The 144,179-nt window shown below is 35.6% G+C and overlaps 1 protein-coding gene and 1 long non-coding RNA gene across 2 annotated transcripts; one reads left to right on the top strand and one right to left on the bottom strand.

Annotated features, from left to right (window-relative positions):
* The first annotated feature begins 38,913 nt into the window (after positions 1–38,913).
* LOC125676436 (uncharacterized) lies at positions 38,914–122,438 on the top strand. Its single transcript, XM_056160932.1, has 25 exons — positions 38,914–38,934; positions 39,115–39,204; positions 40,186–40,260; positions 40,355–40,459; positions 46,102–46,121; positions 50,677–50,756; positions 64,051–64,186; positions 64,296–64,371; positions 66,149–66,343; positions 71,454–71,583; positions 77,324–77,440; positions 80,498–80,604; positions 80,964–81,085; positions 82,443–82,588; positions 89,061–89,171; positions 89,320–89,411; positions 89,837–89,972; positions 94,702–94,877; positions 99,224–99,305; positions 102,944–104,545; positions 107,263–107,276; positions 113,192–113,321; positions 119,677–119,858; positions 119,963–120,044; positions 121,060–122,438. Exons 1-25 carry the CDS (start codon positions 38,914–38,916, stop codon positions 121,188–121,190), a joined length of 4,158 nt encoding a protein of 1,385 aa, XP_056016907.1. The 3' UTR covers positions 121,191–122,438.
* Positions 122,439–126,902: 4,464 nt separating this feature from the next.
* On the bottom strand, positions 126,903–130,897 carry LOC125657158 (uncharacterized). The gene is made up of 3 exons (XR_007363214.2): positions 130,643–130,897; positions 129,633–129,782; positions 126,903–127,428 (listed from the first exon to the last, which is right to left on the bottom strand). It is a non-coding gene; the product is annotated as an uncharacterized LOC125657158 (long non-coding RNA).
* Between the last annotated feature and the right edge of the window lie 13,282 nt (positions 130,898–144,179).

Here is a 144,179-nt window from a genome sequence, read left to right as displayed (position 1 = left end):
ACGGTAGAATAGAGCCTCACAAATCGTAAGTTGCAGGTTGTAAATCTATATATTGCCTAAGAAACATAGAATATCATTTTATTTACGTAAAGAAAGTCAGCAAATGTTTAGAATGATCGAAAATTTTGCGGGAGTGAATCACTACAGCATTTGCACCACTACGGAGATCCTAAGGTTTTGTAGTCCCCCCCCCCCAACAAAAAAAATCGGAGAGGGCTACATTATTGCAGCTAGTATGTATCAAACAATAGATTTGTTTCATTTTAGTTGTATTCTAAAAATATTTGATACACTATTAAACTGGAACACAATAGTAAGTTAGTTGCGTAATAACAATTGAACACTTTTTACCGAAAACTACCATTACAACGGTTTTCACATTTTCTACCAAAACTTGACAAATTTCCAGAAATATTCTTCTCTAGAACATCACATCTGTAAGAAAAAAAATTGCATAGTCACGTAGAGCATTTCATGATCCAGGGTGGGGCCGGAGCGGAGGGGATCAGAAACCCTAGATTTGGGAAGATGGGTGGGGCCAAACTGGGTATAAAGTGTTTATGTGTAAAATATTTGAATAACATAGCCTTTAATGCTATTGATTGATTGTATCTTGTTTAACGTCCCTCTCAATAATTTTTATTGATGTGGAGACGTCGAACTGTCACTACCTGTTTTAACGAGGTCTATCGCGGCCAGGATTCGAGCCCCGACCGTCCGCATACAGGGCGAACACTCTACCTCTAGACCACCGCAACGGTGGTAATGTTATTGGTACGAAATTTTGATTATAGATATTTAAAAAGAGCAGGTGTCCTTTACCAAAATTGTAAATTTCATGATCCAATGACAGGGTTTTGGTTCAGGTTGGGACCAAAATTATTATAGTGACCATTGTTTTTAACAACATCATAAAGTTTATATTTCACCATGTTGAAAAGTTTCAGGACATTGTTTCCAATCCATATTTGTTATTTCCTTACAGAAAATGTATTACCTAGTTGTCGAAAATAAAGAATAACGCATGAACCTTTTTTTTTTTTTTTTACTGTTGTTCCTGCTCATTAACATTACAGACAGAATTCATGAAGTCAGCTTAGCGCTTTTCAGTACTTTCAGTACTTTGATTATTCTTATATCATGTCCCCAATCACCCCAATAAAAGCGAGATCGTTATCTCGGGGGCTATCGGCAACGCCGTTTGTTTTTTGTCTGTGTACCTTGAACACGAGGCGAGAAATAAATTACATTTTCTTATTTTTCTCACGAATTTCACGATTATGGAACAACTGATAATTGTTCTCGATATGTTTTTGGCTTTACATTTTACGCAGAACTGATTCATTTTCTGTTTTATTTGAATTTTCCGTCAATATTTCCACCGAAACGTAGCATGCGACTACTATTAGTAAAGTGGAATTTTGTACTTTATGATGAAAAAGAATATTTCAACTGTATAAGTCAATTTCCATTGTCATAATGAAGTAATTGCTCTGATCGTAGGGTGTATCATATCCCACCACTTTCAAATAACGATTTCATTTGTACATAATGATAGGCACGCAATTGTACAACGATTAGAACAAATTATTGTCAAAGTAACAGTTAATGCACTTTTGTTTCATAGTCGTCGGTAAACACGTGGTTTCTGTCACAGTGATAACTGGAGTTGTAGTTGGCCTGTTTTGGGTCGACATGCTGCTGTGACGTACAGTACATGTATCATCTTGAACCTTTTTTACTCATCAATGTATCATCTTTAGTTCACTATAGACCCCCATTTACTTCTGTCTTAATCAGTGTGTGTTGAAATAAAGACACATAGAATCTAGGAGGGGGTGTAACTTTTTGGACGATGATCAATATCTGTTATTTTGATATAGTGGGATCGGTATTCAAGAAAGACGTACCTGAAAAACCCGAGGTCTAAATTTATGGTAAATACACTATTAGCTTCAATCTAAGAAAAGTTGTGATCTCAGAATAAATAATTTTCGTAATTTAGAAGTCAGAAAGTGTTAAAAAAAAAGAAGAAGCTTAGTACCTACAGTACCGGCAAATGCTTTAACTATTAAGCCACGTGCAGATAATCTCTGTTCTGTGAAAATGTTTGAATCCTTAAAACAGTTAAACAAATCTACAACACAAACACTAAAGACTATGAAGCTTTCATATCAGATCGCCTTCGAACTCCAACTGGAAATAAAATAAAGAGAGCTTTACTTGAGGAAATAAATCCTCGCCTGTATGAAAATGAAGCCAGGGTGGCAGCCTTCCGCGTCACAAGAGAAAAGATTTACCCTACATTGCACAATCTTTAATAGTGTTGGTAATGAACCACAGTTCCAAATGACCTGGAGCGATGTGCCTAATGAATACGAAAAGGGGAACACAGCTTATGCTATTTGTATTGATGTATATCTTAAGGATTCAGAGGATAATTATTTCGAACTACTTTTTATTTCCCATGTGTTAAAGAATTAGCAAACAGTATACCATTGGCTTCCACCATTGTAACTTTGGGTACGACCTGTAAAAAGAACCTGCTACATTCCAGTTCGAGAAGTCATCAGAGACAATTCCAAAGGCAGTTGACAAGGATACAACCAATGCAAAGTTACCAAAACAACTATAGACTTCAGATACAACATGGGATAGATCAAATGCAAAAAAGAAGCCATGAACCAGTCAATCAGATTACAACAAAAGATACACACCCAAGTTGTAAAGAAGATCTGAAGGTTACAGAAAAAAATTATGTTCAAGTCACAGACTTGATCACTACAAAGTTCAGTGAAATATATAATGCCCAACATGTTTAAGAAATCAAATTAAAGAAGGAAATGAGTGAAATAAAAGATGTGACATCTTTGATGATGATAGTTCAGAACGGAGACGAGGAAAAAATACAAATGTATCAGAATCCCACAATGAAAAGCTCCAGAAAGAAAACAGACGTCTTTGTGGAAAAACATGTGATGCTGGAACACAAAAATCAAACTGTTGGAAGATAAACACAAAGATTAAAAACAATTTCATGAGGCTACAAAGAATAGGATGAATCATTACATAGAAGAGGCTAAAAAGGAGGAGGAAAATATAGCAGCACGAATAAACACAAAATAAAAAACCCAGGAAAAAGAACGCTAAGTCCAAACTTATAAAATATCGTGGGGATCCGGGTTAGAATAGGTCCTCAGTACCCCTTTTTTTATCGTAAGAGGCGACTAAATGGGGCGGTAATCGGATGAGACCACAAAAACCGAGGCTGCAGGTGTGACACGATAAAGATCCCTCCCTGCTCAAAGACCGTAAATGCCGGGCATAGGCCTAAATTTTACAACGAATCAAAATTACAAAAGAATCATTAACAACAAAGAAGAGGGGTTATACAGTATAAAACTTCCTTCTGGACGCATGTCAGATACCAATGCAGGGAAAGTTACAGTGGTTGGCAAAACCAGTCACCTAACATCAAGGAAACTCCAGAAAAAAATACAAGAGCAATTAATACCGATAGAGGAGTTTTCTCTCCAAAGGACAATAACCCATATATCCTACTGATCGGAACCTCAAACCTGAAGCATATTGACCCATAGGAATGGACCCAATACACAACAGATAAAGAAACTGCCTACACTTTAGAGAGCGCTATAGAAACTGTAACAAAATATTACTCACAACCACAAATAAAAGCCATAGTATTGCATATTTTGACAAATAAGATTGTGTTGAAGGATGTGCAATGAAAATGTTAACACTAGTAGATAAAACAACTGAAAAATTCCCACAATCAACTCTGATCATATCTATGACACGCGCGAATCACATTAATTAGATAAACCTACTTTAATGGAGATAAACTAAATTTATCGACCGTTAATCCTAGTTATTCAATTTGATAAATTAAGTTTATCGTCGTTAATTCGAATTAACGACCGTTAATTCGAATTAACGATCGATAATACAAGTTCTTGGTCGTTAAACCCACTTTATCTGTTGTTAATGCCTTATCGATCGTTAATTCGAGTTAACGACAGATAATCCGGGTTTTTCAAGTCGTTAATGTGTAACCCATCCATTTGTTGTGTTTCCTATTCATTTTGAAGTCAATTAATTTTACTCAAATATGCCATGAAAAGATCATGAAATTTATTTACTAAAAAGATATAATAATTTAACAAGCTAGCTATTATGATATATTCTGACACAAATATGACCAAAAAAAAAACCAATGATTTGAAAGTTTGTCCAGTCTATTTGTTTCTGCAGTTAAAGGTTCATTTAATATCCAAATATGTAACTGTATAGATCTATATATATATATATATAATTTTATATGCTTATTGATAGCTGAAGAAGCTAGCATAGTTCGAGAAGGAGTCCGGTATCATAAAAAAATTCCATGCATTTATTATGATTTTAAAAAAAATAGGCACACCACTTCAGCGTTTACATCGGTAAATCCGAGTGATAAACCCGTTTTATCTATCGTTAATGCGAATTAAAATTTCTTTATATGTTTTAACAATAACATTACAACTCATATTAACGGTCGATAATGTGAGATAAAAAATGTAAACTAGCCGTTTAACCCACTTTATCGACCGTTAATTCGAGTTAACGTGATAAACTAACTTTATCGACCGTTAATTCGAATTAACGCCGTTAAACTAGGATTAACGGTCGATAAAGTTAGTTTATCTCCGTTAAAGCAGGTTTAACTAATTAATGTGGTTCGCGAGTGCCATACATATCTCTTAATACACCAAGAAAGGATAGCTTCGAAAGAAACAACAAAGTGGAATTAGTCAATGTTATTCTCAAACAAAAGTTTAGGGATAATGTAAAAATAATTTTTTGTGAAAACGGCAATTTTGCAGTAAATGGAAAACCAGTGTCGAAATTTATAGAGTCAGATGAAGTGCACATATTTAACATGCCTGCTAATCGATCAATTGCATAACAAGTGGTTATGTATAGAAATCAAAAGAGATCGATTTCCGGTTATGCAATCGATACTCAAATTTCACATGCATAGATGGTAAATTGTCTCAATGCAAGCAATTGTCGAGATTTTAATTAAAATGTAAGAATGTGATTCGATGAGTAATTCTATTTTCTATTGTTTTACACTCTTATGAAATGCAAGGGTCATCGATTAGCAACGATTTTTGTTCTGAAGCGAGGGTCGGTGGACCGAAAACGCTGTCAGAAAATCGTATTTACCGACAGGAATTTGTGTTTATTCCATTTTAAACATAATTGTCAATTTTCACCATTAGTTAACAACATTTGCAGCAAAATTTGGACTTTGATTAGGCAGTTACTGTTAATATACTGTTACTAGAGTTTTCACTTGTACATGTAATTAATTGAAGATAGCTCTTGATATCAATTCTAATAGCTACAATGAGTAGAGCTAAAACTCATTTAAACATATGTACATGAAATGTGGGAGGCTTGATCACTGAAGATATTAACAAATGTACAGACATCACATTTATAGACCAGATAAAAAATGTTATTGTATTTGTCACTAAAACACATATGAGTATGCTAAAATTCATACACATGAACAAAATTAAGGAACTTGAAAATAAACCAAATAGTCTATTATTTAGTAAACTAGACTTTAGAATTTCTCTAAATGAATTATGAAAATCTCTGTCCAGTTTAAAATCTGGTAAAAGCCCAGGCTTGGAAAACATTACCAACGAAATGTTGAAAGTAGCAATGCACACTTGTATTTTCAAATTGTATTTCAAAGTCTTTACCACTGGAATTTGTTTTAACAAGAGTACCGCCAATGGTACATAATACGCCCATGAAAAGCTTATATAGGGTGTTTTTCTTACATCTTTTGTAGAACCTGGCCTCAAGTGGTATCAGCAATCATTAGGATGTGCTTTGCATCGTAAAAACAAGACAAATCATGTACTCTCTATGTAATATTTTCACTTGGCATAAAATGTATGTGTACCAACTTTGTTGGCCCTAGCCCCAACGGTTCAGTCTGTATCCTGCTACTACGACCTTGACATATGACTTTGGGAAACAATAGGTAACCTCCACTTGAAATAAAGTGTACATGTACCACGTTTGACGGTCCTAGCCCCAACAGCCCGGTCTGTATACTGCCTACAAGGTTTTCCTACTAAGTGATACTGTGACCTTGACATTAGGCCTTAAAAATAATAGGCATCTTCCTCCCATCAAGGTGATCAAATGTACCAACCTGCAATATCTTGGGGCTTACGATTCAGTTTGTATCATGCCTACAAGGTCTTCCTGATGTGATACTGCGACATTCACCTTTAGTCTCTAACCTTGAACAAGATGTGTTTGTGAAACAAATGCCCCCGATAATGGTTTCCTACTAAGTGATACCACGACCTTGACCTCTGATCTTGAAAAACGATAGACATCTTCCTCTCATAATAGTTATCAAATGCACCAACTTGTAAAATCCTGGAGCTTACGGTTCGGTCTGTATCCTGTCCACAAGGTACGGACAGACAGACTTTGACGGGCGTTTAAAAATGGGTAGACGGCTACATAACACCTATTTTTAAATCGGAAAACCCTCGATTACCCCAGAATTATAGAGGTATAACAATTACTAACAGTATCGGAAATATTTTTAACATGATACTCAACAATAGATTAGATAACTTTTTATCTGAAAATAACATCATACAGGAGAGCCAGATAGGATTCTCAAAGAAAGCTAGAACTTTTCGATCATTTAATTTTTATGAAGTATTTGACTAATATACAAAAACGGTAGTAAACGTGTATATGCTTGCTTCGTAGACTTCCATAAAGCATTCGATACAATAATACACGAAGGCATAAAACTTAAACTCATTCAATAAATTTTACAAAATAGTATACAGTATGTATAGATACAGATATATCTCGATTAAAATCGATAATAAATTAACCCAACCTTTCTCACCTGAACTAGGAGCAAGACAAAGTGATGTTTTAAACCCAAATATATTCTTATAAATGATCTTTCAAAATTATTTAATAAAGACAATGTTTTCCGAGTCTCACTTTTCAACAAACAAATAGCAACAATAAACAATATCCTTAGTATTAATATCTGATAAACCAGTAAGCTTTTCAACAAAAACTTCAAAACAACAACTATTGTACAAATATGGTACAAAACAAAAATAATTATCTTCAGCAAAAGTAGACATTTCATAGAAGAAAAGTTTACAATGAATTGTACAAATATAGAATGTGGTAAGACATATAAATACTTAGGTATAATACTCTCCATTTCTGGTTCTTTCAAAGAGCCAAAGTCTCATTTGCTTTAAAATCATCATATAAAATATACAAAGATATAAAATCAACAGATCCACCCATTTTAAAAAACTTTGCAACATTTATTTGATTATACCATCAAACCAAGTTACTTATGGGTCAGAAACGTGGATGTTGTCACAACTGAACTAGCTGTGAAGGGTTCTTTTCTTTCCGTTTCTTTTCTTTCCGTGTCTAAACTTGGATGACCCTTGACAGCCAAGAAATAATAGATTTTTAAACATTTACAAAACAATATCTTACATATGTACATAATATTCAAAACGTTAAGAAATTGACATTGAAATTCATCTTTCTATGGTGACCGGAAATCCTCGGCTCAGGTAAGTACGTCCTCTACCATTCCACCACGTGATTAAGGTTCACTAATTCCATTCGGAGAATTGTGGCCCCCAATGTGCCGCCTTGTCATCTTTTATTAGTCTTTCTGGAATTTTGTTCTCCGGATTTGTCCAGATAGGTTCCTGAGTTACTTACATTTTGTTACTTCCACGAGTAAACACGCGACAATTTGTTGTTGTATCCCTTCTTTGTTTACTCTGTCTGTCCACAGTGTAAATGTTTTACTTATTTCATGATTTTATGAATGATAACAACTATTTCATTTCACAGTCAATGCATATTTAACTGTTTATGGATGCATTTGATTCCTAACATTCTGCGGAACATTTTTTGTATGGAAAGCAGTTAGTGTCATCACAATTTTATCACTTGTTTATATAAAACCCAGTTTATGTGGTTTATTGGTAAATCTGGTGTACAAATTAGATATTCCAAATTCTATTGTGAAGATTTATTCACCTTAATTAATATATGTGTATCTATTTCAGTATTTTTGAGATTATTTATTGTAATCAAGACCTTGTCTACTTTATTTTCAGCTCTTTACCAATTCATATCACTTCAATTCATCATCATAGTGTAATGTCATCTTGGAATCTTACTACCAAAATAAACGTTCATTTGCACATACATGTTGATTTGTGGAGTGACAATATTCATGGTTAGCTGTTCTGCATTGGAGGCAGCACAGTAAAAAGACTGTACCTTCTCGCAACACACTGTTCGACATCAATACAGACGCCAATCCTGCAGACAGTTGTGAGGACAGACCTTTGATTCCAACAGAAAAAGGACGAGAAATCTTTGAAACTCAGAAAAGTACATACATTAAGAAGGTTAAGTCATCCAGTTAAATGCTCAATGAATGCATAAGCAATTCTGAACCATGGTCTGTATCAGCTTTAGAGAATTTAGAAGCAACTCTTCAAAGTGCTTTTCATAGATACGACAAAAGTGCAAATTATTACTTGGACTTTCTATCACGTTCACGCCAACCAGAAGCATTACGGGAATTAGAGGACTACTGGCCTATCATGAACAATCTTTAAAAAACCCAATTAAACGAGTTAATAGAGAAGATTCATGTGAAGAGAGAATCACCAGAAGTAAGATCACAGCAGTCTTCGAGATCACAAAGATCAGCAGCATCCACAAAGATCAGCAGCATCCACAAAGATCAACAGCATCCAGAGCAAGCCTTGCTGCAAGCAAGAGAGCAAAAGCAGAATCAGAAAAAAAAATAAACTTCAATTTCTGAAAAAGGAATCGGAATTGAAAAAAGAAAAGTTTGAAAAATCATTAGAATTTAAACTGTTATAACAGAAAAAGACGGCTGCAGCAGCTGACGTGGAAGCCTCTTACCTTGAAATTCAGTTGATAGATGAGCGAGAGGATCTAGGACACATGGATCTACCAAAGGAAGAGTTAAGTCCATTTAACAAAACAATTAACTATCTCGATGAATTACAATCACCGACATAACCAAAGTCTCAGATACTTTCTCCACAGGCCACATCTTTCGTGTCAACAGCACATTTGGCACCAACAGATGTTAAAACCTCTACTCCAGAAATTCAGCGTCAAGTTACATTCAGTGAACCATCGTCCCCGCTGCATTTGACACGTCACGCACATTTAGATACCCACACGGTTTCAACATCACAGCAATACGCTCCCTCAAGCTTTCTCATCAAGAAAAACATACTTCTTGAAAGTTTCCAACAATAACAGTTCGAGGATAGACCTGATAGTTATATTGTTTGGAAAAGTCAGTTCAGAACTAGGGTCACAGACATAAAATGCTCACCGCTCGAAGAAATTTCCCTTTTAAAGACCTGCATTCACAAGGAGTCAGATGCTTACAAACTAGTGATGACTGATGAGTGCTAGAACTTATTGCGCAAACAATCCTAAACAGTATCGGCACATCTTGAGTCGTATGGATGAGCTTTTCGGTTCGACAGAGCTACTAGAGTCGTCCCTCAAGGCAAGATTTTCAGACCTTCCAGATCGCAAACAATTTTACGCATTACATGATCTTCTTACAGAAATAGAAGTCGTAAAGAATCGCCAGGGATATAGTATGATATTTTCCTATCTCGACTCCTCTCTCGGCATAAACCCTATTATACAGAAACTACCAAGGAACATCCAAGAGAAGTGGGTCAGCCGCGTTGTCAGTTACAAGAAGGGACACTCGGTGCTCTTTCCAACTTTCACTGAATTCGTCATTCGAGAGATGAGTGTCACAAGGAATGCCCAGGACTTATATATGAGATGCCGAAAGCTACTAGTTAGTGTTGAATAATCAGGAAAATTTCATAATCGATAATTGGTCAAAATCGGAAGAACTAGATCGATCAATGATCGATATAATCGGAATTTACACGTAGTTTATAAACGTTTATTATTTTGTGGTTATTTCCTTTTAGTTTTATGGATATGTGCAACATACACACATCTATTAGCTTATTTACGAGGAATGAAATGGTGTGGGGGGTTTTCTAGCCATGACATCCAGATTGGCTTTAGTTTAGTTTTACTTACCAGGGTACTTACGTAATCCTCTTCGTGCATGTCTGCACATAAGGCTGAAATCAGCTCCCGCCACACTTGTCTGTCCCTTGCCTTCTTTTCTGCTTCTTTCCAAGTTAGTCCCATCTCTTTCAACTCTCCATCTATCATTCTTCGCAAGGTTTCTTTTGGTCTTCCCCTCTTTCTTTTAGTTTTAAGAAACCTTAAAGTTTTCAGACGTCCAACTTTGGTTTCCATGGGTAGGGATATATATCAAGTTATCAACTAATCCGAGATTCCTCCGACTCTTACCCCCGCCTTTATATCGTGACATGTGCAGGAGAGAGTCAGAGCGGATTCTATAATGAAAAGTGGGAATTCAGCGACACCAGCTAGTGTCGCTGCATTGCCTACCTTTTACAACTTTATTTCACGGATTTACCATTCAAGACGCAAGGATTCGGTTATCGGATGATTATTCTACAAGTTAACTATGATTAAGTTGATGCTATTGCCGTGTAAAAAGCTCTCACGCTGATAAATGAAGCATCACTTTGACTTTGGTCGGCATTCGAGTTCATTGCGCATGACGTCAGCACACAGATACACAAAATTCCAATCGGCGTTAAAGTGGCCATGGATAACCTGAGGAATACTCATCCGATTACTGAATCCTATCTAGATCAGCGAAATAAAGATGTAAACGGTAGGCAGAGCAGCGACACTAGATGGTGTCGCCGAATTCTCACAAGTCTTTTCATTATGGAGTCCGCTCTGACTCTCCCCCGCACATGTCGTAATATAAAAGCGGGGATAAGAGTCAGAGGAATCTCGGGTTAGTTATCAACTTCATAATTATTGAGTTGATCTCAATATCCATGATGATGATGAAAATATCTAAAGCCTTCTTCTTTTTCAAATGTATCGATTGGTATTTACGTAACTTTCATTCGTTTAATACGTTTATAATGGGCTTGTGTTCGGGCGACAATCGATTATGAAAAATGGAATCGATAATCGGAATCGACGAGCCAAAAACGATCGACAATCGATTGTCGGCGACAATCGTTTCATCACTACTACTAGTCATGTAAAAATGGGAACAGGAATAAATAGTCTCAGTGACCACACGGAAAACAAATACCTCTTTTGAAAATCAGTAGGACACAATTCATGAATGTCTGTTGCATCAAGGAGCAAAACACACTATAAATGAATGCAAAGCTTTTCAGACACGAAGCTTAGAAAACCGAAAAACACTTCTGCGGAATAACAATATATGTCTTTGGTGTTGTGAAACTTCTAACCATTTTGCTAAAAAGTGTCATTCAAAAATCTGTTGTAACATTTGTGAAAGCTATTTACACTGTACAGCTTTACATCCACCAGATGAACGTTATGCATCCAGAGAAGTGCAGTCACCATTACACAGGCATGGCGAGGAGGATGCACGCTCGTCGAGGAAACTGACTGTAAACGCAAGTTGTACGAAAATATGTGGAAAACCTGGTTTCACTGGACGGTCCTGTGCTTGTATCATACCAGTCTGCATTTACTAAGAGGGTCACCCGGAGAATTTAGTTATGGCATACTCAATGCTTGACGACCAAAGCAACAAAGCCCTATGAAGGAGTTCACTGCTCAATGACTTAGGACTACATTCCACACCTATTGAATATGTCATGCAGTCATGTTCGGGCAAAGCTGTTAGTTGTGGTAGAGTGGTGCAAGGCTTGATTGTAGTGGGAATTGGTAGGACCCATAGTAAGCCTTTGAAGCTTCCACCTGTTCTCGAATGTAATAATTTACCTGACAACCAAACAGAGATACCAAATCCTGAAATAGCTATCCTCATCTTAGCGATATAGCTGAACATTTTCATGACCCAGATCCCTCGATGAAAATACTTTTACTCATTGGAAGGGACATTCCCGAAGCCCATTACACACTATACCAAAGGATTGGACCTCTAGGTACACTTTTTGCCCAACGCTCGCAACTTGGATGGACGATAATAGTAGATGTTTGTCTCTGAGGGCATCATATTCCTTCATCTAGCAGTAGCTCAAATAATACATTCATCAGGGGGAATGGTAGGCCAAGCACCTTGGAACCTTTAGAATAAATGGTTAACATGCGCAGCAATTATGTGGACGCTTACAAGACAAGGATAACCAAACTGAACATATTTGAGACTACTACAAATGACAATAAACCAGGGTTGTCCATAGAGGACCAGAAATTCTTTAAAATTATGGATCAAGAGTTTCGTCTCACAGAAGGCAAATGGACGGAACCCTTTCCTCTCCGTTCACCACGTCACCCTATGCCGGACAACTATCAAATGGACTTACGACGTGCTAAGTCTTTGGATGCTTCCTTGTACAGCAACGAGGAGAAGAAATGCCACTTCCTAGCATTCATGCAGAAAATATTAGACAATAAACATGCAGAATTGGCTCCATATTAGTGGTCATCGTCAAAAGATTTTTAAAAAGGTGTAATAAAACAAATCTTAAAGCTGACATGAATTAATAAATACGTACACCTTTCTCATCTTATCCGCCATATTTCTCTCAGGTAGCATAATTTACTCTACCCGTATATACCCCAAATGTGATTGTCACACCTGAGTGATTTTTCTAGGTGGACTTGACCAGTGCACATCTCCGATAGTAATATATAGGGAATGAGAAACAAATAAAATAACATTTGAAAACATTATGCTTTGCTCAAAATTACAAAATATTGATTGTATACTAATGCAACATTCTGGAAGTTTAGATAAGTTAGACAAAAATGCAAAAAAAAAAAAAAAAAAAAGCTTTTCTTGCATTCTTGCAAGTGCATGCAAGTATTTGCATTTTCTAATAAAATAAATGCGGATAACTCATTTGCCAATTACATACTGATAGAATGGAATAGGCAACGACCATAAAATATATTATTTTTATCAATTCTTGCAAAATAAAGGTGCATGCCATATGCATAATATGCAATGCACAAGGTATAATCGCCAAAAAAAGTATCAAATATGGGCGTCTATTCAACAGATATCGGAGATGTGCACTTACCGAAAATATTAGATTCTCTTTATTCTGATAAATCCACGAAACAAAATGATAAACTCCATTTGTATCTCGTTAGAACTTTACAACACGTTGTCATTCCATTATACAGACTGCGACACACTTCACCCGTGCCAAACAGGGTGTCTTCAATCAGGGGAGATGTCAGAGTCGAAAAATTTTCCTGTATTGAATGCTTGTCTGGTCGAGGTTTTGCAGTTTATAGAAATCGGGAATCTAATATCTGGTTGGATATATTGCGTGCACAATTCAAAATTTCTCGATGATCATATACAAACTTGGATATACAAATAAGGGAATAATGATCGAAAATATACATCTGTGTGCAAATGCGTGTATTACATTTGCAATCCATAATGAACAGTTCATTACACAAAGACACATATGAAAGGAAATTTATAAACGAAAATAGTTTTGTTGTCTCTTTTGGAACCACATAATTATTTACGGTCTCTGTATGTCCATATTCATTGAGAGAGAGAGAGAGAGAGAGAGAGAGAGAGCAACCGTCCTACTTTGATTTAAAATATATCATTTCACAGAAGGAAAGGAAATTGATCACTTATATAAATGTAAGATTACAAGCATTAAAAATTTCCAGCTACATGTATTCAAAAATTTGTGATTGACAATATATTGGAAACTTACAGGAGTTGATGCTTATAATTGAATTCATTACAAATTTTTAAAAAAAATTAGTTTGAACTGTGCATGTAGAAAATACTGACTTTGTATGTTAGAATAACGGGAAAAAAGTAAATTGTCAAAAAAAGTGGGGAAAGCAGACCAGCCTTCCTGCCCACCCCAACCCCCTGTTTTCGTGCCTGAAACAACATATCAATTCGTGTTGAAAGAAAGGTGCATATCTACATTTCATTAAATTCCAAAGGAGCTCGAATTTATGTGTTCCCCTATTAATTATTTTGTATGCAAGATTCGTTCACGAATTTAGAATCATGCTTTCAGTCAGAGCAGAAATGAATTCATTTTGAAGTACATCTAGTTTGAATGCAAATGTTGGGTTCCTTCTTTTAATTTCATCAGACTCGTTAGAAACCCCTCTCCCAAACTATGCAGCTTTGTTTTTATTGATATCTAAATCGGTATAAATGAATCCGGATATAAATAATATAATGTTTTTTCGTGATCATATAGATATTGATACTGATAATGAAAAAAGAAAATATTTATATTCTTGCCTTCTGCATATCCTACTAATGCATTCCAGTATATTGACATTGTATCATATCAAATAAAACCTCAACACGAGTTTTACTGATTTATGCATACTAACATCTTATCGAATACATTTGAATTTGAAATTTCTACGTACAGCGGTATGGCCATTGCACCAGATCTACGAAATGAAAATATTTATGAATAAATTACAATCAAGCCTCAAAGTAATCATTATGGCATGTTACAGAAACGTTAAAACACACAGATGCTATAGTCCTGCAATGCATGCATGCGATTTTTCTGAATACATGTATTTATGTATTCATGAATGAAGTTCCTACGCTTGAAAATATCTTGGTCTTTATGCATTTTGTTTTGTGATTTTGGTTTACCATTCCTTACACTGTGTAAATGAAGGAAAACTTGGTAAAGGGTGCAATTCTACATGCACCATACAATTAGTATACATGCATGTGTTGCAAAGCAAAATGTACATGTAATAACCAGGCATGTATCGTCATTTTTCATGGGGGGGGGGGTACAACAGGGGGAAAATGGAAAATTGAATTCTTCAAAATTTCTTGCCATTCAAAATAATAATTAAAAAAGATGAACGAAAACAGCAATAAAATAAAACAAAACACTCAAACAAACCAAGATGTTTTGTCCGATGTTCAAAGTCCTAATGTGGGGGTGAAGGGTTAAAGAGTCTTTTAGTTTGACTACCTCAATAATTTCCCCCTACACTTCATTTTCTTCAATCGTTGGGGGTCGGATGGGGTGGTTAGAGTCCTCTACTATGAGTGCCTCATATCTTCATTTTCTTAATTGGTGGTGGTGTGTGTGTTCTACTATTATATCAGAACTTTCAAGCTGGGGTAAGTTGGGAGGGGTTGTCACTCAATGTATCTTTTATTTGCATTACAAACTAACAAAAAATGGATATTGTTATTAAAGGTGGGTGACAGACACTCTTGTCCTCTCCCCTTGATGTTTGATAACGACGCATTATGATAAACTCGATTATTACATTTTGCATTAGTACAATTTGCGTCGAGTTCGACGCAGAATGTAATAACGCAAAATGGCATAGATATATATAAGATCTATTGAGCGCCAAATTAGCATAAAATGAAGTAATTGAAAATAACATTATTTAAAAATATGTTTAATTTTTAATTATTGCGTGCTTTAAATGAATCAAATAAATCTGTATTATCGATTAATGAGAGCAGTATTGAGTTACTAGTACTGTTCTTTTATTGAATTAACGATATCATTTATCTTAATCCTTTCTTTACCGGCACATTTTAGAGGTTTTTAAAGACTAAATGACAATATTTTTACAAGATTATCGGCTCTCTCTCTCTCTCTCTCTCTCTCTCTCTCTCTCTCTCTCTCTCCATACACTCGTACAGTGTTGTATATGCAAATTTATGTACCTAAATGGTTTCCTGATTTATAAATCTGCAATACTCTGACCAGTAAATCATATGGTATAAGGATTCATGCACAATACAGGGTAAATATTATACTCTGATACTTCCCCTGATTGAAGATAGCTGATCGGCACGGGCTAAGTGTGTCGCAGTCTGTACAATGGACAATGTTGTTTACTGTTGGAATGCAAATGGAGTTTATCGTTTTGTTTCATGGATTATGCAAATAAAGGGAGTTTTACTACTACTTAGAGTATTTTCGACAAGTGTACACGTACATCTGCGGTCCTTTACAGATATTACGAGTAGGCCCAGGTAAACAGTCGTCCGCATTCGATGCGTTTTCATGGCGAGCATACATGCCATTTTTATAAGTACAGTAGTATTTATGTATTTGCCTTTTACTTGAAGTAATTGTGAATGGTATAGATTGTATACTCTTTGCTTATTCCATTTTATCAATAGATAAAAGATGAAATATTTCTCCACATTTTTGTATAGTTTTGACATATTTACTGCAAATGTACGCACGTTCATGTAAAGAAAAGGCATTCTATATATATTTATCCAAATATATATATTTAGAATAATTTACTACTGTACGATATGTTTATTATAATTTTGAGCACTGCGTGGTGTTCCAAAACGTGATTTCATTTCTTCTTGATGTCCTATAAATTAGTATCGGAGATGTACGTGTTACCTGTCGAAGCTACCCGCACAGGTAAATCGAAGACACTGATGTGAAGTGAAGCGTAGCAAAGCTCGTCCCCTTATATACCATGCGAACCCTGATACATATAACAATAGAAATTCCAACTAATATGGCGGATTAGCAGAGAAATATGGCGGACATATAGAATTATACTATATTTATTAATTCATGTCAGCTTTAACCTACACCAAAAGTTAGTTCTTGTTAAACGCCGTGACAAAAAAATCTCTTATTTGTTCCACTCGGGCAAGTAAACAAATTGTTTTGCGCCTTACTGTGTACGAGAGTTTTTTAAAAGGGCAATAACTCGGACGTTTCCGAAACTTGCGTGTTAAAAACTTTCAATACAATCAGCTATTTTTTGGGACAACCTGCAAGTCCCTTCCTCAGGACGAAGAATGAATGATTACATGGATAAATAATACAATGAACAAAGCGAAATTAAACTAGCACTAACACTACATGTATAAACCAAACGGAAGCTCTAATTATTGCCCAATACCTCATGTTTACAAATTCGAAATTTTTATATGGAAAATGATCGATGACAACGTAAAGAAAATTACGAAAAATAAAATGTATAAAAAAAAACGAAAGAAAATAATAATATAAAAACTAGTTCTAGCTCAAGAACAAAAACTTTCCGGTTCATTTTGACGTCACGGAGAGTTGCTTTTATGGATTGTATCTTATATTCTTTAAACAGCCGAATCTATCGACACTGAGTTTTTAGGCGCAAACAAATTGAGATGAAGGTGTCGACGTGATGACAGCAAAGAAAAAACTTAACTCATGGATTTTCCATCTATTCAAAGAACCACCCAGTTAATAATTACTAATTAGGTTTGACCGGGTTAGGGTTACTAGTTATGATAGCTTTTTCATAGCAAAATTTAGACGATTCTCGAATGCTTGCAAAAAATACAATGCTATCATCTTGCAGAAATAATGTCTCGCGGATTATAAGTGATTTACATTAATCAAAAACTGGTCATATGATACAAATTGAACCAGAGATGTAAAAATTACCAAAAACTATGATTTTGTATAAAATACGTGTATATGTACAAAGGGACGTTCTGAAGTTAGGAATTTGATATCTTTACTTGGCCGAGAAATTTATAATATATATAGTCTCACCTTATATAATCCCCTTCCTTTCCACATAAATGTTAAACACCTACTGTACATGTATATATCAGTATGTGAATATTTTGGGTATAATTACGAAATTGTTTAATTTCATCCTTTTTCTGCAAGACAAAGGAATAATATCTGGTCAGCTCTGACTATCATATGTAATAAGAGACTGTTGATAATAACATTTTGAAGAAAATTATTTTTCCAAAGTACAGTACTTTCATTTTTGCTGAAAGTCTTCGGAGAGTGTCTTCTATTTAGCAATGCTGTGAAATGAATTTGATCTAAGTTTAAAGTAAAGTTGAATTATTTGCTGTTTATTTTTCTTCCATCAGTAACATTGACGTGTGCCTATTACATGGGTGATTACACGTGTCATTTCACGGGCTGTAAGTCATGGTTCGTCACAAACAAATTAAACGAATGGATCACGATGACACTGTAGCATGAAATGAAGAGTAAAATTGTCATCCTTTAGTATTTATATTTTCACGGTGAATTGGGAAGAGTGAAAAGAGCAAAATTATTCTCTACCTAATAATAGATCCTGACGTTGTCTAGAAACAAAGGAAGAACGACAGGTAGCCGGGTCCGTGTAAAACAAACAATCTAAAGATTGATAAACAAAATGCGACTGAAAACTTATATTAATGTTTCATCTCATTCACTTTGATTGCCAATGTAGACTATAGAAGTTCGAATCAACAACGAAATGCAGATGTATTCTCTTTTGGCTGTTTGTCTGTTATGTATTTTTTGTGATGGATCTGACATGATCGAGATATCGGAGACAGGTAAATCATTTCGCTTGAATTTACATATAATGTAAGTTATTCTCGAATAGTTTCACCATATTCAATTTAAGATGTAAGACATAACGGTTTTACTTTCCATTTTCACACATTCACCTGTAATACATCTGTACTACACTTGTATCGCAGAGATGTTCGGTATCATTTACAAGAACACACAGAGATGTTCAGAATGATTTACAAGAACATACAGAAATGTTCGGTATGATTTACAAGCACACACAGAGATGTTCAGAATGATTTTTATGCCTTCTATATATGATAAATCTAGAAGTTAAAACATGTTTCCTACAGCTAGTTATTTTTCATCTCAACAAACAAGTAATTATTGTAGTTGTAAAATTGTCATTTATTAATGACAAGAAGATATCAAGATAAACAATTAGGGAGATCCTACTTTCTTATCAAATTGTACATAGACTTGGTTTATGATCTCCCAAAGTTACATGTTAAGATATAGTGTGAAAATTATAATCACTATGATGAAAAATAAGGTGGCAACAAACAATAGGCCACAACTATAGTCAAATGACAACGTGTAACATATATACAGCAGGATGGTTGAAGGGGTGGCGGTGGGTATCTTTTCTTATGATTCGCTTAAAACAAGTCAAACGTCTAACGATAATAACAATATACTGATAACGTCATACAGTAATTTATGACGTCAAGAGATAATCTAACGTCACATGTGTACTACAATCGGATCACACGCTCGTCCTTTTCCGTAACCGGTAAGAAGACTCGGACGTGGATCGGCGCAAGAATTGCATCAAATCGATGCATTTCTTCGCCGGAAGCGCGCCCGTGGATGAGTGTTAAAAGGCCAGAACCGAATCCCTGAATAATATGTTATTTATATTTTCACCACAGATTCAGTTTTGGTATCATTAACGTCTTATTCTCTCTAATACATAACATGTAAGTGGAAATTGATAGTGGTACAATACCTTAGATGTGTATAATATCTTAGATGCATTTGAAGTTCACGTTTCATAGTGTAACGTACGACTGTGACGTCAAAGTTACGTTTACGTATACGTAGCAACCAACTCTGATGGCGTCGATCCACATACGAGGTTCATTTGCGGTTACGGAAATAGCCGAGTAGTTACGATTGATATGTACTAGTGCATTGTTACGTCACAAGCCAGCAAAATATGCACCGGTGTATTGTTACCTATTGTATACTTTCAATTTCATCTCTTCTTTTTTCTTTAAAAGTTTGCGGGCATATATCACGATATATGCCCGGAAACATTCCGGCCCGCAAACATTACGTCACAATCAATACACAAGCAAATTACTACGTCGTTAATTTTCAAAATTTTCGTGTTTTTCATCTTTTACTCAGTTAAACCAATAAAGAAATTGTAAAAAATAAATTATTGTTAGTTTCTAAATGAAATTGAAAGTATATAATAAATAGGTTATAGACTTTGTATGGGAAAATATGACGACCTCGTTTTTTGTCGCGGACGGACCTCGCAAGCTCGGTCCGTCTACGCGCCAAAAAACTCGGTCGTCATATTTTCCCATACAAAGTCTTTAACCTATAAATATAAATGCATAAAACATATTAATTACAATAATATCACTACAAACACACATATGTTTAGAATGATTTACAAACACACCCAGATGGTCAGAATGATTTACAATAACACACAGAGATGATCGGTATGATTTACAAGAACATACAGAGATGTTGAGAATGATTTACAAGAACATACAGAAATGTTCGGTATAATTTACAAGAACACACAGAGATGTTCAGAATGAATTGTATGCAGATGTTTTCTAAATTTTAAAAATGATCAATTTATCTATAACATTCTGCTTTCCGATCATTATGTTATATTGATCAGATTCGTTATTTTCAGTCGATAGTTGTTCCTTGGGATATCCGTAGAAAAATATGAGGATAATAAAACGCATACAAGTACAATTAGTGTAACAGATTGACTCAGAGTAAAAATACATTTTTGGTTAATATTTAAAGCGATAGTAAAGGTTCTTTTTGGTACTGACTAAAACCCGGTCTCGGTCCCGTGACTAAAACCTGGTCTTCGGTCCTGGTCCCAGATACTTTTATTCGATAAAAACAGAATATATCAGGATATTTGAGCCCCATTTCTCAGCCTGATTCTCATGCCTGCACTCTGATAGTTAATTGATCATATTATTTTCTTCTTTCGTAAAATACAGACCCCGAAGCGTACTACTACACCACTTGCACGGAACGAAACGAAACGATTCTTGCACGGAACGCTGAACGGTTTGCACGGGACGAAACTATTCTTGCACGGAATGCTGAACGCTTTGCACGAAACGCCCAACGGTTTGCACGGAACGATTTGCACGAAACGCTTCCCATTTCCTGAACGGTCTGCACGATTAGCACGAAACGGTAGGCGTGGGAGGTACGCTTTGTAAATGATTGTGAATGGTTTACATGAAACGGTAGGCGTGGCCTGCACGCTTTAATTATCTCAACCTGATTCGGGTCTTTACGGAGTGATTAAATCATGATATATATATGTATAATACATGTAATGTTAAACTTAGAAAAATGATTAAGAAAGAAATGTTAATGAATATTATACCTGCTCGACATGGTATTACTTTTGTTTTGATTACAATAATTGTGTAAGATGAATAAAGATTAATCAAAGACTGTCGGACAACAGGTAACGAAATATACACACGTCGAGAAAAAGAGAAAGACATGCAAACACATTATCGTTGTAGAATGAAAATTAATCAACTTGCATATTTATTTTATGCTCTTAAAGATCCGACTTTAAGTTAACGCCCCCAAATTTTACCTGTGTCGTGATCAATGATAAGCCACCGGTCAATCACCCTTTTAACAATAGAGCTTAGGTTGATTGACGTTTGCAGAGACCGTGCTACCTGAGAAAGATGTTTTGATAACAATCACGGCTAATGATGACCGGCAGGCTTTAGATCTCGAGGAAAGCCCCAGTATACCTGAGTTTTGGTAGCATTGACTCGCACATTGATCACTGCCGTCTTCCACATCGAACGAGAATGACTTCCAAAATTTCTGCAAGTCTCTCTGAGGAAAAATTAGCGGCAATCCGTGCATTATTTGCATATATGATAAATTACTCAATATTTTAATGGCTAGCGTCCCCTACACAATGCAATTTATCATCGTATTTTCTCTTTCCATCTATATACATGTATTATAGATTAAACAATCAGAAATCAAACAAAAATAATTTTTAAAAAAACCAAACAAACAAACATAAGTTATTGGAATATTTTCTATTAATGATTTATTAGGACTTTATATTTATAAAAAAGGAACAATTCTTTATTGGTGCAGCACATCAACATGCAATGGTTATATTGCCCATGTGTAAAACTGTTACAGTAGTAAAAAAAATACTGCTGTTTGGGATACCACATGGATAATAAATTAAACAATCAGAAATCAAACAATAGTAAAAAAGCATAAATAAGTTATTGAGATATTTCTATTTATAATTTATCACGGCTTTATATTTAGAGAGAGAGCGAGATTTATTGAGCTATTTATAATTCTTTATATTTATAGAGAGAGAGAGAGAGAGAGAGAGAGAGAGAGAGAGAGAGAGAGAGAGGTGTAAAACTGTAGCAATAATAAAGATAGATGAAATAATATGGTCTGTCAATAGTGTTGCATACGTATGACAATAATTACTCATTTAGTCAATGATTGAGAGTAAGGTATAGAGAAGAAAAAAAAGGGGGGGGGATAGACTAGCTATGTGTCAGCTACTGTTTGGGATACCATCGTTACACAAACACTACGTCCACAGAACCCTAAAAAGAGAGAGAGGAGGGGGGGGGTGTAGACTTCGTGTCAGCTTCTGTTTGGGATACCACCATTACACAAACACTACAGCCACAGAAACCCTACAGACGGCCCATATTGAGGGGTATCTTGATCATTCTTCATTTGGTTGTACATTTACACACATCTACTTGGATTTATTCATTCTCTCGAAACATGGATATTTTACCTACTACACCCACGACACCGCGAACTCCCAGGACACCAGGAAGTGCCCGGAAACACCGGGTAATATTATATTTAGGAAATTATTTATATACGATATATAACAGTTTAATTAGAAGTTTTTAAAAAAGCACAGGTTTAGAAATGGGCTAAACCTGTTATCTGCAATACATAAATATGACTAAGTTTGAAGGTTTACGGTAAATAGAAATGCGGTATGCATGTAGGTAGATTTTTTTTTTTTTTTTTTTTTTTGGTCTTTAAAGACCCAACTTTAAGTTAACGCCCCCAAATTTTACCTGTGTTGCGATCAATGATAAGCCGCTGGTCAATCAAACTTTTAACAATAGAGCTTAGGTTGATTGACGTTTGCAGAGACCATGATCTACGGCTACCTGAGAAAGATGTTTTGATAACATTCACAGCTAATAATGACCGGCAGTCTTCAGATCTCGAGGAAAGCCCCTGTATACCTGAGTTTTGATAGCATTGACTCGCACCTAGAATATTTTAATTTCTAACGTCCCCTATACAATGCAATTTATCATCGTATTTTCTCTCTCCATCTATATACATGTATTATAGATTAAACAATCAGAAATCAAACAATAATAATAAAAAAAAAAAAACCAAACAAACATAAGTTATTGGAATATTTTCTATTAATGATTTATTGTGGCTTTATATTCATAAAAACATGAACAATTCTTTATTGGCGCAGCACATCAACATGTATAATGGTTATATTGTCCATGCTTAAAACTGTTACAGTAGTTAAAAAAAAAATTGCTTCTGTTTGAGATACCACATGGATTATAAATTACACAATCAGAAATCAAACAATAGTAAAAAAGCATAAATAAGTTATTGAGATATTTCTATTTATAATTTATCACGGCTTTATATTTATAGGAAGAGAGAGAGAGAGAGAGAGAGAGAGAGAGAGAGAGAGAGAGAGATGGAGATGTGTGTGTAAAACTGTAGCAATAATATGGCATGGCAATAGTGTTGCATACGTATGACACTAATTACTCATTTAGTCAATGATTGAGAGTAAGGGAGAGAGAGAAGGGGGGGGGGGTAGACTAGCTATGTGTCAGCTTCTGTTTGGGATACCATCGTTACACAAATACTACGTCCACAGAAACCCTAAAAAGAGAGAGAGGAGGGGGGGGGGTGTAGACTTCGTGTCAGCTTCTGTTTGGGATACCACCATTACACAAACACTACAGCCACAGAAACCCTACAGACGGCCCATATTGAGGGGTATCTTGATCATTCTTCATTTGGTTGTACATTTACACACATCTACTTGGATTTATTCATTCTCTCGAAACATGGATATTTTACCTACTACACCCACGACACCGCGAACTCCCAGGACACCAGGAAGTGCCCGGAAACGCCGGGTAATATTATATTTAGGAAATTATTTATATACGATATATAACAATTTAATTAGAAGTTTTAAAAAGCAAAGGTTTAGAAATGGGCTAAACCTGTCATTTGCAATACATAAATATGACCAAGTTTGAAGGTTTACGGGAAATAGAAATGAGGTATGCATGTAGGTAGAAATTTTAATTATTTTTTTTTTTTTTTTGCACAAATCAAGACACTAAGTATAATTTGTAATAACCTGAGAAATTTCCTGTGTATATCATAAAAATATACACAACAACCGATCTCTTGGCCAGGTAAATTCCAGGTAAATAACATTGACCATGGATAAGCTCCGCCCACATTCAGTGATCCGTGGAGCAACCGTACGGTGGTTTTTTTTTTTGGGGGGGGGGGGTCTTTAAAATTTGCGTCATTTTAACAATTTTACCTTATAAAAATTTATAGAAAAATGTACAAATGACTATAAATAGGAGACATATTTCAAGCCCTATAAAATCTGTAAAATCCAGGAGCTTCCGGGGGCTTCACCCCCTGGCTCCCACCAAAGTTTCGCCCTCGGCTCACTGGGGGCCTCAAGGCGGCCCCAGATCCCCTGCCTCATAAAGTGGTGCCCCCCGTAACCGCAATTCCTGGATTCGCCCGTAGAGATCGTATAATCAAAGTACTGAAAAGCGCTAAGCTGACTACATGAATTCTGTCTGTAATATTAATGAGCAGGAACAACAGTAAAAAAAAACCCAAAAACTGTCCATGGGTTATTCTTTATTTTCGCACAACTAAATAATACATTTCCTGTAAAGAAATAACAAACTTGAAGATGGATTGGAAACAATGTCCTGAAACTTTTCAACATGTTCAAAAATAAACTGTCCATGCGTTATTCTTTATTTTCGCACAACTAAATAATACATTTCCTGTAAAGAAATAACAAACTTGAAGATGGATTGGAAACAATGTCCTGAAACTTTTCAACATGTTCAAAAATAAACTGTCCATGCGTTATTCTTTATTTTCGCACAACTAAATAATGCATTTCCTGTAAGGAAATAACAAATATGGATTGGAAACAATGTCCTGAAACTTTTCAACATGTTAAAAAATAAACTTTATATGATCTTGTAAAAAACAATGGTCACCATAATAATTTTGGTCCCACCCGGAATCTGCATACATTCATGAATATTATAATCAATGATTACCAATGCTCTCTCTCTCTCTCTCTCTCTCTCTCTCTCATTATCTAAATTTTAAAATGATTTCATATAGCAATTAAAGATTTTAATAATCGATAGCGTATATGAATAAAAGCAAATAATCGTTAAGTCATTTCTGTTTATATTGGTATTAGTCTTTTTTCATGAACTAGTTGCATGTGACACCGGCAATGGTGACGTCTCCATGTGAGTGAAAGACTTTCAAGAGAAACGTTAAACAATATTCAATCATTCAATCTTATCGGATGATTCAGCTTCGTCAACCATTTTTGATTTTAGATAAGTCGCGGCAGGAATATTCGTATTATTTAAAAAAAATATCGACGTCACCGATTTTCGATTTTCAAAATGACAATCAATTATTCACATCGTTTCAGTTATAGCGACCGACAATCGAAAGTCTGCGACAATCAGTACATCACTATTTACTATACTACATATTAATGATTGTCAAAACAAAATCTGATGGCAGAATTATGGTTGGCTTCCTCTCACTCCAGATTATTGTCAAAACAAGAAGTAAGTGAATTGTCATATTATAATAATTGCTATGTAAACCAGTTCATGATCTTTTTGTTTCTTATTATCTAATAATGAAATGAAAGTGCTAAATGTGGCAAAACAAAATTAAAGAATGATGACATACATTCCCTTCTACCTCCCATCCAATGTAAGAAATGTCTGGTGTCTGAACATTGGCTTTAGTGAGTATTTGGGTACCACCTATTATTGTTAGCTTAAAAGTATGTATGGGGTCTCATTTGCCAAGTCATTTTTGTTAATTTTATCCTACCGATTTGGTGACTTTTTGTCCTGTGATTTTTTATCCTATTTTATCAAAAGTCATCATTGTGACTTTTTGTCCTACTGAATTTGTGACTTTTTGTCCTGTGACTTTTCGTCCTGTGACTTTCTGTCCGTATACCAAGAATTTTACCCAACTTAACCGGCAACATACCCCTTCTGATACATTGAAAAATATAAGTAATGTTAGTACGGGGCTCTATAAAGTTCAATCTGCAATTTGGTCATACTTTGTCATTGAATAACTTATTTTGAAAAAAAACACAAAAAAAACGTGTGTCGGGTTAGCGGTAATGTGATGTATGACTATAACAATGGCCTGTGTATAACTTGTACATTCCATGCAAATTCGAAGGGTTTTTCGCCTCAGCAGAACAATTGGGGGTCAGTTAATCCGTGTATTTGAAATCAACAGAAGTGCTTGGCTTCTTGCGGAAAGTGTTAAATATATTGGGTCGGTGCAAGATACCCGTAATCTTAGACTAGATCTGATATCGATATCGCGCCGACCCAATATATTTCACACTTTTCATAAGAAGTCAAAACCCAAACTAGCTAACCGTAATTTAGTTATACTGTGACAACGAACCTAGGAATTTGCGTGGTATATATACTTATTATACAAAAATCATTACATTATCCAGACACTCTCGATGAACATTTTTTTTATGAAAACCTCTATCAAAGTACATTGAACATAAGTCTCGGTCAAATGTAATGAACTCGGAATCTTAAAAACAAATCATTCGATGGTTTGTATTTTTGCTTCTATTAATTATGTAATAAATTAATTCCAATTTGTTAATCATCGACAGAGAGAGAGAGACAGAGAGAGCACATCGGTAATCATTAAATATCCCTTGTATGCTTTTCATTTACTGAACATACTAATTCGCATTCAAAACAGGAATTGCCTACAAGTACACATTATTTAAATATAGAAGTTAAGAATAGTTTAATGAACAAAGAAGACTAAAAGAAAAAATTTCAAAACCAGGTTTTCTCAAAAGAAAAATATATAGTGTTTGGTATCGTTGGAATTTGCTGAAAATGCTGAAAAACAATATAAGTATCGGGGGGCGGGGTATTGAATTTTTTTTCTTTTCTTAAAATTCCACCCTTATTATGATTATTTGGCAGCTGTGTGTTTTCGCAAATAACACACACCGTGGAACATAATTTTTTTTCGAGAATGTTTCAAATTTTTACAGTGGATAGTCCAGCTTTGTTTAAATTCAAAATAACTGATCGAATTCTGAGCGACAATCTACGTCCACCTTTCTTGGATGCCATAGCGGAATGACTTGCACGGTTCTCCGGGCGTGGCTTGAACGGTCTGCACGCTTATGTAGGCGTGGCTACTGCACGAAACGTTTCTTGCACGGAATGATTCTTGCACGAAACGGTTTGCACGCTTTGCACGGAACGGTGAACGGTCTGCACGGAACGTTGAACGGTTTGCGCGAAACGAAACGATTCTTGCACGGAACGGTGAACGGTTTTCACAAAACGCTGAACGGTCTGCACGGAACGGTGAATGGTTTGCACGAAACGAAACGCTTTGGAGGTGTAGTAGTACGTTTCAGGGTTTGTAATATGTGAAAACTCCGGGACCGGTGGGACCGAGAAATAAAAACAATGCTAAAAGCCGGTCCCGGTCTCGACATTTTCCCTCAACTTTTCATAAAAAAAGATAAAGACGTGGTACTCAATGGCATCCCTTTGTATACACATATTTCTGATTTATTGTGTGTGTAGGTTTTTTATTCCAATATTCTTTATATTTATATTTATGTCAGAATCGAACTCAACTACATGTACGTGACATTTTCTCCCAAATGATCGCATTACACTACCTTTTCATAAGAAGTTAAGGATGCAGAAGGGAAATAATATATATGTCCTTATCCTTATGTATTTGTTTTTAATTTACAGTTAGTTTATTTGTTTATTGATTTTATTTATTTCATTTCTTCTATTCCGGTTAAAATCAGTTTTCAAAGATTCATGTTTTGTATTCCGAACCCGATCTCTTTATATGGGTATATACATGTATTTTACATATACTTGTATATAACCAGTGAATAGTAACTATAAAATATTTCTTCCTTTCTTATTTGATACTTAGTTTTCTTTTCTTCGGTTGTGGTTCATTTAGATACAATGCTTTTTAAAAAAAATCCACCTAATATATTTATAGTATCTATAAAAGTGTGTCATACATAGAGGTAAACGGAAAAAAAGTCACAGGAAAATAAGTCACAGGAAAAAAAGTCACAATATCTATAAAGAGTGCCTATGACCACACCTAGGAAACAAAGTCACAATTTGTTTTGTTCAAAATTTTTGATTGCTTTTGCCTATACCAAGGAAAAAAAGTCACAATATTAATAAAGAGTGACTTTAACCATACATAGGGAAAAAGTCACAATTTGGGTAGAAAAAAAAGTCACAATATTTATAAAGAGCGATTTTTTGTCACATCTTTTTTACTACCATACTTGACATTATATAAGCAACTTGGTGGGTCACTCATTCATATATTTGTGTGTGTGTCTGTGTATTCATATATAATATTGTTTTTCAGCAACTCTTATTGTTGTTTTTTTTTTTAAATAGTATGCAAATTGATGCCATTTTGTCTACTTATACAGGAAATACACTGTCTAGAAAAGGGGAAAGGTGCCTTGTGAAGCCACTAATTAATCTCAACAGTCCTTGTCAGGAACTGTTGTAGATACTTAAAAGTTAATTACTTTTTATTGGGGTTATTTGTTTGTTTTAACATTAAAATAAATAAACTCTGTTGCAAATGATTAAAAATAGATAGAATCTTCTAACTTTGAATAAAATTTAAGTAAAACTTTTCTCCTGATATAATATTTGACTTTTTTCAATATATACATGTAGTTTTATTTCAAAATTTATATACTGTGACTTTCTCCCCCTTTGTATATGTGACTCTTTTCTATCAAAATATATACTATGAATTTTTCCCTATACATATAATATATATTGTGACCTTTTTTCCTACATCTATGTTATTTTTATACAAAATGTATATTGTGACTTTTTTTCCTGTGACTTATTTTCCTGTGACTTTTTATCCGTGACTTTTTTTCCTACAGTCTACATAGAGCACATGCTCACCAAAAATGTTAGATTCTGTATACTTATACAGAAGATACCCTCTGAGTTTAGATGATCTTCAAATAATTTATGGAATGTTTTACTGTAATATTATGTTGTAACTATATTTATTGTGAATAGATATATACGTACATGCACAAAAACTGTTTGTTTCCTATTTTCAAAATATTTTATATTTCAAAGTGCATAAATTTGACATCAACTGACAAATTTACATACAGTGAAATCTACATTTATAAATATGGAAGACATACATGTAAATTCATTTAAGAAATAAATTTCAGTTTTGAAAATACAAATAGGCCTACAGTTAGTGCTTCATGAAGCATTTTACATCCTCATGTATTTTTTTCTAACCATTAAAAAGTTATGGCTAAGGTTAAAGATTTTCTAAAGAAGGTCAAATCTGAAAGGTGAAGAATTGCATGTGAAGAAAGGTCTTGTCACAAGGATACACATGTGAAATGTGAACATCCTATCAACATGCATTCAAAAGTTATGCCGAAGGTTCAAGTTTTTGCTGAAAAACAGACGGATGGACCAAAAACTATATAATATCCGATTATGGGGGCATAAAAATGAAACCGAACATTTGCTTTTCAAAAGCATCATTCTTGTATTCAGAATCTTTCTGGAAAGGGGGGGGGGTGTTGACAAGAGTGCACATTAATTTTGTTCTGCTATCAACAATAATTATTCATGTTTCAATAATTATGATAAAATTTAAGGACATTATTTGTTTTGTTTTTTCCATTTCACTAATGAACATAATGTTTTAAAGTACTTCATACATCGTTCATTCTAGACTCCTATTTTGCGCGTGCACTCTACTTTGTATTGTTCTAATATTTGATAGAGGCTTTTCTTCCCTGATTAAAACAACTAATCTAAATGATAGAAAATAGTACAAATGACTTAATAAGAGAAATATTTCAAGCCCCATAAAATCTGTAAAATTCAGAAGCTCCCGGAGCTTCGCCCTGGACCCACTGCCTCATAAAGTGGCGCCTCCCGTAACCACAATTATTCCTGGATCCGACCCTGGTGACCTCCTAGTCTTGTGGCCAGTTTTGTTTACTCAATATGATCCAGAACTCGATATTCTTGGTTATCATTAAACTGAGATAGTTCCTTTCTTATTAAACCTCAATATTCTTGGTTTGTATCTTGTAGTGAGGGTCACCATTTTAACTTGTGCACTTAGCTCTTCAGCTATTCATAGCTAAATCAGGTGCTGAACTCTTGTGAAAAAGCATGAATGTTATAATAAAGTAAATGAAAAGAAATATAGATAAAGGTATGGAACAAAGTTTAATATGTCAACAGAACAGAAAGATAACATATGATAGGTTGACATATGACAGTGTATGTTTAATTGCGTATTTTTTATGGACCAACATAATGAAACCAAATGTTAAATATAAATAAACAAGAACATGTAAATTGTAAACATTGTAACAAATTTGGTAACATAGTAATTTCAAATTTTTTGACACACATTTGAGCTAGAAGTTTCCTATGCAATGAAAAATATTTACATGTTACAGTCCACAAATAAACAAGTCCACAAGTCAGACAACTGTCTTCTCAAGTGAAACAATATGACATGAAGTGCTGCAAATCAGGCATTTTAAAATAGTATGCATATACCAGTATCTGGACAATTAACTATTATAAAAGCATTACTGTTGGATAGTAATAACATCGATATAGAACAGTGATTTATGATTGTGTAAAGAATATAATGCTGTTGCAATTTGAGATTTTGACTTAATAATACAGACTGATGCCTGATCAGGGTTAAATAAATTGCAATGCTGGGTTTCCATCGCTATTTTCAGTATCACAGAAAAGATTATAATGAGATGGACATGTAAACACTCCAAACTTGTATAAAACAAGATGTGTTTGTGAAACACAAAATGCCCCGATAATGCCCAATTCCGAAAATGACCAAAGTCACAAAGATAAATATCTTGGTACCAGTACAAAGATCTTGTCACAAGAAATGCTCAAGTGCAATATGAAAGCTCTAGTATTAACCATTTAGAAGTTATGACCAATGTCAATCTTTTTAAAACTAGGTCAAGTATCAAGGTCAAAAGGTTTAGTACAAACGGAAAGGTTTTGTCACAAGGAATACTCATGTGAAATATCAAAGCACAGGCACTCGACGTTTTAAATATCTATAATAAAAAAAAAATTGTCTTCCTGTAAACATAATATTGACAAGGTATACCACGCCGCCATCTTGGTTTTCGTTTTTACCAGCTGCATCGCTTGACAATTTCGGCGAAAAGTTCGATATAATACAATAATTAGAACCCTACCGTTTAGAAGCAACTCTGTGAAGGTCATACCTCTCGCATCGTTATGATGAACTGGAAATAAAGTCCATTTATCGGCTATAATCGACCGTCAAACATCGTCTACTGCTTCTCAAATGCGAGAAATCGCTGAAAGGTGGACGTACGTAGACATAATTTTGGGATAGCCCTTTTTTCATTGGTCGATAAAATTAAAAATAGTAAATATTATACTTAGCAGTAAATATGTTCTAGTGAGCGAGGTAATAGATCTTGAACATTATTCAATCAATACATACTTAATTTATTTTTTTAAACGTTAAACATGATAACTTCACTTATTCATGCATTCGTTTCTGTTGAAAGTAAATTTCATAACGTAATAAGAAAACTTCAAAATTGAATTCACACACACACGCACGCGCGCCTACATGTGGGTATACTCTCAAACGTACACAGTAACATTTATACATCCAAATGTCCTGTCCTGCTTATTTGTAAATTTTCAGTGTTGTCACAATGGGTGACAAAACGTGGGTTGGAGTCGAAGCAGGGGGGGGGGGGGTCATGAACATTCCCAATGTTATTTGGTAATGTAATAGATTTACTAAATTTCCCGTGCCAGCCTGTCCCGAAACCACACAATTGTGCCGAGTTTTATTGTTTGCAGGACTGCAACTACCCTGCATTCAGTGCCCCCCCCCCCACCCTCCCCCTGCACAAGCGTCAGTGGGTACATTAGCAAGGGAATTCTCATTTGCATAATGATGTCAACTTCCGTCCCTAGATAAGGAGTTATCGCATTTTGAGGAGCAGTAGACGATAGTTGATGCTTGATTATATCTGATCAATGGACATTATTTCAAGTTTTCCATAACGATGCGAGAGATAAGATATTGACAGAGTTGTTACTAGACGGTAGGGTTCTAATTATTGTATTATATCGAACTTTTCGCCGAAATTGTCAAGCGATGCAGCTGGTAAAAACGAAAACCAAGATGGCGGCGTGGTATACCTTGTCAATATTATGTTTACAGGAAGACAATTTTTTTTATTATAGATATTTAAAACGTCGAGTGCCTGTGTATCAAAGCTCTATCACTTACTGTTCAAAAGTTATTACCAAGGTTAAAATTTTCAAAAAGTAGGTCAAACTTTAAGGTCATGGTCAAATTGTCAAAACTGTTGGTACCCACAAAAAGGTCTGGTCACAAGAAATACTCATATGAAATATCAAAGCTCTGGCTCTTACAGTTCAAAAGTTATTGGCAAGGTTAGAGTTTTTAAAAAGTAGGTCAAACTCCAAGGTCGAGGTCACAGGGTCAAAAATGTTGGTACTCCCAAAAAATATCTTGTCATAAAAATACTCAAATGAAATATCAAAGCTCTAGCTCCTACTGTTCAAAGGTTATTGGCAAGGTTAAAGTTTTTAAAAAGTAGGTCAAACTCCAAGGTTGAGGCCACAGGGTCAACAATGTTGATATCCACGGAAAGATCTTGTTATAAGAAATACTCATGTGAAATATCAAAGCTCTATCACTTACTGTTCAAAAATTATCAGCAAGGTTAAAGTTTTCAAAAAGTAGATCAAACTCCAAGGTCAAGATCACAGGGTAAAAAATGTTGGTACCCTAAAAAATATCTTGTCTTAAAGATACTCAAATGAAATATCAAAGCTCTAGCTCCTACCGTTCAAAAGTTTATTGGCAAGGTTAAAGTTTTTAAAAAGTAGGTCAAAGTCTAAGGTGGAGGTCACAGGGTAAAAAATGTTGATACCCATCGAAAGGTCTTACTATAAGGAATACTCATGTGAAATATCAAAGCTCTATCATTTATTGTTTAAAAGTTATTAGCAACGTTGGTTTTCAAAAAGTAGGTCAAACTCCAAGGTCAAGGTCACAGGGTAAAAAGTGTTGGTACCCACGGAAAGGTTGATTGATTGATTGATGTTTTCCGCCACACTCAACAATTTTTCAGTTATATGGTGGCGCCCCGTTTTTTTATTGGTGGAAGAGAGAACCCAGATACAATGTACCTGGGAAGAGACCACCGACCTTCCAAAAGTAAACTGGGAAACTTTCTCACTTACCGGCGCGAGCGGAATTCGAACCTTACGGAAAGGTCTTGTCATAAGGAATAGTCATGTGAAATGTCAAAGCTCTATCACTTACTGTTCAAAAGTTATTAGCAAGGTTAAAGTTTCAGACAGAATTACAGAATGACAGACAGGACAAAAACAATATGCCCCCTGATCTTCGATCTCGGAGGCATAGAAATAGTTTCTAAAATACTAGAACTGTAAATATGTACATGTAAATTGTAAACATTTTAACAAATTATTTACATAATTTAAAATTTTTGACACACATTAGGACTAGAAGTTTCCTATGCAATGAAAGATATATACATGTGATAGTCAATCATAAATATACAAGTCCACAAGCCAGACATCTTTTTTTAAATACTATTATATAAAGAGCTGTAAATTATATAACTTCAAAATATTAAACATCAAAGATGCGTATGGCCGAGTTGCAGTTTGGAAAATTATGCACGCTTGCATTCACGAAGTAAAAACATGCACGTATTTTATATAGTTTATAAGTATGAAGCTTTGGATAGCCGCAATAGGTATTTAGTGTGATAATGACCTTGACCTTTGGATTTCAAAAGCAACATGAATCATGAATGTCATCAGGATTTGAAGTCTGATAAACATGCACCAGCAAGTACATGTATAAAAGTTGGAGGCAAGCTCAAATTTACAGTATATAGTGAAAAAGAGACTTTGACCTTTTGACCTCAAAATAGATAAGAAAAACGTCCCAAAAAAACTCGCCTGTACAGTTGTCGGGAGGGGGAATATTGTTGGCTTGCATTAAAACTATTTTTTTTTGTACTAAGGACAATTAACGTACAAGTTAAGTTGAAAACAAGATATGTTTGTAAAACATATGCCCTCTATGGTGCTAAATTAAAAAGGGTTATACACACACATCATTTAATTGATAGTAGTATCATCACTTCAAAATATTGAGCAGACAATATATTCCTATTCAAGAATGGATGGACCATGTGACCTAAGAATTAATAAGAGTCATCTACTCCTTATGCTGTACCAGTGTACCAAGTTTGGTGTCAATCAAGCAAACAATTCTTTTAAGGTCATTGGTTAATGTATGTGACCTTGAGATTGTAGGACAAGGTCATTTACAAGTTTCAATAGAATTCAGCATGTCATTAGAAAGTAATTGATGCACCCAGAGGGCAAATGTTCTTGACCTAAATTAGATCATTAGCCTAGTAATTAGATAGAAAATGTAACTGAACATGAAGAAAAAAATGGTGTTCTTGGTCAGGTCAGTAACAAAAAACCAAAAGTTGTTTAACTGATTTTATTTTTTTTTGAATAAAAATTTAACATTTGTTATTTCTTTCTATATGAAAGACCTTGCCTGATTGTGTTGCGTTTCTGAAAAAAATTAGCTAAAAATCTATTGTTTTATTGAATTTTTGACTGTATACAATACAAGGTATGTTGGTTGCCATGGCAACCTTTTTTTTTTTGCTGATATATTAAAATTTCTTATTTCAAGAAAATTTTATATAGGTCTTTTTCATTTACCTTAAACTAAAATAATATGCATCTTATTATTTTAATTGTATTTATGTTGGACTTTAAAGAGGTATATTTCACTGTTTTTTCAAGGACTTTGTAACAACAAAGTGATCAATAATTCTGTGTTATTTGAGTTTAAGTGACTCACACATGCATTTTCGATGATTTTATCAATAACACTGCATAAAATTGTAGAATTTTTCAATAATTTTTTTTTTGCACTTTCCAAAAACTTCTCCGTGATTACTGACAGCTTCTCTTAAAATATAGGAGACAATATTATCTTACTATGTCCAGTTTAACCTTTGACTATGTGACCTCAAAATCAATAGGGGTCATATACTCCTTAGTATGTACCAGTGTACCAAGTTTGATGTCTTCTTAAGATATTGAGCGGACAGTATCTTCCTTTGTCCAGAGTAGATTGACGCTTCACTTTTGACCTTTTGATCTGAAAAACAATAGGGGTCCTCTTCAACTCATATAACCAACTCACATATGAAATATCATTACGATAAAGTGAATGGTTCTCAAGATATTGAGCGGACAACATGTGGTCTACCGACCGACCGACAGGTGCAAAGCAATATGCTCCTTTTCTTTGAAGGGGAGCATAATAATATCAGCGGCAGAGTTTAGAGGAAAACTCGAAGAACATGTTCATGCTAAATTTATTTTGTTTCATGGAGGCAGTTTTTCTGAAATTCGGGGATACCCCTCCGTTTTAACGCTAAAAATCATAGAAATTGCTTATTGCTTGATTTAAATTCGTCTTTTAAATTTATTTTCAAAAATGTTTGAATCAAGACATAATCAAGTTCCAATTGGTTTTATCATAGATTTAAATATTTTTATCGATCTTTCATGCAACACTTTTAGGGAAATTAACATGAGACGTGCAACACCTTTTTTCTTATTAGTAATTTTCAAGATTGGTCTCTGTATGTGTTTTGATTTTGTGGGAAATCTGTCTGTCATATTGCGTAGATTCATTTGTCATATGTCGTCTAGACAGTGTCTTCATTCCTAGATTTATTATAATCAATATTTCAGACTTACACACTCTCAACATTCTAAATTTTAATCAATGTCAGAATTCTGATCAATCTCATTTGATCTAATCTAGTACTTGTATTCCTAAAAAGCAAGGGACATGAATATCCTGTATGAGTCCAATAATGACATTTGCCAACAATTCAAGATCAATAATGGCAAATTATCCCAGTGGCTGTTATTTAATATTAATATCTAATATCAATAAACAGAAGAACATTGAGAAATATATACTCATGTATATTTGTTTATACTCTCAGCAATGCAATATTTTCTGTCAGGACGTTCCCTTTGCAACCGGAAGTTCCAGGGTTGGATTCTCGATCGCGGCGCTGCGTCAAACTTAAGACTTTTAAAAACGGTAGTGACTGTCGCCAAACACCAGCATTATTTAGAACTGAAAGTCACATGTCTTTCGTTCCCCACTTAATTTAGTGTTGGGAATGAGGATGAAAAAACAATAATTAATCTGAGAGACATACCGCGTCGATTATTGATCATATGAATAGGAATTTATCAATATGCATAAAGTTAACATTTTTGCATGGTCTTTTGAAACAGGGAATGTGAAAAAGTTGTGTAAATTATTTATGCAATAAGCTGTTTCATTTTATAACTTGAAGTTATGAAAACGTTATGCATATAGACACAAACAAAATGGGCGGTCTTTTCACTCCGAGCAAACAAAGAGAAGTGACCAAATCGTCCTAACGGCATGTTGTAATTGGTCAAGCATGAGATTTGCTAAGCACGAGGCCCTAAAACGAAACATTACATCATCTAGGGTTGCATGATCGGAATTTTTGACCAAAACTGCAATGATAAGAAACACACACATAAGCAGCATCCTAAGTAAAAGGCCCCCTCCAACAAAAAAAAATTCCATACCCAACATCTGACAAATATGAAATATATAAAATACACTTTACATAACAATAATTATTTACCATAGTTTCCGTACCCAAAATCAAAACAAAATAAAAACATACACAATTGACATTTTATATAAAAATTAATATTTACCATAATCACATATTGTTTATTGCAAAAACTTTTTCCATGATCCGCTAATAAACCCGACTTTTCAAGCATTCGCTTTGAATTCAAATATTTTAAGGACTTCAGGTGCATTTCTATCTTCATAGTTAAACCGAACGTGGAAATCTTAGGATGAAAAATGCTTCGATGAACGGTCGATTATTTCTTACTACAATCGATGTGCAGAACATCCAAACCTTAATGGGTTTTCTTTACGTATTTTATTTTTTAAAAAGGGGCCCCACAAGCCTTATCAGTCACTTGAGTATTAGTTAAAAGTTTCACTAGTCCCACAGGTCTTATCAGTCACTTGAATATTAATCAAATATATCACTAACCCCACAAGCCTTGTCGGTCACTTGTATCTTAGTTAAAAGTTTCACTAGCCCCAAAAGCCTTATCGCTCACTTGAATATTAGTTAAAAATATCACTAGCCCAAATGGGCTATAAAATGTAGGAAAAAATCCTTTTCTGCATATATCCAAGCTAACCTCTAATATTCAGCAACAGCATAAAATAAGATGTGTTCTTAAAACTCAAATGCTCCCGAAAGTGCCTATATTGATGAAAGACTTCACTTTTCCTACATCTGTAAATACGGTATGCATTTAGTTTTTATACCTTATCAGCAAACATAGAGAAGTCTTTCAAATGATAATCACCATAATGATTTTGACCCCACCCTGGAACCAAAACCCTTACCCCATGGGATCACGAAATTCACTATTTTGGTAAAGGACTACCCATTCGTTTTAACTATTTATCTAGTTTCAATTTAGTATCAACAGCATTAACGTAGATGTTACACATATACACTATGTATACCACGTTTGGCCCCGCCCTGGAGTCCGAACCTCTATCCAGGGGATCATGAAATTTACGGCTTTGGTAAAGACCTCCATGTTCTGCATCATATTGCATTTAGTTTTCCTAAAAGATATGCGGTTGTAGAGGAGACAAGTTGTAAGAATTGGCGAAAAGCCCTGAAATTTACAGTTTATGTCACCTTTGTCCCACAAAGCATATAACATATATGATGGATTTCAATCACATATCATTTATTTCTCTAAAGGCTGTTTCATAAGGGGATAGTTTCCCCTCACTCGTCAGGAGAAAAATGACATCTAACGAAAAACATCTACATGACTGAGTAGATGTTACACAGAAACATACTGGATAGTAAACTATCCTACTATCCAGTATGTTTCTGTGTAACAAGTTTACTATCAGTATGTTTCTGTGTAACAAGTTTACTATCAGTATGTTTCTGTGTAACAAGTTTACTATCCAGTATATATATATATATATATATATATATATATATATATATATATATTGTTATTATTCTCTGTTGATATTGGCCACATTATGTAATTCTTTTCGTTTGTCCTGAAGAAGGGACGGATCGTCCCGAAAATTTGACAATCTCGTTGTTCGTGTCGTTGGTCATTTTAGTGCTTTGTATAATTGTTCGTATTTGACCTTGTATCCATGTTGTGGATCCGACATTCTGAGGTATCGGGTGTTGTTGGAACTTTAGTGCTTTTATATATATATATATATATATATATATATATATATATATATATATATATATAATTGTTTATTCAATAATTATTATGTTATGTAAATACAACACATTTATTTCTTTGAAATATTTCATGATCACCTTTCGTCTTTATCAATTATTTCAGCATCGGATGATGTTTCTCAGTACTATGAGATGGAAGATCACATAGATGAGGTATGCTTATTTCTTTCTCAAGTCTAATATCGTGAATGACAGGTCGTTGTAGTTCAGTGGTTACGGCGCTCACGTAACATTACAAAATCTACACAAGTGTGCATTTCATTAATACTTTCCCGATGAAACGTAATCTACTAATTGTAATTATTGTAATTGTGTAAATCTCTTTCAATGAAGGCTGGCTCTAACAATAGACTGTACAAGCGCAGTGCAATGCGGGCTCAAGATCAGATCAGAGGAAATGGTGGATCTCTTATTGATCAAGCAGTAAGTTGGAATATAATAATACACCAAAAAAAATGACTTAGTCAAGAAGGGCCTTGCAGTAAGCTTAATAAATATATAGATCCATATAGTGGACATTATTCATTATAAAAGGCACCAATATGACTAACGACACGAACAATTCGATAAGTCTTAGGAACGACACGTCCCTTCCTCAAGGCAAACGAAAAGTTGTACTAATAAAAATATAAATGAAGGGCCGGACGGACACCTGGACGCACCAGAAGTGAGACCAGGTGCCTAGTAGGAGTGAGCATCACCCGCCGTGAGCCCGATAAGATAAGTCTTACGGATTTGAATGGATCACTGTTAAGGAATACAAAAATTACGTGCAAAAATCCAGAACAATATATCTGAAAACTCAAGGCCGAAACGAAGTTAAATGAGGAAAAGATTCAATAATGGTACGATTTAGAATCACAAGGTCGATACTCAATGCAGAAACGAATAAACTGAGTTACACGTTGAAACACTGTTTTGGAAGACTACGTCAAGAGCAATAATGGTACAAATTGAAAACTCAAGGTCGACACCCAAGGCCGAAACGATAGAGGATGTCAAGATAGTTCTGCGCAAGCGCTGATTAATTAGTGCGTGATTTGATTCGTCTGCACACTGTTGCGTAATATCAGCACAACATATGTAAAATAAATCAAGATTGGACTCTCTTGATACTTTTACATTTGATTTTTTAAATAGTCATGTCGATCAACAATTTTCTAGAATTCTCCGTTATTGTCGATCAACAAGTTATAACAACAATGGTTGCTTCTTAAAAGTACAATTAGTTGAATTGACATTTCGATGTAAGCTTGATTATTATTTTGGCTTTGTTATGTCAATGCTAACGTTGTTGTCATATATATGTAACACACTGCATACATATATTTTTATGGTTTCAAGATAAGCATGTAATTTCCAGGAACATATAGACCTATAACAAGGAATGCTTTTATCTTATAGGCCCATAGTCCAGACTCAGCTATTGCAGCATACATGGCAGGGATGTTTGTAAAACGCAACGGCGTAGAACGATCGGTAAGCAAACTAATTGATAACTTCAGTAAAGGAACAGAAAAACCTATACTTAGCTTTAAGAATGGGTAAATGTTGTGTCATGACATATTTTCAGCCGTATATCAATTATCGCTTGTCGCAAGGATTTCGTGCACAGGAAATGGACTCGCACAGATTGACACATGCCCAAAAGGTTAAGTTAGGATTGGAAGGCGAATATGTAAGTATACCTTATGTTAATTAATGATATAGGTGTAAAGTTATCAAATGGGAAGCATCTCTGAGATGATCAAATGAGTAATTTCTTTAAAGGGGAAGGCAACCCCAAAAATTTCTACATGATAAATGATAGGATTGATTACCGGGTATATGATAAAAATTTCTCATTCTATTCTGTTGATATACGGCCTAGATAAGGTTCAGTACTAATTTGAAACAATAAAAATTGAAATTTCCGCCATCTATAGAGGCTGCCATGATGTTGAACTCTTGTATTCAAGACCACAAAAATCAATAATTTTTACGTCACACCGTCTGTTCTAAGATCATCAAAGATATGCATGTGGTAGAATTTACGAATAAATAGGTTAATGCCTACCTGTCACGCTGTTAATTGCACTAATGCGAAGGGGAGATGTGAAAACAGTTTGTTTTTAAAATTCCTGACCCAACCAAGTCATCTGGAAAAAAAAAGACTATTTAAACTGTGGATCCATCATTTGCGTAATGACAAGTTGAGGTTCGAGACATTTGTATGAAGAAACGTGTAACGTCTGACAGGTCTGCGACTCGACTGAACGTCTTTTCACAATTCCTTCTTGCGACAGAACGGGCTAAAATCTATAGCCTAATAGGGCTCCAAACTTAACTGTTCGTGACTTGTCATGTTTACAGTGCTGCAGATGAAATAAACCGGAACTGACGGTGTGATGTCATAAATTAAACTTCAATGGCCGCTCTCTTAGAGGCGGGTAATTCAAAATATATGGTAGATTAACATTGATTTAATTGTTAAGCAAGTATTGTTGTTAAAGACTGTCGACAATTTACGATATCAGTTAGTAATACTTTATTCATAAAAGCAACAATGTGGTTAGAGTTGCCTTTCCCTTTAACATTTGACAGCATTTGACAGCGTATTGAGCCGAGGAATTTGCACATAAATCAAAAATTCAATTTACCCCGATTTTTATAAGATACTTTTAAACTCCCATTAATCTTAGTGGTACATGTATAATTCAATTTACTCCGATTCTTATAAGGTACTTTTAAAAACCCCATCAAGCTTAGTTTCCAATATGCAATTTATCAACATTTAGTATTTTATCAACTCGTCTGTGATTGCGGTACGTTCAGTATTTTATTAACTCGTCTGTGATTGCAGTACGTTCAGTATTTTATTAACTCGTCTGTGATTGCGGTACGTTCAGTATTTTATTAACTCGTCTGTGATTGCGGTACGTTCAGTATTTTATTAACTCGTCTGTGATTGCGGTACGTTCAGTATTTTATTAACTCGTCTGTGATTGCAGTACGTTCAGCATTCTATTGAACGATTGGGTGTATAACCCGGATGGACTAATTTTTGAGAAAGTAAAAAAGCTCGTTAGGTATTATCTCTGTATAACCAATTATAACGAGTCAGTATCTCGTTTTAGCGATCTAATTATCTTGTTATACCGAATTAGTTATCTCGTCATAAAGAGTTAATTATCTCGTCATAAATAATTATCTCGTTATGATACATATAAGTTAGTATCTATGGAAATATCAAAAGACCTCTTCTTTCTAAACACTCAACATAACCGTAAACTATTTGAAATTATTCAAATCGCCAAAAAAAAGAAGTCACTAAATTCTCAGGATTATTTTGACGATAAGTATTGCAAAAGACACCATAAAGTTGACGAGAAAATGTTCATTTCTTGATCCAAACAAATGAATAATGACGATATATATAGAGTCTATTTGAATTTAACAAAAATGCTGAGCTGACATTGTCAAGAGTTAATAAAGTTTTCATCACCACTTCAAAATGGGCATATTTGTTTGCAATCGTCGGTTGGTCGATAGACCAAGTTTAACAGTCGACTGCTCAATATTTTTAGATTTCTTTACTTGACAAACATCAAACTTGATACACTGGTACTACCTAAGGAGTAACTAACCCCTATGGACTTTGAGGTCACATGTTCAAGGGTCAAACTAGAGATAGTAAGATATTTTCTGCTTTATATCTTGGGAATCCTTGGCTTGACAGACATTAAACTTGGAATACTGGTTCCTCCTACAAATTAGATGCCTCTATTAATTTTGAGGTCACAATGTCAAAGGTCAATAATCAAATTGGCCATAGTTGTATATTACCTGCTCCATATCTTGATAACCCTTCGTTTGATTGACAACATTGGTACACTGGTATTACCAAAGGACTATATAATTTCTATTGATTTTGAGGTCACATGGTCAAGGTTGAAACTACTCTATATCTTGCGAACCATTTGTTTGACCGAAATCAAACTTGACATATTGATTCTACCTGAAGAGAAGATTACCCTTATTGGATTTGAGGTCAAGGGACAAACTAATCTGGAGATATCTTTCGAACCCTTTGATGGCAGACATCAAACTTGATACACTGTTAATCTCTCAAGAGTAGATGACTTCCAATGGCTTTCAAATGACAAGGTCAAAGGTCATGACCCAAATGACTGGTTATTTGGAAATTTGAGCGCAGTATCATGATATATATATATTTTAAACTTTTAAAAAGTAGATAAACCGTATTCACTGTCATTTATGCTTAGGGCTCTGGGACCCATTTTAAACGAGTTTTTACGACTTCAGACCAAAAGCACTACTTAGAATTCATTTAATGCCACTCTTTTAAGAAGTGTAAATCTATGGCATTTCTAGTGAATAACACAAGAAAAATTCATAAAATTATATTTTCACAAATTGCACATGGAAATATGTTAGACGTATTAGAATACTGGTTTTAGTCGCAAGACCTTTCGTAAAATGGTTCCCATGGTTAGCAATGACGGTTCTTTAACGTATCAACACCTGCCATGACACAGGACCGCCGTTTTTAAGGCCATATGATATTGAAAAGACCCGTGATTCTCGCTTCTATGTATCAAGCGTTAGGCGAAAGAGCAATCACCTATGTTTACGCCTTAGGTTTGACGCGGCAATGACACGAAAGGGTTCGAACTCACGACCTCCCGGTTACGAAGTGAACCATCTACCACTGAGCTACCGCGACCATTGCATATATGTTTCCAAAACATTTCTTGACAACAGTGGTTTGTCAAACTTTTATAGCGAAATCGATATTTCAGCGAAAAATCAGTCAGGTTAGAAATAGATTCTATCGAGAATACTTTTATACATATACCCGTACGTGTATTTATACTACTTAAGGTAGTTCTGTAATGAAAGTATTGTAGAGTGGATTGAAACATACTTTATGATAGACCAATCAGATGGTGTAATTCTTATCCAATGAGCATTGTATAGCCATTCAATCATAATCTTAGTATAAGTAGCCAATCATTGTTGATCAACTTAAGACCAAAGGGTATAAATAGAGCCGTCCTGTCATCTTCAGTTAGTTTGTTGGTACTCGAACTCGACTGAGGTCTTTTGACTGGTAGTGTTGAGTTGGTATTCAGGAAAAGCTTGGGGTTGTGTCGGAAAGCAACAGAATTGTTAGCTAGACCACTTAGCTCCTACGCTTGGTCCTTTGTGACTTTAGAATTGTGTCTTGGTGACTTGTTTCAGGGATAGTGTCTCGGTGACTTTCCCAGGTGATAGGACGGTAGAAAGCTTAGGTTAGGTGGCTACAGACTGTGTCGGGAAACAACAGAATTGTTTGTTATACCACTCAGTTTGTAGCTACTCAAGTTATACATGTATTTGTGATTTCTCGTATCGATTAGTCTGATTATTTTTTACTATTAGCTCATGGTTTGTTTAATGATCATCCAAGTAGGACCAAGGAAAATATTATTCCGGGTTTTAGTCGGTTAGCCTATCTTGGTTTATTTATTAACGTTAATGTTATTGTTCCTGTTGGTCTGCAACGAAGATAGATACGTGACAGTAAACTTGTATTATAATTGAACTTAATTTCTTAGGAAGGAAACCTAAGCGAACTCATTAATTTTCTGATCATTTGTTAGGTAAATACGTTACAGTTCCAACCTCATGGGACTTATTCATATAGCTGAACTGTATCAATCTCCACTCAATATAATTTAATTCAATCAATAACCAAAGAAAACGTATTTATGTTCTAATTTACTATTTCAAACGAACATAAATTATTTATAAACTAAAACTTTTAACACAAATATAGGAAAAGCTCACCTGTATTACTCAAATGTACATACAGTATATAAATCTTCATTCAACTCTACAATAGTAAAACACATTGTTAATATCGACATTAAATACATTTCATGCTAAAAGGATGGGTGGGGGAGGGGTCTGTTGCATGATGGGTTGTGAATTCTCTAATGACTTTACTACTTTAAATGTGTACACAGGTAAATTTCGATACGCACGAACAACTTTGTACAAACAATCAAGGATTAAATGTAAATATATATAAACGTCAACAGGTCGAATTCAAAACAAATTCACGTGTTTCCTGTAACGTTTATGAATTTATTCATGCTCTAATTCAATATTTCAAACGAACATGAATTATTTAAAAAACTAAATCTCAAGCACAAATGTAGGAACAGCTCGCCTCCGCGAGTGCAACATACCTCGAAAATTAAGAAACAACGAAAAATATATACACCCCACCTCAAATTCCAAGGTTTTTAGTTACAAACAATTGAATCTGCAAATTTTCTGAAACATTCGTCTTTATAATTAGCAGCTTTAGATTTCCACCGGTCGTATTTTTAAAATATCGCAAACACCTTGGTTAGCAGCAGCAGACGCACCGCCAGCTCGCAAAACTATGTAAACCATATTTTGATTTGTCTGAAGAGCCTTTATAAAAATATCTTGGCTGTTGAATAAGGAATTCTATTTTCATCTCTTAAAACATGAATTTTTGCAAAAAGAAATTGATCGAAACATAAAAATTCTTTAGATGATTCTGCAGTATTCGCGAGCTGGAGATATCCAATGATCATACTAACCGGACAAGAAACTGTTATTACGTGAAACTATAGCAACCAATCTTACTTTTCTCGATAAATATAGACATGTGATCATCATGAAAAATTATATCTGGTCTTCTTATGTTAAGCAGCTCTGAAATTCTTAAAATCCAGCAAAACCGAGTAAAGACATACAACATACATTGTATGCGAATATCTAGTAAATTGCAAGTCTGATTCCCGTAAAGTATACACACTATCTTTAAAATAGCAGGAGTAATAGATGGCTTTTTACTACACATTTTCCGTCCAATATCTTTGCTACATCCCTCTTCAACTGATTTGGTAAGGTCCAATGCGCAGGGATCCGACATTCCAGTGAATTTATGAGCTCAAGTGATGGTATGTAAAAATTATACGGTACCAATTTTGATGCACCAGATACGCATTTCGACGAATAATGTCTCTTCAGTGATGCTCAACCGAAATGTTTGAAATCCGAAATAACAATGAAGTTTTAGAACTATTATAGGGGAAAACAGTGTGCCAAAAATGTGGAGTCAAATTCGTCTACGGATAAGAGCTATGCGTGAGAGAGATAATCCTTAATTTTGAAATGAATTTCTAAATAAAATGTTTCGTCTATTAACCCTGTAGCTTTACCCAAAGCGTTTTCATATTTCTTCCTAATCTTCAGAGTCTTTGCACTCAAACAAATATCAGATCACTGTTCCGCCAGAGGAACTTCATCAGAATCAGGTGTAATCCAAAAGGAAGTTCATGTCCCGGTCTTAAAGATATCTGAAAAACTATAATGAAATATAACCTTGTACAATAACAAGACACGTTGAAAAAATACTACATACATAATCATTGTTAAATACTATATTGGCCTTGCCAAATATATTCATAACCGTGTCTACTATATAGACCTTGCCAAAAATACACATGACCGTGCCTACTACATAGACCTTGTCAAAATGGATACACACGACCGTGCCTAATTCATAAGCCTTGTGTGAAATAAAAGAATCCAAATCTTGATCACTACAAATGAATAGCAGTCTCATCCACAACAAATCTAAACTCCAATAGGCGACGGACCTAGCCTAATCTCACTGCTAATACCCAAGACTACTATGAACCAAATGAGGATTTTGAATTACGACCATGTTCGAAAATATCTTGATTTGGCACAAATTCCAAAGCACCACAACATACTCTTTGTCTTTGCCAAAATAACATAGTTCAGAAAGGACTTAAGGGCCACTTGATTGATTGCACATTGTATAACGTTCCTCCCGAGAAATTTTCACTCATATGCAGACGTTACCATTGTCAGTGAAGGGCTGCAAAATTTAGGCCTATGCTCGGTACTTACATGTATAGCCATTGAGTAGGGAGGGATCTTTATCGTGTCACACCTGCTGTGACACGGGGCCTTGGTTTTTGCGGTCTCCTCCAAAGGAAGACCACTTGAGAACAATCAAGGTACCGGATGTCTTGCATATTACCAGGTATTTTGTAGTCCTGTATATCCAACCTATAGGACGAACCAACCAATTGTTCTCATATTGGCAGTTTTGAGAAAAAGCATCAACGACTTTAATTTCTGGAAACCAAAACAAAAAATTAAATCAGGGTAAATATAAGCAAATCTGTCAATGGTATGAGGTACACAGTGGGAATCGATAAACTGAAAAAACCCATAAGTAGTTTGCCAATCTTCATAATTAACAATGTTAGAGCTATAATCTGCTTTGGTATTTTGATTTTTAGGAATCCAGATAAATCTAAGAGAGATCGAACACTCGGCACATTTAAAATATATAGCAAATGCTAGCGATTGTAAATGTGGCATAGTACTACCTTTCTACACAGCGCAATCCTGATTATTTTGTATACCACGAAACATTCTTACCTATGAAGCAATTATAACGCTAACTGAATTGCTTTACTACTTCACCCTTCGTCCATCTCCTGTGAAAAACAATTTCATTCAATTCTACCGTATCAGCAGTAACAACTTCACTTGCATCAGAATACACTAGAACATGAGAAAGAGACTCCAGAAGAATACGCTTGGGGTTAAGTTTTCTTAGATTTTCTAACCAGAATAACAATTCTGTAGAAGGTGAAAATAACTAACAGTGATCAATCTCATAACTCCTATAAGCAATACAAAATACAGAGTTGGGCAAACACGAACCCCTGGATATACCAGAGGTAGGATCAGGTACCTAGGAGGAGTAAGCATTCCCTGTCGACCGGTCACACTCGCCGTGATCCCTATATCTTGATCAGATAAACAAAGTTATCCGTATTCAAAATCAGTGTGTCAAGAACGGCTTAACAATTGGTATGAAACACGTCAGACAGCATTTGACTCAAGAATAGATTGTATTGGCAAACTAGATCGTTATAGCGATCATAGAATTTGCGAAATGCTGACTTCACCCCTGTAACATCAACTTGTTTGTCAGTAGCTTGTCTCGATTTAAAAACTGACCATACGCAGAACAAGTTCTTGGGTATGGAATCAGTTGAGAGATATAAACACCATATGCAGGGGATAATGTAATATTGCTCTAAATATGGGAAATTGACGATCGAGAAGCTGAAATCATCCCGTTTGTCAAAAAGTTGAGTTGTTAGTTTGCCGTTGATATCTATCTCCAATAAGATATCTAAGTATGAAGCAGGAGTGGACGACTCTGTGGTGTCCTTAATTTCGAGTTCACATGGATATATCGAATTGACATATGAATGGAGATTATTATTGTTGATAGATAATACGTCGTCGATCTATCTAAATGCAGAAATGAAGGCCACAGCAAGAGATTTTTTCTTCTCACGTAGAAGTTTTTGAATAAATTATGCTTCATAAGAATATAAAAACAGGTCAGCTAACAAAGGAGCACAATTCGTGTCCATGGGAATTTCAACACTGTTGGAAGACCTGATCATCAAAGACTATGAAGATATTGTGAATGAGAAACTCTAGCATATTTTTTATTTCAACTTCAGAGTACTTGTGCTTGGAATCAGAGTGGTGTTTAACAAAGCAATTTGTTTGGATGACTGATCACTAGATAAGAATATTTCCGTTTTCCATTTTTGTTGAAGAAGCAACTGTCTGTGGTGTCAAAAAGTCTAGTTTTTAATTTATCATGACTGAGGAAAGGTCGTGTAAAGTGTTGAAAAGTCATACGTATTGATGTTGTTTATTTGAGAAAAGTTTTCCGATTTCAAATTACTAAAAGTTCTTAAGAATGTTTTAGAATCCACATTTGATTTACATCACTTCTGGCATATGTATTCGCACAGTACGTTTGAAGTTTCAGTTTTTAATATTTTCGTGAGGAGCAAAGATAGGGGCTTAGTAGAACATTTTTACTGCGTCTGTGTACAAAATCTGTTCATACTGAAAAGTGAATCAGAAAAAAAAACCCAGATACATATTGATCATGAAGATATTTACTGTGTTGCGCTTGACATGCTCAAGTTAGAGTTGAACATCATGCATTTTGTTTTTTCCACACCGTATAAATTTTAATGTTGCCCGCACAGAAATTTTGTTCTCCCGGCTATACATGTATGTGAGTCACAGTCCCAAAATTGACCAGACTGCGTCTCCATCTTATTAAATAAAGACTGGGCGCCACCAGATAACTGAAAAATTGTTGAGTGTTGAGTGTGGCGGAAAACAGCAAAAACAAGCAAACAAACAAACAAATATGACTGTGAATTGCCTTTAAGGAAACTAGGTAAAAATCACGATCTAATTTGTATCAGGGTTAATTTCAAGAAAGATCAAAGAGAACACTGAATTTATTTAATATTCGTGTTTCCGTATGCTTCGTTATGCCTACAAAGGTTCGAATTTAAACAACCAGTTTTAAAGAATATTCATAACAAGAACGTGGCTGTAATTACATACATGTAATACTAATACTTATAGCGTGGGTATGACAGCTTCAAACAATGTTTTACCTGACTAATTACATAATACTAGTACTTATAGCGTGGATATGACAGCTTCAGACAATGTTTTACCTGACTAATTACATAATACTAGTACTTATAGCGTGGATAAGTGTTTTACCTGCCTAATTACATAATACTAGTACTTGTAGCGTGAATAAGTGTTTTACCTGAGTAATTACATAATACTAGTACTTATAGCGTGGGTATGACAGCTTCAGACATTGTTTTACCTGACTAATTACATAATACTAGTCCTTATAGCGTGGGTATGTGTTTTACTTGGCTACTTACATAATACTAGTACTTATAGCGTGGGTATGACATCTTCAGACAGTGTTTTACCTGAGTAATTACATAATACTAGTACTTATAGCGTGGGTATGACATCTTCAGACAATGTTTTACCTGACTAATTACTTAACACTAGTTCTTATAGCGTGGGTATGACAGCTTCAGACAATGTTTTACCTGACTAATTACATAATACTAGTTCTAATAGCGTGGGTATGTGTTTTACCTGGCTAATTACATAATACTAGTACTTATAGCGTGGGTATGACATCTTCAGACAGTGTTTTACCTGAGTAATTACATAATACTAGTACTTATAGCGTGGGTATGACAGCTGCAGACAGTGTTTTACCTGACTAATTACATAATACTAGTACTTATAGCGTGGGTATGACAGCTGCAGACAGTGTTTTACCTGAGTAATTACATAATACTAGTACTTATAGCGTGGGTATGACAGCTGCAGACAATGTTTTACCTGACTAATTACATAACACTAGTTCTTATAGCGTGGGTATGACAGCTTCAGACAATGTTTTACCTGACTAATTACATAATACTAGTTCTAATAGCGTGGGTATGTGTTTTACCTGGCTAATTACATAATAATAGTACTTATAGCGTGGGTATGACATCTTCAGACAGTGTTTTACCTGAGTAATTACATAATACTAGTACTTATAGCGTGGGTATGACAGCTGCAGACAGTGTTTTACCTGACTAATTACATAATACTAGTACTTATAGCGTGAATATGACAGAGTTTTAGGGTAAAGAGTTGAAGAACTTTGAAATTGGGATGTTTTTATTTTTCACGTTGGAACGTTATTGATTATTTCTTTATTACTTATATCACAAGGAATTCGATCAAATCAATTCGTGTTACACAAACCTTGAGTACCTAATGATGTTGACTTAAAAATAAAATCACGTGTTTCTTTGTATTCCACTTTGACTTTGCCCATAAAATATATTTTATTAGAATTAAGTACAACGTATTTTTTTAATTGCAGGCAGATGAAAATAAAAAGAGAAGAAAGAAGCGTAACTTTGTCACGGGAGATCAGTCGCTTTGGCCACAAGGAATAGTCCCATACACGAAGTCAACAAATTTAGGTTAATATAACTGCCAACTCTACAATGTAATCCAAGTTTTACACATACAAATGTATGTATCTTCATTCGAACATTGCAATATTTCATGAAATGTTCATCATGTTTACTTCTAAACCTTCAGCTTCAGGTACCTGCAGCTTCAAGTAGTCTCTAAAAATACATAGTCTGAAATAAATATTCAACAATGAATAGGATTTACTTTTCAGTCTTAAAAAGGCGATTTTTCTGGAGGATACGGGTATTCATTACAATAGATGTTATGAGATTGATCACTGATACGGATATTCATTACAATAGATTGATCACTGTTCATTATCTTCACCTTTATAGATGTTATGAGATTGATCACTGTTCGTTATCTTCACCTTTATAGGAGTTATGAGATTGATCACTGTTCGTTATCTTCACCTTTATAGGAGTTATGAGATTAATCACTGTTCGTTATCTTCACCTTTATAGGAGTTATGAGATTAATCACTGTTCGTTATTTTCACCTTTATAGGAGTTATGAGATTAATCACTGTTCGTTATCTTCACCTTTATAGGAGTTATGAGATTAATCACTGTTCGTTATCTTCACCTTTATAGGAGTTATGAGATTAATCACTGTTCGTTATCTTCACCTTTATAGGAGTTATGAGATTGATCACTGTTCGTTATCTTCACCTTTATAGGAGTTATGAGATTGATCACTGTTCGATATCTTTACCTTTATAGGAGTTGATCACTGTTCGTTATCTTTACCTTTCATGTTATGAGATTGATCACTGTTCGTTATCTTAACCTTTATAGGAGTTATGAGATTGATCACTGTTCGTTATCTTCACCTTTCATGATCAAACCGTTTGGGACTAGCGCCATAAAAGCAAAACAATGTCAGTGTTGTAAACTAAATTTGAACATATCTAGAAAATTAATTCAGCAAGAAATACAAATGTTTGGCAATTATATCATTACATTTACATGTATATATCATTACATTTACATGTATACATTTATATCATTACATTTACATGATGTATACATTTATATCATTACATTTACATGATGTATACATTTATATCATTACATTTACATGATGTATACATTTATATCATTACATTTACATGTATACATTTATATCATTACATTTACATGATGTATACATTTATATCATTACATTTACATGTATGAATTTATATCATTACATTTACATGTATAAATTTATGTGCTGGGCGCAATTCTGACTTAGGAATAATGTGAACAGTGAATTGTTTGGCATCCATCAGGATCTTCATCAATAGAACATTTTCATTTCCTTGTGAGGTGCGCCCCTAAGGAAATAGAAATTTATCTGACCTAAGTGTGACACGTCGATCTATATAAGACAGCTATTTTTCATATTGAACACCCTAACCTAAAATCATGTGATTGTCATCTTCCTACCGCTTTGTACTGCTTAAAAACGATTAATCTGGATATATTTTGCATTTCTCGTACATTCTCAATCTTATATCTTATTCCTTTGTCCGCAATTTTCCGAATAAAACACAAAAAAAATGTGTGACATTTCGGAGTAACATTTTGAACATCGCTATCATCTTTATTTCATTTTTAACTCTTCAAACGTACTACCAAAAATTTCTATAGAATGTATGAAATACATTAAATGTGAGATATTCAGAATCTGGAATAATCAGGGAACAAACCAATATGTACATGTACGAAAATTCTAAACTAATAGTGTGATATTAAGGTTAGTTTTGCTGGGTATGCATGGCATTATGTTTGCTAATATACGTTTACTACAGTCTCCGAAAATACTTTCCCATTTTTCCGTTCGCTTGTCGTTCGTTCAGCGTGTGCTCTTCGTTTACAGTTTTGCATTCACCATTGAAAACCTGCTTGCGTTCACCGTTTACTAAATCGTTCAGCGTTCGCTCACTGTTCGTTCAGATTTCAAGTTTTTTGTCTTTGCATACCCATTCGGAACTTCGAGGTGAAAGCCAAATGACAAAGGAACGCATGCGCACGAGTGGAAGGAAACTTTCATATCACATCAGAATATTTAAATATGAAACATAAAATTTGATGACTAAAACCTTGAAATGAATTCATATTGGTCAATTGCAACTTTGACAAAAGAATTTTAAAATAAAACGGAGAATTTTTATATTAAATTTTTGCAATAGGAAATACAAAATGTATATGTCTTTTAAAAAATTGCTATACTTAATCAACTATTCGTATGGTTTCGTTGCAGTCGTGTTGAACATTATTTACACATAGAAGAAATAAGCCTACACTTGTGTCACCTAAGTCTACACATATGTCAACTTAAATAATCAGAAATATCTATTTCTTAACCGTCATATAAACAAGTCAAGGACGTGGAACTTCAGTCGCTTTTTCTAGAACATGTACTCAATATACATGCATGGTTGTGAAATTTATTGACACATCTATCAATGTTTTTATGTTGTTTTACGAACGTCTCATGTAGAAACATCACAGTTCTAACCTACATATGTATGAAGAGCGCACAGGGCATAGCAGTCGGGGGTCTTTATCGTGCCAACACCTACCATGATACAGGGCCCGTTTTAAAGTGAGATTGCTAAAACGCGGAACGGAAAACAGAAAATATTGTATGCAATAATGTTATGAGGTCAGTATTTTGTAAAATCAAAAGGCTTGTCATGAACAAGAGAAGCAGAAATTACAGACAACGGGAAATCCTCAGAATCTACCGTTTCATATTATTCATACTAATGCATATGTATTTTAAAACCAATATAACTTATTTTGAAAAATATTAAGCAAGAGCCTGTGGGTATCACCCTTTTTCCCGGCTTTGTCATATTCTGACACCCTCCCCCGATTATGACAGTATGCTGTTTACAAATGAATAAAATAAAATAGATATACCCAGAAAAACTTTAATTATAATTTAACCCCTTTCAAATTGTATTACTTTATTCTGGCTGCCACCTTACGAAAAAAAAGTTTATGAGCCTATCCAATGAATAAGAAGTTTCCACCACCCCCACCCCCGAAAACAACAATGAAAAAGATAAAATATTTTTTTTCAACAATTTTCACCAAAGCATTTGCGTTTAATCGAACTAGATATTTTTTTATTATTGAGCTTGAATTTTAATAATTCTACACCTGCTTTGATTACTTTTCTGCAAATTTTGAAAAATGTTATTTTTACTTTTCCGCAAAGTGTTTCTTTACCGCAAATAAATATACACTGTACAGCTATTATTGTACCCAAGCATTACGTTTCCGCAATAACCCGTGACGGTAAGTTCAACTCATTTGATTGTAAGATCTCATGTATTTGCGGTTTCCACCACTTTGGGCAAATATTCCAGATGTTGGGGAAAGCGCACTACAATGGGCTAGAGCCTTCTCATACCCATTTCAATTCTTTATTCTATTCCCCACCCCAAATGTATTTGTATTCACGGATTGATTCATTTTATATGTATATTGTTTAACGTCCCTCTCGAGAATTTTTCACTCATATGGAGACGTCACCATTGTCGGTGAAGGGCTGCATATTTAGGCCTATGTCTATGCCTTTGAGCAGGGAGGGATCTTTCTCATGCCACACCTGCTGAGACAAGGGAACTCGGTTTTTACGGTCTCACCCGAAGGACCGCCCCATTTAGTTGCCTTTTCCGACAAGCAAGGGGTACTGAGGACCCGGATTTACGGACGCATTGCAACAACTCCAAACAACAACTTACATCAATGTTTCTGACAGCACCAGCAACAGTACGCAAAAGTGACGAAAAACTTGAATTTTCTTCTACAGAATATGCGAAACATGAAAGACGAAGTTTCCCCGAATTCATGTTTAAGGGCTGTCGGGTACAAATTTGGTGCCCGAACAGATCAGATGTTCAAATTTATACATATACAGTTTAGAACACTTTATGTAGTTCTATTGCTTAGAATTAAGAATGAATGCTAGTATTTGTATGCAGTTCTGTATGTTGTATTGTCGTATGCCATAGATATACTATGGTATTTTTTTTAACATGTAACCCGGTAAGAATACTTTGCATACCTGTAATCCAGGTAAGATATTTGCGGAATCGTAATGTCATATTTTTTTTGCGGAATAGTAAACAAATTGCGGAATTGCAACATTTTTTTTTTGCAGAAACGTAACATTAATTTGCGGAAACTTGGGTTAAAAAGCAAGCGACTCCGGTGTATATAAAAGGTTTGCCTCATTTGGGATCGATGTCAGTCTACCTTTGCTGAAAAAGATATTCCCAAGACAAAAATCTTATACATATAAGGACATTGTAAAAAAAAAAAAAAAAAAAAAAAAAAAAAAAAAAAAAACCTTGTAGATGCAACCTGCATGTATGATACTGAATTTTACTACAGACTGCCCCGTTTGCCTGGTCTGGGGCTCACGGCAGATGTGACCGCTCCTTCTAGACACCTGATTCCACCTCTGGTGTATCCAGGGGTCCATATTTGCCTTACTCTGCATTTTTGTATTTTTTATAAGAGTTAAGATTGATCACTGTTCGTTATCTTCATCTTTCTATGATGCTCAGAAAGCTCTGGATGGCCATTATCCTGCCTCGCATAACATGAGGAGGTAAAAGTGAAACGTCTCCAAGACTTCTCATTTTCACCCAAAGCAGTGAATGATCAGTTGACATAATGCAAACATCCATTACTTGCAGCAGGTCTAATGAAAATGACAACAGTAGAAAATAATTGCAGGATCTGAAGATGAAATTCACCACATTTTCATAAGCAAAAACAACATCAGTCAAGCTCGGCCCACTTGTTACAAGAAAACATTGGGTACTGTTACCCTGAGATTATCTCTATATTTTGAAAACAGAGCAAGTACATTAAAATGTATATTATATACTGCTGAAGAAGTAAAGAAACTTGTCGAGTATACTCAATCGGCTTATATATATATATATATATATATATATATATATATATATATATATATATAAGCCGATTGAGTATACTCGACAAGTTTCTTTACTATGCATACTTACTCGTTGATTCCTATTTGAAACCCAGCGAAGAAATATCTATACTACATATATTATGTCCTCTTTTTGTCAAATACCTGTAATTTCAGCAAAGGTAATAAAACAAAAACAAATCTGCATAGAAATATATCTACATATTTCTTTAGAGAGACACACAAATTCAAATTCTAATTTAATACGTTGAGAAAGTTTGTTTTGGAAAATAACTGAAGGTTGTGGTTTATTAATTTACCGTAGTGCTGATCAAGAGACAAACCCGATGCTGCTAAAGATATACAGAACGCTTGCGGTACAATCATGTTTGTCACAAGGATCATGAGAGCCAATCAATTTTGGGCATGGTCTATTGATACTAAATCTATTCTAAACTTGATGGTAATCCTTTTGAAGCGGCATTTTAACTACTGAATTTTTGCAGTAGGAAAAGGGGGGATAATATCCACAAAGCCGTACAATTGAAAATTCCTGGTCAATGAGCAGGACAAAACCCATTCTGGCATTGATTGTATCAATTTTGATAAGTCATGTTCCTATGATTTCAGACGTAATGCTTCGGGTTAAAGAATTCACATGAATAGGTAAATACAAAGCATACACTGTACGGTAGTGTCTGTGACAATAGAAACATCTGTGTATAAATCGTGCTTTGACGCACCATAGTTATAGTTGCTAATAAGAAAATGACTGTGTTGATATCTTGGTATTTGGTATATGACATCAACAGCTAATTACATGTACATCATGATATAATTAGGGGTGACCTACGAAAATTTCACGTAGTACGTCAACCGTTTGCGTAAGTTTTGTAAAAGTAGGCCAGATTACAAATAAATACACTCAATCGATATGTACAATGTCATGCGCATGTCAAAAGACAGTCACTTATTCTGTGATGATCGAAGAGAGATAAATAAACGTATTTTCAAAGATATTTTGTCTCGCACATGTAAGTATATCCACATGTAGATGTAAATATACATTATCAGGTTTTATTTTCGTCAACTGGAAACACTCCAACCTGTACATTATATAATTGGACATTTATGTACAATGTAGGACAAAGATTCTACTGTAGTATCTCCCCTGACTGAAGGCATTGCTGCAGCCCGTGAGTCAGAATATGTATGTATACAAATAGAATTCATCATTCAATTTTGTAGAATTTATCGGTATAAAGTAAGGAAGTCAATTCTACTCGGAGAGCTTTGTCGAATACTCGGAGGCTTTAGTCGAGCGATAGTCGTGTACTCGCGATCGGTAAATAATAAACAACGAACTAACAGGGTACAAGTGTACCTAAGTCATCAGTCTCACCTCAGCTCACACGGATAGACAGGTTCACGGGAGGAAACAATGTTTATTTGGATAGCCGTTTAGAGAGGATGATGTGAAATGGTTACATAAAATGACCCCCAATATATCTATAAAAATAAAATTTCTTGTTTCATGTTAAAATTTACATGATTCAACTTATTACCATTTGCACTTTCATGAGTTGAATATTACACGGCGCATGGATTCGCCACAAAAGATTTATTTGATTTACTTGGGAAAAATGCACGGCGCATCCTCTAAATTTTCTCAGAAAGAAGCATGTCGTATGTTTATTTCGTATAAAAGATGTAATGAAATGAAATAAAAATTCATCAACACGATAATTTAAAATGAATTTCTGTAAGTATATAGCATGTTGATGTACTTTTCATGCTAGTGTACTTAAATATAAATAAACCCAAGCTTGTCTGTCGTAATATTGCATCACATCGTCTGACGTGTTTCATACCGCTTGTTAGGGCGTTCTTGACACTCTGATTTTAACTACGGTTAACTCCGTTTACCTGATCAAGATGTGGGGCTTGCGGCGGGTGTGGCCAGTCAACAGGGAATGCTTTCTCCTCCTAGGCATCTGATCCCACGTCTGGTGTGTTCAGGGGTCCGTATTCGTCCAACTCTCTATTTTGTATTACTAAGAGTAGTTATCAGATCGATCACTGTTAGTTGTCTTCACCTTTCATTGTTCTAGCAATGTGCAATTAATACGATGTCTTTTAGTCAATAGAACAAAGGATCAGGTGAAACAGCAATTAGTGTTGTTCCCCTTTTCAGTGGTTAATCAAAGCAATGCTACTGTACAAAAGTTAAAATTTTATACATAGAATCCACATACAGTGGTTTCTAAATAGTTTTAATAGTTCCCTTTGTTTTTCATCGCGATGAATATCGAAAATACCAATTGATTTTTAAACCCCATAACAAGCAGTTTTCGCCATATAGTACTCCTTCATTAACACAAAGGACAACATTCACTTTCCCCGTTTACAAATCACGTGACATTATTTAATTGTTAGAATCTTGATATATATTTTTTATTATTAAATGGAAGCTATGCATGGTTTTCTCTGAATACATATATGCTGCATATGTGATCGATGTTTATAATGCATGTTATTTATTAGTGGTGGTGAAAGGTGATGATATTGCTAATGCATGTACCTAAACACGTCATCAAAATCACAATCGGTGATCCGACGGTATCCGTCGCGGAAAAAAAATGAAATTAGAAATCAGTACAAATCCCATTGTCATTTAAATAGTTATTTTCAACTAAATACGGTAATTATATTAGAACTGTTAACCGCCAATATACGTTTCATTCAAACTCTACATTATATTGTGATGCACTAAACATACGTCATAAGTGCTCACCAAAAAAAATGATAATAAGAAAAAAAAAATAATAATAAAGACGCTTCCCCTCCTTTTCTCAGGTTCTTGATCGAAAGCAAAATATATTATAAATATCTGAGCTCGTATAATTATTTTTTTATGAAAATACCTTGATTATTTATTTTTATATTTAAAAAGTACATGCTATGACAATACATGTACATGTATACGTAGTATACGCGTAAGTCTTTATGTTTCGGTTAATTATATTACAGGTAGAATAATAAACCAAAAGATCTACCTATATAATGTGTAAAATTTTGATAAAGAAAGTAAAATCATACTAGTGCATTCCACTTTACATGTAATGTAAACAAAGAAAATCTGTTTGTGGTGCTATAGAACTGTATTTGCATGAAACTATGTGTTATGTAATCACTTCTTTCTTTACTTGTATATGTATTAGCTGCAATAATGTAGCCCTCTCTGATTTTTTTTATTTTTTTTTTTTTTTTTTTAAGGGAGAGGGCTACAACTCCTTAGGATCTCCGTAATGGTGCAAATGCGGGAGTGATTCACTCCCTCAACATTTGCGCTCATTCTAAACATTTCCTGACTTTCTTTACGTAAATAAAATGATATTCTATGTTTCTTAGTCAATATACAAATTTACAACCTGCATCTTAAGATTTGTGAGGCTCTATTCTACCGTTTTCAACAATTTCGATAAATTCCAATTTCTCGATTCATATTTGTGCGCCATGTTTGATGTACTGAAGTTTCAACTTCCGATTGTCAAGTCATTTGCATATGCCATATAAGGTAGTATTTACATCAATGGACAAGTATGGAGGCGAAAGCTATTTCGTCGGTATTGAAAAAGTTTGAATTTAATATCAAGTTAAAACCGAACAGCAGAGTGTAAATTCTTTCTGCAACAATATGATTTTCCTGTCTTTGTCGAAGTGGCTCGAGTAACTACATTTTCGCGCTGATTGTCAATGTTTAGGTTTTTCATGAGATCCACCTACGAGATCTCGCGATAACAAGCATGGCGGAGCAGACGAAGAATTTTGCATGCTGTACATTATATTTAATGAAAAACACCTTTATTAGACATGCCCGAGCACAAAGTTGGTACTCCTTTTGGTGTAAACAACATTTGGGACTAATACACAGAGTTTATTATCGGTTATTCATAAAATTATTTTGCACCATTACGGAGATCCTATGGAATTGTAGCCCTATCCCGAAAACGTCAGAATTAAAAAAAAAATTGGATAGGGCTACATTATTGCAGCTAGTATATGTATGTGTACAGTATTTGTATATATTTTCATGCTGCCCCTTGAGGGCCCTTGATTGGAAAAATAAAATATGTTCTATGTTCTATACATGTATACCGTATGTATCGAATACATGACGTTGAAAACGTGTTTATGTTCCTAAAACAGCGGACACAACATCCGAATCACGTAGTATAGTCTTTTCTATAAAGCGAGCCACTCCGGGTAGGTTATCGAGTTCAAACAGGTTTCCATAATGGAGAGGTTTCTAGTGAAATTGTAGCTTTTTTTTAAAATATCGATGATATGGGCTACGGTTATCGCCATACGAAATTTAAAAGTACATGATAATATACAATCATAGCCTAAATTATTTAACTGTACGTAATATCGTCCATATATTTCCAGATCTGTAAAAGTATGGGCGGGGCCAAATTCCTATAGTAATTTCAGCTATTGAGGAAACCCCAAGGTTAAACTCAGAGTTAAATAACGTTTGTGGCAAATCCATGCGCCGTGTAATATTCAACTCACTTTATACCGATAAATTCTACAAAATTGAATGATGAATTCTATTTGTATACATACATATTCTGACTCACGGGCTGCAGCAATGCCTTCAGTCAGGGGAGATACTACAGTAGAATCTTTGTCCTACATTGTGCGTAAATAAATCTCCATACTATATGAGCCGTTCCTAGCAAAGGTCATGATTACCAATCTCGAGTTGGGTGTCAACTTTGATTGACAGTAATATTTTTTAACGACAATCAACATTACTCTAATATTTTGAGGGGCGTTTTCTATAGTTAACACTTTAGCACTGTTACTTAAGGGCCCTCTTTGCTAGGAACGGCTCATATAATGTACAGGTTGGAGTGTTTCCAGTTGAGGAAAATAAAACCTGATAATGTATTTAACTATACATCTACATGTGGATATACTTACATGTGCAAGACAAAATATGTAGCTAATTACAGGAATAATAAACAAAAATACTAAATCTTTGAAAATACATTTATTTATCTCTCTTCGATCATCACAGAATAAGTGACTGTCTTTTGACATATGCATGACAATGTCCAGGAAATTGTACATATCGATTGAGTGTATGAGTGTTATCTGGTGGCGCCCAATTTTTATTGGTAGAAGAGAGAAACCAGATACAATGTGCTTGGGAAGAGACCACCGACCTTCCGAAAGTAAACTGGGAAACTTTCTCACTTACCGGCGTGAGCGGGATTTTGAGCGCGATGCTCTAACCACTCGGCCACGGAGGCCCCTTGTATTTAATTGTAATATGACCTACTTTTACAAAACGTACGCAAGCGGTTGACGTACTACGTGAAATTTACCTAGGTCACCCCTTAATTATTTAACGCCTATAAATATGGTGCATCAAGGCACGATTTATACACAGATGTTTATATTGTTACAGAAATTACTGTACATTGTATGCTTTGTATTTTCCTATTCATGTGAATTCCTTAACCCGAAGCATTACGTCTGAACATGACGTCATGACATCTCTCAATTTGCACTACGACAATCAATGCTTGAATATGTATTTTGTCCTACGTCAGGAACTATCGTATGTACGGCCTTGTAGGTATTATCCTCTGCCTTTTTCCTCCTACAAAAATTCAGAAGTCAAGTGCCGCTTCTATAGGATTTTTTAAGAATATGCAAATCTAGAACCGTATTCAATTTGACGTTTGCCAAATAGATATATAAACAGATATTCTATCGTATTTACGATGTTTGATCAATGTTTTATAGAAAAATAAAGAATTTAAAAAACGCATGTAGAATCGGTTGTAGTCTTCAAATAAATGAAAATACTTCTCTATACTGACTCGTTACTTCACAATACCAGTTCATGTGACATTCTGTCTAAAATGCGTAAAAAGGCGTCTTTAGGAATCAATGAGTAAGCACGAGTGAGCAAGAGACAGATACACACTTGTTTCATACCGATTGTTAGGCCGTTCTTGGCACACTGATTTTGAATGCGGATAACTTCGTTTACCTGGCTCACGGCGGGTGTCACCGGTCGACAGGGAATGCTTACTCCTCCTAGACACCTGATCCCACCTCTGGTGTGTCCAGGGGTCCGTGTTTGCCCAACTCTCTACTTTGTATTGCTTATAGGAGTTATGAGATTGATCACTGTTCGCTATCTTCATCTTTCACGTAGGAAAGAGAGGAGAGAGTCTTTTCCATATTTCGTGGTAGTTTAGCAATAATTCATTGATATAAGTATAAGCTCACCATCGTTCTTGGAATATTTTCATTATATCTATTTATCTATATATCTTTATATATATATATATATATATATATATATATATATATATATATATATATATATAAACATAGAGAAAAAACTCTAAACACTTTGTAGAAATATTTCGACCGTGTTACCGGTCTTCTTCAGTCGTGTTTATATCTCATAGCAACGTAACGCACGACTACATAGCTTATATATGTATTTAAAATTCAAATTTCAAATTCAGAGGAAGGAAATAAAGAAAAATTTAAGAAAACGCGGTTATTTGGAAAATGATGTAGAAAATGAACTTAAGAAAGTAGATAAACTCGACCGATCAAATCTCCTGAACTACAGAAAAAAGACGAAGCAGGGTAACCGTGTTCCCGTTGTGGTAGACTATTCTAAAGGGCTTCCCAATATTCATAAGATTTTTAAAAAACCGTCAAAAAATTCTTGAAAATTCTGACCGCCTCAAAAACGTTTTTAGTGTTATGCCCATAGTGGCTTTTAAAAGAGACAAAAATTTAAAAGACATTGTGGTACATAAGAAACACAATAATCTATTTTTTAGAAAAGAAAATTTATGCGAGCCGTGTGGTGCTATAAAGTGTACTTTATGTCATTATTATACCTCAGTATGAGAATTCTATGCAACGAGTAATCTGAATGGTCTAGACGGTCACATGCCAGGGATAACAAAACTTCATATCTCCCTCTCAAACATCATATCTCCCTATCTTATTATATACTTTCAATTTCATCTCTTCTTTTTTCTTTAAAAGTTTGCGGGCATATATCACACGAAACATTCCGGCCCGCAAACATTACGTCACAATCAAATTTCTACGCCGTTAATCTTCAAATTTTTCGTGTTTTTCATCTTTTACTCAGTTAAACCGATAAAGTTATTGTTAAAAATAAAATTATTGTTAGTTTCTAAATGAAATTGAAAGTATATAATAAAAAGGTTATAGACTTTGTATGGGAAATATGACGACCTCGTTTTTTGTCGCGGACGGACCTCGCAAGCTCGGTCCGTCTACGCGCCAAAAAACTCGGTCGTCATATTTTCCCATACAAAGTCTATAACCTATAAATATTTACCGCTTGGACAGCCTCGTGCATTTTCCTTTGTTCAAACGATTTCACGATTTATAAACGCAAACCATCATCCTTCAATTAGGATGGCTCTCAAAATCGATGAGATTGGATGCGGGGTTTTTCTCCAGATAGAACGTATGTCGACCGGCGACAAATACATCATCAGTTAGGAAAATCATCGCTGCAGCGAATCGTACCACGATGATCCATTAAATTCTGAGTTAAGAGTACAAAAACGGGTGTTGAACTGAGTGGGGGTAGTATTTTTTCTAATATGGCGACTTTCGCCCCTTGTATTGATACTACGTGCAGGGGGTGTAATTCAAACGATTACCAAAACGTGTCGGTATCTTTATCAAAACGACTTCAAAGGTGATATTAAAGACTATTCATACTTCTTTCCACAATCCAAAAGACCGGGGCAGCTTAAAAAGATTATCTATGTTTTCGTTTGTTTGTTTGTTTTACGTCTAGTCAAGAATTTTTCACTCATATCAAAAAGTCACCAGCTGTAGGTAAAGTATCACTATAGACCTATGCTAGACTCCAGCTCATGATCCCCCATTCATGAAACGAACGCTCTACCACTGAGCTACCGCGATTTATATCATTTAAAATGCTCGGAGCTAGTGAATATATGTTGGATTTATTTGTATTTGTTGGCTTCATAACCTAATATGACGCGCTTCAGCAAATATCTTAATATATTGTAAGATCATCTCTTTATGTGAAATCTTGGATGTTTCATTTTTGGGTGCATTACAGGAATATAAGCGTGATAATGTAAGTCAAGTATAAGCATTTTCGTTAGCTCAAGAGTTGTTTAAGGTATTGAAATGTGAAACATATTTGACAAATACAGATTTTTAAAAGGATGAACCTACCTTAATTTACGTTCTCACACCTACTGATGTCGTTTACATATTTTATCTTTAATATAGCATCCTCCACGACTGCAGTGATAGACTCTGCGATCAGTATGATGAGTAATCTAACCTGTGTTCGCTTCACACCCTTAGGATCCTCCCTGGCGAATACCTTAAGCCACAGTAATTACGTCAACTTCCTGTCTGCTTCGTAAGTAATTCTGTAGTGTTATTTCATGTACGTGCTTGTATATTTGTTTTACGCTCTTTTATATTGTGGTTACTGGAATAGAACCATAAATATAAGTAAATCATTTCAGTGGTTGTTGGTCCTATGTCGGTATGATTAACTGGGGCCGCCAAGATCTTAGCCTCCAGGAATTTCAGTGTGTAAACGTAAGTTGACATTCAGCATATTGCAGGTCGGGAACGTATCCCGATCTGGATAATTCTTATATTCGTGGAAACTATATATGTATTTACTGTAGTAACTGCACTCACCTCGTTCCATAATGCAGTGTTTATATAAGGATTACCACTTTTTACAAAACAAAATGTTTGTAAACGACTGTAAACACCATGATCCCGCTCCCTTCTCCAAGTAAAGACAAGATAAAATGTGGTGAATTTTGACATTGATAATATATATTTATGGTCTATGTGTAAAGTAAATTTTATTTACAAAAATTATTTTACCATTTTGTATAGTACATTATAAGGTTACACAGAGAGACAACAAACAAAAGACAATATTTATCTGAGCTTCGATTTAGTGGGTACTACAATATACTGTTAGACAATATTTATCTGAGCTTCGATTTAGTGGGTACTACAATATTCTGTTAGAAAATATTTATCTGAGCTTCGATTTAGTGGCTACTACAATATTCTGTTAGAAAATATTTATCTGAGCTTCGATTTAGTGGTTACTACAATATTCTGTTCTTGGCCAGTAGCATGAAATAATATCGTTCATGGTAGAGATGAAATGACGAAATGTATAATCTACTCACTTTCAACCGAGTGGTATATTTATTGATTGGATTGTATATGATTGATTGATTGAATTGTATAAATACGCGGAATCTTTTCCTTACACCACATGCAAGCTCGTTACACTTATATCAGCAGCACTTCTCTATGTGTAAGTTTACATATTTAGACCTATGATAATCGTTCAGACCATTTTAAAAACAATATGCATCGTACTTTACATACATTGTACATGTAGCGTTATTCACAATCGAGAGGTCACAAGGTCGCGTCAAACCTTCGACATTTATCTACAGACTGCCCCCTAGAAGTAATTGTTACGAGTCTTTCGGATTCAACCTTATAAACGTAGATCTAGTGTTATGGTAGGCGTGGCCACGATAAAGAACTCCCACTGCTACAGTTTTGAGCGCCATGCATAGGTAAATAATTTCTAACACTTCAGCTACAGCTGGTGTGATGTCATTATGAGTGAAAAATTCTTGAATTGGACGTTAAACAACATGCAATCAAGCAACAGACATCAGGGATTTTTCGTTGTTTTTAATTCTATTTTATCTTTTATTCATTATATTTTTTATTTCATTTGATTATTTTTGTAGGTTTTGTGCTCTTCTTGTATTTATTGCATGTACGTCCCATTCGATATTTTCTCACTCACATAGTGTCGGAACCAGACGTGACCACAGCGAAGCCACTGTACTTTTGGTGATGGTGGGTGATGTCATTAGGTATTGCTGATAAATAAATTGATAATAATTCATTACTACCATTTACTGCTGATCAGTAATGCTGGGGAAGATATGGATCCTGTATTTAACCTCAAACTTTTAGCCACATATTACAGAAAGATACCCATATTCTGAAATACGGCTGACAATATTGTATACATGTAATGAGATAGATCGATACACAACACATGCCATTATTTGGCCCTATCCTGTTTTCTGTAGAAAACCTTATTACACATGTATCTTATTTTATGTACAAGGAAATATTTTTTCACATATTGATAAGAATATAAGAACCTGCATACAAAAAAGTCTCGTTTTCGACTTTGTTTGGAAGCGAATTTGCGATGTCATCAACATGCAATTGGACATGCAATTTGGCTTCTGACTTTCAGTTAATGTTTACTCCAAGTTATGCTACATCATATTTTTAATTAACTCTTTTATAGATTGGTACCGCTATACACGAAATGTGTCATGCTTTAGGTATGTGGCACGAACAGAACAGGAAGGACCGGGATCCCTATATTGAGATCTACTATGACAACATACAAGATGGTACAAACAACGTCAACTTTCGCAGGTCCGATACCAGAGATCAGAACCCGTATGACATGTCATCCATTTTACAGTATTACCTGAGTGTAAGAACACTATAAAATAATTTTATTTCTAGAGGAAGCATGCTAAAATTCGTTATAAGAGATGAATGTGTAAGTTTAAAAAAAAAAAAAAAAAAAAAAAAAAACCTCTTGTTTTTTATACTAATCTTTGTGTTTGGTAACGCCTTATGACTTTTTAAAAGGGATACATTCATACTTTCATCTTCGCTGAAAATGTCTGAATCCCAACTGTTAGGTCCAGTCTAAAAGGACATGCTGACAATAGCGAATCCGAAACTTCGGATCATAGTCAGACCGGTCTGATCGGTGGTGACATCATAGTAATAGCTCAGATTATATGTGGTTACACACCTGTCTAGAGATTCAGAGGTCCCTGGTTCGATTCTCAGTTGTGTTTTCTCATTATAATTAATGTTACAATATCCCTGGATCTGACACATGGATATTCCTGCATGAGCAGAGTCTGGTTGTCTTCATTTACTGGAAACATTTAAGGTTAGATAGCGGTTTATGATTGATTGATTGTATTTTGCTTAATTAACTCTCGAGAATTTTTCAGTTATATGGAGACTTCACCAAGACCGGTGAAGGGCTACAAATTTAGTCCTTTGCTCGGCGCTTATGGCCATTGAGCAGTGAGGGTTCTTTAGCTTGTCACTCGTATTGTGACATGGGACGTCCGTTTTTTAAGGTCATCCCCGAGGACCCGTGACATTCACACCTGATGCCGAGCGTTTGGCGATGGAATTGTCACTACCTTAATCTCTGTTGAGATTTGGCTTGGCTAAATATTTGGACTGACGCCTTCACCGAATCTCGGAGCAGTCCTTCATAATTCATGTCTGGAAATTTACTTTCAGCTTCGGCCAGTTCTAGCAATTAATGTGCACTTAGGTGGCAATGCTGTTCGCTTCACATACGTGATTTGACTATCAAACTAACTCTCTATCACTATTAATTTTGTATTGCTTACCGTCTAGGTATAAAAAATTCCAAAATGAAAATAGGCACTAAATTTTCCGTTCAAATGAAGACTTCCATAGCACAATATTTTATCTCCTGGAATTGAAGAGTTCCTATAGTCTACTTTATCTAGTTAGAATCTACTGATACATTGTATCTCTACATACCTACTTTCACTTCGCTAACTCTTCGGAACTCTTCATTTTTGGGAGATAAAATATTTCACCATGGAAGTCTTCATTTGAAAGGGAAAATTAGTGATGCCACTGATGGTTTATTTTATGGAATTTACATACTTAGAAGGTAAGTAATACAGCATTAATAGTGATAAAAGATTTGGTTTAATAGTCAACTAACTGATTTGAAGTGAACAGCAGTGTCACCTAAGTGCACATTAATTGCTAGAACCGGTCAAAGCTGAAAGTAAATTTCCAGACATGAATTATGAAGAACTGCTCCGAGATTCGGTGTCTGTCCAAATATTCAGCCAAGCCGAATCGCAACCGAGATTATCACTACCTGTTTTAACGACTTAGGTCTGTCGCGGCCGGGATTCGAACCCCGGCCTTCCGCATGCGGGCACACGCTCTAACCTTTAGACCACCGCGGGGGTTCATAGCGGTTTAAATATCCGATCTTATTCAGGTAACTTCAATGGTACAGCACCTGCCAGAGGCCAGAATTAAATTCAGAGGGGGGAGGTGGGCAGGTGTTATTACTGGTCTGTTCTGTTGTATTTCACATTACAGAAAGAAAACATGCAGACCGAAAATACAACATACGGAACGGAAAACGGAATGGAAAACTAAAAATACATAAATTATATTTTCCTTAGTGTACATGAAAGGTGAAGATAACGAACAATGATCAGTCTCATAACTCCTATAAGCAATACAAAATAGAGAGCTGGGCAAACAAGGACTACTGGATGTACCAGAGGTGGGGTCAGGTGCCTAGGAGGAGTAAGTATTCCCTGTCGACCGGTCACACCCGCCGTGAGCCCTATATCTTGATTTAGTAAACGGAATTATCCGTAGTCAAAATCAGTGTGCCAAGAACGGCCCGACAATCAGTATGAAATACGTCCGATAGCATTTGACCCAATGATAGGTTGTATTGGCAAACTAGATCGTTATAACGACCATAAAATCTGAGAAATGCTTACTTTAAACGAGATTGTTGGAACCCCTGTACCATCAACATTTTTGACAGTAGCCTGCTTCGATTTACAAACTGACCATTAGCAGAACAAGCTCTTGCTATCGAATCAGTTGAAAGATATGAACACCATATGCAGTTGATAATAGAATATTGCTACATGAATATGGGAAGTTGATGGAGAAGCTGAAATCATTCCGCCTGTCATAAAGTTGAGTTTTTAGTTTGCCCTCAATATCCACATGCAATATAACGTAGCCTAGATATTGTCTTTATGCATGTATAAATTATTATCAACGCACATTGTGAATAGAGATATCATCATGATTATCTTAAGAATCAAAGCACTGAAAGCACAGGTAGTCGGTGTCCGTGTTAAGAAAATGCTAATTATATTCCGCAGGCACTTGTATCACTTGGTGACCTATTTCTGCAGCGAGACAAAAAAGGCCCATGGGTCACACCACTTACCAAAGCTGCTTTCATATTAACTGAATACTTTTCTTGAAAGGTTTTTAATGCTAAAATATTCAAAACATTGTTAAATCAAGACCTAGGGATCCCCATTTGGACAACACTGAAGTTGCACAATACAAGATTCTAAGTATGTAAAGTCCTTGACTTCTTTAGATCGAGATATCTTTAGCATATCAGCAATTCTTTATTATTAATCTTTTTTCAATATTTTGTTAAATGTTATTGTGCATCAATTCCCAATGAACATAACATGTGACTAAATCATACATTATCCCTCTATTTAGACTTAGATCTTGTGTAGATCTCGGACTTGTAAAACACCCAATGATGAATCACAAAGATGAAGTCCCGTTTTACGAGTTCTCGCCAGTTTTCCAAGGCCCACGGCCAGGGTGTTTGAGAGAGCCTTACCATATACAGGTCAAATCTACTTGAAAACAGTTGCCCGATAGCTAAAGTTCAGTGATAAAATGTTCGCTTCGTAGCCGGAGGTTCGTGAGTTCTTGCCATGGCCGCGTCAAATCTAGGATGTAGACATAGGTAGTGGTTGCTCCTTTGCCAAATATTCGGCATTCAGGAGAATCACGGGTCTTTTGGGTATGTCCTTAACACCTGAGGCCCCGTGTCGCTGCAGCCCTTGGCACGTTGAAGAACAGTCACCGCTAAAACACGGAGTGCTAATCATACATTGTAGGTCTAGATAACCAAACTTTTATATAGATGACAGTAATAGATCCAGAAAATGAGGGGTTGGAGTTGTCATCCATGTTTGTGCCAGGAAAGAAGGGGAGTGGATGAAGGCATCGGAATGGCAAAAAAACTGACCTTTTAAAAAAATATTTAACTATTTAATGATAAGGGGCAAACCTTCTCTAGATCCGCCACTGAATGACAAAAACTAATAGAATGCATAAAAAATATGCAAATGCTTCATCATTATTGAATAGAAGATCTCAAGGTTACTTAAAACATCACCCCACCCCCCACCCCCAACAAAGAGAGGGGATAAATTACTATGCATAAACACCCTAGCTGTCTGTCCTCATATTCAATTTAAGGATATAGGATTGTTTTGATTAGTTGCGGAAGTAATGACTCTAATAAAAAGCACATAGAATCGGGAAAGGGTTGCCCCCCCCCCCTTTTTTTTGTGTCAATGCTCATTTTCCTTTATTTTCACATCCAAAGTAAGATACATTGAGTACCCTACCCCTAATTATGTTAAGTAGTAGTAGTGAATGGTAAGAGTGTATGTTTGAACTGATGAATTGAACCTTTGTGTCGAAGAATGACACCCAATAAGATTTTGGTGTTTGAGGGTAAATTATTGCTTGTCTTTTTAGTTCACCTGAGCCAACGGCTCAAGTGAGCTTTTCTGATCAAAATTTGTCCGTAGTCTGTCGTCGTCGTAAACTTTTCACATTTTCGACTTCTTCTTAAGAACCGCTGGGCCAATTTCAACCAAACTTGCCACAAAGCATCCTTGGCTATCAAGTTTGTTCAAATGAAAGGCCATGTCCCTTTCAAAAGGGAGATAATCACAAAACTGCAAAAATAGGGTGGGGCATTTAAAAACCTTCTTCTCAAGAACCACTTGGCCAGAAAAGCTGAAATTTACATGAAAGCTTCCTGACATAGTGCAGATTCAAGTTTGTTCAAATCATGGCCCCCGGGGGTTCGATGGGACCACAATAGGGGATCAAAGTTTTACATACAAATATATAGGATAAATCTTTAAAAATCTTCTCAAGAACCACTGAGCCAGAAAAGCTGAGATTTACATGAAAGCTTCCTGACATAATGCAGATTCAAGTTTATTCAAATCATGGCCCCGGGGGTATGATGGGGCCACAATAGGGGATCAAAGTTTTACATGCAAATATATAGGAAAAATCTTTTAAAACTCTTCTTCTCAAGAACCCCCAGAAAAGCTGATATCTACATGAAAGCTTTCTGACATATTTCAGTTCGTTAAAATCATGCCCCCCCCCCCCCTTTGGTAGGATGGGGTCACAAGGGGGATCAAAGTTTTGCATACAAATATATAGGGAAAATCTTTAAATATGAGCCAAGGTGACTCAGGTGAGCGATGTGGCCCTTGGGCCTCTTGTTTTATGTAAAATTTACTTTGGACCCCCACCACCACCACACACACACACACCACCCCTTTTCTGTGATTTTGATAACTGGGCAAAATAGGATGGCGTGTTGTTTCTGTTTTAGTTATTTTGCTTGTCAAATGTTTTGAACAATGTTGAAATAATCTTCGACTGAATCAAAGTGGCTGCTCCCCCTCCCTTTCAAGCTGGAGCTACGTCGTTGCTTATATCGATGGGATTTAACGAAATCTTTACAAAAAGACAAGTAAACCCCTTAAAATGTTTTCCCCTATCGAAATAGATTGAAGTTTGTTTAAATCTAATGATTTCAGTTTCAACAAGGGAATAAATTCACTGAATTTGCGAGTTACCTTTATATTGTAGAGTATACAAAACAGATGCTGTGAAAATACAATATGCTTTCGTTTTTATAGGCCTTTGCAATAGACACAAGTAGACCGACCATGCGTTCCAAAGATCCAAAATTGGCCTTTCTTGCTGGCAAAGCAAATGGTTTGATGTATTACGATGTCAAAGATATCACAGCTGCATACAAATGCACAGGTAATTCATTTTGTATTGATATACTTACATACGTAATAAACATAATATGATTCCTTTGTGTTCATTTAGGCATCACGTACGTTTGGCAATTTTACCCTCTGCATTTTATTAGGTCATTTGAGTCACTCAGGTGATAGGTTGCGATCTGTTTTTGTCTGTCGTGCGTAAACTTTTTACATTTTTAACTTCTCCAGAACCACTGGATCAATCTCAACCAAAGTACCCTTGGGTGAAGGGGACAATGTCTCCTTTTAATGGGAGATAATCAAGAAAAGGCAAAAATAGGACTGGTTCATTTAAAAATCTTCTCAAGAACCACTGAGCCAGAAAACTTGGAAATTTACATGACGATATTCTGATATCGTGCAGATTGAAGTTTGTTTAAATCATGACCTTCAGGGGTAGGGTGGGACCACAATAGGGGATCAAAGTTTTACATGGGGATGAATAGGAAAAATCTTTAAAAATCTTCTCAAGAACAACAGGGCCATGATGAGTCAAATTAATATACAAGTGTAATATTCCGGAAATTTATCCATCGACCATCTAGGTTCTACATTGTAGTTTTCAATGTAAACATCCGTAATTTAGTCACATGACCTAACACTATAAATACAGCGCGAAACAGTTGTCGTCAGTCAGTTATTGTCGAAGCGCAGAGCGAGAAGACGTGGTGGACAAGATTAAGAGTAAGCTACAAGCAATAAAGTGATTTACTGAGAAAGCCAGTGTTTGATTCCGTACGTTGTAACGGTGTCAGAGTGCAGGCATTGAGGCTGTCCTTTTAATAGGCTGACCTTAGTAGTAAGAGGCCTGCCACTGTCGAGGTCGACCAGATAAAGGCTAGCCACATAATTCGTCTGTCCTGTGTACTGGACTTGACTGACGACCAGGCTGTTGTTCACAGTGTCTGCCTGAATAAGGCTCTACAGTGTGTGCAGCGGTTGAAGGGCTGTCACTTGTACTGTGTGTCCTGAATAAGGCTGCAGTACAAGCGTTAGTCCGAGGTCAGCCAGTCGTTCGCCGAGGGTGGTCATACCCATTGTTAAATTGTTTTGATATTATAAATCATTTGGTGAACCCCTGATCTTTGTATGTTGATTGACTTTCCTTGATTTCTTAGTAATTATTAACCTGGGTAGGGTTAGGCCATATTTGTATATATCTGCAGGCCCAATTTCTAATAACATTCCCAATCTTATTCTATCAATGAAAGTTGCTATTCTAATTGCACCTCGAACCCTTGAATTGACAAGGCACGGACTTTGATAGCCTTCTTGCGTATAAGGAAATACGTTACACAAGCATCTCCAGGGTAGAGCATATTTATGTTTGTTTAAATCATGACCCCAAGAGGAAGGGTAGGGTCACAAGTTTACATGGTGTAAAATAAGAAAAATCTTCTCAGGATCCCGGGGTGTACAGTGGGGCCACAATAGGAGTTCAATGTACATGTATATAGGAACATTTTTTAAAAATCTAAAAATTTAGGACTGATCTTTTAAGATATTTTCAAGGACAGCAGGGACGTAAATTGTTATTAATATGCAAACATCCACAGATTGTGAAGATTGAGGTTTGTTCAAATCAAATGACACTATATTTTTTGTCTCCAGTTTGTGATAGTTCTTTATAGATTTGAATAAGATTCAATAATTCAGACAAAATTTGAATGTGTTGCACGTCTCATGTTAATTGAAAGATTGATAAAATCAAGTTATTCAAATATATGATAAAACCAATACGCAAGTTCCGAGTTACCCAAAAGTTATTTCCCTTTGTCGAACTCTTTCGCATTTTATGACGTATGGTGGGTACACAATGTAAAGATTATATGTAGACTGGCATTGTACATGACGATTACGTACGATTAATGTAATAGAAACGTAACTTTTGTTTATATCAATCACTGGTATGCATATTCTGGCCATATCAAGCATACTTTGTTTGAATAAGATCATCAAATTGGCTATTGAATCATTATTCGTTTCCTCTTCTACATGAGTGACGCTTTTATCAAAGAAGATGGCAATTAACAATATTTGTTTGAGCCATTTTGTTATCCAATACTCATAAACTCACTAAAGTTGCCTCTTCCCTGGATATCATCTTTTAAGAAATAATACAACGATAGTAATTATTGAATGTACCCACTGTCATCATATTTTACGTCATAATTTACGGAAGAGTTCGACAAAGGGAAATAACTGTTGGGGAACTCGGAACTTCCGTATTGGAACGTATGTCTTGATTCAAACATTTTTGAAAATAAGTTTAAAAGACGTGTATTAATGTAGCTCATTACACCAACATTTTATTTAATGGCTCGTTAAAACACCTCTTATGAAGTATGATTTCACTATCGAAAGAGTAATACACGCTCTCAATTATTTTATATGAATTTTTTTTGGTGATTTTCCCCAGAATGATAAAAAGGTGTTTTGCTTGCAAATAAGAAATTCTAGAGTTCAAATTCCGCTGTGATTTGATGCATTACATGAATATTTGATAAAACATACCTAAAAGACTCATATATAAACGGTCTAATTTTTAAGACAAAAATATTTAGGAAAATTGAAGACGTTATTTGTTATTATCTTTTAAATCTACGGATAAAATCTTCAAAAAACATATCAGTTAGAAAAGAGATATATCGAAGAAATATATCATAAAAAGAATTTGAAACGAAATGACCATACTTTAGATATAATCACTATATTCAAACGAGAGAAAAAGTACCGATTCTGATTTAAATTGATAAAAATTACTAAAATAATCATATTGTTGTTAATTGTATGCACTTTTCATCAAGAAATTAGTTTCCTTTATAAAATCATTTAATTTGTGAACCATTTTACATCAAGGGAATGTAGTTTTTTTTTTTTTTTTTAGTACAATGTTTTCTATGAATTTTGACCATCTCATTTCCATTTCTTTTTAAAATATATTTCTCTGATATAGCTTTTTTGGGGTATAAATTTACATGTATTTTGAAGATTTTATCCGTAGATTTAAAAACTTAGAACATCTATCTGAGTCGTTCAAGCATGTTTTCTTAGATATTCATATCATGCATCAAATCCTAGCAAAATTTGGACTCTAGCGTATCTTATCAGCAAAGAACCTTTTTTTCGTCATTCCGGAATAAATCACCAAAAATTCATATAAAATACTTGAGAGCTTGTATCACTCGTTCGATGGTGAAATCATACTTCACAAGAGGTGTTTTAACGAGCAATTACATAAAATTTTAGTGTAATGAGCTAGCAAAACTAAATTGAGTTGAAATCAAGCAATAAGCGATTTATATGATTTTTAGCGTTAAAATAGAGGGGTATCCCCAAATTTCAGAAAAACTGCCTCCGTGAAACAAAATGAATTTAGCAACATCTTCGAATTTTGTCGCTTTGAAATTTTGTTTCACGAGAACATTTTTTATTAATTTTAAAAAATTGAAACTATTTCACTGATGTCATTTTCAACTTCATCTGTATGTTCATTTTTTCAATGCGACTTCAATTCTACTGTTTGGTTCAGTGGATAAGGTCGTAGAATTTAATATGTAAAGAAGTTATTTTTAAGGACCAGGTTCGAATCCCTCACGGACACAAGCTCTTTTTCTTCTTCAATATTACGTTTTCCATCTAGATTTTTTCTGAATTGAAACATACAGTCTTTATAAATGTTTCATGTCAACTTTCTGTTTATTACAATGTGGCAAGTTTGAAATAAATTCCAACCTTACATTAGTTTGTGGATAGGTCGTGCAACAAACACGCCAATACAGCATGTTTGATTCAAACTATACATCGTTGTAACATAGTTGTCTACTCACTCTCCACAATGCCATTTTGTTTGTGTATATCCAATGAGCTCACGGATATAGAGAATCAGAAACTGTTGATGGGATTATCGAGTTTATATGACACTATTTTCATTGACAGTTTCATTCAATTAAAATGTTGTTAATCAAGATTCAATTAATGATAATGTTACTCTACCTACCAGCTGAAAAGATAAATCATGATACCTGTTAGTCAAGGCTGTTAACGAGATTTCTTATGGGTTTAAAGAAAATTATCAAACAAGGTACATGTAGATAACTGTTAAACAGTTCGAATGGATAAGATTATATGTATTCCAGTAGCAAACTGCTATGGTAATTCAATGTTTTCAGGTGCATATACTTAGAACTTTGTTGAACTTTATTAATGCGTATTAAACTTTCCATATTTTGTTTTGTGGTCAGAGTTATGTACAGATGATTGTAGAAAATGATACATAAGAGCTTTTAGACCGTAGTATTATAGAATATTAAATATTTGATACGCTCGTAACCCTATACATTGTGTCTAATACTCAGAAGAAAAAATAGAACAGTTTAATTTCAAAAATAATGTTTAGACTATAATGTTTAGACTATAATGTATTGAGACATAAAATGTATTAGGCTTGTCCTTAGTACTGGGGAATCCTTCAGGTGTTTAAACGGCAAATACGTCGTAATAAGGGTTTAAATAGGGATGAACGTAAGTTCTAACGTCACTAGTGTTTAAATATCAGGCACAAAGCTCCAATTAGGGAATATTATCGCTTCTGTGCAACACCCTCAACATTTATTGCAATAATTATATAGTTTTATCCCAATCATTTTCCTCAGAATTTGAAATGTTGTAACTTGAATCAAAGTAAATGATTTGTAATGCAATTGAGTATTTTGTTTTCATTAAAATCCCGAGAGAAAACATGGTTCTGTTCATTATAATATTCACCGTTTGGGTTTCTGTGAACTGGATTAGCTTTTGACGTACGCTTCATATGGGTAGCTAGGACTTTCTCATAATGAACCTGGAAAGCCGACACAGGATTTACTTTGGTTGGCGTTTTGTACACAGACACCTGCTGTTTAGACCCTTTCATCTAACATCCTCTTTTTAATGTCAAAAACAAAACTTACAAATATACGTATGCTGTAAATTCGAGGATTGTATCATATCAATCTTTGGTGATCAGATCTTCCAACAGTGTTGGAAATCCCATGTGCACGAATTATGCCCCTTTATCAGTTTACCTGTTTTTATTTTCTTACGAGGCAGAATCCATTCAAAAGCTTCTACATCAGAAGAAAAAATCTCTTGCTGTGGCCTTGAACTCGACATTTAGATATATCGATTGATTGATTGAATATTGTTTATTGAGAGGGACTCTCGGGAATTTTTCACTCATATGGAGACGTCACCATTGCCGGTGAAGGGCTGCAAACTTTAGGCCTATGCTCGACGCTTACGGCCTTTGATCAGAGAGGGATCTTTATCGTGCCACACCTGCTGTGATACGGGGCCTCGGTTTTTGCGGTCTCATCCGAAGGACCGACCCATTTAGTCGCCTCTTACGACAAGCAAGGGAGTACTGAGGACATATTCTAACCCGGATCCCCACGGGATTAGATATATCGACGACGTTTCTTCTATTACAAAACGTAACAATAATCATTTTCATTTATAACAATGTATCCCGATTCGTTATTTCCCAGTAAACTAAAAATAAAATAGGATGTCTTCAGCTTCTCCATCATTAACTTCCCATATTAATTTATGTAATAATATTCCATTGTGACCTGCACATGGTGTTTATGTACATGTATCTCAACTGATTTGATTTCGGACTAGATGTAAACCATGCTCCTCTGTGGAACCAGTTTAGTTGAATAAAGTATCATATTCTCTACCTATATTGACAGAATCCTGTAGTAATCCGCCGGTGTGTGAGAATGGCGGATTCCTAAATCACAAGTGTGGTTGTTACTGTCCATCTGGTCTAATAGGATCAACGTGTAACACAGTACAGTCTACTTCCGGTGAGTAACACAGTACAGTCTACTTCCGGTGAGTAACACAGTACAGTCTACTTCCGGTGAGTAACATGTTACAGGCTAGGTTTAGTACGTAAACTGTAGTACTATCCAGCTCTACATTATATGAGCAAAAATATATCCGAACTCTGGTGAGTAACACGGTAAAGTTAAACTCTCATGGGTAACGGTAAATCCCGGCTCTGTTGAGAATTACACCGTGTGATTCAGCTCTGTTTAGTAACACAATTCTGTCCAGCTCTGTTTAGTAATACAATTCTGTCCAGCTCTGTTTAGTAACACAATTCTGTCCAGCTCTGTTTAGTAACACAATTCTGTCCAGCTCTGTTTAGTAATACAATTCTGTCCAGCTCTGTTAAGTAATACAATTCTGTCCAGTTCTGTTAAGTAATACAATTCTGTCCAGCTCTGTTAAGTAATACAATCCTGTCCAGCTCTGTTTAGTAACACAAGTCTGTCCAGCTCTGTTTATTAACACAATTCTGTTCAGCTCTGTTTAGTAACACAATTCTGCCCAGCTCTGTTTAGTAACACAATTCTGTCCAGCTCTGTTAAATAATCCGCTCTGTTTAGTAACACACTGTTCAACTCTGTTTAGTAACACAATATTGTCTTGCTCTGTTTAGTAATACAATTCTGTCCAGCTCTGTTTAGTAACACAATTCTGTCCAGCTCTGTTAAAGCTGTATGACCCGATGTTCATATATTATTTTGTACAGAATTACTTTAAAGGAGATTAATTACTTTATAAAGTTATTAACTTTCCCTTAATTACATGCTTGAAAACATCTGCATGTAAAAGAAAACAGTGCGAATATTATTTAGAAAGTAAATATAGTGGCTACATATATAAATCATCCCATAATAGACGTCTATAAATAGACCCACGCGCGTCATGGGAATCCCAACATGATGTATTAACTCATACGCAACTGTCTAGTTTTAAGGCTGAAAGAGCATAAAACAACGAATTACTAAAAGGTATTTGATATTTTTATTTCTATTAAACTTACGGTACGGTACTGTTATAATAAAATACACAGCTTTACACAGATAAGACCACCAATGATTTGAAAGTTTGAACTGGTCACGTGACTATCACTTGAAATGGCAGAGTGACGCGGTTATTTGTAAACATCGATTTAAAATCAAATTATTTGGGTTAAAACAGGTGAAATAATTTATGATATGTCGTACAGTCTCGTAACTACATACGTGCAATGATTTAATAGCGTTTTTACGAGATGGAAAAAAATATTGTAATTCGGACCATACAGCTTTAAGTAATACAATTCTGTCCAGCTCTGTTTAGTAACACAATATTGTCCCGCTCTGTTTAGTAATACAATTCTGCCCAGCTCTGTTTAGTAACACAATTCTGTCCAGTTCTGTTAAGTAATACAATTCTGTCCAGCTCTGTTAAGTAATACAATTCTGTCCAGCTGTTTAGTAACACAATTCTGTCCACCTCTGTTTAGTAATACAATATTGTCCCGCTCTGTTTAGTAATACAATATTGTCCAGCTCTGTATAGTAACACAATTCTGTCCAGTTCTGTTTAGTAATACAATTCTGTCCAGCTCTGTTACCTGGTAAGTAATACAATTCTGTCCAGCTCTGTTTAGTAACACAATATTGTTCCGCTCTGTTTAGTAATACAATTCTGTCCAGCTCTGTTTAGTAATACAATTCTGTCCAGTTCTGTTAAGTAATACAATTCTGTCCAGTTCTGTTTAGTAATACAATTCTGTCCAGCTCTGTTTAGTAATACAATTCTGTCCAGTTCTGTTAAGTAATACAATTCTGTCCAGCTCTGTTAAGTAATACAATTCTGTACACCTCTGTTTAGTAATACAATTCTGTACACCTCTGTTTAGTAATACAATTCTGTCCAGCTCTGTTGAGGAACACAATATTGTCCAGCTCTGTTTAGTAACACAATATTGTCCAGCTCTGTTTAGTAATACAATTCTGCCCAGCTCTGTTTAGTAATACAATTCTGTCCAGCTCTGTTTAGTAATACAATTCTGTCCAGCTCTGTTTAGTAATACAATTCTGTACACCTCTGTTTAGTAATACAATTCTGTCCAGCTCTGTTTAGTAATACAATTCTGTCCAGCTCTGTTTAGTAATACAATTCTGTACACCTCTGTTTAGTAATACAATTCTGCCCAGCTCTGTTTAGTAATACAATTCTGTCCAGCTCTGTTTAGTAATACAATTCTGTACATCTCTGTTTAGTAATACAATTCTGCCCAGCTCTGTTTAGTAATACAATTCTGCCCAGCTCTGTTTAGTAACACAATTCTGTCCAGTTCTGTTTAGTAATACAATTCTGTCCAGCTCTGTTACCTGGTAAGTAATACAATTCTGTCCAGCTCTGTTAAGTAATACAATTCTGTCCAGCTCTGTTAAGTAATACAATTCTGTACACCTCTGTTAAGTAATACAATTCTGTACACCTCTGTTTAGTAACACAATTCTGTCCAGCTCTGTTGAGGAACACAATATTGTCCAGCTCTGTTGAGGAACACAATATTGTCCAGCTCTGTTGAAGAACACAATATTGTCCAGCTCTGTTGAGTAACATAGCACTGTCCAGGTCTTTTGAGTATTACACTGCAGTAGAACTCTTGTGAGTAGCTCAGTATATTTCTGCCATTGTCAGTATTACAGTATTGTACAGCTCTGGTGAGTAACAATACTGTACAGCTCTGATTAGTTCTAGCTCTGATGAGTAACACTATAATTCATGTGAGTATTACACTACTGTCTATCTGTAGTAGCTAAAACTTAACAGTGTAATGAAACTGGACAGTTTATGACAAATACAGTAAGTGCGACGCAAAGTGGCAATCCATGTAACCGAGTGCTGATGTTCTGCTTGCTCCAGAACGCACCAATTATATCTTCTGCGTTTGGAAATTCAACACTGAAAGTATTTAGTTCTGTATAATAGTACGATATTTATATAGCACCCTTTCCATACACTATGTACGCTCAAAGAAACTGGTCTAAAACGTCACTAAAACTTTATTTCAGGTTGTGGAGGTATAATTACCCTATCATCTGGCGGAGAGCAAACGATCAAATCGCCAAACTATCCCAATAATTACGAAACCGGTGCTGATTGTGTGTGGCTTGTCAAGGTAAAACCATTTCTCAAATAACGCTGTTCTTCAGGTGGCTAGTTCGGTCTCCATAGCACCATCCATTACACTCTGTACTGTTTTAATTACATTGAAAGTTGATCAGAAATCGAGAACGCCATATGCATATATTGACATCTTTCTTCAGCGTATCCAATTTCAATTACATTCAGAGAAGTCTATGATTCTGAATCCAGCACCTTTATTTATCATGTGTACAATGGTGTATCAATTGTATATCTCGTTTCTCAAAACACATTCATCTGATTTTTGATAAAAGGATAATAGCGCTTGTAACGCGACCTACATGTACACATTTCCATATTGTAGAAATCTAATCGAAATGTCGCTCTTAACAGGCTCCCTCAGGTGAACACGTGGAGATGACAATTGACTTCATGGATTTGGCAGATAATGGATTTGATGCTTGTTATCACTGGTTAGAGGTCCGATACAACTTATTAGGGCAAAGTGGACCAGAGTAAGGAATACATCTCACACTCTATCTCTCTTTATCTCTCCTCATCCAAGTGTTCACATGGAGTGAGTTCTCTAGTTCATGCGTAAATCCACATATGACATCGTCTACTTTGATATAATGTCCAAACATCAATATCCTGTGGTAGTGTATAGTTGTCCAGTACTACACGTTGGAATGGTATGGGGTTTCAACTTGAGCTATAAACCATAGTAAAGAAATACTTAAACAATGCATTATTATTCTTTGAAAGATGTAGTCTCATACATGTAACTGCAACGGTGTGTGCATACAAATTTAATAACGCGCGACAGCGCGTTAGGAAATATTTTATTTTTTTTTTGCACACACCGTTGCAGTTATGAGACTACATCTTTCAAAAAATAATACTTCATTGTTTATATTTACATTTTAAAAACCTTTTTTAATGTGTGCATTTTTCATATATATCTCAAATATCCCGCCTAATTCTTTGGGTACCGTTGTAAGTAGCCGTGGAAATGTCACAACGTAAACGAAGAGTGTGCAATGCTGAAAAAATTTAATAGTCCAATTCTTAAATTCATTTTCAATAAATATCATAAAGATCAACGTATTAACAAAGTTTACAATCTGAACTGGGTTAAATCAGTTCAAATCTATCTAATTGTAAACAGCGTAGGTATAGTCACTATAGGTGCAAGTCGGCCATGTTGTCACTTCGAGAAATTGAAAGTACAATTACATGTACTGAAAGAAGAATTGTTGAAAAATCCTGTACTCGGATTAATTTTTTGTGTTTGTTCTGTGATATTAACCACATATTAGAGGTAACATCAACTTATCTGCCATCGAATGAGACGGAAATAGACAACGAAGCTTTGTTTTCATTCGGCACACGTGTGGCCAGCACAGGAAGTTCGAACTGCATGGTAATTTTGTCTGTAATAATAATAGTAGGGGTCTTATACCATACCATCTTCTAATAAGGGGTAATAATAATTTTATTAGTAAGTTGTGTGGTATAAGACCCCTACTATTTTTATTACAAAATCACCGGTTGAAGCGTTCCTGTGGGCCGAGGTGCAGACGACATGCTCGATAGTGATCTTACGCGTAACATATTTATAGTGATTCGGTCTTTGCAGTTATAGGCAATTATCATTCAAAATCCTCTAATGCATTTTATCACAGGATTAAAGGGTAAATGTATATGTATGTATTCACATTATATACAAGAACGTGTGTATTAGGTGGGTGTCCCGGGCTTTCAGGCTCTTGTTTGAGCTAGCACAGTAAAGAAAGTTTTTATAATTTCCATCGTTTCCCTTTTACTTTTGGAAAAATATAAGGTAAGAATTAAAATGAGATATACTTTCAGATTGTGTGGAATACGCAACGCCGAGAATTACTATTCAACACCCGATGAGTTGGAGAACGAAATGTTAATCAAGTTTAATAGTGCAGTAGCAAGCGATAGAACTCCGAGAAAGGGATTCCAACTGACGGTCAGAAGCATTGGCACGTGTAAGGATCTATTGGTATATTAGAAGGGAAACATTTACGTTCAATGTTACACGAACATATGAATATACTCGGAATATATTTTGTCAGTGATTACATTAAAAGCACCATTTCTAAGAATATAAGTGTTCGCAAAGAAAATATAGCCTCCCATACTATTATCAAATCAAGCGCACTGTTTTCTCACAAAGACCAGCTGAAACATTGGACACGAGCTGAAACATTGGACACGAGCTCCCTACTCCTAGTGTAACGTCACAATATTACAGTCCGTACATCTGCTTCACTATTTAAAGTAGTACATGCAAAAAATGTTTGTATTTTAAATTATATTGATTATAATCATTTATTTATCGTCGGTCACATGAAAGCATTCGACCATACCAACAGATTATTCACAATCGACCGATCTGGTAATCATATTCAAATGTTAACTGATATGAATTTTAAACTCACCTGAGCCAAAGGTTCAAATAAGATTTTCTGATCATTTGTCCGTTGTCTGTCGGTAGTGTTGTCTGTCGGTAGCGTTGTCTGTGGTAGTGTTGTCTGTCGGTAGTGTTGTCTGTCGTGTTGTCTGTCTGTCGTGTTGTCTGTCGGTAGCGTTGTCTGTCGGTAGTGTTGTCTGTCGGTAGCGTTGTCTGTCGGTAGTGTTGTCTGTCGATAGTGTTGTCTGTCGTGTTGTCTGTCGGTAGTGTTGTCTGTCGGTAGCGTTGTCTGTCGGTAGTGTTGTCTGTCGGTAGTGTTGTCTGTCGGTAGCGTCGTTGGCGTTGTGAACGTTTCGCTATTCCATCTTCTTCTCCAGAACCATTGGGTCAATTTCAAACAAACTTGGCACAGAGTGTCAATGGGTGAAGGGGATTCACGTTTGTTCAAATGAAGGACTGTCTTTTCGTCCAAGGAAGGATAATCAAGAAAAGTATAAAAGTAGGGTGGGGTCATATAAAGATCTCAAGAACAACTGGGTCAGAAAAGATTAAACTTAAATGGTAGCTTCCTGACATAATGAAGATTCAAATTTGTCCAAATTATGACTCCAATGGGTATGGTGGGCTTCAATGGGTGATTTAAGGTTTAGATGGGGTAATGTGGAGATTCACATTTATTCAATTTATATAAATTTTGTCCCCAAGGGTAGGGTAGGGCCTCAATAGGCGATCAAAGTTTTACATGGGAATATATAGGAAAACTTGCTTTAAAAATTCTCATGAACCACCAAATTAGATGTTAGATCCGCTCACATACTCGCTATACAAACATTTAACAACATCCAATAGAGAGTCACGTCAGATTAACCAACCGATACGAAGGCGGAAGTGTCATCGGCATCCAATGAGAATCCTCATTATATACTGTATTTGGTTAATTATTAAATATGGCGACTGATGAAGAAATGAAAGTGATTAAAACTGTTTAAAAGATATTTGATCTCGAGATTTTGAAAAATGAACAGGAAAAGATGAATGTATTCTTAGTGAAAGGTGAAGATAACGAACAGTAAATCAATCTCGTAACTCCTATAAGCAATACAAAATAGAGAGTTGGGCAAACACGGACCCCTGGGCACACCAGAGGTGGAGTCAGGTGCCTATGAGGAGTTATCACCCCCTGTCGACCGGTGACACCCGCCGTGAGCCCTATATCTTGATCAGGTAAACGGAGTTATCCGTAGTCAAAATCAGTGTGCCAAGAACGGCCTAACAATCGGTATGAAACACGTCAGACAGCATTTGACCCAATGAAAGGATGCATTGGTAAACTTGATCGTTATAACGACCACATAATTTGCGAAATGCTGACTTTAAACGAGATTGGTGAAACCCCTGCACCATCAACTTGTTTGTCAGTAGCCTGCCTCGATTTGAAAACTGACCATACACAGAACGAGCTCTTGTGTATCGAAGTTGAATTATATATTCTTGGGGGTTAAAGATCCCCCATAGTTTAAATTTAAATAAAAATACACGATAAACAAGTCACGATCGTGGGCACCGCCATTTTTATCTTCCTTACGTAAACAGTGCATGGAATTATGGGATAATTCCCTATCGATATGAAGCGGGAAATTTGAAATTTGATTGGCTGTTGCAAATTTGATCTCTGACGTGATCCTCTATGAGATATGATTAAGTGTTTGCATAGCGAGTATGTGAGCGGATCTAACATCTAATTTCAATTATATTGATGAACCGCTAGGCTATGATTAGTCATGGTGATAGACAAGCATTCTCGGGTAATGCAGATTCCAGTTTATTCAAATCGTGGTCCTTAAGGGTAGGGCGGTGTTACTATAGGGTTAAGATTTTTACATGGTAATATATATGGGAACTTCAACTCAAGAACAGCAGTCATAGTTTGTCATATCAATATGCAACAGCAGCGGGTATGTCTCCTCGTAATGAGTCTATAAAGCTTTTTATCTATAAATTCCCGTAGTGACCATGACCTTTGAACCCAAAATCAATAAGATTCTTCCTCTTTGGAAGCAAAACCACATGTAAAGTATTAAATTAATCGAGCAAAAAATGTGGTCCGTAGAGTGTGTACAACCTTTTTATATGAAGTCCTGTAGTGATTTAAATTTGATCTCTCCCCCCCCCCCTCCCTCACCAAATAAACAGGATTCTTCCTCTCTTGATGACAAAGCTACAGGTGACGAGAAAAATGCGGCCTGTAGAGTGTCTACAATAGCAGTGTTACGCACACACTCGCCCACACACGAACGGTCTCCTCCCTATATCCCCTCTCGCAATGAATTGCAACGAAATAATCATCCTCAGGAATTCAAGTCCCTTCAAATCATGATCGGGGGTGATAGGTCCTCAATAGATTATCAAAGTTTGACATACCAGTATATTGGAGAAAATCTTTTCAAATTTTATTCTCAAGTATAAAAGAGCCAGGATTTAGTTCATATGAATATGCAAGCATCCTCAGATAGTGCAGATTCAAGTTTGTTTGAACAATGTTCCTGGGAGGTAAGTTAATAGGGATCAATATTTTACATGGGAAAGGATCTTTTAGAAAAAATATTTAGAACCATGTTTAGACTATTAATGTGCAGACATCCTAATGTAGTACAGATTGTAGTACAGAATATTTTTGTGCTTGATGGAATGGTATATATATATATATATATATATATATGTTTATGTGTTTATATATGTATAAATTTATAGATGTGTGTATGTGTGCCTATGGCTATATACATCTAATCCAGGGGGTCCCTGGCACCCTAGGTAAAGATTATAAGGGGGACTTTACCCCGAAATATTAATGTACATTGTATTTTGAATTAAAGACTGATATGGGGCAAAAAATAATGTAGTACAGATTCATATTTGATAAAACCATGGCCCCTGAGGCTAGGGTGGGGCTAAAATGATTCAACGATTTATATGAATATTGGGAATTTTGAAACATTCTTTTTAAGAGTCGCCGGACCAAATGAAAATTTAAACGTGTGTGGACTCAGTTTTTACCACTTGTTTCTGAAATGATGGACATTGGGTTTAAGAACGGGGCTAGAATCGGGGATTAAATTTTACATAGTACATAAATATAAACAAAAATCTTTTGAAAAATCTCCAGAACACAACAGCAAGACCATGCTAGTGATATTGTTATAGATGCACCCGTGATATTGTTATAGATGTACCCGTGATATTGTTATAGATGCACCTGTGATATTGTTATAGATGTACCCGTGATATTGTTATAGATGCACCCGTGATATTGTTATAGATGCACCCGTGATATTGTTATAGATGTACCCGTGATTTTGTTATAGATGTACCCGTGATATTGTTATAGATGCACCCGTGATATTGTTATAGATGTACCAGTGATTTTGTTATAGATGTACCCGTGATATTGTTATAGATGTACCAGTGATTTTGTTATAGATGTACCCGTGATATTGTTATAGATGTACCCCTGATATTGTTATAGATGTACCCGTGATATTGTTATAGATGCACCCCTATGTCGTGTGGATTCAAATACGGTTAAGCCATGACCATGAAAGGTGAAGATAACGAACAATGATCAATCTCTTAACTTCTAAAAGCAATACAGAACAGAGAGTTGGGCAAACACGGACCCCTGGACACACCAGAGGTGGGATCAGGTGCTAGGAGGAGTAAGCATTCCCTATCGACCGGTCACAGCCGCCTCAGCCATACATGTGGAGCTAAGGTGGTGTCATAATTGTTGGTCAAAATGTTTCATGGGTATAAAGAAGGGATCAACTTTTTAAAATTTCCCGATGAAAAAAAGCTAGCTGGTCCATTGTGACTCAGGTGAGCAATGTAGCCCATACGTCTGTTATTTTATCTTTCCGTTAGGTGATGTACATCAAATATATGCATGGTGTGCAGGGCCTAAAAGTGAGGTTTCTTTATCATGCCATCGCCAACAGTGACGTGGGACCTACGTATTTAACGTCCGAAAGTCCCGTGTCTCTCACGTCTGATACCGGGCACTCAGCGAAGGAACAACCACCAACTGTGTTATACGTCTCAGGTGTGACGCAACGTTTGGGTGAGAATCGAACTTGGGTCCCCTGATTACGAAGTGAGAGTCCAAATTACTAGTCTATTGTGACCGGTACTCACGTCTAAATGCCTGGTATTTTTCGTCCTAAGATTAAAGCGACAGAGGTACGAACGGGCCTCGAACCCATGAGGCGGTCATGAGGCGAATTTTTTAACCACTGAGTCAATGCGACTGGTCGTTAGCGTCACTGCCGCCAATGTGTCTGAAAACGTTTTGTGGCTAAACTTGTCCTTAACATGGAATTCATCTTTGGTAATAATGTCATAGTGACACCTTAAACAGTGTTAAACTTCAAAGAAAACCGCCAATGTGTATTTTGACATTTTGTTTTGATCAATAGTTTATTCCGTATTACACACCAATAGATATTGGGATACTATGCCATGTCAACCACAAAAATAGCAAACCGTTGACTTGTTAAACGTAAAGCGGAGTTTAGTATGATTATGTTTGCTAGTTAAATGGTATGGATCATCTACAGACTTGTATCACCTCAAATGACCAGTCAGTAGACGATCAGTTACATGTACAACCCTAACAATGATAGTACGAGGTAATGTTGGTATATTAAGTATCTGGTTGTAGATAGTTTTCGTATAACGCCATTGTATCAAAAGTTATTTCCCTTTTGCCGCCATGTTGGAAATCCAGGGGATGAATTTTCTTCTTTGAGTAATCATTTAAACTTGTTAAACAAGAATGTTTGGTACAAATCATTACTATATGAAAATGTTTCATCAGTGGAAGTTCTGATATATGTATATGATGGAAAACAATTATCTATACATTTCAGTGGTCAGTTGAAATTGGTAGTTTGAGCAAGTTGACCTCCAATATGGTGGTTAAAGGGAAGTATGTTGTCAATCGAAAAATATCTATAAATGTATATGTGAGGCTATATAATCAATGTGTTGAACAGTAGGTACTTGCAATTGACCCTTCTAGTAGATTTCTGGCGAAGTTTGGAAAATGTGAAGGATTTTAAAGTAAGATCATGATAAAATAAAGAGTTAATTCTGTATGAAAGAAAACTATTAGATATGGCGGGTGTAACCGGTCGACAGGGGATGCTTACTCCTCCTAGGCACCTGATCCCACTTCTGGTATATCCATGTTTGCCCAACTCTTTATTTTGTATTCCTTATGGAATTATGAGATTGATCACTTTTGGTTATCTTCATCTTTCATGTTAGAAACTAATGGTACAACTCTACACTGTCTATTGGTCGCTATTTTGCGTGTTTTTGGTGTTGCCCTTGACTAATGGTATAACTCTACACTGTAGGGTCTATTGGTCGCTATTTTGCGTGTTTTTGGTGTTGCCCTTGACTGATGGTATAACTCTACACTGTCTATTGGTCGCTATTTTTTGTGTTTTTGGTTTTGCCCTTAACTAATGGTATAACTCTACACTGTCTATTGGTCGCTTATTTTGTGTGTGTTTTGGTGTTGCCCTTGACTAATGGTATAACTCTACACTGTGTATTGGTCGCTATTTTGCGTGTTTTTGGTGTTGCCCTTGACTAATGGTATAACTCTACACTGTCTATTGGTCGCTATTTTGCGTGTTTTTGGTGTTGCCCTTGACTAATGGTATAACTCTACACTCTCTATTGGTCGCTATTTTGCGTGTTTTTGGTGTTGCCCTTGACTAATGGTATAACTCTACACTGTTTATTGGTCGCTATTTTGCGTGTTTATGGTGTTGCCCTTGACTAATGGTATAACTCTACACTGTCTATTGGTCGCTATTTTGCGTGTTTTTGGTGTTGCCCATGTCCGTCCATCATCAGCATTATTATGTTGTAATATTGATAAGTCACGTAAAACATACATATTTGATGCTATGGAGTTTTTCGACATGGTAAAATACCTGTAATAAAGTTAACAGTTTGCAGAAATCTGTGTTTCGTTTTAGCTTGTATCGACTCCCCCTGCAAATTCGGTAAATGTGTGAATAACGGTGCGTCGTACTCCTGCCAGTGTAGTAATGGATTTAGCGGTACCAACTGTAACGAAATAGCTGATGGTAATTATGTATTCAAATATTTTTTAAAAACTATCACAAGTATACAGAGTACTTATATACTCATTAATAAAGAATTTGCTGTTATTTCGGTTTTATCAAAGCTCTCGGTAAGTGATGTCAAATTCTGTAATGAATATGGATTCTTTAGGGTCCGTAAGTCTTCATGCAACATTCGATGATCCCGGTGTGACTTTTGTACAAAATGTACAGTCAGATCAGTTTGAGTGGAGCGTCGCCTCTGTAAGTACTAATCTTCACAGTACTACTTTGTGAATTTAACGAAGTTTTTTGTCCGACCAAGTCTGATTTTTAATTGTTGTTCAGGGAAATTCACGTCGAAGGACCTCTTTATCTTTTGAAATGCTTATTGAAGTCTGCAGTCGTGAGAATACAGATAATGTACACTGTAGTTATAAGCTTTGCTTTAATGTATATACATCCTACTGCATTAATTACTTGACATTAATTAAGCATCAAATATTGTTTCGTAGACACATGTGGTTCATCTGTACATCAACAAAAAATTTTAATTTATTTTCATAACACGAAAACAAATGATTAAATTTTTCCATCTCTCTAAATTTCTCCTGTCCTTAAATCGTCATATTGAAAATTTGTGTTGAGCAAGATGACATACACTTTTATTATAACAACTTGTATTTTAGGGACCGACAGCGTCCGGTTCTACGGGACCACAAGAAGCCCAATCCGGACTGTATTACATGTATATAGAAGCGTCATCACCGCGATCAGCAGGAGAAACAGCTGTCATGAGTACATCTATTATTGATTTCTTAATAGGTACGTGTGATATTAAAAAACATCATCATTATTAATCATATTTCATTAAAAATTTGTAGCAATAAGTCATATTAGACTAAATACAAAATAATGAAATTGTTAATGACGCTTATCTTCTACACACTTCTCTTTGTTTTACTTTTCTCTCAAGATATTTTGAAACATCTACTCATTGCATTCCGTATGATAAAATGAATGATACGTTATCTGTAAAGACCCAAACATGTTGAACAAGTCGTTTTTGCTAGAATGAATTTTGTTTAATCAAATAATTCCGTGCTTTTCAACCGACTGAGATCAATAAAACTTGAGAAAATGAAACGTAAAATTTTCCTGCATGTGCCTTTTAGCCAACAATAAATCGGTAATCTCAAAATTAAGACAACTGACAATATTTGATTAGTCGATGAAAATTCACGTTTCTAAACATTTTTGGTTAAAAAAAGGGGGGGGGGGGCTGACTTATATCACCAACTGGAGTGACAATTGCTCAGTCATACGGCGTAAAGTCCGATCTAATCACGTATCGTTTGGTAAATTTTTAAGGCATTTGATATACAAAAAAATCACTTTCGACTAGGTGGTGCAGTCCAGCTGTGCACATATATGGCCGACTAGGTTATCGTTTGTAGGCTTTAGTAGCAGGTTTTATCGTTTGTAGGCTTTAGTAGCAGGTTTTATTGTTTGTAGGCTTTAGTAGCAGGTTTTATCGTTTGTAGGCTTTAGTAGCAGGTTTTATCGTTTGTAGGCTTTAGTAGCAGGGTTTATTGTTTGTAGGCTTTAGTAGCAGGTTTTATCGTTTGTAGGCTTTAGTAGCAGGTTTTATCGTTTGTAGGTTTTAGTAGCAGGTTTTATCGTTTGTAGGCTTTAGTAGCAGGTTTTATCGTTTGTAGGCTTTATTAGCAAGTTTTATCGTTTGTAGGCTTTAGTAGCAGGTTTTATCGTTTGTAGGTTTTAGTAGCAGGTTTTATCGTTTGTAGGCTTTAGTAGCAGGTTTTATCGTTTGTAGGCTTTATAAGCAGGGTTTATTGTTTGTAGGCTTTATAAGCAGGTTTTATTGTTTGTAGGCTTTATTAGCAGGTTTTATGGTTTGTAGGCTTTAGTAGCAGGTTTTATCGTTTGTAGACTGTAGTAGCAGGTTTTATCGTTTGTAGGCTTTAGTAGCAGGTTTTATCGTTTGTAGGCTTTAGTAGCAGGGTTTATCATTTGTAGGCTTTATTAACAGGTTTTATCGTTTGTAGGCTTTAGTAGCAGGTTTTATCGTTTGTAGGCTTTAGTAGCAGGTTTTATCGTTTGTAGGCTTTATTAGCAAGTTTTATTGTTTGTAGGCTTTAGTAGCAGGTTTTATGGTTTGTAGGCTTTAGTAGCAGGTTTTATCGTTTGTAGGCTTTATAAGCAGGGTTTATTGTTTGTAGGCTTTAGTAGCAGGTTTTATCGTTTGTAGGCTTTAGTAGCAGGTTTTATCGTTTGTAGGCTTTATTAGCAAGTTTTATTGTTTGTAGGCTTTAGTAGCAGGTTTTATCGTTTGTAGGTTTTAGTAGCAGGTTTTATCGTTTGTAGGCTTTAGTAGCAGGTTTTATCGTTTGTAGGCTTTATAAGCAGGGTTTATTGTTTGTAGGCTTTATAAGCAGGTTTTATCGTTTGTAGGCTTTATTAGCAGGTTTTATGGTTTGTAGGCTTTAGTAGCAGGGTTTATCGTTTGTAGGTTGTAGTAGCAGGTTTTATCGTTTGTAGGCTTTAGTAGCAGGTTTTATGGTTTGTAGGCTTTAGTAGCAGGGTTTATCGTTTGTAGGCTTTAGTAACAGGTTTTATCGTTTGTAGGCTTTAGTAGCAGGTTTTATCGTTTGTAGGCTTTATAAGCAGGGTTTATTGTTTGTAGGCTTTAGTAGCAGGTTTTATCGTTTGTAGGCTTTAATAGCGGAGTTTATCGTTTGTAGGCTTTAGTAGCAGGTTTTATCGTTTGTAGGCTTTATTAGCAGGTTTTATCGTTTGTAGGCTTTAGTAGCAGGTTTTATCGTTTGTAGGCTTTAGTAGCAGGGTTTATTGTTTGTAGGCTTTAGTAGCAGGTTTTATCGTTTGTAGGCTTTATAAGCAGGTTTTATCGTTTGTAGTCTTTAGTAGCAGGTTTTATCGTTTGTAGGCTTTAGTAGCAGGGTTTATTGTTTGTAGGCCTTATAAGCAGGTTTTATCGTTTGTAGGTTTTAGTAGCAGGGTTTATCGTTTATAGGCTTTAGTAGCAGGTTTTATCGTTTGCAGGCTTTAGTAGCAGGGTTTATTGTTTGTAGGCTTTATAAGCAGGTTTTGTCGTTTGTAGGCTTTAGTAGCAGGTTTTATCGTTTGTAGCCTTTATTAGCAGGTTTTATCGTTTGTAGGCTTTAGTAGCAGGTTTTATCGTTTGTAGGCTTTAGTAGCAGGGTTTATTGTTTGTAGGCTTTAGTAGCAGGTTTTATCGTTTGTAGGCTTTAGTAGCAGGTTTTATCGTTTGTAGGCTTTAGTAGTAGGGTTTATCGTTTGTAGGCTTTATAAGCAGGGTTTATCGTTTGTAGGCTTTATTAGCAGGTTTTATCGTTTGTAGGCTTTATAAGCAGGTTTTGTCGTTTGTAGGCTTTAGTAGCAGGTTTTATCGTTTGTAGCCTTTATTAGCAGGTTTTATCGTTTGTAGGCTTTAGTAGCAGGTTTTATCGTTTGTAGGCTTTAGTAGCAGGTTTTATCGTTTGTAGGCTTTAGTAGCAGGGTTTATTGTTTGTAGGCTTTAGTAGCAGGTTTTATCGTTTGTAGGCTTTAGTAGCAGGTTTTATCGTTTGTAGGCTTTAGTAGTAGGGTTTATCGTTTGTAGGCTTTATAAGCAGGGTTTATCGTTTGTAGGCTTTATTAGCAGGTTTTATCGTTTGTAGGCTTTAGTAGCAGGTTTTATCGTTTGTAGGCTGTAGTAGCAGGTTTTATCGTTTGTAGGCTTTATTAGCAGGTTTTATGGTTTGTAGGCTTTAGTAGCAGGGTTTATCGTTTGTAGGCTTTATTAACAGGTTTTATGGTTTGTAGGCTTTAGTAGCAGGTTTTATCGTTTGTAGGCTTTAGAAGCAGGTTTTATGGTTTGTAGGCTTTAGTAGCAGGTTTTATCATTTGTAGGCTTTATAAGCAGGTTTTATCGTTTGTAGGCTTTAGTAGCAGGTTTTATCGTTTGTAGGCTTTATAAGCAGGGTTTATTGTTTGTAGGCTTTATAAGCAGGTTTTATCGTTTGTAGTCTTTAGTAGCAGGTTTTATCGTTTGTAGGCTTTATAAGCAGGTTTTATCGTTTGTAGGCTTTAGTAGCAGGTTTTATCGTTTGTAGGCTTTAGTAGCAGGTTTTATCGTTTGTAGGCTTTAGTAGCAGGTTTTATCGTTTGTAGGCTGTAGTAGCAGGTTTTATCATTTGTAGGCTTTAGTAGCAGGTTTTATCGTTTGCAGGTTTTATTGTTTGTAGGCTTTAGTAGCAGGGTTTATTGTTTGTAGGCTTTATAAGCAGGTTTTATCGTTTGTAGGCTTTAGTAGCAGGGTTTATCGTTTGTAGGCTTTAGTAGCAGGGTTTATTGTTTGTAGGCTTTATAAGCAAGTTTTATCGTTTGTAGGCTTTAGTAGCAGGGTTTATCGTTTGTAGGCTTTAGTAGCAGGTTTTATCGTTTGCAGGCTTTAGTAGCAAGGTTTATTGTTTGTAGGCTTTATAAGCAGGTTTTGTCGTTTGTAGGCTTTAGTAGCAGGTTTTATCGTTTGTAGGCTGTAGTAGCAGGTTTTATCGTTTGTAGGCTTTAGTAGCAGGTTTTATCGTTTGCAGGTTTTATTGTTTGTAGGCTTTAGTAGCAGGGTTTATTGTTTGTAGGCTTTATAAGCAGGTTTTATCGTTTGTAGGCTTTAGTAGCAGGGTTTATCGTTTGTAGGCTTTAGTAGCAGGTTTTATCGTTTGCAGGCTTTAGTAGCAAGGTTTATTGTTTGTAGGCTTTATAAGCAGGTTTTGTCGTTTGTAGGCTTTAGTAGCAGGTTTTATCGTTTGTAGCCTTTATTAGCAGGTTTTATCGTTTGTAGGCTTTAGTAGCAGGTTTTATCGTTTGTAGGCTTTAGTAGCAGGGTTTATTGTTTGTAGGCTTTAGTAGCAGGTTTTATCGTTTGTAGGCTTTATTAGCAGGTTTTATTGTTTGTAGGCTTTAGTAGCAGGTTTTATCGTTTGTAGGCTTTAGTAGTAGGTTTTATCGTTTGTAGGCTTTATAAGCAGGGTTTATCGTTTGTAGGCTTTATTAGCAGGTTTTATCGTTTGTAGGCTTTAGTAGCAGGTTTCAATGTTTTGAAGTATTCAATCATGATATAATAAAACAACCATTGGCATTCTGTCGGCCAATATGATGGTGTAGCTACCTTTGAAGTACCTTTCAGGTAGCTAAGACATTGTATTGACCAAAAAATATCAATTATTGTATAGTGTAGCTAATAAATGCAATACTGGTTTCGCTGATACCAAGAGCGTGGATTTTCAATAGACATTAGATATATGATTTTAGATTGGGGTACATAATTTCATCAGTAAGAGATTTATTATGCTTAATGCATTGAGTACTACTAGACATGTTGATAATAAAACTTTCAACTATTTACATGCAAAATATTAAATTTTACCAGGTACGATATGTGAAAAATATCTTTGTCAAGAATATTCTTTAATTTCTGCTCGTTAATGATGTATAATTTTTTTTATGATTTCAGCTATCTTGAGATGCCTTAAATTCTATTTCCACATGTATGGATCAACAGTAGGAACACTAAATGTATATTATCAAGGAACAAATACACCAAAGACATTAGCATTTTCCAAATCTGGAGACCAGGGAAATACCTGGCATTACACTGAAATTGATATTCCTGCAATCGCAAACTTAGAGGTACTCTAAGGCTTTAGCACTGTTAAGCTATTATAGATATGTATGATAATTATGATTAAAATTGTCATTGTACTGTTGCATCTCTCGGTTAAAAACTGGTCTCGTGCAGGGAACCAACAGTGATTCATCCTGTAAATAATTTCTACTAACCCAGTAAAGGTAATCCAATAAAGTAAAGTATCCGGTCGATATCCCAATTTAGCATCATACGTTTTTTCCCTGGCTATGAGATTTTTTCAGCTCACAGTCTTATTTCACTTGAAATTGCGTTGTAAGATGAATATAATATATCTTGTCTTGAAAACTATATCTATAGTAATATTCCGTCTCGGAGAAATCTATAGTAATATTCCGTCTCGGAGAAATCTATAGTAATATTCCGTCTCGGAGAAATCTATAGTAATATTCCGTCTCGGAAAACATAAACAGATTTAGCGCCCACTGTCTCCTTGTCTTACCTCCTCCCCAAATCACAAGAAAGCCATCATGTATTTTTCATCTATCACTTTGTAACCCAGTTGGCTAGAGGGTGAATAAACTCTCATGAGAATTACATCAGGAAGTAAATGTGATGTTTCCTGCTGCAGAAGGTGAATAAACTCTCAGGTACGAGAATAACACCAGGAAGTAAATGTGGTGTTTGCTGCTGCAGCGGGTGAATAAACTCTCACGAGATTTACACCAGGAAGTAAATGTGATGTTTCCTGCTGCAGAGGGTGAATAAACTCTCACGAGATTTACACCAGGAAGTAAATGTGATGTTTCCTGCTGCAGAGGGTGAATAAACTCTCACGAGATTTACACCAGGAAGTAAATGTGATGTTTCCTGCTGCAGAGGGTGATTAAACTCTCACGAGAATTATACCAGGAAGTAAATGTGATGTTTCCTGCTACAGAGGGTAATACGTAAGATTACGTTGATGGAGATAAATTGTAGATAATATTAACGAATTTGTGTGTTTTCTTACTCCGTGATCAAAACATCAAGCATACAGACGTGTCTGCATGTCCTTCGTATTCGACCTTAACGCCTGTCCGACAATTTAAAAACCGTGTGTGATTTTTTTTTTTTGTATGCAAATCAAGAAGAAAACAAAAATTGTGAATTGAATGAATATTACAAAATACAAATTTTGAAAATGTTTTAAGCGATGATGACAAGAATATGTTAAACCGATTTCCAGCTCTTGATGAATGTACGGATGCCTTATTTGATATGAAGGAGAACAAATCTTCTGGTTTAGATGGCATACCATCAGAGTTTTATAAGAAATTTTGGAATGAGCTAAAGAGTCATTTTTATTCTTGCATGAAATGCTCATATGAAAAAAATTGTTTACGCATTCACAAAGTTTACATGTATCTGTCATTTCACTATCATATAAAAAGGTGATAAAAGGCACCTGAATAATTATGGGCCAATCATCATCACCAATACAGATTTTAAAATTGTAGCCTTTGTATTAGCAAGATAACAAAAAATATTGGATCATGTTAAATCAAAGGATCAGTCTGCCTACATAAAAGGTCGATATATTGGTATGAATGCTAGACTTATTGTTGATATTTTTTAATTTGTGAAAATGATAATGAAGAGGCAATTTTACTTTTAATAGATTTCCAAAGGGCGTTTGATTCTGTAGAATGGACATTTATGATAAAAAAAAAAAAAACACTTGAGGTCAAGAATTTATGAAATGGATTCAAATTATATTAAAAAATCCTGCATTTAGACTTAAAAATAATAATAATGTGTACAATGATGCGAGGCATCCGTCAAGGTTGTCCGATCTTGGCGATATTTTTTATGTCTTTTGCTGAAGTATTGTCAATTAGATTACGTCATGACGACGAAATACATGGTTTTGAAAAGGAAGGTATGGGTATGAACTGTGTATTAAAAACATTACAACATGCTGACGATTGTACATTACCTTTGAAAGATATTACTTCTGTAAAATCAGCGATTAGTGAATTCAATACTTTTAGCAAGTTCTCTGGTATGAAATTAAACCTTTCAAAAACAGTGCATTTTATTAGGACCTCTGAAGAGTCAATATGCAGATATAAATGATATTACTGTGAATGACACATGTGTAAGGGTATTAGGTATACATATTGGGCATGAAAAAGATATATGCTATAAGAATAACTGGACCAAAAAGGTAGATGATGCAGAAAAGCTTTTTGAATCGTGGAAAAAAGAAAATTGACTATTTTTGGAAAGGTGTGTCTAATCAATACTCTTGCTATATCAAAATTTACATATACGGCTTTTATACTCGATTATCCAAAAGATCAAACAATCAAACTTCTGAAGAAAAACATTTTTCATTTTATTTGGAACAAAAATGACAAGAAAAGAAATACGATGACCGGGAAAATATCTAAAGGTGGTATCAATCTAGTTAATATTGAATCCAAAATAAAGTCATTAAAAACAGCATGCGTGGAGAAGATATATTCCTCCAATGCCGCTTTAAAGGGTTTTTTGGAAAAAAAATTGTATTGAAAGAAATATTAATATCGACTATATATTAAAAATAAACGCTACAGTTTTGAATGATTTTGAACTAATTAGCAATTTTAACACGTTCTATACTGAATTATTCATATTTTTGAATTCATGCAAAAGATACCAGGACATCAATGATATGAAATTGTATGAAGTTCTATGTCAGCCATTGTGGTGTAACAAACTTTTTCAATACAAAGGAAAATGTGATTTTTTAAAAATTGGATTCAAAGTAGTTTAAGATATGTGGTTGATATTGTTGGTGAAAATGGTATTAAACCTATTGAATGGTTTTACGATAATTTTAAGAGAAAAATGAATATTTCATGTGAATACGAAATCATGAGTAATATTTTTAGAAAGCTAAGAAATTTAAATTTTTCAAGATTTACCCTATCAAAACTTGCGTATGAAACTCATTTTTTAGATTATATCATTTAAAAAACCACTTGAAATAACTGATATTTCATCGGAAAAGATGTATACCATTTTTGTTCAAAAGAAATTCCATACCACCATGTATAAATCGTACTATAGTAGAATTATATTATATATGATATAGAATACTGTGAAATCATTTTAATTCGTGGGGGGCCAATGTTCGTGGGTAAGCAAAATTTTGCTGGTTCGTGGGGACGTAATTTCGTGGGTAAGCGATAGGATGTCACTAGGAAAGATAACTCTACTTGGTTAAAAAAAAATCGAGGACACGTAAATTCGTGTGTAAGAGTGACCCACGAAATCCACGAACACCCCCCCCCCCCCCCCCCCCCCCCCCGAACAATGATGATTCCACATTATTAATAAATCATCGTGGAGTCTCAGTTACAAAAATTAAATCGTATGTAAAAAGTAGCAGAATTTAATTTTAAACTTCTCAATAATCTTCTATGTAATAAATCTTTTCTCAAGAAAATAAAGGAAACCGAATGAAACATGTATGAATTATGTAAAGAAAACGTTGAAGACAATGAATACTTGATATGGGAAATAACATCAAAGGTTGCCAAATTTGACATCAAATGGAAACACATTCTTATTGGATTTTATTTTGAAAATAACCACAGAATTGTCATTTTGAATAATATAATTTCTACTATAGCAACTGCTATTTACAAATACAAGATGTACTGTAGTATCAAAGAAATTGAAGAAAGTACCGAAAATATATATATTTATGTTAAAGCTTCTTTGAAGATGTATTCTCATGTATACAGAAGGCTACATATAGATTTCAATAATATGTTTAAACAAATTAGCAACATATTGTGAATGCAATTATATATCTATGTTTGCTTGTTATCAAGACATGCGCCCAAGTGTCTTGAATATTGTAAGGGCAAATTGAAAAATGAATAAACTATAAAATAAACAACAAAAACTTGCATGTAGATGTAAATTTCTCAGTTCATGCTAAATGAAAGGTCAGTGGACGAGGACTATGTGAATTAACGTGGATTTCAACTTTTGTTAGGGTTTGTTTTTAGATATGTCGATTTTATATTTATATCTAAAAATTGATATATAAAGAATCATTATCTAGTATGTTGTGAATGTGTGTGTGGGGGGGGGGGGGGGGGGGGGGGGTAACTAATAACCTTACATACCCAACAAACTAGACAGTGATTCCTTGTTTATGTCAATATCCCTAGGCCGCAAATGTCAATAGGAAATACTGTAATCTTATGCTCACACCTAATGACTTTGGTGTCTACCCTTAAAATACTATTATTGTAAACTATAAGGCACTCGTTTATCAAGTAAGCTACTTTAATACCACCCAGAAATACAGGGCGGAATGTTTACTTTCTTATTTTCTCATTTTCTGTAGATTATGTTCGAGGGAGTTCGGGGAGATTCATGGGCAGGTGACATTGCAATCGACACGATTGACCTCCTTAACACTATTTGTGGTAAGATGTTTCGAATGACTTTATTTATCATTTTATGATGTGGATAGCAGACTGGAATTGGTGGTAGAATTCTATAGTTTGGCCATACATGTCATAAAGAAGATGCTATTTAAATGTTTTACACATAAACATTATATACCAAGTTTGGCCCCACCATGGAGTCACAACCTCTACCCTGGGCATCATGAAATTTACAATTTTGGTAGAGGCCTTCCTACTATACATGACTATGCATTTAGTTTTTCTTACAGCTTTTTGTCCTGTCCTTAAGGCTACGGGAATGCAGGAGTCCTGAAATTTAGAATTTATGCCCCCTTGTCCTATAGAAGCTAATAAAGAATTGAAAGAGTACCCGGTAGTTATCATGAAGAAATTTTTAACACATTGATTCTGTCCAAGTGTTTCTCAATGAACTTGCTTGCAGTAAAAATGTCATTATCTCTTTTCTGAAGTTTGACAGTTAGAGACTTTATACGAGGGCGAGTCAATAAGTAGCCAGCCTAACTTATTTCCGGTTGAGATCCACCTCTTCTTTTTCGATGCAATTGCCCTCTAGTGTGATGCACTTAGACCAACTTTGTTCAAGTGCCATTAGCCCAGAACTGAAAAAGTCCTCAACTGCCGTCACGACATCTTTGTCAAACCGGAAATGACGTCCATGGATATCCTTTTTCAAGTTTGGGAATAGAGAGAAGTCGCTAGGAGCTTAGTCTCGTGCAACCAGACGCTCTGCTTTTTCCGTAAATATCCGAAGAGCAGAGAGTCTGGTAAAGATACATGATAACGTTTGTAACGTCAGAACGAGGCTTACCAAAATTTCGGTATTTAATTTGATTGGTTGATTCAACACACCTTCAAAATAACGACTACCGTAGAAATTTGTAATAGATTGAATTTGCCGTTTAAGCTTAAAGATTTACAACTAGAGTGTTTATAAAAAATTTTGTAAGAGGAAAGGATTTATTTGCTGTTCTTCCGACGGAAAATGGTAAAACCGTTTTATCAAAATTACTTTAGGAGGCAAAAGTGAAAGTACAATTTCCAGCTGACAAAGAGCGTAATTTCTTTTTATTGTACATGTAGCAATGATTTTCCCCAATAGTATCACTAATGAAGGATCGACAAATTAGCATCAAATTTCGGAATTGACTGTTTATGTCAGAGAGAATCAAACGGAAACTAAATTAGCGCTCCCTAGCGGTAACAGTTATTATCGCGTGTCTTTACCAGACTCTCTGCTCGTCGGAGATTTATGGAGACAGCCGAGTGTCTGGTTGCACGAGACTACTAGGAGCTAGGTCAGACGAATAGGCAGGGTGTGGTATTAATTCTTACCCGTTTCGCTCTACAGCATCCATTGCAACTTTGCAAGTGTGGACTCTTGCGTTGTCCTGTTGCAGCAAAACGTTTACCTTTAGAGAGTTTACCTCGGCGTTTTTCACGGATTACGGTTCTCATCTGGTCTAGCAAGTTTGCATAGTAAACTCCAGTTATTATACTTCTCTTGGGTAAAACGTCCAACATAATAACGCCTTTTGCGTCCCAAAATACTGTGGTCATCACCTTGCCAGCAGATGGTTGCGTCTTGAACTTCTTTGGCCTCGGGGACCAAGGCCCTGCCCACTGGCGACTCCGAGATTTATTCTTTGGCTCATAATAATGAACCCAAATATCTGTACAAAAATTTAGTTGTAAAAATCTAAACAGTAAAAAAAAAAACAAATTAAGAAAATACATTTAAGATATACCAAAAAAGTTGATCTAATTCCGGCTCTCTCTGGAGTTTGATATATCGCTAATTTAGTTACCTTTCTGACAGACCTTCCAGAGAACAGTTGAGTGTTAACGTGATACCCAGTGGACAATTTTACAAATATCGAAAGATGCTAGTGCTGCCATGAGTTAGCATTCTATAGCTCTGGATTATTTACACTGAGATAAAAATTGTAACATCCTGACAATAATAAAACTAAGTGTAAATCATATTTATTTGAGATTTAAAGGTCAGACAGGAAGAGATCAAAAGCATTTATGATAACATGTAAGGAGAAATTACACAAGACTGTTAGTCTAATTTTTGTTGTTTAATTTCCGAATAATACTCATAGATGTATTTACAGTACAAACACACTTTGCCGTGCGTTACAAAACTCGGTTGCAGACAATTGCATACAGATAGTTTGTAAATGGATTACATGAGGTCGAAATCTTTTAAAGAAATCAAGTAGCATTACCTTCATTGGTGTGACAGAGAATAATTTATAATCATTATTATACTTAGGGACATGTCCTGAAAATATAATCAATCCCCGACCTAGTTTATGACCTGACAACAGACATAAGCAGCAATGCGCCGACTCCATTAATAAAAGCAGATGCATGTTGGATTGATTGATTGAATATTGTTTCACGTCCCTCTCGAGAATATTTCACTCCTATGAAGACGTCACCACTGCCGGAGAAAAAACATAGCTCATCTCCATACACTTTTTACAATTTGATAAAATTTAGTAAAGAAACACTTAAAAGTAGTGTGAATATGCATCAACATACATTGAAGATGTTTTATGGAAAAGATTATTTGCTCATGTTCACTGGAGTCGCTTGCCTTTGATACTAGTTCGTAGGCTTCACATCCATGCATCATCGTTGAAAATCCCATGACTATCACAACAAGTTATGTAGATATATGATTTTTTTTTATGATTAAAGTCACTGATACTAGTTTGTAGGTCTCATCATCGAATCATCATTGTTGAAGATTCTATTCCTATCAGTTCAGGTTTGGAAGTAAGACTAGTATTTATCATACAGGTCACTGGACCTTTATAGCCATTTATAGGTCTCATTATCCAATCATTGTTGTAGAAAATGCCATGTCTCTATCAATCTAGGGTATGATTTTATTTCAGTTTAAATAATCAAGGTCAGAGGTCAAGGACACTAGAGTTAGTTAATCTTGATACAAATATGTAGTTGTCACCAAGCTCTTATCATTTTTAAAACTATCTGCGACATTTCTCAAATTACGTGTGTTGAAATAGGAAATTTTTCCCATTGAGTTTTATGTTAGACTCCACTGACAAAAGGTACCAAACCCCCCTTCAATCTCCGATCATCATTGTAGAAAATGCCATGTCTTTATCAATCAAAGGTGTGGTTTTATTTCAGTTTAAATGATCAAGATCAGAGGACAAGGACTCTGGAGTTAGTTGACCTTGATACAAATGCGTAGTTGCCACCAACATCTTATCATTTTTAAAACATTTAAGAATATCTGCGGCATTTCTCAAGTTAAGTGTATTGAAATATAGTTTTTTACCTCTGTGAGTGTTAGACTCCACCGACAAATATACCAACCCCCTTCAATCTTAAAACAGAAACATTCCTTCAAAACTAGATACATCATATCCCTAAAGTATAAAATACTTTCATCAACCAGTTACGAACAGCCGCGGACATTTTTACGTGCGAGAAATAAAAAGATGATGTTGTTTATGACGGTGTAGCGGAAGAAGAAGAATAACTGAGCAAAAGCAATAAATCTCTTAATCTCGTTTAGGAGATTTAAATATTCCGAAAATGTTATATTAAGTTCAAAATCATCAAACTATTTACATTCTTTAATTCCCTTACAGGAGCAACAACCTCATCTTCAACCACCACCACTACAACTCCAACCACCACAACTTCAATTCCAACCACCACCACCACTACCATTCCAACTACCACGACTACAACTCCAACAACCACTACAACCCCAGCGACCACCACTACAACTCCAACCACCACAACTTCAATTTCAACCACCACTACCATTCCAACTACCACCACTACAACTCCAACAACAACTACTACAGCCCCAGCAACCACCACTACAACTCTAATAACAACCACCACCACATCTCCCACAACTACAACTCCAATGACAACTACCACTACAAATCCCACAACCACTACTACCATTCCATCAACTACTAGTACAACCCCGGCGACCACCACTACAACTCCACTGACAACCACCACCACATCTCCCACAACTACAACTCCAATGAAAACATCTACTACAAATCCCACAACCACTACTACCATTCCATCAACTACTAGTACAACCCCGGCGACCACCACTACAACTCCACTGACAACCACCTCCACATCTCCCACAACTACAACTCCAATGACAACATCCACTACAAATCCTACAACTACCAGTACCATCCCGCCGGCTACCACTACAACTCCAATAACGACCACCACCACATCTCCCACAACTACAACTCCAATGACAACTACCACTGTAAATCCCACAACCACTACTACCATTCCATCAACTACTAGTACAACCCCGGCGACCACCACTACAACTCCAATGACAACATCCACTATAAATCCTACAACTACCAGTACCACCCCGCCGACTACCACTACAACTCCAATAACGACCACCACCACATCTCCCACAACTCCAATGACAACTACCACTGTAAATCCCACAACCACTACTACCATTCCATCAACTACTAGTACAACCCCAGCGACCACCACTATAACTCCACTGACAACCACCACCACATCTCCCACAACTACAACCCCAATGACAACTACCAGTACAAATCCTACAACCACTACTACCATTCCATCAACTACTAGTACAACCCCGGCGACCACCACTACAACTCCAATGACAACCACCACCACATCTCCCACAACTACAACCCCAATGACAACTACCAGTACAAATCCTACAACCACTACTACCATTCCATCAACTACTAGTACAACCCCGGCGACCACCACTACAACTCCAATGACAACCACCACCACATCTCCCACAACTACAACTCCAATGACAACTTCCACTCCAAATCCTACAACTACCAGTACCATCCCGCCGACTACCACTACAACTCCAATAACGACCACCACCACATCTCCCACAACTCCAATGACAACTACCACTGTAAATCCCACAACCACTACTACCATTCCATCAACTACTAATACAACCCCAGCGACCACCACTACAACTCCAATAACGACCACCACTACAATTCCAGCTACCACCACTACTATTCCAGCAACAACCACTACAACACCAGCGTCCACCACTACAACTCCAATGACAACCACTACAACTCCATCATTAACCACCCTCACAACAACCACTACCAGTGCAACCACTACTACGTCATCAACAACAACATCCACTGGTACAACGACGATTGCGATTCCAACAACAGGTATGCTCCTGTGTGATGATGGGGAATTCATTGTCCTACATATACATATATGAGTATAAAAATGTATGCTTAGAGAGACAAAGGAGAGAGAAAAGGGCAAAGATGTATGATTTGTACAGAGTTTAGGTGACGTAATTGTCATATAACTATTCCGTAGGAAAGTATTAGATACTGACAAAATTACAGTTATTAAGACATTGGTTTTACCATAATTACTAAATCATATTTCAATGTCAATCCCAAATCCTTCTGAACTTTACCTTAAGGAATTAGAAAAGATATTTTTCTTGTTTTATATGGAATAATAAAACACATAGGGTCAAAAAGGAGGTAATTGTTAAAAAAATATGAAGATGGGGGATTAAAAATGGTAAACCTAATGGCATTTATAGCATCTATGAAATTATTTTGGATAAGATATGTTCTCAAATAGAGAGATGGAACATTTTATTCCAAAGTTGGACTGGGGCAAAATAAACTGTGCAATTGAATACATTACAATATTCTTGAAAATATTGAAAAATAAATTTTGGACAGATGTATTTAAATCATGGCTTACATTTACAGCCATGGGGCTTCGTTTAAGGCGCTGAAAACGATACACCAGCAAGAAAAATGTCTATTAAAGCGACTTATATCACAAAAGCGAACTAATCGCAAAATGAGACCTGAAACGAGAGGTATCCGAAATCTAGTTACCTTGTGGTATTAGTAAGGAGGGGGTGGCCCATGTATGAAACAAGTGCCTGTGCTGAAATTCCATAAAACTTCCGCGACCAGCTACGAATGGTCAATCGTGGGGTTCGTAACAGATCGCACGAGAGTGTGAAACACACATAACAAGTGTTATATGTTGTGGGGGCCACAATACATTCAGTGAAAAATAGATGAAAAATACCAAAGCACGTATTAACTCCATTTAATTAAACTACATCAAACTACACACATGAAAGTACACAAAACACACAGACCTATGACGTAGTACACTGTCGATTATATACAAGACGAATGAACATGAACACTTTTCTGGATTTCATATGCAACAACAAACAAAAATATAAAAAATAAATATGTAGACGTTGGATGATTTTCAAAATCTTAAATTGTATGTGGGGGGGAGGGAGTCATATAAATCATAATGAATTTTCGCCTAGTTTTCGTTTTCTGGAATGGGGTGGAGCTTAAATACTTAGGTTCAATTCATAACTTCGAACAACCATTTTTATCGTCACCGTCGCTAGCCACGATTTACTGGGTCCGGTAGTACCTACCCTACCTCAAAACCCTCGATTTTCATGAATATTTATGAAATGACACAATAATTTTTTTTTTGACCAATCACAGTCACAATAACAGATTTCTGATATTTTATTGGCTGTCCCCACAACCGTAAAATGTGCAGTAGCTGTTTACAAGTAATAACGGGAAGGGGGGAAAAGGCTACAGATCCCTGTTTACAGGAGCAAGTAAAGTTTATAAGTATCAATTAGATGAAATCCACATTAATAGCAGTGGCTACGCTTGCAAATTCTGTGTTAATAAACTTAATCGATTCCCAAACTTGATGAGGAAATTCGGGGTAAAGTGGATGTGTTGAAATCTGAGACTTGAGTTGATCGGACAATTATCTAAAGAGAGCGGTGTGGTTAATAATAATAATAATAATGATTGATTTTATATAGCGCCTTTTCCAGCGTATGCTGCTCAAAGCGCTTTACAATAATCAATGTACATTATTACCCCGGCAGACCTTATATCAATCTAGAACTTTCTCAGCCTCCTAGGAAGCATACAGTGCAAGCTGCCATTACAAGCGCTAGAGCACTAACATTCTAACAATATCTTTCACTGTCTATAGCCAGGTATCCCTTTTACACTTGGGTGGAGTGAGGAAATTCATGTAAAGTGCCTTTTCCAAGGACACAATGTCAGCCCTGCTGAACTCGAACCCACGACCTTTCGGTCGAGAGTCTGACGGCCTAACCACTAGGTCACCGACGCCATGGTTACGCATATTATATGGTAAATTTATTACACTGATGAAGTCAACAAAGAAGCGTCCATTAGTTACAACAGCTAAAAAGTGACCAGTTTGTTCTCAATCGGCAATCCTCGGATTATTCCGCTACGAGTACGCAATGACCTCCGAATGATTTTCTTTCCACCAAAAAAATTCATGGAAGGTCACCGATTGATTGACTAATGGACATAGATTTTCATGAAGTCGAGGAATTTTTTTTAAATCTTACAGCCACGGCAGACCAATCCAAATGCCAGAGGATACCTACAAACATGTAATGCCCTCCTAGTAACTTTAGCGGTCATTTTGAAACATGAACAAGGAAAACGTCGTTCCAGTGTCAACATGATAAATACATTACGAAATCATTATCATTTTAAAAGTGATATTACATAACTTTTATCTAACATGCTCATTTACATATAGGACTTCATAAACTCAATAAGTATATATTTGTAATGGTTATGAACTTATTTTCATTATAAAATAATGCAGAGTATTTTGAAATGTAGATTACCCGTGCCTGACAAAATTGAAGATTATTATAATTTCATTGGACATTTGTATATTTCCTGTATTTGACAGTCAGGAATGGCCCATCCCCCTTTTACTGCTTTTACTGACGTTTATTTCTGTTATTTACATGCCCCCCTCCTTTTTTTTTTTTTTTTTTTTTTTTTTTTTTTTTTTTTTACAGTAGAAGTGTTAACGGTAAGAAATCGTCGCAAGTGGCTTGCCTACACTCGTTTACACTACGTAGTATGTGGAGACGTCACCATTGCCGGTGAAGAGCTGTAAAATTTAGGCCTATGCTCGGCGCTTATGGCCTTTGAGCAGAGAGGGATCTTTATCGTTCCACACCTGTTGTGACATGAGGCCTCGGTTTTTGCGGTCTCATCCGAGCTGGGACAAGACGAACTTAGTGGCGGATCTTAATGAGCAGTTACAATGTATTTTGTGCAACAGAAAATAATACCCCTGATTTTTCTGAATGTAAGGGCAGCAACCACTCACGTCAAGTTTCTAATTTCAATTCCTTGGTATACCCGATCCAGTGGTGTAAACCTTGGTGAGACCCCCCCCCCCTTTCGTCTTGGGGGTAAGTGGCGTAGCGTGCTCCATTTATTTGTGTAGGCGAAAATGAGAAGCCGAGGGCTTTGAACAGTGAGGCGCGAAGCACAAAGAGGGGGGTAGGTATGGAGACACCGGAACTTTTTTTTAAAGGACACAAAATTATACCTACTGAGAGCAGGAAATTGTTAGTTTATACAGATTAGATATGCTTATTTTAAGTGGAAATATTCTGGAATTCTGCATTTTTGGCAGCACGATTTGATAATTTGATTAAATTTTTATACTAGAAGGCAAATTCTGAATGTCTTACTTCTTTCTTTTTTTCTAATTCATGTAAACTTTATAAATTATATGTATTGCATGAGTTTACTTTGTGTGTGTATAAACAAAACCAGCAACTTAAAAGGCAATTACTTTTTTATTACCTTTTTGCCTCAATGACGACATACATGGAGAATCCAGCGTACCGCTTTACTCAAAATTGTATTGATGTTTCTGAACTGATGTAACTGTAAGCTTGACTTCAAATGATCCTGATCAGCTTGATTAATCTTAGGCTTTTGAATGAATCACGATAAATAGGTGGGGGTGTCTAATAACAAACTTGAATCTACATTTCTTTACAATATGCGATTTCTGAAATATCTAATCAGTGGATTAAAGCTTTGGATTCTGTACAATTAAATTTTGATATTGACCATTGCTGTATGAGGAATGCGTGAATGCTACATGGAGATTATTACATGTTAAGGACATCACCAGGATTTACGGAGGTATTTTTATTCTGTTGTGCGATTTCCATTACAGGGGTTTGCTTTTTTCAATTAAACATTTTTTTATTCCGTTGGTAGAGGCGATGTTAGGTGCGTATGTAGAGGGAAGGGAAATCCCACCCTCACCCCACCCCATCCCCGAGCTTGGTAGAAAATAAATTCATTTGTCTTTCCTTGTGAATACTAAGTGTCATTCCCAAAAACAGATCGGGAAGTATTGCATGTGGTGACAATGGTGACCCTCGGGAGGGGGGGGGGGGGGGGGGGGTCTGGATTCTCTTTGATATACATGTACCTATATATAGCTGCGCTCACCCTAACGGTGGCACCGTCAACATATTACATTTGATGTATATTGGTTTTACATATATATGTATTACTGGTATCTCTATACATAGAATAATATTTTAGACCACTTTCAAAATGCTACTCATCCTGGGGGGGGGGGGGGGGGGGGGGGGGGGGGGGGGTTTGGGTTCTAATTTGAATGTATAACATTTTGTGAAGTTGGTTTTTTTTTCTGTATGAACAAATAAACATGGACACTGTCACTAAAAATAGAATATCTCAAAATGGTACGTTGTATTTCAAAGATACAGCAAGACAGCAACAAATCTTGCTTTGGATTATCCTATGTAAGAAGAAAATGCATGCCTGATGAATTAACTATATATGATTCAATTTTTGCTTGATTCGGACAGAAACAAATATCAAATTGAACATTCTGTAACCATGCATGTAATCATTTATTATTTTTATTATTCACAGTTGAATGTGGATTTGAAACAACCGATGATTGTTTTATTCAAAATAGCCAACCTTCCCTACGTCGCAAAAGAACAACATCGGATATTTTACTTAATGACAATTTCGACTGGGTTTTCAGACAATCGGTAGGTAGATTTTCAATAAATTACAATAAAATGTTATTTCATTATTCCCTTATCACTGTATTCCCTGTACTGTATGCCCACGCATTAAAGAGACCCTGAAGCGTGCTACAACAAAGATATCCTGAAGCGTGCTACAACAAAGAGACTCTGAAGCGTGCTACAACAGAGAGACTCTGAAGCGTGCTACAACAAAGAGGCCCTCAAGCGTGCTACAACAGAGACTCTGAAGCGTGCTACAACAAAGAGACCCTGAAGCGTGCTACAACAGAGAGACCCTGAAGCGTGCTACAACAGAGAGACTTTGAAGCGTGCTACAACAGAGAGACCCTGAAGCGTGCTACAACAGAGAATCTGAAGCGTGCTACAACAGAGAGACCCTGAAGCGTGCTACAACAGAGAGACCCTGAAGCGTGCTACAACAGAGACTCTGAAGCGTGCTACAACAGAGAGACTCTGAAGCATTCTACAACAGAGAGACCCTGAAGCGTGCTACAACAGAGACTCTGAAGCGTGCTACAACAGAGAGACCCTGAAGCGTGCCTACAACAAAGAGGCCCTGAAGTGTGCTACAACAAAGAGACCCTGAAGCGTGCTACAACAAAGAGACTCTGAAGCGTGCTACAACAAAGAGACCCTGAAGCGTGCTACAACAGAGAGACCCTGAAGCGTGCTACAACAGAGAGACTTTGAAGCGTGCTACAACAGAGAGACCCTGAAGCGTGCTACAACAGAAAATCTGAAGCATGCTACAACAGAGAATCTGAAGCATGCTACAACAAAGAGACCCTGAAGCGTGCTACAACAGAGAGACCCTGAAGCGTGCTACAACAGAGACTCTGAATCGTGCTACAACAGAGAGACTCTGAAGCATTCTACAACAGAGAGACCCTGAAGCGTGCTACAACAGAGACTCTGAAGCGTGCTACAACAGAGAGACCCTGAAGCGTGCCTACAACAAAGAGGCCCTGAAGTGTGCTACAACAAAGAGACCCTGAAGCGTGCTACAACAAAGAGACTCTGAAGCGTGCTACAACAAAGAGACTGAAGCGTGCTACAACAAAGAGACCCTGAAGCGTACTACAACAAAGAGACTCTGAAGCGTGCTACAACAGAGACTCTGAAACGTGCTACAACAGAGACCCTGAAGCGTGCTACAACAAAGAGACCCTGAAGCGTGCTACAACAAAGAGACTCTGAAGTGTGCTACAACAAAGAGACTCTGAAGCGTGCTACAACAAAGAGACCCTGAAGCGTGCTACAACATAGAGACCCTGAAGCGTGCCTACAACAGTTGAACAGTTCGATTCGGTTCATTTTTTAGACAGAACTATGCACGGTACCGGTGTTGTATAGTAGTCTTTTCCCCTAACCATTCGCCCGGAAACTGGCTACTAGTATAAAGCAATCTCTTCCCCCCAAAACATGCTTATATAGTAGGATTACCCCGTGCAAATATTACTATATATTGTGATATTTCCCTCTATTCTAACCAAATTACCCCTAATGAAAATATGCTCTACAGTAGAATTCCATCCATACCGGATATTTTTATGGATATCCAATTATGGTAAACACCACCAATATCTGAGAAGGTTTATGACTTCTTATCATTGTGAAATCAATCAATTACATATATTGTTTACTCTGTTCAATCATAATTGACAGATGTGTGATTTTCCGTAAACAATTCGGACTTTGTTGCTGTGTCATAAATATTGATATAATTCAACCCTATGCTGATTCTGTTTTTTTAGGGGTTTTTTTTTTTTTTTTTTTTTTTTTTTACTTTTATTATTACCTTTATACATTTTAAAATGTCTCAATTTCTCAATAATTATCCAGGTGTATTTTCTATTATCATTTTAGATCGCTATTTGACGGTAAGGTATCTCTGACGTCACTTCGAATCTGATAATACATGTACATCCTACACCCGATTAATTAATTAACTGATTTTCTGCGCCCTTTTCGTGCAGACTAATTATAGTAACGTATATAAGATACAAATAATGATGGTTTATCAGGGGCGGATCCAGGAACTGTATGAGGCAGGGGGTCTGCCCTGCCCCCACCCCCCCCCCCCCTCCCCGGTCCTGAATTTTACAAAATTTATAGGGCTTGTCTCCTATGTAGTCATTTTTACTATTTTTACTTCCAAAAAGAAAATCCGACCATATTACTCCTGTTCTAATAGATCTTCACTGGCTCCCAGTTGAATACAGAATTCATTATAAGACCCTTTTTCATACTTTCAAATCTCTCAACAACCTATCTCCAGTCTACATAAAGAATATCCTTACAGTTTACAATCCAACACAATCACTACGATCCGAACCTCTGCATCTTCTCCAGGTACCTCGGACACGTACGAAAACATATGGGGATCGACGTTTGGATAAGGCCGAATCGAGTCTCTGAAACTCTCTGCCTTTTAAACTCAGACAATGTACTTCACTGTCTAGTTTTAAAGCGGACAACAAAACGCATCTATTTAGATTAGCTTTTAATTTGTGATTTTTTTTTTTTGATTTTTTTTTTACATACTTATGTTTTTACATTACAGTGCTGATACATTATTTTTACAAGAAAACCAAAACCAAAAAAGGAAAAAACCTTCAGTTGCAATATGAACTGTAGTTTGTTATTATACTTATGTCCTTTCTATGTATTTAATTATTCCTAGGGGTTGTTTTAAATTGTTTTATATGTTATTAGGGTAATTATATCACTACAATAGTCTCTGTATATTAACGATAATAATTATGCATTTTAATTCTGAAATTATGACTATTTTGTTCACATGTATGTGCACATCGATTTTCTTTTCTTTCACATTTGTAAGGCGCTTTAGAGAACTAATGTTGATAGGGCGCTATATAAATCTTTTAATTACAATTACAATTTTCTGTCATTTTTAATAAGGTGAAATTGATAAAATGACGCAAATTTCAATGGTTTGGGGAAAAAAATGTAAGTTCTTCCAATGAAATTAACTCAATAAATCAAAAGATTTTGTCATATATTTCTCCAACAGTGAAAGAAATTATTGCTTCTTTTATCGTTTACATTTTTCTAAACAAGAGGCCACGATTTATCTTTTTGAAAATTTTTATCTGGCTTAAATCCGCCACTGTTTATGATATGTTTTTGTTTTTGGCGTCAGAGATTGTTCTTATGGCGCGATCAATTCAGGGTAACAAAAGAGAGAACCTATAGTCCGTATCCACAAAACATCCACCAATTCAGGGTAACAAAAGAGAGAACCTATAGTCCGTATCCACAAAACATCCACCCATAATCGTTCTAGATTGTCACCTAAGGCTGAGTAAATGTAATTGATTGTGTTTCAATGCCTTTAGTATGCAAACATAGACGTAAACTGTTAATGAATCTCTTATGACGATGTTACTAGCATGATACTAAATCATAGAAATGAAAATAGGAAACATTCATGGCTCTGTTCGACAGAATTAAAACATTGTTATTATTTCCTTCTTCCGTGTTTTCCCCTATACGTCTTTTCTATATAAAGTTTTCTCCCAATAGATATTATCCTATTTGTTAACTTTTAGCTATCGTAGATCATTTACATGTTTTTTATATACGTTTCAGTCAAAGTAATTTACCACTTTCATCATTCTAAAAAAAAAAAAAAGGTAGAATATACATGATTGTACTTTTAAGTAGTAAAATGTAATGTAGAATATACATGGTTGTACTTTTAAGTAGAATATACATGATTGTACTTTTAAGTAGAATATACATGATTGTACTTTTAAGTAGTAAAATGTAATGCAGTGTAGTCACTGGTTTAGTTTTTGTATCGTGGCTTCACGGCGCCAATGACGTAATGTACAATGTACGTAAAGATAATTTTTATCCACAGGGCCCAACACCCTCCTCCAGAACTGGACCCAGTACCGCCCGACAAGGTGTAAGATATGCCTATATTGAGGCATCCAGCCCGCGAGCAGTCGGGAATAGGGCAGTCATTCGAACGACTAATACATTCAGAGGTATTGTTAAAGTACATGTATCAATATGTATTAATTTTGTGTGATTATGAAGTTTTGTGATTAAAAGGTTTTACATGTATGTAATAGTAAATTCTTTTATTTAGACAGGATAGCACAATTAGTACAAATGACTAGTTTACATTATGGTCCTGTATAAAACATTCACAGACAGATAAATGAAAGAATAGAAAAATAGATAACATAATATAAAATATATACATAAAATACACACACGATATCACTGGGGGGGGGGGGGGGATAAACATATATATCATATCTATATATCACTTATTTGAGAAATAATGCTGCAAATATGCTGATTTGAAAGATGTAATAGAACCACAGCTTTTGACAGACTCGGGCAACTGATTCCATAAAATTGTGGAGGATACCTTAAAAGACCGTTTATAATATTCAGTTCGAACTTTTGGTAAATATAAAATGCCACTATCGCTACTTCTTGTTGTTCTGGAACTAACTTGGCTGACAAGACTAAAAACGTTCATATATTCTGGTGTCATGTTAAAAGAACCTTAAAAGCAAGCACTAGTTTTCTATATACAAAATAATCATGAACAGGCATCCATTTAAGAACACTAAAAATAGCAGCTGTAGAAGTCTGAGTTACTTTCACCTTCAATATAATTCTGGATGCCCTTTTCTGTAACTTAAAAAGTCTGTCAATAAAAACCCTGTTTTTGGCTGAGCACCAAACTGTGCAACAATAGTTAAAATGAGGAAATATAACAGTGTTATAAATTTTCAATAATGATGCATTTGACATAAAAGTTTGCAGACGACGTAAAATGCCTATTTTCTGTGAAAGTTTCTTGCATAAAGAATCAATGTGTACAGACCAGGTTAGACATTCATCTATTTGTACACCAAGAAGTTTGGCCGTTTTAACAGTATATAAAACAATATCTCCTACTTTGATACACATTTTTCTACACTTTGAGAGTTTTTGTGCAGTGCCAATCAACATACATTGTGTTTTCGCTAAATTCATCGTAAGTTTATTACTTTCCATCCATTTCATAGAGTTTAAAAGATCATCATGTAACCTTTGCTCAATAACATCAATAGATTGATGTGAAACATCCTGAGATGTATCATCTGCATATATAGAGACATTTGAGTGCTTTAGGCATTTAGGATAATCGTCAACAAATAAAATGAAGAACAATGGACCCAATATGGACCCCTGAGGCACTCCTATTGTAACATCTTTTTCATCTGACAAAACACTTTTCCATCTAACACATTGTGATCTTCCGCTAAGATAAGACTGAAACCATTCAAAAGAATTTTGACAAATACCAAATGATGAAAGCTTGTGTAACAATACCTGGTGGTTTACAGTGTCAAATGCTTTACTAAGATCAATAAAAAGAACACCTGTTAATTTGCCACTATCTATATTACTTAACCATTTATCAATAATGTTATGAAGTGCTGTTTCGCAAGAATGCTTTGGTCTAAAACCGGATTGATGTTCCGTTAAAAGATTGTTTTTATCCAAATACTCGTAAAATGAGTTAAAAACATGCCTTTCTATAATTTTGCTCACGATTGCTAAAACTGACACGGGTCGATAATTGTTCACCATAAAATTGTCACCAGATTTAAAAAGAGGGGTAACTCTAGCTTTTTTCCATTCGGATGCAACCACACCACTTTTTATAGACATGTTTAACAGATATGTTAAAATTTCACCAATCACACCCGAGCTAATTTTCAACAGCTTTACAGAAATAGCATCTAACCCCGTAGCCTTCGAATTTGACACAGCATTTATTTCATTTCTGACAAAATTAATAGAAATACTAGTATTTGGAATGCTAAAAGACCCCCTAGGCATTAATTGTTCAATTTCAGGCAATGAACTGTCAAATTTCTCTGCATATTTGTGTCCAATACCGCAAAAGAAGTCGTTAAAAGTATTGGTCATCTCTTTTGTATCTGTAACGGGTTGTCCGTCCATTTCTAAATATGTTGGCGTAGCGGTTGCCGATTTCGTTGGTAAGAATTGTTTTAATTTTTTCCACATGTGTTTTGGTTTTGTATTGGCTTGATTTATTGCACTTTCCACAAATTCGCGTTTAGCATCGTTAATTTTGTTCACAACCCTGTTTCTTGCGGTCTTATATAATTTTCAGTCGGATTCGTCACGTGACTTTATTGCTCGGCGGTGTAATATATCCCTTTATTATATACTTTCAATTTCATCTCTTCTTTTTTCTTTAAAAGTTTGCGGGCAAATATCACACGATATATGCCTGGAAACATTCCGGCCCGCAAACATTACGTCACAATCAATACACTACGCCGTTAATTTTCAAATTTTTCGTGTTTTTCATCTTTTACTCAGTTAAACCAATAAAGAAATTGTTAAATTAGAATTATTATTAGTTTCTAAATGAAATTGAAAGTATATAATAAAAAGGTTATAGACTTTGTATGGGAAAATATGACGACCGAGTTTTTGGCGCGTAGACGGACCGAGCTTGCGAGGTCCGTCCGCGACAAAAAACGAGGTCGTCATATTTTCCCATACAAAGTCTATAACCTATAACTGTCGCATTTCTGAAAGAATATCATCGTTTATCCACTTCTCAGAGTCACTGCGGATACGTCGTTCTTTTATGGGCATATGCTTGTCGACAACTGTCATGAACATAGAATGGAAAGACGACCACATGCTATCGATGTCGGGTAATGATTTCAGCGAGTTCCAATCAACAGCATTAAGATCATTAATAAAATCTCTTTCAATTAGTTTCTTTTGATCTCTACTCTATACTTTACATGAATATGGTCAAGTGGTGAAACAGCTTTAAATTTCTTTCGTATCGAATATATAAGGTGATGATCGCTCCTCCCGATTGCTATTACTCCACGGGAGCTATAGAATACGGGATGGTTAACATAAAAATGATCTATCAACGTACTGCTATCGCACGTCACTCGGGTAGGCTCGTTTATCATTTGAGTAAGACCGCATGTTTCCATCGCAGATTTAAAACTTGAAGACTTTAATTGGTCTATATTGAAGTCACCCATAATAACTTGTTCGGTACAGGAAGTTGACAAATCCTCCATCCGCTCCTCGAAATCCTCTATCCATTGTGAGTTGGAATCGGGCGGTCTGTAAACAACTCCTACATTGATTTTTGGTGAATTAAGAAGTTTGATATCTACTGTCAAAAATTTTAAATTTTCATCTTTGCATATGCTCATTACAGTCCATTTTTCTTTAATAAACATGAGTACACCTCCTCCATGCCGATTACGATCCCTCCTTATAACAGTGTATCCTTTGATTTTAATTTCAGAATCGGAAATATGACAATCAAGTTTGCTCTCTGTGACAGCAAAAACATCAAATATTCCATCTTTTAGTAAAATCTTGATTTGGTCAAGCTTATTGAGTATGCCACATAAGTTAACATGAGCAAATTTGACACCTTTAGGTAAAGTTGTTAAAATTTCATTCACACTCTGATCCACGGTGGAATTTCCACTACAAATATCTATACATGAATCGCAGATCCACTCAAACTTTCCAGGTCCAAATTCTGTGTTTAAAATTTGTTCTTTATCACAGCAAATGTAAAGCTTAAAACAAAACCTCGCCAACAATTTTCACACTTCCAAACTCGATATTGATTAAAAAATAAATATTTTAAGTATGCATTATGTATCTTTACCTTTACATTAGCCAAGTTGCGTAGCAAATCTCGGCTTTTAAATTGGCGAAGGATGGGCGTCCACAATTAGCTTGTCTGATCTCTAACTTTCATACTTTTAGTGCATCTTTGTGAGACTTACATAACATGATCACATCCAAAAGAGGAAGGTTCCTATTTATTTTGAGGTCAAAAAGTCAAAAGTCAAGGTCTCGTTTTCACTATATACTGTAGATTTGAGCTTGCCTCTAACTTTTATACATGTACTTGCTGGTGCATGTTTATCAGACTTCAAATCCTGATGACATTCAAGATTCATGTTGCTTTTGAAATCCAAAGGTCAAGGTCATTATCACACTAAATACCTATTGCGGCCATATAAACTATATTAAATACGTGCATGTTTTTACTTTGTGAATGCAAGCGTGCATAATTTTCCAAACTGCAACTCGGCCATACGCATCTTTGATGCGTTTTAGCGATTTTTTAGTAATAAAATCCCGCCGGCTATTGCTTCTTGCATACTTAACTGTGACGTCACTTATATCTACATATGTTAACGTTGTAAACACTTCATCCGTAACCGAAAATGTAGTGTAAGACGAGTGTGCATTTCTAGAAATAACCCCAAAAAAAAATTAGATCAGAACTGAACTGAATTTATTTCTCATCACAATTACACAATTGTATACAGAGTACATGTATTTTATATAAAAGTGATTGTAATATATCACTAAATGTTTTAAGGCATGCGTGAGTATGGAGATTGGCAACGTATGCAGTTTTAGATTCGAATAGTTATTGGGTCGGGGAGCATAGTCTATTAATATTTCTTATAAAGGAACATAATTTTCGTAGAAAAGATTGCTTGTTTGAATTCATTAATTTTTAGATGTGATTATATTATTGAGTCGTATTTGTTTTGGTGATAAACATGTTTTCTTATATCAATCAGAGACTTGCAATTAAACAGGTAGTGGAATTCATCACCAATTTCATTCAAATCACATTTATTACAACGTCTTGTTTCTCTGGGCTCGTTTCGCCAACGTCCAATCTTTTCTGGGTAGGACATCCAAATATTTTTCGAATTTTGATTCATCCTTGTACATTCTATAGTTTATTGTTTTTGATAACGTTTTAATGTCAGAATTCCACTCTTGCTTGAATTGATCGAGTAAAATAAGTTTTACTTTTGACTTTAGTCAGTTTGGATTACATGCATTATTTTGTCAAATGTTTGAAAGTCCGCAATTGTTAAGGATATTTGAGACGTTCTTGAACCAAGCAATCTCTTTCGCGTATTGGTTTGTAACATCATTACTCAGTTTTAACAGGAGATTCGCTATTTTTGTTTCTTTACTAAGTGCAATTTTGTGCAAAAATGAGATAATACGCGTTTGTATTTGTATGTACATGGGGTGTCGGCTAAGCTCACCGTACACCATGCAGTCGGGGGTAAATTGTTTTAATTTCAATAATAATTTGCAAAATTTAAGGTGGACTCTTTCTAAAGATATGTACGAAAGCCCATCGAGCTCATTTTCATAGCTGAAAAATAAAATTTGCGTTATAACGCGAAACTTTTCCGAATTAACGCGTAATTTTTTTCGTTCTAACGCATAACTTTCGCGTTCTAACGCGAAATATTCTCCATGAATTTATGTTATGTTATTGAGTAAACTATGCTTAATCTATGCTTTTGATTCATTTAATATCCTGAAACCCCCCACAGAATGTCTCTATAAAACACTTGGTGACTTATGTTTGGGTTTTTTCATAAATAGATGAAGCTACACTTTTCAAAGGTTATTTCCCTTGGCTGTCATCTTTTGGAAAAACCAATAGAATTTTCACAGCAACCTTTGTAACTGTTTTATGATTTTGTTTTTTGATATGCTTTTGGTTTGGTTTTAACATATTCTATTGTCTAGAAAGACCTCTCCAATGTGACAATTAATAAAACAAAATATGTACAACAGAATCAAAGGTCAATAAGATGATCTTCTTAAAGCAGTCAAATTATATCAAGAGATATGCATATACAAAATTACAAAATACAGCTGGACAAGTCTATCGTTATTTTTCTTCATTGTAAAAAACAAATTATTCCATGCTACTTTTTAATATTAAGCGCATTCAATCCATTAATTCGTGTTTATAAGCAAAATCTACGTTTTATAACATAAGAGTTCCGCGTTAATTCGCGAAAGTTACGCGTTTATTCGGGAAAGTTACGCTTTTATTCGCGAAAGTTGCGCGTTAATTCCCGAAAGTTTCACGTTATAATCTTTTTTTTTTCAGCTACGAAAATGAGCTGAATGGGCTTTCGTAGATATGTAATAACATTTCATTGACTGAATACTGGGAAAGTGAGCTCAGTCCGTTTTACAGCACTAAACCCACCGTATTTCCCCATTTTCCGTCAATAACCTATAAATCATTGGTAATAGTAAATATCAACACATGTATTGTCACATTCATCTTCAAGTAATATGTAGTCCAGGTCAATATGAATGGGGAACTTGAGCAAGGGTACAGTGGTTGAATAGGTGGAGGTGGTCCTAGGTTAAGGGGGGCGTATGAAGTACAGTAAGAGGAAAGCAACTCTGCTGAACTTTCAATATCAGTATGACTTACGTTTTGCATGGGTCTTTTTTTTTCAGCCACAACGCAGTGCCTTAGTTTTTATTACCATATGTACGGCTCGTCAAACGGCATGGGAACTTTGAATGTTTATTACTCCAGTAGCTCTGGTCACGTCCAATCAATCTTCACAAAGGCTGGAAATCAAGGCGACCAGTGGATCCTAACCGCCGTGGAGATACCACCTACAAATGGACTAGTGGTATGGAAATGTCAATCCTATTTGAATAAAATTTAGAATACATTGTATATATAATTCGAGTTCAGAACGAGCATGCAGTTTCTTATCATTTCTTTTACATATAGATCTACATTGAGGGGATAAGAGGAAGAAGCTACAAGAGCGACATTGCTATAGACGCTGTGACGGTTAGCGAAGGAAACTGCGGTAGTTTTGCATGGTTTTTTCTTCAATTAATCAATTCATTTAGTTGGTTTTTTATGCCCTGCATATTGTTATTGCATATCTGTCCTTCAGTTCGTCTGTTAACAACTTAAACCGTGGCTGTAACTTCCTTTTCCTTTTAATTTTTATACCCCCGAGATCAAAGATCGGGGGGGGGGGGCATATTGTTTTTGTCCTGTCTGTCATTCTGTCTGAAACTTTAACCTTGCTATTAACTGTTGAACAGTAAGTGCTAGAGCTTTGATATTTCACATGAGTATTCCTTGTGATAAGACCTTCTCGTGGGTACCCTTTGACCTTGGCATTTGACCTACTTTTAAAAAATTTGACATTGGTCATAACTTCTAAATGGTAAATATTAGAGCTTTCTTATTGTACATGAGCATTTCTTGTGACAAGATCTTTCTACTGGTACCAAAATATTTGTCCTCGTGACCTTGGCCATCTTTGGAATTGGCCATTAGGGGGGACATTTGTGTTTAACAAACACATCTTGGTTTTTTTTTTTTTGTTGTTGTTTTTTTTACAATTAGTCGTTTCTTTTACCAGATAGTTTGTTTTTGTGCCCCTGAAATGGTTTTGTATTTCTGTCAACAACTTCAACCTTGGCTGTAACTTTTGAACCGTTAGTAGAAGTGAGAGACTTCATAGATATGTATATGTATGGTCACACGCAAGTCCTCTGCATTACTAATACATATTTAGTTTCTTCGAGATTGCCTTTGGGGTTATAAGTCATAGGGCGTGGTCACTAAATAAGAAATTTGAAACATCCCATATTAGAACTTGTTCATGATTGGGGCATTTGTGTTTAGCAAGCATACCTTCCTCTCTCTGACATGTTTATCTAATCCTATATAAAGTTGAAGATCGGTGTTGATCGTAAGGATATGTCTTTTAGCCAAGTAACAAAATCTAGTATTATTGTGCATCAGAGTTAGGAGAACAATTATGATATTTGTGTGTGGTAGATATACATGTCTTATATGTCTTAAAGGCTGTATTGTCAATCCTTGTCGGAATGGGGGAACGTGTTTAAGTAGCGGAGGAGGGTATAGCTGTACCTGCGCCTCAGGATATGGAGGTACCAACTGTGAAACTATAGGTATGTACATTCCAGTTATCTAAATAAATGTCACAATCCTAGCAGTGAAAGGAAGATGGCGTCAGCTTGGAGTTCTAGAAACGCATTTTTATACACCCGTCATTAGATTATGTTATGGTGCTGTCCGTGCGTCTGTCTGGTTGGCTGGCTGGCTGTCCGTCCGTCCTGGGTCATATTTTCCGGACTTTTTTCTGCAACGGATGCATGTACAACTTTGAAATTTGGTCACAATATCTCCCTTAAGAATTGTAAGAGTGGGTTTACATTTCAGCTGGATTGGTCCATCCTTGACCTACTCTAGGGCTATAAGTAGGTCAAACAGTTTTCCGGGCTTTTTTTTTCTTCGTTAAAGATACAGATGTTGTCCTGAAATTTATACATAAGCTTCCTTTCAGAGGAATACAAGTTTTGTTTGCATTTCAGCTGGATTGGTCCATCCGTCCGTGACCTTCATTAGGACTAATAGTAGGTCAAAAAGTTTCGGGGATTTTTTCATTATGGATACAGATATTGCCCTGAAATTTAGTGAAAGGCTTCCTCTTGGAGGAATACAAGTTCAGTTTGCATTTCAGCTGGATTGGTCCATCCATGACCTACTTTTCAGCTAAAAATAGGTCCAAAAGGTTGTGTGTTTTTAGCTCTTCTGAGCCAAAGGCTCAAAGAGCTAATGCTATGGCCATTTGTGCGGTGTGCGGTGTGCGTAAACTTTTTAGAAAAAGGGCTATAACTCAAGAACCTCTTGACCAATTTTTTTCAAATTTGTTACAGGGTATCATTGGCCCAAGGGCTTTCATACATACTAAATAGAGGGATGTGACCCTTTAACAAGGGGAGATAATCAGGAAAATACAAACAAAAGTAGTGGTTGCTAAAAAATCTTCTTCTCAAGAACCACTGGGCAGATTATCACCAAACTTACACATAAGGATGAAGATATGTTGTAGATTAAAAATTGTTCAAGGCATTACCCTGGGGCAAAGGGCGTGGTCTCAAGGTCACTTCAAAGTTGACCTAAATTTATATTTCCTTAAATCTTTGATATTTTAGTCATTATAAGGACTAGGATCATCAAATTTTGACAGTTGATGCATCTTAGGACCTTGTGTCAAGTTGTCTCAAAAGTAGGTCACGGTGACCTACTTTTTGAATTTTGCAGGTATTTATTTTAAAATTAATTTTGATGCATATCTTGGACACTTTGAAGCCTATGATCATCAAAACTTGTCAGTTGGTGGATCATGGGACCTTAAAATGCGTCAACTGAAAAATAGGTCACCGTGACCTACATTCTGAATTTTATGGCTTATCATTTATAGATATATTTTAAGTTGTTATTTCAAATACCGAGAGGTTTAGAATCATCAAATCTTGTAAGTTGATGCATCTTGAGGCCTTGAAACATATTTATAAAAAAGTAGGTCACAGTGACCTACTTTTTGAATTTAGCAGATATTCAAATTTCACATTTTCAATTTTAGATGCATATTTTGGGCACTGTATAACCTATGATCATCAAACTTTGTCAGTTGATGCGTCTTCAGTCTTTGGTTTGTGTCGACCAAAAAGTAGGTCACCGTGACCTACTTTTGGTATTTGACAGCTAAATTACTATATTTCAGACACTATTTGACCTACAATCATCAAACTTTGTCAGTTGATGCATCTTGAGTCTTCGGAGTGTATCGACCAAAAAGTAGGTCACTGTGACCTACTTTTGGCATTTGACCGTTATATTTATATATTTCAGTCACTAATTGACCTACAATCATCAAACTTTGACAGTTGATGCATCTTGAGTCTACGGAGTGTGTCGACCAAAAAGTAGGTCACCTTGACCTACTTTTGGAATTTGACGGCTATATTTATATATTTCAGATACTATTTGACCTACAATCATCAAACTTTGTCAGTTGATGGGTCTTGCATGTTCGGAGTTCGCTGACCAAAAAGTAGGTCATCATGACCTACGATTGGAATTTGACAGTTATATTTCAATATTCAGATACTAATTGGCTTAAAATCATCAAACTTTGTCAGTTGATATTTCTTGGGTTCTCAAAATGTGTAATCCAAAAAGTAGGTCACATTGACCTACTTTTTTTGAATTCTTAGGATTTAACTAAAGATTTAGAATACTAAGAGGCTAAGAATAGAAATGGTTGGGTTGTACAATTTATCAGAAGAGCTATTCTAGGCCCTTGGGCCTCTTGTTTCATTACGGATACAAAAAACTACAAAGGCTTGGAAAAAACAGGGCACCTACATAGTGAAATTTCCTGGAGCTATAAAAAATACGTCTGTTCTCACGAGAGCTTATTCTTGGCTCTCGTTGAGAACAGACATATTTTCATAGCTCTATGAAAAACCTTACGATTTTAATTATCAACGAACTTCAGAATATTACATGTACATGTATAGTACATTGTACGTTGTAACAAGTTCTTGCCTTGTAAATGCTTCTTCTAAGTAAACAAATAAGGCTTTGACCTGGGTATCAAACAAACAGTAGAAATTATACGAAAGAGGCACTTTAAATGAAAAAAAATTGCTTGAAATTTTTTATACAAGGTCATTTGACCTCGACCCTTGTAGTTGCGTTCTTGCACTCAATTAAGCTGCCTGACCTCCTTATGGGAACCGCTGTTGTTTTACCTCCCTATCGGGGGCGGTGTTATTTGACTTACCGACCACCGCTGATGTTTGGTCCAGCTATCGGGGGCGGTGTTATTTGACTTACCGACCACCAGCTATCGGGGACTATTCGCTTTCATACAAAAGGGACTAAAAGCCTTTGACTTTAGTAAAAATAATAATAATAATAATAAATTTAAAAAAAACCATAATCACACATTTTTAAGTTTTCATATTTTATGGAATTTCAAAAACAATTCTAGAACAACATGCAATTTTTATAAGAGATCATTTTTAAACCATAAAAACAGTTTATTAGCGCACGACCGATTTCAGTCTCGTCTTGTCGCTTCTCTTCTTTGGGGTTACAGGATTCCTCCAGTTACTCTGATTATCCGAGTCCACTGTTACTTTCTTTGAACCGGATTTCCTCGATGTCTTGTGCCGGATAGTCGCTGATCCAATAGTCTAGCTGACCACACTTATAGTAGGGATGGTCCCGCCCCTTTTTCCCTTTCTGGTGACATTCCGGAGACCACTTCCTCATTTTTCCGCCAGTGTAATGTGAGTTGATAATTCGAGTGGGTCTGGATGCTGTTGGTTGGCATTTTATGAGGATCCTCACTTTTTTCAGAGACTGGTAACATTTCGTCTTGATTACTTCGGTTTTGTTAGTGGAATGAAATGATTTGACAGCATGAGATAACCATAAATAAAATGTTTCCACCGGTCGTGGTAGCCCAGTGGTAAAGTGTGTGCTTCGTAACCAGGAGGTCGTTAGTTCGAGCCCCGCTCGTACACGGTCATACCAAACGTAAGACAATATAGGTAGCGTTTGCTCCTTTGCCAAACGCTCGGCAATCAGACATCTTTCGGATATGACTATAGATACATAGGTGTCGTGTCGCGGCAGGCGTTGGCACGTTAAAGAATCCTCAATGCTACGGCCTGATGAAACAGTATAGTGTCTGCCCGAGTACAAAAGCATGTTCAACCCGTACCAAGCTTCAATATCGACAAGGTGGAAGATCATCCAGGTTTACTGCATCTTGATATACCTAGAGATGATTGTTGTTCTTAGACTTGCGCGGGTGGTTTAGCTGTTGATCACACGCTGCTAGTGTATTTGGTTCCGCAGGTCGTAAGTTCAACCCTGGGTAAGGGCGGAAGTGGATATCCATATGATGATTAATTATATATAACTAATACATGTATTGTAGTAAATACATTTACATTTCTCATTATTTGCTATTGATGTTACAGCTGGATCTCTATCTTGTTCATTTACCGGAGGAAGTTGCTCTTTTTTGTCGCAATCCACACACGATTTGGCGGACTGGTCTTTTGGAACGGTAATAATGTTACTTTACCACATTGCATGTATACATGTAGCAATTGTTCAAAGATCCTAGGGCTGTACATAGGTAGTATTTCAATTTTGTAGAGTGTAATGGTTACATGTTGAAAGCGGTAGTCATATCATAATCGATAATCTTCACTACTTGTAGTGATAGCCATTTCCTCGTGAACACGATAGTCATGAATGTTGATATTTATAGTAAGTCTATTATAACGGCTGGGAATTCCAACAGATATGAAAGTAGAATGTGAACTAATGGGTTTTATTTTCTTTGTATTGTTTTGTTTTTAGGTAACATGAGTTGAAAGCTCAAGCAAGCTTTTCTGTTCACATTTTGTCCGGCGTCAGTCTTCTCGATGTCCGTCCTTAAACTTTTAACAATTTCGACTTCTCAAAATTCACCGAGTTAATTTCAGTCAAACTTGCCACAAAGCATACTTAGCTAAAGATTCAGGGCCCATATTTACTAAAGTTCGTAGACGTAAACGTAGCGTAAATCTAGACGTAGCGTACGTTTACGTGTGGGACGGTATTCACGAACAGTCGTAGACGTAGATTTACGTCAGAAATAAGCGTAACTCTACGTGTGATACACTAGTACACGTAAGCTGATCGTAACTTTAAGAATAAACAAAGCAAATGGCGACTTGTCATTTTTATCGATAATTTCTTGCGTAAAGACCTTACAAACCCTCTAGATGGATATAAGCTGGTTAGTAATACACAAATTAATTGTATTTATTCAGATTATCGTTTTCTTTGAGATCATCTGCAATTGTGTGACAATTCTCAAAATTTTGAGCCCGATCTAATTTACCTTGTGGCGGATCTCAGTCTGATTTAAAATCAAACCGCTCACTTCGCTCGATATACGGACAGTCGGTGTCCGTATATCGAGCAAAGTGCGAAATTTGATTTTAATCACACTGGGTGGATCTAACCTTGCCTTTAGAAATAATTGGGAAGCTTTTTATTTTAGTCATGCAGGTTATTTAAAAAAAAAGAATATTTGCCATTTATCTTATTATATAGGGTAGGTCTAGCATCTTTCAGGGAAATACATTTTTTTAATTTTCCAAACATGGTGGAATTAATGTATACATATGCAATCAAACATGCAATGTTTTAGATTTGAAAAGAAGAGTCACTGTGTGTACAAGAATACATGGTGATCGACAGCTATAGAAAAACTATTTCTACTTATAGATATGTGATCTTTACTTTGTGGTTATAAGCAAATATTGGTAGTCCAAATAACTATTTGTTACATTGTTACTTACACAACAGGGAAATGAGCCTCTAAATAAATATTTCTTTAAAAAAAAAAAGATATGCATTTCATTCCAAGAATACAATTTGGTGTAATTTGTTTCAGAGAGCAATTGTGATGCCTACTAGTGTAGTCATGTGTAGACTTTCAATCTTTCAGAGTGCCATTTCCTTTAACTATAATCCTACAGGAGTCAAACCTTCATTGATAATGCATATATATGAATCTTTCTACCATTCATGATTTGTATGTAATTGACTTTTATATGTGATTAGCTAGGTAAAAGTCTTTGCAGTGTATATTACCAAACTCCAAGGATGATGCCTTCAACATACATATTATTTTGTTGAAGTCCATCCCCCCCCCCCCAATTTACAAAAATCTCACTGATAAAAGTTCATTCTGAAGGCCTCTCACATTAAACCAACATATGTACTAATGCTCCTCTTTACAAATTTTAACCCACCAGACAACTTTGTTGACAAATATTTAAGATTTATTTATTATGTCATCATTTTAATATCAAGATGTTAAAATCATTCTAGAAATGGAAGTAATACATGTACATGTCAATATCAATAACAACATGAAAATTCATCTAAAAATTTATCTATTAACAAATATAATTACATGTACATAATTGTATGCATAACAATGCATGTACATGTACTTAATTTCTTAAACATGTATTGTAACAAATTCTATTTTGCTGAATATCAAACTTTTTTTTATTTTACTGTCAATTTTTAAATGTCCATATGATATATAAATGAATAAATAAATATATAAGATGACATCAATGTAGCAGATGGACCATCAGCATGGATTGATCAGTGGGTAGAGTACCAGACTACGGGTCATGGGTTAGATTCTCAATCCTGCCATATATTTTTGAATCATTCCTCTGCTCGTCCTTTTACACAATCATGGCAATGGAAGATGAACATTTCTCGGTTTCGCAAAAGATTTTTCAGGCCATTACAGCAATGTACCCATAGACCTAGAAAAATAATAGTATTACATTGATTTAAATAAACAACTGTCATTACACTGCAATCAAATTTCATAAGGCTTGAAAAATACATGCAACATAATTGTTAGTTAAATAAACTGTAAAATTGTGATAATACTGATTTTATTTACTGTATATTCATCTACCGTACACCATATCTGGGAAGATATCATTAAGTATCACCTACAATTTCTAATTTTAATGATTTATAACCCAAGAGCCCATATTAAGAAAAAGATTTCAAATGACCCCAAGGTCAACTTCAGTATTTTTTCATTAACCATTCCCCTTGTAATGAAATTGGCTTCTTTCCAAACCAGAAAAAATACTTTTTAACCAAGAATGGTAAGTTTCAGTTAAGGTCATTCACGTTTATAAATAAAAAATAATTTTTTGTGACATTTCAGGTACAATTCACTTGCATTCTATTTTCTTTCTACAAAATTCTCAGGTTTAATTAGTCTAGAGTTAACATATTTTGATAGTTCCTGGTTGTGGCAAGTAAAAATGTAAAATCAGCTGATATGTACTGCAGTAAGGTATATGAATGGGATTTTACTGTAGCAAAGAAGGTGAGAAAAATCTTTAGCACAATTGAGTATTGAACCTGGTACCTTTGCACTGAGCTACTCAGGCTGACATATAGTACATGGTAGTACAACATTATAAATTTAAAGGGGCATATTTGCTGTGAAAGTGATGGCAACCATTTTTATCTCTCAAAATCTCCCAATGGCAAAGGAATATGTATTACTGACTAAGAAAAATATTTCTTTAGTAAAATAAAAAAAACAACAGAAACCTAACAAGAGGCCCACAGGCCTTATCGGTCACCCGAATACTAGTGGAAAAGTATCATTACTTCCATGGACTATGAAATCTAGAAAAAATTTCCTGTTCTAAATATCTAAGCTAATTATATTCTAATGTTCAGCAACAGTATAAAACAAGATGTGTTCTTAAAACTTCACATCCCTCAAAGTGCATACACTGATGAAAGGCTTTAAATAGGTGTATTCACATGAAAACATCAAAAGATATGACTAATTTGGACTCATCTTAAAGTCATAACCCTGGGTTGTGAAATTCACCATTTTTTGTACATCCTTTTCTGCATTTATATTTTATACAGTATCAGCAAACTTACACATAAATACTATATACTAAGTTTGGCCCCACCCTGGGGTCAAAACCCTTACTCTGGGGGAAATCAAATTTACAATTTTGGTAAAAGACTACCTGCTCTATCCATTTAGTTTCAATTTAGTATCAATAGTATTAAAGAAGATGTAATTTAAGTGTTTTATACACATAAACACTATATAACAAGATTTGTCCTGCCCTGGGGTCAAAACCCCTACCCCAGGGATCATGAAATTTACAATTTTGGTAGAGGCCTGCCTGCTCTACATCACTATGCATTTAGTTTTTCTTATATACATTGTATGTGTGTTTCTTGATAAGAAGATTTTTGAAAATTGGCCCCCCTTGTCCCAATGATACTTCATACCAAATTTGAAAAGAATTGGACTGGTAGTTATTAAAAATGTTCAATTGTTAACACACGACGAATGAAAACTAATTGCAATAGGTTACTGAGTAAACTCAGGTGACCTAATAAAAGTACATTTGATAACCGCTTTTAGTGTTTAAGAAATATATAAAGAAGAATTATTGGCTTGCAAGATATAGATAATAATTATTTAATCACCAAAATTAAATATATTCATTTGCTTGCTTTGAGATTAAAAGGTGTTTCAAATAACTGAATACATGTGTTATTACTGATCAGAAATATATAATATAGAGCAATTTTTATTGAGTGTTGATTTCAAATTTTGGTGACAAAATTACAGCTATTATTTTGGAAATCATGTAAGAATTTTTAATATCGAGGAGATATAAAATAATTTCAAAGAAACATAGTGTATGCCCTTAGATTGGTTAAATTTCTATTTGCCAAAAAGGTGAAGATATTCTTAGACAGACAGGTACAAAACATGCAAAATGGACAAACTTTGATCATAAAAACTCATAAATTTATGTTCTTAAATCTTTGCCTAAGGATTTAATCATCAATGCATTACAAAAATCATTACATCATGTACCATGTACCATAATTTGTTTTGGATTTTTTAAAACTTTGTAAGTACAGAAATGATTAAATGTGTACAAACAGTGGATATACTTACATCATATATATGTACTGTACATCTTGCATCCCAATCCTAACCCTGAGGCATCATGGAAAATCATTCAGGAGAGGACATGAAGAGAAATTCATCTAAATCAAGGAATGCTGCTGTCTGTTGGCAATTTATTTCTTGACCACCTTTATGACCCTTTGAAAAATAACAGAGGTCAGCTAACTTGGATATCAAGTGCATGTTACATGTATATCACACCTAATATCTCCAATTAATATATATATTATTCTACATTAAATAAATTAACACTGACTTCACACAGTTGTACAACTGTATTTGAATGCGATTTTGTTTCACAATATTTTCTGAAAGTTTTGCACATGGATGTGCACAAGCAATAATTGAAATGATGTTGAAAGAGACTGTAACTGTTATCATCTGGTACCGAGTCCATTCACCCTATCTACCTGTTCGCCCAGAGTATATATTGTTAAAGCAATAATAATTTTCATATTTTATAACCATGCAATAGAGGGGCACGTACAAATCACACATTTTAGAATTAGTGCCTGTATATATAATGTATATTTTAGATTCATTTTTCACCAATATTCTTGTTTTTCTTTTTGCGAAATGATGTGAAAGCATGTGCGTACTTGTGTACAGGTAGCTATGATACTGCTTTGATGTTGTCCCAGTCATGAAATAAAAAAAATGGGATAAATAATTTTGAATTTCAATTGTGGTATTGTCAAAAGTTTGAAGTTACCATGTACACAAATGAGCTTGTGTCTTAATGTGTTAATAGTGGGCACATATAAAATTGTAAATAACTAACACATATGTATATGTGCTCACTATTTAGAAATTAAGGTCCAGGCATTATAGCAGCTACATAGGTTGAGAACAAAATGAATAAGGGACTGTGATTTTGCGATGTGTGTCATGTACTGTATCCCCCTGAAGTCAATTTAATAACATTATTTAGGGGCCTAGTGACGAGTAGTCAGTGGTAAAACATTTAAGGTTATTACTACACAAACAACTTAACTTACTTGTCAGTCCATGCCGACTTCTTTTTGAAGACCTACAGCATCGCAGATCCATGCACAAGTCAAATGCGTTAAATTTGATGAACCTTCCATTTGGATTTGTAAACAACACTGAATAGCGGTACAGTTGATCGACATGCCGTTGGCAGGCATACGTATACGTTGAAATTCGTTGCTTTCTCACAAAGTTCTGTGTTCTTTTTCGTCATAATGCGGCGGTAGCGCAGGGAAGTCAAAGTAAATGAGCAAATTCTACGCTTCGAAGTGAAAATAGCCACTGCGCACGCGTACGTGCAATCGTACATCGTAAGTTACGTTTGCGGCTACGAACGGTTTTGTAAATACCATTTCACGAGTACGTAACTCTAATCTTAAGTCAGACGTAAATCCTACGTTTACGTCTACATCTACGAACTTTAGTAAATATGGGTCCAGGTCTGTTCAAATGAAGTGGAGATAATTAAGAATTGGTAAATATTTTGGGGCATCGTTTAAAAATGTCTCAAGAACCACTTCGCCAATTTCAAACAAACTTGACACAAATCATCCTTAAGTAACAGTTATTTAAGTTTATTCAAGCGTGGTCATGCTCTCTCCAAAGGGGAGATCAAGAAAATGCAAACATAGGTTGGGGTTATTAAAAAATCTTCTCAAGAACCACTGGGCCAGAATCGTCGAAACTTACATGAAAACTTTCTAACATAGTGTAGATTTCTGACATAGTGTAGATTTCAGTTTCTTCAAATCATGGCCTCAGGGGGTGTGGTGGGGCCACAATAGGGGTCAATGTTTTACAAGGGGATATTTAGGATAAATCTTTAAAAATCTTCTTCTCAAGAATAACAGGACCAAGATTAATCATAATGATTCATATGCAAGCATTCCCAAGTCGTGCAGATTTTAGTTTGTTCAAATTGTGGTCCCCAGGGGTAGGGGATCAAATTTTTACATGGGAATATATAAGTAAAGCTGAAATTTACATGAAAGCTTCCTGACATAATGCAGTTTCAAGTTTGTTAGAATCATGACTCCTGGAGGAAGCCACCTTTCATCCCCACCGGCCACAATAGGGAATCAAAGGTTTACATGCTGATAATTGTATAGGAAAATCTTCTTTTCTAGAACCACTGGGCCAATTTCAATTAAAATTAATACAAATGATCCTTGGGTGAAGGGGGATTCAAGTTTGTTGAAATGAAGGGCCCTCCCTGCTTAAAGGCCGTAAGCGCCGAGCATACAGTGTAGGCCTAAATTTTACAGTCCTTCACCGGTAATGGTGACGTCTCCATATGAGTGAAAAATTCTCAAGTGGGACGTCAAACAATATACAATCAAATCATTCGTAGGTTACCTGAGTCACTCGTTGTGCGTAAACTTTTCATCATCTTCTCCAGAACTTGCCTTAAAGCATCCTTGGATGAAGGTGATTCAAATTTGTTAAAATGAAGGACGCTATCCTTTCACAAGGGAAATAATCAAGAAAAGGCCAAACTAGTGGGGGGGGGGGGGGGGGGGGGGGGGGCATTTTCAAAATCTTCTTTTCAAGAACCACTGAGCCAGAAAAGTTGAAATTTACATTAAAGTATCCTGATATAGTGTATATTGAAGTACGTGGTCCGTGAGGTTAGGATGGGGCCACGATAGGGAATCAAAGTTTTACATGGGAATATGTAGAAAAAATCTTTTCGAGAACAACAGTGTCATGATGATCTCCAAATAGTGCAGATTCACTTGACTTACTTGACTTTAATCTCAGCGAGATTCGTCGAGGCTGGATATTTTACTGACGCCTCTTCCGAATCTCAGACCAGTGTCACACAAAGTGATTCAGGAAATCTTGCCTGAACTTCGGCCACTTGTTGCTATCAAAATGGGTTAAACTGAATTTCCTGTCCGCTTCAACTTTTCGCCTTAGACATCCTATTAACTCCCTATTACAATGAAACATGCATTTCTTACCTTTACAAGGTGTAAATCCCACAGTAAATAAAGTTGGCTATTTTCGAAGCCGTTGCAAACGGCCTCCATTTCATATTTACCTTCTCAACACTGAAGAGTTCCGATATACTATTTCATGACAGTTTGTACTACGATTGGAAATGCAGAACTTACTGATTGACAATTACTTTGTACAAAGCATTTAAGCATAAAAATTAAAAACAATTAAAAGAAAACTCTGTAATATTTAATCAATATATTTGAAGGCGTCCTAAACTATCGGAACTCTTCAGTGTTGAGAAGGTAAATATGAAATGGGGGCCGTTTGCAATGGCTTCGAAAATAGCCAACTTCATCTACTGTGAGATTTACACCTTGTAAAGGTAAGAAATGCATGTTTCATTGTGATAGGGAGTTAATAGGATGTCTAAGGCGAAAAGTTCAAGCGGACAGGAAATTCAGTTTAACCCATTTTAATCGCAACAAGTGGCCGAAGTTCAGGCAAGATTTCCCGAATCACTTTGTGTGACACTGGTCTGAGATTCGGAAGAGGCGTCAGTCCAAATATCCAGCCTCGACGAATCTCGCTGCGATTAACTTGACTTGTTCCTGTTCGTTCCGTGAGGAGCATAGGGCCGCAGCCACACCTCTCCAACGTACTCTGTTTTGGGCTGCATTTTTCAGTTGGGCCCAAGTAAAACTTGCCTCTCTGACCTCTACTTCTATGGTTCTTCTCCAGGTTTGCCTGGGTCTCCCAACTTTCCTCTTCCCCTGTGGGTTCCATTCAAGAGAATGCCTTATGATATTGCCAGGTGGTTTACGCAGTGTATGGCCGATCCATCCCCATTTTCTCTTCCTTATGTCTATATTGATGAGATTCAAGTTTGTTCAAATGGTGGTCCTCGTGATCCCCAAGGGTGTGATGGGTCTAGAATAGGGGTCTAATTTTAGATAAGAATGCACATTATGATCCCTTGAAACATGTCAGAAAGTAAAATTAAACAGCAGAAAATTCATTAGTTTACTTCAATAATATAAAGATATCATTACAGGATACATTTACTGACATAGACATGTGATCAGACGAGGACATAAGATACATTTTACAAGCGATAACTTTTACGACCGGATGTAAGCTCAAGTTCGATATTTCAAGTGATGAATACAGCAAAACTTGGTCTATGTACGTGCGCTGTGTATCAAGTCGTTTGAGTGCAATTAGGTTTATATGAATTGTCTTTTCTTCGATACTGGTCAAGGTAAATGAATTATAATCCACGAGAAAACGCATTACCATGGTAATAGTTTGGCGCAAGAATTTTTAGGTCACCTGAGTCATTGGTTGTCTTCCATCGTCGTCTGTTGTACGTTAACAATTGAAAATTTTAACTTCTTGATAACTATCATTTCGAAAGCAAGTTTTTTGACTTGCCTAGATGGTCGAGCGGTCTAGCGCCTGGTTACATGCTGCTAGGAGATTTGGTTCCTCACGTCGTGAGTTCAAATCCGGGTAAGGGCGGAAGTGGGTATCTAAATCAAATAAATATAATATATATATATATATATATATATATATATATATAATCACTTAATAATAATAGGAAACAGATTAAACATAATAGTAATTATAAGGAACAGAATAAGACCAATATGCTCCAAAACTTCGTATAGGGAACATAATTAAGCTTGTAGCTAGTATTGGTGCCAAAGCAGACTATGCTGACTAAACTGATGTTGCAATGTTTCAGAGCACACCCAGCCGCCACACCGGCCCTCAGACGCTTGTTGATGGAACGTTTGCATACACTGAGGCCTCGGGGAAGCGCTGGGGAACCACCTATACACTGACTTCCACAGGAACAGTGTTTGGTAATGTACTAATCTCGTGAATCCGGTCAATTAATGTATGTACAACAAAATCTCAAGTATTGAAAAGCATAAGGAATGTTTCTCTGTTTGCTTTGTTGTTTTACGTCCCTTCTGGAATTACTCGCTCATACTAAGACGCACTGAGAGTCCACACTTCTGGAATTACTCGCTCATACTAAGACGCACTGAGAGTCCACACTTCTGGAATTACTCGCTCATACTAAGACGCACTGAGAGTCCACACTTCTGGAATTACTCGCTCATACTAAGACGCACTGAGAGTCCACACTTCTGGAATTACTCGCTCATACTGAGACGCACTGAGAGTCCACACTTCTGGAATTACTCGCTCATACTGAGACGCACTGAGAGTCCACACTTCTGGAATTACTCGCTCATACTGAGACGCACTGAGAGTCCACACTTCTGGAATTACTCGCTCATACTGAGACGCACTGAGAGTCCACACTTCTGGAATTACTCGCTCATACTGAGACGCACTGAGAGTCCACACTTCTGGAATTACTCGCTCATACTGAGACGTACTGAGAGTCCACACTTCTGGGATTACTCGCTCATACTGAGACGTACTGAGAGTCCACACTTCTGGAATTACTCGCTCATACTAAGACGCACTGAGAGTCCACACTTCTGGAATTACTCGCTCATACTGAGACGCACTGAGAGTCCACACTTCTAGGTTTACTCGCTCATACTGAGACGCACTAAGAGTCCACTCAATTTGATATAATCTCCGGTTTAGGCAGACAATATATCAGTTTTGAGAACGAAATATAATTATGTTATTTTTAAAAACATTTATTTACACCTAAAAAGTTTGATTAAATATATGTATTTCCTTACAGCTGAGCAAACATGGTGTCTATCGTTCCATTACAATATGTATGGTCGACATATGGGAACACTAGCCGTGAATGCTGGACAGATTGGTTCTCTGACCACTCTCTGGCATACTACTGGAAATAAAGGGATACAATGGCTCACTCAGAGAGTCACCATTCCTTCCACAGCTAATCTAGTGGTAAGTTAGTCATAAACGAATAAATAACCTCCAATACAATGACAAAATGATTAATCTAAACCATTCACTTCGTGACTGGGAGGTCGTGGAATCGAGCCCCGTTCATGTCTTGGCCGTGTTCGACCGAAAACGTAAAATTTGGTAGCGACTTCGCAAAATGCTCGGCATTTAATTTTATAAGTGAGAGTCGAGGGTCTTTCGTATATCATTGAGAATAAACTTGGAAATGTTTTGCAGGTTGATATCAAAGGCATCCGTGGGTGGGGATACAGGAGTGATATAGCTATAGACAGCGTAGCCATGGCTCCGGGAACCTGCTAAATCACAAGCATTGTGACTGAACACGAAATAGCGTCTTTCTCTTCTGCAATGACCTTTGACAAATATGTGTGCGACATCGCTTTAGTTATTTATTGAACCGGTATATGTTGCAATACTTTTATACATGTGATAAATAATAAAAAGTTCATATTTTGTATTACTGAATTTGTTAAATTAAGTTACACATGTATGTACATGTACCTCATATCTGTCTATGAGTTTCAATAGGGAGAGGGGTTTCTGGACAACTCGTATTAGAAACGTTCTCACAATTAAACACAGATAAATATCGGGAGAGAGAGGAGTTAAATTTGATAGTTAAAAGCATGAAGTTGTCATGGAGTGGTTTAGTTAGAAAATTACATACATTGTAGCATATATATGTAGGAAATTGTTGTTTTGAAATTAATACTAAGTCTTGCATTATCATATCACAATGTATGTAAAAAGAATATGTGGGCATACTTTGATGAGATAAATTTCTTTTAGAAAAATATCTTCAGGTGATAAATTGAAAAAATAACTTTGAACAGAATATAACACGACCACCAGGGAGAACCAGAAGTGACACACTTGTTACAGATGTGTAATATATTCCCTTTGTTAAAAAAATATTCGGAATTCGGCATTGACAGAAAAATAAGTAGCTACAGTGTGTAAAAATGTCTAGTTCACCAAATGGCCACTAGAAGTTTCGCGTATTTACTTTATATGAATCTCTCCGTCCCCTTGCACTCGCATACTTTAGATTGAAATTGAAGTACTCACTGTACTGTAATCCAGTAAGTGATTTTGACCAGCCAATCACATAAGTGTCTCAATATGTATATATATGTATGTATATATATATATATATATATATATATATATATATATATATATATATATATCTTTACTTTTAGTCCATTTCATAATGAAACAATTCAGTTATTGACGTATAAGTATTATCCTTGATCAATATTCAGCGCACTTACTGGCTAGTGGTTTTGACCACACAGATCGGTAGAGAGTCCTAAAATATATCTGTAACCTTAATTTCAATACATTTATTGAAAACTACATGTACAAATGTTTAATATAGACAAATATTTGATTTTAGACGTTGAAATCATCTACTGCACGTATGTACATTCTTGCGCACGTGAATTTCATTCAGCAGTTTTTGTTTGCATCATTCGTTAGGCATTCATATCATAAGCCTACAGTATGATTTTCATTCCATTGCAATCTTTTATAAGAAGGTTATAACCATTTTAATACCATACAATTGAAAGAAATTCAATACTCGTCTATGGAAGGCCACAACTACCTTCTGTGGATAATATTCATGTTATGATGATACGATGATGATGATAATATTCATGTTATGATGATGATGATGGTGATGTTGTGTCTTTATATGCTGATACTTCATCATTACATGCTGATACTTCATCAATACATGCTGATACTTCATCATTACATGATAATATGCTGATACTTCATCATTACATGATAATATGCTGATACTTCATCATTACATGATAATATGCTGATACTTCATCATTACATGATAACATGCTGATACTTCATCATTACATGATAACATGCTGATACTTCATCATTACATGCTGATACTTCATCATTATATGCTGATACTTCATCATTACATGATAATATGCTGATACTTCATCATTACATGATAATATGCTGATACTTCATCATTATATGCTGATACTTCATCATTACATGATAATATGCTGATACTTCATCATTACATGATAATATGCTGATACTTCATCATTACATGATAATATGCTGATACTTCATCATTACATGATAATATGCTGATACTTCATCATTACATGATAACATGCTGATACTTCATCATTACATGATAACATGCTGATACTTCATCATTACATGCTGATACTTCATCATTATATGCTGATACTTCATCATTACATGATAATATGCTGATACTTCATCATTACATGATAATATGCTGATACTTCATCATTATATGCTGATACTTCATCATTACATGATAATATGCTGATACTTCATCATTACATGCTGATACTTTAACATTGCGTGCTGATACTTCATCATTACATGATAATATGCTGATACTTCATCATTACATGATAATATGCTGATACTTCATCATTATATGCTGATACTTCATCATTACATGATAATATGCTGATACTTCATCATTATATGCTGATACTTCATCATTACATGATAATATGCTGATACTTCATCATTACTTGCTGATACTTTAACATTACGTGCTGATACTTCATCATTACGATAATTAAGATATTATATTCTCGTATTTGGGAAAAATTGATATGGGAGACATTTCTACCATAGCCATAACATAAATTTTAAACATTCTCGAATAATAAATGATTTTAAAATTGTCCAATCCAAATTTAGCACAATGCCTGTGCGTACTGGCAAGTACCTGTAATTTCAACTATATCAAACAGCAAGAAGTACTACATCTTAGGATGCATCGAGAACATAAATTTCAAAATATTTTGATGAAAAATAAAACGTTACGGTCATTCAAGAAATGGCACATTAAAACAAACAATGCAAGTGCGTGGGCGTTTGTGTTTTTATAATACATGTACAATGAAAATTGTGTGAATATCATTCTCCACATCTACAAATGGTATACTATCATCTTTAAAAGGTTTTGCCTCAATGCCTTATCTTGTTTCCGAGAATACTCCCTAACAAAAAAAGTGCCAGAGAAAAAGACTAATACGAAAATCTAGACAGTTTTATATAGAGTAACACAGTAACAACAATGGCCGCCTCCAATAAAAGTGAATTTGACCATTTATTTGAAGAAGAAAATGTCGGACGAATTCAATTTTTCGCGCAGTGTCTCAAGAATTTCGTCATTTTCCTTTTGAAGCGTATCTACTTTACTTTCAAGATCGTAGTCAATTTTCGACCATCGATTTAATTTTGCAAAACCGTATTTATCGTGCGAAATAACTCTTGTCAATACCTCCTATAATTGCGCTTAAACATGGAAGGCTGGAGAATTAATAACACATCACTGTAATAACACGTCGTTGTTTTGAGGTTATTTCGCTAAAACAAATACTACATGTGCTCCTGCCGAAATTCGTCATTTTAAAATCGTTTGGGGTGTTATTTACATGCTACTAGATAAAGAGTCATTTTTGTAATGTAGTCGCTGATTGGTCGAGCGCTACTAACTGAATCCAATCGCGTTTCTCTAAAAATTGTCAACTTTTAAATACACATGAAGCTCGTTCGGCCAAGGGTTTATGGGGAGCGGAGTGGACTGAAAACCCTTGGCTAGCGAAGATAGCCCCTAAAACTTGCAATCGTCATATAGGTCTACAACGTACGTTCATTCTACAACGTTGTCCAAAATGTTTTTCAGCATCGAGATAATTGGGATATTCTTATTTTGGGGCCAATCCCGTAATTCCTTTAAAGAAACTTGAGGATTTTACATTACATGTATATAGATTAATATTCTGAGAAATTTTTGTTCATTAGTGCTTCAGAGAATATTTTTAGCTTAAAAGATATAAAGCATCAAAGTGTTGTAAAGTCTTTTAAAAGTTCCTTATTACGTAATCTTATCAGTAGCTGGAAAACACTACAATTTTGCTTCAGTAATTGTTTACAAATTCTGCATAGATTTTGAATATTTAGGAAATACCTTTGACCCCCTCCTTATTCCTTATTTGAGGGGATGACTCCTAAAACTTTATATCATTAAATACATGTATATCAAGGTCTTGACATTGATTACAGCTTTTGTTCTACAACGTTCAGCAAAAAAAATGTTGGGGGGGGTCAGTTTCGAGTTAATTGGGATATTCAATTTTAGGGCCGAACCTCGTAATTTCTATAAAGGGGTCGCAGGAAAAATGTAAAGATTAAGAAAAAAATTAAAATAGCATTCTGGACAATTGTTCTTCTCTAAAGCTATACAAAACAGACAGAAAGTATTGAAGTTTCAATTGTACATTCCCCTATAAATTCCTTATTGCGTAATTAATTATCTGTTCAACGATATCAGTAGTTGAAGATCGTTTAAACAAACAATTCTGATACAATAATGCTTAACAAATTCTTTACAGTTTCTAAGATAGTTTGAAAATACTTTTGACCCCTCCTGACCCCTTACTTAAGACCACTCAAAATTAATATTGTTAGGTACATGTAAGTATATAAACAGTTTGTTCAATATGTCTTAATTATTTTTGTATAAAAAGATATTAACAAAAACTGCACGAAAACTGTGTGGCGCATTCCCGCACCCTATCAATCTCCGGCGCTGTTTGCATTGGAGAAAGCGCAATAATTCATGTCCAATCTACCAAGGCGCCTCCACAATCGCTGAATATCTTTAATAGTTTCTGAGAACACTCAAGGACAAAATGACCCTCTGAAAATGGGGAAAATGTCAGCCTATGTATCAAGTTACGTTACGAACTTCCGAAAAAGATACATTGAGTTTAGGTGGCAGGGGACAGTTTCTTTGGTTTTGAAACATGTGGATAGGGGGTATATACCAAAGTCAGATTTTGACAGACTAATGAAAAATCACATTTCCCTTTTATGTCAATACTTGTATTTCATATTAGTGTAGTTAATAAATTATGACCCTAAATTACATGTAATCTATAAATACTGGTGCTGGTGCACAAAACATGCTCTGAACAGGTTCCCCTTTTGGCTTTGATTTTCCCTCATTTGGGCTAATCCGCACCATCCCCACACCATCACAGTACCAAACATGGGGATTTAGACACTGTGCACAATCAAGAACCCTATCTGCCCTTCTCAAAAATCTACCTCTCATGTAGGGCCATCCACCTTCCCTCACAGCTACAGACCCTCTGCATGTTTTCATCGTAATTTCTTCAGCAACTGACCACGTGTCTTAGTTTCGTATTTGCACCCATCTATATGCTAGGAATCATGGTGACACCTATATGTTGTATATCAACATTTTTATTAAGCACTCAGCTACATTTGACATGCATCCTAAAATTATTGTATACATTTTTACACATGTAATATCACTTCAAATATGGGGTATTTCCATTTTTTTAAAAAGTTGACCGGGCCTATAGTGCGAAACTGTCCCCTGCTACCTTAAGTTAATACTATAGTCAATCTCTCACCAGAGGGCGTATTACGCTACACGACAACAACTCTGTCAACGTCTAAATGTCAAGATTCTTGGCAAAACTTATTTTTACATATTGCGTCATAAATGATGATTTAACAAGTTTTAGTTTTAAGCTTTAAATCTTACAGTAGGTTCACAAAAACAACGAATTCCATGATTATTATGGTATTATTGAATAAATGAATATTTGTATAAAACCTTTTAATTCGCTCAGGTGTCTCATATTTACTATCATCTGCTCATATAAAATTCAGACAAGTGTTTGATTTGAGTAGATATGATCATTACAGATTGATATGCTAAGTTAGTTTTAGTACATTTTGTTATACTTTTTTGACGCTGACAGAGGTATTAGTGGAGTGTAGCGGGAACGATAACTCTGTGTAGAGATTGTACTTTTGTATCTACCAACCCTAAAGTTTCACGAAAATCGGTCAATGCATATCTGAGAAATCGTGTGCACAAAAATTGTAAGATGATAAGGGATATACAGAGCATATTGGACGGAATACCTTGTTGCTAGCAAATAGACCATGTCTAGTTGTTATTTCTTTTGCAAAAAGTGACTATTGGTAAAAATTTCTGCACAAGACTGACTTTTATAATAAGATTTAATGTGTTTTGATTTCTTTACGCTTATACATATCTACTCTCGTATTTTAGCATGAATATTTTCATGGTCCAGATATATGTTAATATTCTATAAATATGTTATCCATCGAATGGGACGTAAACTGGTAGTTTGTGTAAGGTATTACATTCCCTCTGGCATGTAAAAAAAAAAAAAAAAACCGCCGTCACGTTGATCATAAAATCTACGTTCAAAGCTTTCCTTGTTTATTTGTGTTACCTACATGTATGCATGGCGCTCAGGGCTATAGCAATGGGAGGTCCTTATTGTGACAACGCCTGTCGCGACACGGGACACCAGTTTTAAAGTCTCGTCCAAAAGAACCGATGCTCTCTTAACTTGAAAGTTTGAAGTTAAACTAACGGGCAGTTGTCAGTATATGATGTGAAAATTGAACTAAGTAGGTAATCTTGGAAATTGTCAGTGATACACCAATATAACGCCAAGAGTTGAAGTTTACGAAACTGTTATTCTACATCCCCCGTCTCATCTGTGTGTAATGAATGACTTTGATAAGCAGTTATTCGAAACTGTTCATCTCCATGTTGGGAAAGTACAGTTCGAGTGACTTGCATCTTGGATTATAAAAATCTGCATTATCAACGAAAAGAAAGATAACATGGATTATTAGGGAAAATATCCCATTTTTCACTAAAATAGTCTCTTATACCGAATAAAAGCTTCCTTATTAAACCATAAAATGGCGATGCAACATTGGTAAACGATTTCTTGAAACGTCTGTACAATGTGATATGATATTAATCCGAAAAAGCATATTTACTTCGGTGTTGATGGCGTTAACTACTTTCTTGTAATATAGTTAATCTTATGATTAAAAGAAATCACACTTTGCTAGCTTTTAAGTTTTTGAAGTATTACTTAAATATTACTAGTGTTCTAATGTCATAGTATATAACATACAGTCCAAGAACACATTTAATAAAATTACTGGTGAAACAGTGCTACATCTCGGTTGAGATTCGGCTCGACTGAATATTTGGACTGACGCCTTCACCGAATCTTGGACCAGTCCTTCATAATTCATGTTTGGAAATTTACTTTCAGCTTCGGCTGGTTCTGTAGCGTGCAACTGTGGTTTCTCAATTTAGACTGAGCTACTTGCTCAAAATATTGATTAGCGATGTGGGTCCTCTCTCCTCTTTCCGATATATTGAACAGCGTTTGGCAGTAAAATGATTTGAGACAATAATCAGTTCAAATGATTAGCTATTTCACAAAGAACAATGAAATCACGTACAATTATAGCAAAATTTGATCAACTTCAAAATTACTCACTTCAATTACTCAATATTACTCAATGTTTGTCTTTGTTCAATTTGACTCAGTCTATACCTTACCGTTGTTAAGCTTTCTCTTTTAATCGATGTTCTTCTTGGTCCAGATGTGTTTAGACTATGACGATGGTGTAGAGTTATAGTGCATACTGCCCAGTAGGGGCCCTGCTACACTAGGATTGTTGCGGCGAGGCGAAGATGGTGGTCGACCCTCGGATCCCCTGGAAACGGGGACGGGTATTTTTAAAGATCCGGGGAAGGTTAGGTCCTCCAGAAGGTGGTGGATGGGTCCATCTCCTCTTCCTAGAATCGATCGCCCACGGATCCCCACAGTATAGTCGGGGAAGGGCTTCTTGAAGATAGCTTGCTATTCTTCATCTGTGGTCGATGGACCCTCGGATCTCTTTCAGTAAAATCGGGGAGACGGTCTTCTTGAAGACTGTGTTGAGGAGGCGGCAAAGGAGGTACGGAGGGAGCACCCCATCGGATCCAGTGCAGAAACCCTCCAGCTCTGTGTTTGAATTTGTCTAAATAATTTAGATAGTCGCCTAAATTTCCTTAGTTACTGGCCGAAAGCAGAAGGATAGTTGTGTATGCTAATGTATTTATGGCCGAAAGTGTTTAACGTGGAGTTGACAAGGCTCGCACGTCCATGACTTTATGAGAAAGCCATAGAAGACGCGTTAGACCACTGTCTTTAATAGATAGTTGGCCTCTAGTACCGATGCGTTATTGTATAAAGATTTACTTGATAAATTTAAGTGTATGTGTGTCTAATTTAAACTATAATACAGAAAACTTTATACCCTGTTGAAGAGCATACGCTTATTGATAATACAGGGAATAGGATTCTGAATCCTATATTTGATCCAGGATATGCCTGGATATATTAAAATAGTTTAATAGGCCTAAATGGGAAGTTTAATATTAAGGAGTTAGAGATTTTGTGTTTGAGTGTTGGCTGTAATTTGTGTTATTTTAAGGAAAAACATGCATGTTAGTATTAGTGGTTTTTGTTGTTGTTTTTTTGTTTGTTTTTTTTATAATTTTTGGCCGGGTTGCACGAAGTGCAAATCCGATCTATAGTATGGTGAAGTGTGGGTGGGTGGGCGGGTGGGCGGTTGGGGAAATTTTGTGAAATCGACTCCTCCTACAGTTTTTTATGTACAACCTTGAAACTTTGCAGAAAGTAAGTATATATATTGAAGTTATGCATTTTGACATTTCATCTTTTTCACAATTTGAAATACCTTCCTTTGATT

Source organism: Ostrea edulis, chromosome 3 (genome assembly GCF_947568905.1).
Source record: "Ostrea edulis chromosome 3, xbOstEdul1.1, whole genome shotgun sequence".
Classification (NCBI taxonomy): domain Eukaryota; kingdom Metazoa; phylum Mollusca; class Bivalvia; order Ostreida; family Ostreidae; genus Ostrea; species Ostrea edulis.
The sequence above is the reverse complement of the archived record's forward strand: the minus strand, read 5'-3'. Positions and strand labels throughout refer to the sequence as shown.

Excerpts from the sequence above, each read along its gene's own strand:
- LOC125676436 (XM_056160932.1), top strand. The coding sequence starts at position 38,914 with ATGGAAGATCACATAGATGAG. Across the intron at positions 39,205-40,185 it reads GATCTCTTATTGATCAAGCA|GCCCATAGTCCAGACTCAGC; the intron begins GTAAGTTGGAAT and ends TTTATCTTATAG. Across the intron at positions 66,344-71,453 it reads TTTTACAGTATTACCTGAGT|GCCTTTGCAATAGACACAAG; the intron begins GTAAGAACACTA and ends TCGTTTTTATAG.